Here is a 144179-nt window from a genome sequence, read left to right as displayed (position 1 = left end):
ATACATTGGTTACATGGCCCTTGTTGGGGAGTGTGTAGAGACTGAACCATCTTCCTTTGAGGAAGCAGTGCAATAGCCAGTCTGGGTTGATGCTATGGTGGAGGAGTATGACTCCATAGTTCAGAACAATGTTTGGGATGTTGTCCCAAGACCAGAGGACAAGTCAGTGGTGAGTTCCCTATGGCTTTACAAGGTAAAGCATGTAGCTAATGGTAGTGTTGATAAACATAAGGCAAGGTTTGTTGCCTGTGGTTTCTCAAAGGTCGAGGGGATAGACTTGATGAAACTTTTTCTCCTATAGCAAGGTACTCATCTATCAGATCGATGTTGGCACTATCAGCACAGATGGGTTGGAAGTTCCATCAAATGGATGTGAAGATTGCGTTCCTCAATGGCAAGATTGAGGAAGAGGTGTACATAGAGTAGCCGAAAGGTTTTGAGACCTTTGATCTTGAGTCGCATGTGTGCCAACTCAAGAGATATTTGTATGGGCTAAAGCAAGCACCTCGTGCTTGGTACACCAGGATCGACAGCTATTTCACCGGGTTAGGCTTCACAAAGCATGAAGCAGATGCAAACCTTTACCACATCATGGTAGAAGGTAAGCCATTGATCATTTTTATTTATGTTGATGATCTGATATTGACAGGTGATGATTAGTTGATCAAGTCTTGCAAGGAGGACCTTGCAAGAGAGTTTGATATGAAAGACATGGGTCTCATGCACTACTTTCTAGGCATGGAAGTGTGGAAGAAGGATGGGGAAGTGTTTGTGTCTCAAGGCAAGTATGCCAATGAGATACTATGGAGATTACACATGGAGAAGTGCAAGCTCATGCAGAATCCTCTAGCAGGTAACTGGAGGAAGGAGTATGCTACTTCAGGTGAGCTAGTAATTGCTACTATTTATCAGCAACTTGTGGGTTCATTGATGTATTTAGTGAACACACTACCAAATTTGTGCTTTGTGGTGAAACAGTTGATTCAAGCTATGGTTCAGCCTACCAAGCTATTTTCGAAGGCAATGAAGCATGCACTGAGATACCTCAGAGGCACATCTCAGTATGGATTATGGTATAGACAGATAGAGGGAGTGAAGCTTCAAGGCTTCACATATGTAGATTGGGCAGGGAGTCCATCAGATTGGAAGAGCACTTCAGGAGGAATTTTCAACCTTGGTTCAGTTGCAGTTTCTTGGTACAACAGGAAACAAAGGTCATTTTCACTTAGCTCAGCAAAGGCTGAATACATGGCTGCCAGTCAGGCAGCATGTGAGGCCATTTGGATGCGGAAAATTCTAGTTGGATTGTTTGGTCAGAGGATGGATCCAACTATGATCTATTGCGATAATCAGAGTTGTATCAAACTCTCTGAGAATCCAGTATTTCATGATAGGTCCAAGCACATCGATATCGGTATCATCATCTTCGAGACTGTGTGGTGAAGAGGATCATGTTGTTGCTGTATGTTTCGACCGAGGAGCAGGATGCAGATATTTTGACTAAGGCATTGTCAAAATGCAAATTCGAGTTCCACAAAGACAGGATTGGGGTGATAGATAATCCCTTTCTTGTTGATAGGGAGTGTTGAAAATAGCAACAAGAAATGCTAACTATAGAAGTGCTAAAAATATCATTGCTATAAATAGCATTTCGGGATACATTCCAATTTTAGTTAGTCCTTGAAATAAAATTGAGAATCAAAATTCAAATTTGATCTTAGCAGCTGTTTGAAAAATAATTAATTAATTCATCTTGAGTTAATTAGTTAGAGAAAATCAAACATGAAGTCTATGTGAAGACATGCAACAGTTATCCCTTTGATTGAGGAAGTTATTCCTTAATTAAGGAAATCAGGATGAGTTGCACTTTGAGTTGTAATTAGTTAGCTTAGTTAACTGAGTTAAGTCTAGTTAGATTAGTTCCAACAGTTTGTGGAACTGATTGTGAGTTTAGTTAGTTAATGCATGCATGCATGTAACTAGTGTACTTCAGATAACTGAATATTCTCTCATAAATAACTCATGCATGTCAGTTTAGTCAGAGACCCAATTGAGATCAGAGGATGGGACAATGTACTATCAGTTGTAAGAATATTCCATTGAGGATATCTCTTGCATGTAGAAGGAATTCATTCCTTGGAGATTGCATAGTTATTTATGAGTTTGGTAAGTTGTGTGAGAGGAGAATTCACACAAGTGGCAGCCAGAGGACCCAGGAGAAATTGTGCAAGGATATAGGAGGCTTGGAGGACTGAGGGAAGGCATATGTTGTGTCTATTCAGTCTATGAGCAGCATTGACAGATTGTACTGAGAGCTGGATAGCTTGTGAGATAAAGCTTTGTGTAATCTGGAGATATTTCCACTTGTATGATAATACAAATAGCGGGGTTTTTAGCTAAGGCTTTCCCCATAGTATTCTTCTGTGTTCATGTGTGATTGAGTTCTCATTCTGTATTATATGTGTTTTATTTATCTTGCTCAAAATCGATTAATCTTTCGCAAGTTTGTTTGTAGAAGTAGGTCAAGTATTTTTCTTTAGTATATTGCATTATCAGGTGATCTACAGTGGGAAATTATACACAAACTATGCTCGACAGGCTACCTTTATGCATGAAAAACACTGAATCTTGTGTACTTGATGAAGCAAGACAAAGTGCTATGTAAGGTTGGTAGGGAGGCTCCAAAACAGGCTAAGGAAAAATTTTGGAGGGTGGTTGTAGCCACTACAACAGGAACCTAATTCATTAGATATGACATTCAGGGTGGCAAGAAAATTTGAAAGAAAAATTATGGCAACAAGGAAGTCTACCACTCACAACTATAAATATGGAAGTGTTGCTGCTTCTAGCCTCCCACAACCTACAAGGTTGACACCACAACAACTGGAGGAATAAGGAGAAAAAGGGATTTCTTACAGTTGTGATAAAAATTACAATAAAGGTCATAAGTGTCATGAGAAGAAATTATTTTACATAGATTGTGAAGAGGAGGAAGAAAATGAACAAGAAACATAAAAAGAAGAGGATATACACCAATAACCAACCCCAGATAAAGAAGAAATAAATCTGACCATATCTTGTAATGCATTAATTGGAATTAACACTCCTAAACTCTCAAGATAGAAGGACATATCAAGAAGAAACAAGTAATATTGATGATTGATTCAGGTAGTACCCATAATTTTATTCATTGTAAGTTAGCCAAGGAATTGAATTTCTTTCTATATCCATTACCAGAGTGTCAAATGATGGTTTCAAATGAAGGAACTATAAATTGCTATAGAAAATTCCATAATATCAAGCTAACCATAGGGGAATATGTATTGAATAGTCCAATTCTTTCCATTCCAATGGGTGGTGCTAATGTTGTACTAGGAGTCCAATGGTTACAATCTTTGGGGACGATAAATTTTAATTATTAAGAACTTTTGTTGAAATTTTCATGGAAATGAAAGGAAATTGAATTAAGGGGTATCACAGGGAAACCATGGAAGATAATCAACTCTGATGGAATGAAAAAGCTTTTGAAGAAAGAACAATGAGGTGTAATTGCATAATTATGCTCACCAGAGGTTCAAACATCGAAATCATCCATTTCTCCAAATCTCCAAAAAGCCCTAGACAATAATTCCAAGGTATTTGAGACTCCTAAAGGCCTCCCACCTATTCGTGATTATGATCATTCTATTCACTTGATTCCAAGAATTGTTCCTCCAAACATCAAGCCTTACATATATCTCTATTCCCAAAAGAGTCAAATTTAACGTATGGTTGTAGAAATGCTAGAGGTCGGGATAATTCAACTTTGCCAAAGTTCTTTCTCTGCTCCAATTCTATTGGTGCACAAGAAGGATAGATCATGGTGTATGTAATCGGATTATAGGGAGCTCAAAAAGCTCAGTATTAAAAATAAATTGCCCATTCCCAAGATGGATCTTTGTTTATAATATCATCAAATTAGAATGAAGACTGAAGGCATTCCAAAAATAACATTTACAAGTCATGAAGGTCATTGTGAATTTTTGGTCATGCCTTTTGGCCTTACTAATGTGCTTTCCACATTTCATGGTTTGATGAATTCCATTTTCAAACCTTTCCTTAGAGAGTTTGTGTTAGTATTTTTTGATGATATACTAATCTAACACAATTCTTGGAAGGATCATGTTCAACATGTTGATAGGGTGTGCAAAATATTGGAGGATAAACAATTATATGAAAAACCTCTAAATGTTTCTTTGAAGTATAGGAGGTATCAATGGATTTGATCACATGTTTACCCAAGTTTGAAGGAAAGAGTGTCATCATGGTGGTAGTTGATAGACTTACTAAGTATACACACTTTTGTGCATTATCTCATCCTTTTAAAGTCAATATAGTTGCTACTGCATTTATGGAAACAATTCAAAACCTACATGGAAACCCAAAGATTATTGTAAGTGACAAAGGTCCCATTTTCATTGGAAATTTTTGGATGAAATTATTTTCTTGTCTTGGTACTCAATTGGCTCATAGCTCATCTTATCATTGTTAGGTCCCTATAATACTAGTGTAGGCCCCTTATTGTTATTATTAGAGTAGCCCCCTATTGTTATTGTTGTGCATATGTATCCCCCATATTTTTACTGTTGTGCCCTATAGAAGCCCACTATTATTATTGTTGTTCCCTTACATTATTATTGTTAAGTGGGCTCTGATTATACTGTGAGCTCTTAGACTCCTATATATACCAAGGAGGTATAATAATTTCTATAATCCAAGAATTGTTCATTTGTGTGATGTAAAGGAGGATTCCCCCTCAAAGAGACTATTTCTCAAGTCGTTGATATATCCTTTCTTCTATTTTGTGAGTTGGTTGCATAACATTTGGTATCAGAGCTTTGGATTCTAGGGTTCTGTTGCTTCAAATAGGTCATATTGGTATTTTTTCTATAATGTTTTTTCTACGTAGATTAAAAATATGAAATTTAGACCACATGGAGCTGAAATATTATTGAAATTGGTGTAAAAATTTCCGATCTTGGTGCACTATATTTTCTAAGATATGCTCCGAAGAAATTAGGGTTTTTGTAGGCTTCAGAATTCAATCCAAACTGGTGACCTAAGGAAATTCATCATAACTTTCTCTCTGAGCATCAGAATTGAATTTCATAAAAGGTGACTGAAAGTGCACAGACTGAAGTTTTTCTTGTATCATTTTTAGGGCTGAAGGTCGAAATAGTGACACGTGGCACTCCATACAAGTTCACTATACTAAACCAATCTATAATCAGGTCATCGTGGGATATTGGGCATAAAATTTTATAGAAGAATCCAATATTCGTCAAACTTATGGAGTTGGAAAGAAATTATAGATATACAACAATTTCAATATCAAGCTTCTAAAACGCAAGAAAAAAGTGTGTATTTTATTTCAAATTTGCATAACTTTTTTTTGAAAAATGAGTTTGAAGTGATTCAAAGGGCATAGGGAAACATATATATTGTTGTTTAACTCTGAAATGACTCAAAACAAAAAAATGGATACTCTCAGTAAGAAACCAGAAAGCTCTACTTTGAAACATGAAGAATAGGAAGAAACACAACATGATATATCAAAATTATGTGATCAAGTGCAACAAATTTTACTCTTGAAAAGAGTAACCAAAAATGAATTAGAAGTGATGATGAATGTTAATATGGATGGTTTAGAAGTAAAAATAAAAAGGGACATGGAAGGTTTGAAGGATGGTTTAAAAGAATATGTGGAAGAAATGATGAATGTCAAGATGGAAGGGTCGAAGGAAGGGTTGACAAAGTTGCTGCAAGAAAGGCTTCCTAGTGGTGACAAGGTAATCCATCAAAATCACGGTGAGGAAAAAAATAATATGAATTATGATCTTAGAGACTCAAATGTTGGGTTTAAGACCCACCACATTCCAAATATCAATATGAGGAAGTTTGATGGCAAGGATCTGGTAACATGGATACCACAGATGGAGCAATATTTTGATCTCCATGTTGTGCAACACACACAAAAGGTATGCATCGTATCTTTATATTTAGAACCCATTTGGTTTTTATGGTATTGATGGATTTTTTTCTTGTAAACCACTTGTCACTTGGTTAATTTTTATGGAGGAAATGTTAACACATTTTGAGGATACAAAGAGAAACACCTTATTTAGCCAATTGATAATTATCAAAGAAAAGGGTTCAATGGTGGAGCACATTGAGGTCTTCCAAAAATTGAATATTAGGATAACTCATATTCCAAAGAGGCATAGGATTGATATCTTCATAGGGAATTTAAAGGATAACATCCAACATGAGGCTTTCCTTTGGGAACTTGATGCATTGGAGAAGGCATTCAGGGTGACAATAAAATTTTAAAGCAAAATTATGGCAACAAGGAAGTCTACCACTCACAACTATAAATATGGAAGTGTTGTTGCTCCTAGCTTTCGCAACCTACAATGTTGACACCATAATAATTCAAGGAAACAAGAGAAAAAGGGCTTTGTTACAGTTGTGATAGAAAATACACTAAAGGTCATAAGTGCGCTGAGAAGAAATTGTTTTACATATATTGTGAAGAGGAGGAAGAAAAGGAACAAGAAACATCAAAAGAGGAGGACATACACCAGGAACCAACCCCAAAGAAAAAAAAATGAATCTTACCAATCTTGTAATGCATTGGAAGGAATTGCCACTCCTCAAACTCCTAATATAGAAGGATATATCAAGAAGAGAAAGGTAATAGTGTTGATTGATTCAGCTAGTACCCATAATTTTATTCATTGTAAGATAGCCAAGGAATTGAATTGCCAGAATGTCAAGTGATGATTGCAAATAGAGGAACTACAAATTTCTCTAGAAAGTGTCATAATATCGAGCTAACCATGGGGGAATATGTATTGAACAATCTAATGCTTTCCATTCCAATGGGTGGTTTTGATGCTATACTAAGAATCCAATGGTTACAATCTTTGAGGATGATAGCTTTTAATTTTCAAGAACTTTTCTTGAATTTTTTTTGGGAAGGAAACAAAGTTGAATTAAGGGCTATCACAGAGAAACAAGGGAAGATAATAAGCTATAATTGCATGACAAATATTTTGAATAAAGAACAACGGGGCGTAATTGCACAATTATACTCACTAGAGTTTCAAACAATGAAATTGTCTATTTCTCCATATCTCCAAAAAGTATTGGAAAATCATTCCAAGGTATTAGAGACTCTCAAAGGCCTCCCACCCATTCATGATTATGATCATGATCTTCACCTAATTCTAGGAAGTGTTCCTCCAAACATCAGGCCTTACAGGTATCACTATGCCCAAAAGAGTGAAATTGAACGTATGGTTGCAAAAATGATAGAGGTCAGTATAATTCAACCTAGTCAAATTTCTTTCCTTGCTCCAGTAGTATTGGTGCACAAGAAGGATGGATCATGGTGCATGTGTCTAGATTATAGGGAGCTCAACAAGCTCACTATTAAAGATAAATTTCCCATTTCTATCATTTATGAATTGTTGGATGAATTACTTGGAGAAATTTACTTGACCAAGCTAGATATTCATTCAAAATTTCATCAAATTAGAATGAAGACTGAAGACATTCCAAAAATAACATTCAGAACTCATGAAGGTCATTACTAATTTTTGGTCATGACTTTTGGCCTTACTAATGCACTTTCCACATTTCAAGGTTTGATGAATTCCATTTTCAAACCCACCCTTAGAAAATTTGTTAGTATTTTTTGATGTTATACTAATCTACAACAAGCCTTGGAAGGATCATGTTCAACATGTTGACAGGGTATTCAAACCATTAGAGGAGAAACAATTATATGCAAAGACCTCCAAATTTTTCTTTGGAGTACAAGAGGTGAAATATTTGGGTCATACTGTATCTCATAAGGGTGTTAAGGTAGACTCTAACAAAATTAAAGCCTTTAAGGAATGGAACATCCCCAAAACCCTAAATCATCTTCGAGGATTTATCGGGTTGACAGGGTATTATCGCGAGTTCGTTAAGAATTATGGGAGAATAGTAGTACCTCTAACAACATTACTAAAGAAAGATGCATTTTCTTGGACTCCAGAAGCAACTAAGGCCTTTGAACATCTTAAAGAGGCAATGTGCCAAGCACCGGTTTTAGCTACACCAAACTTTACAAAAACCTTTATTGTGGAATGTGGTGCCTTGGGAAATGGAACTGGTGCTATTTTAATTGAATAAGGAAGACCCATTGCTTTTGAAATTCATCCAATCAAGGGAAAGTATTTACACAAACCTATTTATGAGGAGGAAATGTTGGCGATACTACATGTGCTAAAGAAATGGTGACCTTACCTAATGGGAAGACACTTCAAGGCAAAAACAAAACATGATAGTCTAAAATGGGTCACAAAGATGTTGGGTTATGAATTTGAATTCATTTACAAAAAAGGGAAGAAAAATGTTGTTGCAGATGCACTCTCCAGAAAGGATGAGGATGTGGAAGCATTGCTTTGTGCCATTTATATTATCCAACCTGATTGGATAACTGAAGCAAGGGATGAATGGAAGAATGACAAAGAGGTGTGGACACACATTCAAAAGTTACAGCAAGATTCCATTACATCTGATACACTTATATAGAAAACAATTCATTATGGTACAAAGATCGCTTATGTCTTTGTAAGAATTCCCAACTTAAATAAAAAATTCCTTTGGAATTGCACACCTCCCCCTTTGGAGGGCACTCGGGATTTGTAAAAACTTACCACATGTTCAAGAAGGAATTTTTTTGGGATGGCCTTAAATATGATATTCAGAAGTTTGTGGCAAAATGTTTTGTTTTCCAAAAAAATACAGTTGAGACAATTAAGACCCCAAGTCTGTTACAACCTTTAGTCATTCCAAGTCAGCGTTTGGAGGAGGTCTCAATGGATTTTATCACAAGCTTACCTGATTCTGAAGGAAAGATTTTCATCATGGTGCTAATTGATATACTTACCAAGTATGCACACTTATGTGCATTATCTCATCCTTTTAAAGCCAATACAGTTGCTATTGCACTTATGGAAACAATCCAAAAGCTACATGGAAACCTAAATATTTGTAAGTGACAAAGATCCCATTTTCACTGGAAATTTTTGGACGAAATTATTTTCTTGTCTTGGTACTCAATTACCTCATAGCTCATCTTATCATACTCAATTTGATGGGAAAACTAAGATAGTGAAAAAAATGTTTGGAATGATATCTTCGTTACTTAGTATCTGATAAACAAACACAATGGGTCAAGTGGTTACCTCTAGCGGAATGGTGGTATAACACTTCCTTCCATATTGTAGCGAAAATGGCCCCATTTATGGTACTTTATGGATATTATCCACCATCCATCACATCATATTTAAGAGAAAATTATAAAGTTCATGCAGTGGAAGATCACATCAAGAATTAACAATAAGTTCTACAACTCTTAGAGGATAATCTCACTCTGGCACATAATCGAATTAAACAATAGGCATATCAACATTGCAGTAAAATAAGTTTTGATCTAGGCATCTAGGTATTTTTACAGTTACAACCATACAAACAAATTTCTTTCAAGAAAAATAAGAAGGATAATAAATTATCACCCAAGTATTATGGTCCTTACAAGGTGTTGCAAAAGATTGGTTCTATCAAATGTAAATTGGAGTTGTATGCATCTTCCAAGTACACCCAGTTTTCCATGTTTCATGCTTAAAGAAGGTTATTAGTGACAAGTTCCCAGTTCAAGTAGTATTTCCAGAACTTGAAGGTTCCCCCCCTCGAAGAGGCTATTTCTCAAGTCGTTGATCTATCTTTTCTTATATTTTGTGAGTTGGTTGCATAACAATCATCCTCAATCTAATGCGAAAACTGAGATAGTGAACAAATGTTTGGAAGGATATCTTCGTTGCTTTGTATATGATAAACAAACACAATGAGTCAAGTGGTTACCTCTGGCTGAATGGTGGTATGACACTTCCTCCCATACTACAGCAACAAGACCCCATTTATAGCACTTTATGGATATCATCCACCATCCATCACATCATCTTTAAGAGAAAATTCTAAGGTTCAAGAAGTGGAATATCAAATCGAGCATCAACAAGAAGTTATCCAACTCTTAAAGCATAACCTACTCTGGCACATAATTGAATGAAACAATAGGCATACCAACATCTTAGTGAAATAAGTTTTGACGTAGGAGATTGGGTATTTTTACAACTACAACCATACAAACACATGTCCCTAAAGTAAGCTAAGAAGGATAATAAATTATCACCCAAATAATATGGTCCCTACAAGTTTGGTACTATGGCATACAAATTGGAGTTGCCTGCATCTTCTCGAGTACACCCATTTTTCCATTTTCATGCTTAAAGAAGGTTATTGATGAGAAGCTCCCAGTTCAAAAAATATTTCCAGAACTTGACGAAGAAGGAAAAATCATATTAGAGCCTTAGGAAGTCAAAGAAATAAGAACTCGAAAGCTATAGAATCAATCAATTTTAGAGTATCGCATCAAGTGGAAGAACTTACCCACTAAATATTCCACATGGGAGGATGAGAATTTTATACAGAAGAATCTAGAACTACTTAACCATTGAGGAAAATGTTTTTTTTGAAGGAGAGGGGCATGTTACGTCCCTATAATACTAGTGTATCCTCCTAATTGTTATTGTTAATGTAGCCCCCTTATCGTTATTTTTGTTCCCCATAGAAGCCCATTATTGTTATTTTTGTGCCCTTACATTATTAATTTTTATGTAGGCTATGATTATATTGTGACCCCTAAGACTCCTATATATTCCAAGGAGGTCTTGTCATTTGTATCATCCAAGAATTGTTCATTTATGTGATGTAAAGGAGGTTTCCCCCTTGAAGAGGCTAATTTTCAAGTTGTTGATCTATCTTTTCTTCTATTTTGCGATCTAGTTGCATAACGCAATATATGGAAACTCATTTGGAAAAGGAAAGATGCCACACACATCCCTTTCACTCAACTCATTAGAACAACATTTATAAGGTTGGGTCTTCTATATAAAACCTGGCTAGAAAAGGATGCACATCATCCAACAACATTGTTTCTTGGAAATTAATGATGAAAAATCAGCCTTCTTCTGGGAAGACTCATGGAATAAGCCCCCAAGTTGTAGCACTACCCAGAGTTAGTAGATCTATAATAACACATGACTAGTCAAGTACATCTCAATTTTTTTAACTATTATGAGGGTGTGGACAACTCCCAATGATGGAGGAAATGGATTTTGCTAGAAGCATGGAGTCTAAAGAAAAATTATGAAGCCTGGGATGATTTCTAGCAAGAAGTCAACAACTACTATATCTTAGTCTCATACCAACCCGACAAGCTTCAATGGGGTTACAACACCTCAAGTTCATTTTCAGTCAAGGAAGCACATGGAATATAAGAAACTTCCAATATTTTCCTAAAGAATCTATTTGGAAAGAAATTTGGAAAATATACTTGAGGCCAAAGGTTTCCTTTTTCCTTTGGCTCTTAGCTTAAGGAAAAGTCCTTACATGGGATAACCTTCGAAAGTGCAATTGTTCGGGCCCCTCCATTTGCTACTTATGTATACAAGAATATGAGAATTTTGAGCATTTGTTTATTCACTGTCATTACTCCAATCATAGTTGGCTAACCCTTGAAAGACGTATGCACCAAATTGACTAGATCTCAACAAATGTCTCCCTCTTAATCGAGCACTAGCTATCCCATTTATTTAATAATCCTATCCTCAATCATATTTGGACTTTGATGCTAGGATTCCTCCTGTGGGCCCTATGGAAATAGCACAATAGATGTATCTCCTACAATCTTTCCTTACCTCTTGAAGCCTAGTGGACCCTCATTAGAAAGAATGATAGGGAATCCATTGCAACCCAAGCTTTAAACTCGTAGGACTAGATCACTCACAGACAAGAATCATCTATTCTTCATGAGTCACACCTCCATCTTGGTCCTTCTCCTTCCCCCATTGCCTCACCTATCGATCCTATCCTTAAGCCTTCCTCCTGACACCGCCCAACCTGATTTTATAAAGATGAATTTCGATGGAGCATCTAAGGGAAATGAAAGCCTTGGTGGATTAGGTGGATTTTTCAAAGATTGTCGTGGCTCTATTATATTCCTCTTCTCTGGCCCCTAAGGGAACACTAACAACAATGCTAAAATACTTAGAAGAAGGTCTACATACAACCCACTTGCTAGGCCTCTCCAAGTTGATTGTAGAAGGGTATTTTCAAATGATTATTAACATGCTATCCAAGATTCTCAACAACACCCACCCAAGTAAATTTTCACATAGTTGGTGTTTAGCCAACACCTTAGATAAGGTCATTGATCTCCTCTCTCTTACTCAGGTCATCATTCCCCTTCACGTGCATAAGACAAGGAACAAGTTGGTCAATCTATTGGCCAATGAAGATTGGAAAACTCAAGCCACATCAATATGCTCATAGTGGAGTTCATTCTAGGAATCACCCTTAAAGCAAAGCTACTTGGAACAAGCCCAATAATATTTCCATTCCATGAATGGGATGACATGTGCAAAACACATAGGGGGAGGCATTGCCACCATCCCACCCATTGATACAAAGGGTGGACATGGTAACACCTCCCCCGCAATCATAACACGACACATCTTGTCAAATTTGGAAGTGTCACTACTTAACTCAATGCACATATTGTCGAGGATGCACACGCGAAGCCATTCAATGCTCAAATGGTCTCAGTGCACTTGGGAACAGGGTGTTTTAACTTCTCTCGTCCTCACCAATTTCCTTTCATATTTGAGACGAAGCTCATGATGCATATTGGTCATTCATGGAGGTAGAGCATCATAGAAATGCATAAATCCACCTCCAAAAACCCTAGTTACATTGATTCTTGTTGATTTGTCAACTCAATTTGATGGGTTTGGCTAATTATGACACAATTGAGCTTCTTTTGGTAGCTTGAGTTTAAGGTATTTATTTGGTTCAATTGTTTACTACATGTCGTTTTTCATTCTGTTTCTTTACCTTTCTTTCATGTCTTGAAGTCTTTATAGGACTCCAAAGCTATTTCCTCTTGCAACTACTGGTTTTTACCTCCTCTTCAAGTTCATCCTCCTCTTTGGTTTCCAACTTTCCTAGCCCTTCCCCTGGGCCTCACGTCAAACTTGTATGGTTTCTCTTTCCTTTGGTTCCATTTTTGTCTTTTCCGATACTTATCTCTCCTCACCCCCCCCCCCCCCCCCCCCCCCCCCCCCTCGCCCTTGGCTCTTCCACTTCCCATGGTGCCATCCTATGTCCCTAGCTTCGACTTGTTTCCCCCCTCTAACTATACATTACAATGCCTCAACAATGATCCCATGTGAGGCAAGGTACTGCCTATTACTGAGAAAATGGGTGGTTTTCAAGCCTTATAGAGGGTGGAAAGCTTCTCTTCTTTCTTTTGTGCCCATACTCCACCTCATATCCAAGAATAATTACTAATGTATAGTGAGAAATTATTGATGAACACCAATGCCTAACAACCTTTGAAGTGCTAGAGGAGGTGGCGGATTGGGTTCATGATACATGACACTCACAAGGGTGCTTCAACTACTACATGCACATTGCTGATTGTTGCCGCCAATTTAACTCTAATTAATTCTTGGCTCGTTCTGTCAGTTTCACCTTGTGCCTTCTCTCATATTCTCATGATCAAAAATCACTTCATTGAATTTTCATATTTACCCTACATCAAATATATTGTTGTAACAATCATTGTAACTTGTAAGCAAACTAATATTATATTAATAAAATATTAAAGCATTAATTTTAAATTAATAATTACAATTATTATTATAATAAATTAAAATAAAAACTAATTAATAATTAAAATTAAATAATAAATTGAAAATTTTCAATATAATTACCAAAAAAAAATTAAAATCAAATAAAATAAATACGAATTAATTAAAATACATAATATAAACAAAATAATATATAATTAATTAAAAAATAATAAATAAAAATTAAACATAAATATAATAGAATTATACCAATTAAAGATGAAATGAAAAAATTGATAGATTTAGACCATGAGTGTAACAAAAGGGCCTTGAACCTTATAATCTTCGGTTTGAAAGAGGAGGTAGACGAGGATACTTTAGCCATAGCCCAAACAAAATTACATAACAGATTACAAATTGAAACAATGTGTCTCACAGAAGCAACAAGTTTGGGGAAACTAACTGAGAATAAAGGAAGGCTGATCCGAATAAAGGTGAGCTCTACTGACCATAATTATGACATACTTAGTAAAACCTCAAGTCTAAAAGGAATGGAAATATTTATAAATTAAGATCTCATTCCAGAAGATCAAGCAGAATTGAGAAAGGAGGTTCAAAAGGTAAAGGAAGCTAGGAAGGAAGGAAAATGGGCAATAATCAGAAATAGAAAATCCGTTATTCGAGATAGAAACCAAAAAGATAATAATAAATAGCAATTCAACATGCTCCAGATTCTTTCTTGGAACTGTCGGGGCTTTCCATGGAACAAAGGCCCCAAGCTAAGTTGGATCTCGAATGATGTTGATATTATTTTTCTTGTTGAAACTTGGGAGCACAAAGAATCTAAGGTCCCTAACATAGATGGATTTACATTATGGTCTACCTGGAATAAGCGATCCTCCCGTAGAGGCATTGGGGGTATAGCTTGTTACATTAAGAAGAACATCTCTCCCCATGATAGGATTTTAAAAAACGACCCTTACAACCAATATAGTTGGATATAAATTACCGACATTTATGATAAAAAGACCTATATAGCAATTTGTTATTCCCCCCATCAATTCTAACTTCTATAAGAAAAAGAATCTAGATAAAAATAGTCCTTACAGTGGTTTAGAGAATGACATTTCTAGCCTAAGGAATGAAGGCAATATCATTTTAATGGGTGAATTTAACGCTCGAACTTCAAGCAACCAAGCTATTCTTCTAAGCAATCATTCCAACCCTAATCCTCTTTGGTTAGACAAAGACCTTCCTCTGGCTAGCCGGTACAAAAGGAGCTTTGAAGACCTCGAGGAGAATTTGTTTGGGTCGGAGCTAGTCAAGCTCTGTAGTGCTCAGGATCTCATAATTTGCAACAGTCTAAAGAAGTGGCCCAATTCTAGCCAGATGACCTACATCCATGGGCTTGGTAGCAGCATGGTAGACTATGTTATCTCTGATCTCCCTCTATACAACAAAATAACAAATTTTGACATCTTAAACGACCACGAGCCTAACTCTGATCATAGGCCTTTACTTATAACTCTCAATTTTGTCATGCATAGAGATCCCATAGAAGATAATCCTTATAGCCAAAAGAAGTTAATCTTTGATAGAAATAAAAAAGATCTCTTTCTAAATGAATTAAAAAGTAATTTGCTTCATTTATCTAGTATAGACAACACAGAAGATCTCTATCATAATTTTACTACAACCATCTCATATTATATTAACAAGTTCTCAATTGAAGTTTCAAGTAATAAAATAAATAGCAAAACCAACCCATGGTATGACAAAGATTGTAAAAGTGCGAGGAGAGTAATTAAGGAAGTTGTTGATGAATCTCATAAAATTGACAAGATAAAAGTATACAAAGCCCTAACTAAAAGGAAAAAAAGGTAGTATAATTGTAAAAGACAAGAGAATCTCTTACACCTCTCTAAGGTAGTTCCTAAGAAATTATAGAGTCAGATTCTAACCAGGAAAACTAAAGATAATAATAAAATTGCTTTACACGATTGGAATTCCTATCTTAAAAAGCTTTATGAATCTCCAAATTCCATGGATAACTTTGAAAACCTGCTCACAACGAAAGAAGTTTTCTCATTAGAATACATTGATTTTGGGGTTAATCGCTTGGCTAATGGGAAAGCTAAGGACATTGAAGGTTACCAGGCGGAAATCTTAAAAATTGGAGGTCCTATACTCATCCCCCACATTCACAAGCTTTTCAATAAAGCAGTCAAGAAAGGGTTCCCTAAACCATGGACTCAAAGCCTCATTATCCCTATTTTTAAAAGTGGGGATACAAATAACCCCTCTAATTATCAGACAATTATGGTCAACCCTCTCCTAGCCAAGTTATATGGTATTATTTTGGAAAGAAAGTTGAGCATATGGCTTGAAAGTGAAGGTAAGCGGGTTAAAAGCCAAGCAGGTTTTAGAAAGCAGCACTCAACAACAGAGCACCTTGTTACGCTTAGGATCATTGTGGAGGAATGTCACAATGATAAATCCAATCTCTTTTGTTGCTTTGTGGACTTTAGAAAGGCTTTTGCTACGGTTCCCAGAAACAACCTTTGGAACAGATTAGAAGAGCTAAAGGTTCCTTTTGAGTTGAGAGCTACCACTATAAGGTTATACGAGATTGTAATTGCCAAGTTAAAGAGCAATGAGGGGTGGTCGAAAGATATTAAGTGTAATATCGGAGTTAAACAAGGTTGCCCCCTCTCTCCCACCCTATTTTGCATTTACATCGACAATCTAGGAGGTTGTTTAGAGGAAGCAGGATGTGCTGGAACGATCTTAGCTAGGATAGTCATCATCCTCCTTCTCTACGCTAACGATATTGTTATTCTCGCAAGGTGCCCATCTGATCTTGATAAGCAACTTATACTTCTTAAGGATTTCTGCTCTACCATGGGTATGACTGTTAACACTGAAAAAACAAAAGTTATGATTATCAAATCTAGAAGGACACTTACGCTAATTTTATGTATGACAATAGTAACTTGGAGGAAGTGTCTTCCTACAAGTACCTAGGAATTGATATTCATCACAAGCTCAACTGGAACTATAGCATTGAGAAAAGGATTAATGGGCGATGGAAAGCTTATTTTGGTCTTGAAAATAATTGTAAAACGACAAACCTCGTAATGTGGGATAGAAAGAAGTTCCTTTTTGAAACTTTAGTCACTCTGGTTATCTTATATGGATGTGAGGCTTGGGGTTGTAGCATCTCCACAGAATCCTAGAGAAAGATTGAGCAAATCCAGAAGCGTTTTATAACGTATAACCTCAAAATTAAAAGCAACACACCCTATCCTATTCTCCTTATAGAAGTGGGTCTTTCCCCTATCGAGAGCCTAACTATGACTAGGCTTCTGTTGTACAAGCACAAACTCAATAACATAGGAGACCATAGACTTCCTAAGCTAGCTTTAAATTCCAGTCAAAACCACCTAAGGCTCAAACAAGGTTGGTATAAAGACACCAGTGCCTGGTTAAACCATTGGGAGATCGACAAGAATGTTGCATTGTAAAAAATTAATAACATTAAAAATATTGTTACTTCTAAGTTCAAAGAAAAAATGTGGTGTGAGAAAGATTTAGAAGCCAAAAGAAAATTAACATATTATAAGGAGGTCATCAACCCCACCCTAGAAGATCAAAAGTATCTCTTTGTTTTAACTAGCTCAAAGAAGAAAATTAATATAGCCAAGATTAGAACGAACTCTCATGAGCTCCATAGTGAAACGGGTCGTTGGGCAGTTCCTAAAACGCCATGGATGGAAAGGTTCTGCCATCTCTGTGAGAATACGAACATCGATGATGAAAATCACTTCCTCTTAGAGTACCCCACGTACAACCACATTAGATCTCAGTTTCAAAATCTTTGTTGCAATACTGACCTTCCTAGCCTTTTACGTTGTCAAAATTACAGTGAGCTCGGGAGCCTTCTCTCCAACCTTTTTGAGCATAAGAATAGAATCTTAAATCAAACTAAATAATTCGTTTCTTTAGATCCGATAAACCAAAATTTGAGACATTAACCACCACCACCATCATCATTAAAATAATAAAATATTAATTAAATTAATTAATTAATTAACCTACATATCTTATCTTGCCTCTTATTCACTCCACTCAACCATTAATAAAAAAGGTCAATGGTATAAGTCCTTGCCACATGAAAATGTATCATTAAAAACACATTAACATTAACATGAATAAATATGGGTGGCAATGAATTTTAAAGCACCCTTAATATAATTAAAACATTTATTTAAAGGTTTCAACGAATTTTAATTAATTAAGTAATTAATTTACTTACGCCAAAACATGGAATGTTGAATTTTAATGAAAAACTATCGGGATGTCGAAAGAAGTTAAACTATTGTCATCTGGCCACCCGATAACCATTCATCAAAGCTTTTCAATGAACCACGTTGCGTCGGATCTAACATACTAACACGCTGACCTTTCCTATCCCTAACTCCGACAACGAAATTTAATATGTAATGGAGTTTGTATAATATATGTGCATTATTGTTTCAATTTTTAATATAATATGTGTACTATTATTAAAGTTTATATAATGTATATATTATTCGAAAATAAAGATTTATATATACATATCGTTATTATTTTGAAATCTATTTTTACATATTTAATTATTTTTAATTGAATTATGGGTTTGTATCAGAAAGAAGAAGTTTAAATTCAAAATGATTTGAAATTCACCTTTTTTTAAGTCAATATTTTATTAATGTTGGAAAAAGGAGTATATAGAGTCTGTCTAAAAATAGGGGTTTCACCCCGACCAGGTTTGTTGACCAAAAAGTTCATTAGATGACAAAAATACAAAAACGTAGCTAAGGACATCATCCATAAACGGTTGGGCCAAAGGCACCAAAACATGGTTAGTGTGGAAGCCGAATGGACAAAAGCAGTCCAAGAGACCTTGGGATCTGAAACCCAAGAGTCACATATTCAGTAGGGAATGGGCATCAACAGCCAAGAAGATATTCCAAACACATGTCAGAACTTGTTCCAGAGTATTGAACAGTCTTGCAGTTGAGTTTTCTCCATCTTCTCACCTTTTGGACACCTAATCCTAATGGATTAGTGTGGAAGCCGAATGGACAAAAGCAGTCCAAGAGACCTTGGGATCTGAAACCCAAGAGTCACATATTTGTACTATAAATGTATATCTATTGTTAATAAAAAATATACTCACATGATTTATCTTTCCTATTCTATGTTTCCCATGTGTGTTTAACATGGTATCAGAGCGGGCGATCTCCTGCCCTGCTCATATTTGAGCCACTTGTTTTGTGGCCTCTCTTTGCATGTCAGAACTGCAGACATTTTCCTGTCCACTAAATTTATGGCAAGTTATGCCCTCATTCTCTGTCTTTCAACCGTTCTGGCTTGTCAGCGTCTCAGACCTCCTTGCGCATAGCAAATCTATCGCTTCAACCTGTAGTGCCACCTATTATCTGCCATCCCTATTAACGATGCATGTGATTCTTTACCGATTTTTATGCTGCTGATACATATAATTCTTAAAAGAAATTTGGAAACGGCTCATATCATTTACCAGCGATGATGATATACGTTATTTTCTATGAGAATTCTCTGCATCAATGTTCTGTCCTCAGACTGTCAAATCTTTGCCAAGCGTTACACTAGCATTCTCTGCCTTTCTTTTGTTGCATGAAACATTCTCTGCCATCACTATTTATTGGCAGCAGTTAGAAAATTCTCTCTTCCAGGAGTTGTAGCCTATTTTTGTGAGGGTTTACAGGTCAAATAAGTGGTCACTACCATTGCAAAAGCGCAACTATGCCTCAATGGCTACCTAATATTCATCGTGAGTTACTCCTCTCTGTCTCCACTCAGAAACGCCCCTTTGTCTGTCAGATGTGATTTTTGGGTACTTGATTATTTTGGCAGGGGTTTTTTTATATTCTTTAGGCATTATAATACTGAGCGCTCCACAGCCCTGGGCTCTCTTCCTCATCTTGAAGCTTTGGTCTACAACCGCTAGCATAATGTTTCCTGCATTGCCTCAATGCTTCAGTTTTTTCCCTACACGTTGTAACTAATCTTGAGGCTCCAACACCTCCCCATCGACGTCACAGGTTTGAATCACCGCGCTTCGGTTTTCCTACCGTCGTCTCCGGGTCCCTACTGAATATTGTGTTGGTTGAAATTCTCAAGTGGTAAAACTCAAATTCAAGGTTCGAGCTTCTAAAGGCAAGTGAATGGGTGTTGGTTAACTTTATATCGGCATTTGGGAATGACTTTCACACTCTAAGGTTGTGTGACTATCAATTCATGGATTTGGGAATCTGTTGTAAGGAATTAAATAGTTGAGCATGTGCAGTGCTACTTTGGAACTTGCAGCATTGGAAGAAATCATCGATGCTTTTGAGGACCATGGCGTCAACATCGAGTTTCTAAACGTTATCCTGGAATTTGAACGTTCTCTATGTCCCTAGAATCTATTCGTTTCCTTTGTAAAAATACATCAAGTCTGCAAACATTGTTCGAGCCTTTGAAGTTTGGAATTCAAGATTATTGTGAAATGCATGAAATTTGAGGAGGAATGTTGAGAAATGTGTTGAAGCAGTAAGTTATTTACAAGTTGACTACATTGTATTGGTCGAGCATTTAATGTATTGAACACTGTGAAGGTTTGTCCCTTGTCCTGACGATGAACCACACTGGTTGGTTCGAAACGCGTCGACAATAGATTGGTTATGTGATTTTGCCGAAGATTATCTAAACAATGTTATGGATCACAGAAGTCTAAATTCCTTAGAATTTGGAATGTTAGCTGCGTTGAAATAATTGTGTTGGCTGCATTGTAATGACTGTGAGACCATGTGCTCGGAGGTCTACATCTAACTGGTAAACTGCTCAACAGTGTCGTTGTGGTAGTGTGAGCTAGAATACCAGTCTAGCGATAATTGTTCGTTGTATTTTTTGGCTTGACTGCCATGGAAGGTAGTGGCTATCTTTGTTGACTAGTATGTTTAAAATTGTGCCACATGATTCTTAAACTGTGCATTTGAACTGTATATGCGGTGTTTAATGGTGGAATGGAAATGGTTGTTCCATTGCGATGTCTGCTTGGACTGTGCTCCGCTCTATATGCTATTCGTTATTTAAATCATGTTCTGTGCACTGGAGTGTTGTTTATGCATCGAAACTTGACCTGAATCACATCAAAGCTCAGAAACGCCCCTTGGAAACAATGAGCGTGCCACTCTGGACTCATTGGTTGTGCAATATTTGAAGCATCAGCATCGACAGTGCCCTGCTCCTATTACCACTCTTCCTCCATTATCTTTGTTGCATCCACATTTATACACGTATTGCTACTGGAAGTCATGCGGGAGAATTGAAGATCTTTGATACAAACAGTGGAAATGTGCTAGAAAGTCATTCTTGCCATCAGTCACCGATAACTTTGGTTCAATGTACATCACGTGAAACTGGAAGCTAGTCCCCTTGCATGATAAACCTGTTTCTTGCGACGGATCATTCTACATTCACTGTAAGTCGATAGCTGATGAAACGAATGGCGTCCATGGTATTTCAGGAATATTAGAGCAAAATACCTGCCGTGGCTGCTTCCGGCTGAGAGATACCTCGGCCCACTTTGATAGGAAATCATTCGAGGAAAGCAAGTTGTTCCATTGCTGGCAAACCAGGCGATACGTATACACAAACTCCACAGGCAGTCGGGCAAATATCTCCGTTTGAAGGTCAGCAGGAGCTTCGTTGAACCATGAAACAATTTGAGATGTGTTTTCCATGTGCATATCTATAACATAACTGAGGTGAAGATTTGTGAATGCCTGCCTCAGAAATTGAATATACTTTCTGTCGTATCGTGCAAACCAGAATAAAAATGCAGTAAGGTTTGGGTTCGTGTTTTTTGCTTGCTCGGCCTTCTTCAAAGCTTCTATTATTGTGTATTTGAAAATTGGATTTGAAGGATATTTTCAGTTCAATAGAGTCAGGGGTTCAAATCTTTATTTGCTGCAAGGTGCTGGTGTAAAATTCAAATGTGAATTCTCTCATTGAAATAGTGTCCAGACTTTTATACTTGAGAGATGACATTGAGATTAATTTGTATAAGGTATTTTCTGTGGTTGTTTGGGAAAGGTTCCAGTTAAAAGAGGACGTGTTTCCACCTGTGTAAATTGTTGGTTGAGAATCTTTCTAGTTGAGTCTAATCAATAGTGCAGAAAGGGGCTAATTCCCTTTAGTCTCTTTGTTGTACGAATCACCCTTGTTGTGCGTCGAAAGTTCCAACTGTTGTGTTCACACCATATTCAATCCAAGTTCCAAGCAAGTTTGCAGTTGCTGTTGCCCCAGTTGTGGTATTAAAACCCATTATAGTGCATTTCGACTGCTGCATAAAGATTTTGGTGAGCTGATTGTTGCACACTGATCATTTGCTGACATTTATAAAGGATATTGCTGTGTACTGTGAGTAGATATTACCTTTCTGCATTGAGTAGTAGTTGTGATCAGTTTTTAAGGTGTAAATCAGACATTGAAGAAAAAATGGCCAGAACCAGTGATGTATTACAGTTCCTTAAAACTCTGATATTATCTACTGTTGATGACACATTACAAATCAGCAAAGGATCTCTCTCAGAAATTCAGACATGTCTACAAAATGCACAGGAAAAGATCGATTTTTTGCAGCTTGAATCACAGCTACAGCAAGAAGAGCTACATCAAAATAGACACCATTCTGAACCTGTTTTTGTTCAGAACATTGAGACAACCACCCATCAACAGCAAATCAATAATGTTACTGTTCATTCAAATAAAGCAGCAGTTGTATATGCAGATGCAGAAACTCAGTCTGCACTTCCCAAGCCCATCATCAGACCTTGGGAACAGCTTGTCCACAACAAGCACAGAACTGGTCTTGGATATGACAAGGACTTGTCCTTTCATATTCCAGACTATGCCAAGCCCATTCAGTTTCAGAGTGCTGGATTCATTTATGACAGTTCACCTGCTCCTCATGAGAGTTCAGCTTCAGCTGTTCCAGATTCTGCCCCTCTTCCACAGCAACAACAACAACAAAAACAACAGATCGTGAAATGCCAACACTGTGACCGAGTTGGCCATCTGAAAGATCACTGTTTTGATCTTCATCCATGTGAGCACTGTCATAAAACCAACCATTCTTCACACAGGTGCTTCAAAAACAAACGTCCTGCAAGAACAAAGATTCATCTTGGATGGATCGCTTCTTGGCAATGGGCATCAACAGCCAAGAAGATATTCCAAACACATGTCAGAACTTGTTCCAGAGTATTGAACAGTCTTGCAGTTGAGTTTTCTCCATCTTCTCACCTTGTATTTGACAGGGGGGAAATGATGATCATCTACAAGCTTCAAAGTCACATCAAGCGAGCCTGAGCCACAACCTGCCACACCAGTTTCAGAGTTGTAGCCAGAGACAAAGATGCCCCTGAGCATGCCTTCAGTTGGCAATCTGGGACACTTCCTCTAGCAGAAGACTTCAGCTTCTTGCCAGTTTTGGAAGAGTCCCAGGAACACAATTGAGAACACTTCCTCTAGCAGAAGACTTCGGCTTCTTGCCAGTTTTGGAAGAGTTCCAGGAATTGCATTAAGCATTCCAGAGTTGTTGGTTATCCTTAAACCATCACAGAGTTGTTGGTTATCCTTAAACCATCACAGGTTGAGACTTCCCTTTTCAGGTTGAAGTTTTACCTTTTATGTGGGGTGAGACCCGACCTCCCTTTTATGGTTGAAGGTTTCCCTCTTTGAAACAATAGGATCACTTCCTCTAGCAGAAAACTTCAGTTTCTTGCCAGTTTTGGAAGAGTTCCGGGAACTGCACTAAGCGTTCCAGTGTTGGTGGTCATCCTTAAACCACCGCCCTTTATACCAACATTTCATAGAGCACATTCAGCCTAGTGCTGCCATGCATTTTTTGCACATTTTGTATTACAGCTCTCTTCTTGGACTCATACATAACCCTTCGGATTAAGGGGGGGAATGTTGGACACCTAATCCTAATGGGTTAGTGTGGAAGCCGAATGGACAAAAGCAGTCCAAGAGACCTTGGGATCTGAAACCCAAGAGTCACATATTTGTACTATAAATGTATATCTATTGTTAATAAAAAATGTACTCACATGATTTATCTTTCCTATTCTATGTTTCCCATGTGTGTTTAACAAAAACGTAAAAAAACACCAGAAATCATACTAGTCGTCTAACGTAATGGATGCAGGGTTAGTCGGGGCTATTCCAGGAAGTGGAGGAGGGTGGAAGTCACACTAAATGTGTCATTGCCATCCATTTCTCTAGCTTTTCTACTTTCTCTGTGAGTTGGTTTTGCCCCCGCTAGACCACAGCTAGCCTTTACTGAAGTTGACTTTCAAAGTAATGCAGCCTCTCCAGAGAGGCCATTTGCACCGCATGCTCCTCACACTGAACTCGTTCTGCAACATCCACCATGTCCATCAAATTGGCAATGAGAGCGCGACAGTTCTCCAGGCAACAGTGCTGGAGACCCTGCCCCTCTTGAGCCTCGGGTGTTGCCAGCCCACGCTTCACTGTGTTTCCATGGGTGTCGCCGCCCTTGCAAGTTTGCCCACAGCTATGCGAACCTTAACCTCTGCTCACCCCTCGCTTGCCACCTCCGCGACCTTCTCTCACACCTACATTGCCTTTCTGCACATGCCCAATCATTTTTCCACCTCATCAAGGCGTCACTGTGACCAGAGCCTGGTCTGTCACGCCTTCAAAAGCAAGGGCAACAGGGGAGGAAGAGCAACCCCTTCGCACTGTCGGTTTCATAGCTTTTCACGAAGGAGGGACACCTTGAACATACACCAAACACCAGACTTTCCACCCAAAAGAACACTCCCCACAGACAGAAGACTCGAATAGCACCACCCAAAATAACACGAATTCACCAAGATGGTTCCTTCTACCCACGAAGGACCACCCCCACTAGATAATCCAGACACCTCCACCTTCCAGAATACCACCAATGATGGGAGCACCATCTAGGGATAGGGGAGTTATTTCCATCCCAAGACGATCACAAAATCGGCCACCACCAACCAAATTGGACAACTAGAAACCATAGGCGAACCCACCAGGCCCCATCGCACAAGAAATCACTATTAGAGCAGGGGCACTTGGGCTTCCTCCTTTGGCTGCGGGGTTTCCTTACCGAGGAGCTCCACCACCCTATAAGAATGAGGTAGAACAAGTAACCTCTAGACGATGAGGAGTTTGTCTTCTGCGCCCAGTCTTTCCTTTTGCCACTAATAACTAGGATTCCTAGCCGTAAGGACCAAAAGAGTCCACTACCCCTGTATATTTCCACAACGAGCGTCGACCTCCGACGCATCCTCCTCCTTCCCGACAGCCACCACAACTCCCAACATCAGATCTGAATGCAGAGACAAATGTCTGGTGCATTCATCGTGCATTGCCTTAAGAATTCGCCACCCCCACACATAGATGCTGAATAATTGCTCACACGAAGGGCGGACATTAAGACAATACCTCTCCCGATGCATGCGAAGATTTTAAGGGACTGGGAGGCTCATCCCTTCCATCATATCCACTTGTTATCACACATGGGAGGCGGCCTCCACATGCTGGCCTAATCTCAACCCCTTTAGGGATTTGAAATTCACATTAAAACATAATTAAAACTTGAAATTAGATTTATATTTTAAACTTAAGGCCAAGGGATATCTTTCAAAGTGTATTTTTTAGAAAATGGAAGTTTTGAAATTAATGGTGAAGAAATTGTGTAGGCATCAATTTAACATGGGAGGAGCATTGAGATTTTATAAATGCAAGTGTTCAACATTTAAAAGGGAAAATAACATTAACTTTAATTTACATTTAATGTTTTGGATTCTATCTTGCGTTTCGGGAAAATACGTTCACGTTAAATACATAATTTATGACTTAATGTTTTATATAGTGGAAATTTTTTACCGAATCTCACCTAAGGTAAAATTGAATTTCATTAATAATGTACGTGGGATAATGAGGAGAAAATTATGAAAGGTAATTTTATGGCTTAATTTCATCTATTATAATGTTTTATATTTAGGAATTAATTTATATATTTTATTTTAACGCAGGAAATATTATATGAAGGATTATTAATGTGGAACATTTGAGCAGAGATTTATTTAAATGACGGGATTTGTATTTCATTTAGTTGCAATAATAATTATTAATGTAATTTTACTTGGAAGTTACAAGAACTAAATGGGAAACGAATTCCCAGAAATATAAAAGAGCATGTAAGGGTTTATTTCAAGAGATTTTTGGGCAGAGAGCTTTTTGGCAGGTTGGAGGATAGTAGTTCTGAGGAAGAAGACTTTAACTATTATAACCATCTTGTACATGTTGCAAATGGTTTCCTTCATGGTGACATTGAGGTCTTATTAATAATATTATAATTCACTTCTTTTATTTTCTTCCATTTTGTTCTTTTTAATTTCAATTTTTATGCACTAGTTCATTGTTCTAGAATGATGACTTAACTTGATTATGCATTATTCTCAAATGCATTAAATGATTTCAAATACTTTGGAATACTTGAGATATGGGGTTTTAAAATCATATTTTGAATTTATTGGTTACAGGGTTAATCCCATGAATACATGATATTTAGGGTTATGTGCACTGCAAATTCAAAAGCCATAAAAACGAGTTGTTTAAATTTTATTTCCCTTTTTTTTTAATTCTTATTTTCACTATTTTCCCTCACTAGAAAATGTGAAATTCTTGGCCATTATTTTACTTGTTCAATTTTTCTAATGTTTCACACATTTCATTTAATTTAATGTTGCTCTAATATTTATTATTGGGAATTATTAAATTAAATTATTCTAATTGTTATGCAGGTTAAATAATAATAATAATACTTGATGTTATGTTATTTAAACCACATAGTTCAATTGGATGTATTTAACACCAATGTGCTTTAATTTCTTTTTTCTTTAATTTTAGTTTTTATTTCTCACTAACCTTTGTGAATTATGATATATATTAATTTACCTCATTTGTCATTAATGAAGTTTTGAATTAATAAGTTTTCATGAGTTATGCACTTACCAACTCTTTTTCCCAAAAAAATATTATTTTATTTAACACACTCTTTATTCAGTAATTTGGCCTATTTATTTGTTTAATTAGAAAAACTATTTAATTCACACTATTTTACAACGACTATTCAATTTTGATTATCATTAGGGAATACCCTTTGTGGTGAAAGGGAGGCCAACCCTTGTCACCTAAAGCGAGAGGATCTAGGATCCTCAGTGATGTGGTCTCTGGTTGTCCTCGGTTATTGGGACAATTTGAGCACAAACTTTGATCACTATTGGCATCTAAAAGCACTGTTTGGTAGGGTGTTGATTGATGAGAAAGAGGCTCAAGAAGAAATTTGCCTCCAATTAGATGGAATTCAAGTTTTCTTACACTCTATGGATTGTACACTCAATAAAATTGAGCCTCACCTAGGACTATCTCCTACATCGAGTTGTTCACCAGATGACACCAAGGACCTCATCCTAGTTGAAACTTTTGACTCCAACAAATCCTAAATTCTCTCTTGGTTAGCTAGTTTTTTTCTTTTCTAATGCTAGTTTTTCTAGTTTAATGATGAAGAATGACCTTAACGGCCTAGTCTCTATATATATTTTTCTTATAAATTAATGCAAACTTAGCAAACTCTTCATATGATTTCTATAGACATTGCAATTATGTGTTTGGTTTAGTTTCCCTAATAACAAGGAACACATAGCTTTATGATTTTAATGTGAAAATTAACTAATAAAAAAATCATTCTCTTAATTTTTTTTTTTACTTATAAAACTTATTTTCCCATTTTATTATCTTTAGTAAAATTAATGACAAAACTTTTTTTTTTTTGACTATGTAAATGTTTCATAAAAATTATAAAACTCCACTTCTTTTATTATTAATTTTATTATTATAAAAGCTATTTATTCAACTTCTTTTATTATTATTATTTTATAATTTCTTTTATTATTATTATGAAATCTATTTGAACATAAACGTTATTGATCTTTTCTTATTTTTTATTTTTACTTTGATAGCTATTCACAAAAAAATGAAGAAAGAGTCAATATAGTAAGCAATTTAATTATAAAACTTATTTTCTCATTGAAATATCTTTAATAAAATTAATCACTACACTTTTTCTTCTTTTAAATAAGTGAATGTTTTATAAAAAATATAAAATTCAAATTATTTAATTATTATTATTATTATTATAGATATTTTTTAAAATAAGTGAATGTTTTATAAAAAATATAAAATTCAATTTTTTTTTTTTATTATTATAAAATTTATTGATTAAATTTTTTATTTTTTTACTTTTCTGGTTATTCATAAGAATCAAGAAAAAGTTAATATAATCAAGATAATTAGTGCCAAGGCCACTGTTAATGAAACATCATGTCATAATGAGACTTGAACCTAGGTGAGGAGGTCATTATTAAACCCTCCCAAGCACCTGAGATACACTCAATTGACCAAATTAATCAAATTTTACCAACTAATAATTATTATTTTTTTAATTTTAAGACTAAAAAACCATTAAAACTTTATATTTGATATCAATGTTTGGGATTCAACTACGTTAATTAAGTCATCCAACTATGACCATTTTCATGAGAGTTAGTCGTAACTGATTAATTTCTCATGATTTTTTGAATAGCCCACTTAACACTCATTACTACATTAATTAAGTCATTCAACTATGACTATTTTAGCCCACTTAACACTCATTACTACATTAATTAAGTCATTCAACTATGACTATTTTCATGAGAGTTAGTCGTAACTAACTAATTTCTCATGATTTTTTGAATAGTCCACTTAAAACTCATTGCATCAAGTGATTCTCATAAGGGTGAAGAAGTGGGATTGAAACTAGTGAAATGAATCACATAGCGTCAATCATCACTTCCCGAGCTTGCACTCGGTAACCAGGACTTCCTGGGAGGTCACCCATCCTAGATCGCCTCTAGCTCAAGCGCACTTAATTGTGGAGTTTTCCCCACAATTAAGTCCACTTAGCTTGCTACCCCATTTGCAAAACCTTAGCAAGTATTGTGCCTCATGAACCATTCAAGTAGAGTTCCATTCACTCTTTTGAATTTAAGTATAGGTGTTTTCGCAATGCATTATATTAGATATCGGTTTTGGGATTCAACTGCGTTAATTAAGTCATCCATCTATGACCATTTTCATGAGAGTTAGTCGTAACTGACTAATTTCTCATGATTTTTTGAATAGTCCACTTAGCACTCATTGCATCAGGTGATCTAATCAACTAGTTCGAAATTCAACAATATCTCTATCTATACAACCCTCTATTCTATAACATACTATATTAAACTGATGAGTTCCATAGAGTCGCCAAAAACCCTGTTGGAAATAATACTGAGAGGGGGGGTGAATCAGTATTATCTGAGTTATAAAACTTTTTCAATGCTCAGAAACATATACGCTACTTTCGTTAAGTGAACCAGCGTGTACACGCAACTGTGAATAAAGAAAACAGCGTATAACTAGAAATCTTATAATTCAGTCAGTTTATCTTCAGTTAAGTGCATGAGGACATTATTCACCATATTAAGAGTAAACAGATGCAGTAGAACAGATCACACAGAAACCACACACATGAACACCAAGATATAAGGTGGAAACCCAATGTGGGTGAAAACCACCTGCTGCAAGTCGTCTCTATCTTTCTTTAATATGAAACTTCAGTTTACAATCTTTTTGTACTGGTGCAGCCTTATACCAGTACGCAGGCTACAACCTGCAGAAAGCTACAACCTTCTCTCGTTCTCCAAACTTCCTTGGAAGGGAGCTCCAACCCCCTTTGCTCTTGTACTAGCTAAGATACTAGTACGTAGGTGCTGACCTACAATCTTCTTTCTTTCAGGTACCACCTTTCATACATTTTCAGACTGGATATTCCTGAAGCACAACATTACAATCTGTAGACCACAATTCATTCAACTTTCACAATAGATCATTGAAGCATAAAACAACCAATACTAGCATCATCAAACTTTGAATCACTGAACCACTGAACCCTGTCAATCACCAGTTACCAGAACACAGAGCAGACTGCAGAACTCTGCAATAACAGTCAGACCCAACTGTAACTCAAAAATCAAGCTCCAAAATATATACGCTACTTCAATGAGAGAAAACCGCGTATACACGCGCTTTTACCGAGGCCAACCTGCGTATAGATCTAAAAATAAATTCTATCAACTTGCAGCTGTACCAGACATCAGTTAGACCCAGAACATAACATTGCGTCAGTATGCAGATCTAGAAATACGCATAATCAACCATATCAAATAGAGCATTTCAAATCATTAGATCCCGATCTATCCTTTAGATCTAGTCTTTCATCAACCGAAGAGATCTCTCCTTAGCTTAGATCAAGCAACCCAGAACCTGCACCAGATCTCTTTCTTCTTCAGATATTCAAGCCTTTACTGGATGATTTGCCTAATGATCTTCTCCTCCTTATATAGCCTTAGGCCTTGTTCAATACCAAGGGCCAAACCATAGAAATCCAATACCATCAACTTAGAAACTAGGGATCAACACGTCTGTCGAGATATTTTGGTCCAAATACATAGGCTCAAGTACCGAGGACTAACTACCATGGACCAAAGAGAAGCTTCCCGACCTATACGCGCTTTTCTGTTCATATATCTGCGTGCATACGCTCTTCCGTATATATATAACCTGCGTATACGCGACTTAGTATGCATATAGACGGCGTGTATACGCAACTTGGACTTGATTAACCGGCGTATATTAGATTTCTCTTTATTCTGTAGTCTGAACGGAGATCTGTCATCAAAGAGAGTTGCCATCAAGGACAATACCTGTATCAAAGCGTCACTCCTGTGCCAAAATGCCAACAATCTCCCCCTTTGGACTTGATGGCAACCTCAAGATCCTTAGAATCATCCTCCCCCTTTGTCATCAAGGGCAAAGGGCTATGCTCCCCCCAAGTACATGCTGATACCTCTGCTTGACTGTGCTGAATCATGCTCCCCCTGACTGTAGGCCAGATCTGCAAAAGATGTTCTTCAACAAGAACCAAGACTTCTACACTATAAGGAACCTTCCTATCACCAAAAGACTCAATACATACATCCATACTCCCTACCAAGAGGGAACACATCAGAAACAACCAATTATATTACATCAATCATCCCAGGCATAGTGGGGAAACCAACATAGGCCGTTACATGGCCTTGACATCATAAAAGATATATCACAAAAGAGATATATGACATAGAGACAACAGATCTAGACCAAGACTTATGAAAGTCACCAGCAGCATCTGATAAACATCTTTTAGATCAGCAACCAGGATTTCTTTCTGAGCTCCTTCTCCTGAAACCAATAACCAAAACATCTAAATGCGAACAATGCTTTATGAGACTTTTAAGCTGCTCCCCCTGAACCTGTGCCTGCTGCACCTCCTGAAACTGTGTCTGAAGGATTCTGACATACCCATCTCAGACCTTTTCAAACCAGAGTTTTCCCTTTCTGCTCAGAACTCCATATACGCGTTTTATCCTGCACAAAACAGCGTATGAACGCGGATATACTCTCTGCAACAAGCGTACACCATACACGCGACTTTCTCACCATAAATCCGCGTGTATACGCGGATATACCTTTCATAACTTGCGTATACCAACTTTTCTGTAGAACAGACAAGCTTCAACAGCAGGATGAAGCATCAACTACTCCCAGCTTTTGTCTGAGATATTCAAAAGTTTCCCTGGGCAGTGGTTTTGTGAGAATATCAGCAACTTGTTCCTTAGAAGGAACATACTCCAACTTGACCTTCTGCTCAAGCACTTGTTCCCGGAGAAAATGGTACTTGATTGGTATGTGCTTGGTCCTTGAGTGCATGACTGGATTCTTTGAAATGCTGATTGCACTAGTATTATCACATAAGATAGAAACTGGTGGAGTGCAAGTGATTTGAAAGTCCTGCAAGGTCTGCATCATCCAAAGAAGTTGTGTGCAACAAGATGCCGCAGCCACATATTCTGCTTCAGCTGTAGATAAGGCAATCGAACTCTGTTTCTTGCTGAACCAAGATACTAATCTGGAACCCATGAAGAAAGCACCACCACTTGTGCTTTTCCTATCATCCACACTTCCATCCCAATCTGCATCTGTGTAAGCATGAAGAGTGAGATCTGTATTTCTAGGATACCATAAGCCATAGTTTTGGGTCCCTTGAAGATACTTGAAGATTCTTTTGACTGCCTGAAGATGAGTTTCCTTTGGGTTGGCTTGAAATCTTCCAACAATTCCTACTGCATGTGTAATATCTGGTCGGGTACCTGTCAAATAGAGCAAACTCCCAATCATGGATCTATAAGTGGGTTGGTGAACTGCTGCTGATTCATCATTTGCATTGAGGCTGCATCCTGTAACCATGGGTGTACATACTGGCTTTGACTCTTCCATGCCATACTTCTTCAAGATCTGCTTGAGGTATTTGGTTTGAGACAAGAAGATACCTCCTCCATTTTGTTGAATTTGCAATCCAAGAAAATATGTCAATTCTCCAAGTAGTGACATTTCGAATTCTTTCTGCATAACCGAGGCAAAGTTTTGACTCATAGTCTCTTCATTGCTGCCAAAGATAATATCATCTACATAAACAACAAGAATTAGCAATTTGTTATTTTCAACTTTTATATAGAGATTGCTATCTGCTGATCCTTTTGAAAAGCCTTGTTGGTGAAGATATTTGTCCAACCGATAGTACCAAGCCCTTGGTGCTTGTTTGAGTCCATAGAGAGCCTTTTTCAATCTGCATACAAGGTTTGGATCATTCCCAAGAATGAAACCATCTGGCTGCTCAATATATACTTCTTCTTCTAAGTCTCCATTCAGAAAGGCTGATTTCACATCCATTTGAAATACCTTGAAGTTTTGAAAGCTTGAAAGAGCAAGGAACATTCGGATAGCCTCAAGTCTTGCCACAAGAGCAAAGGTCTCTTCAAAATCTATTCCTTCTTGATGTGCATACCCTTTACAAACAAGTCTGGCCTTGTTTCTAATTACTTCTCCATTTTCATTCAATTTATTCTTGAAGACCCATTTTGTTCCTATTACATTTTTATCTTTTGGTCTAGGAACTAATTCCCAAGTGTTGTTCTTTTCGATCTGCTCAAGTTCTTCATCCATTGCTTTGACCCAACATTCATCCTTGCATGCCTCTTTCACATTTTGTGGTTCAGTGGAGGAGAGCAATGCCAAATAGCTTGAAGCTTCTGCAAGTGTCCTTCTTGTTTGTACTCCTGCTTCTTTCTGCCCCACAATCTGAGATTCCGGATGATTCTTTTGAACATATCTGGATGGAGTCTTCTCTTCTATTCTTGTCTGCTCCTCTGGTTCTTCCTGAGGTTCTTCTTCTTCTTGAGGTTCTTCTTCTTCATCATTCCGTCTTTGAGGGTAGCCTTCATCTTCTTCAATGTCTTCATGGTGAACTTGCCTAGGAATATATCCCTTCTCATCAACCACTACATCAATGCTGTCAACAATTTTGCCAAGCCTTTTATTGTAGCACTTGTATGCTTTGCTATGTGGAGAATAACCAAGAAGAATGCCCTCATCTGCTCTTGGTTCAAGTTTGCCAAGTTGCTCATCAGTATTTTTAATATAACATTTGCTCCCAAAGATTTTGAAGTGCTTCACCGAAGGAGTCTCACCACTCCAGAGCTCATGAGGTGTTTGAGTGCTGTTTACTCGGACATTTGTTTTGTTAAGAATAATAACCGCAGCATGTGCAGCTTCACCCCAGAAGGTTGCGGGAGTACCTGATTCATCAAGCATAGCACGAGCCATTTGTTGGATTGTTCTGTTCATTCTTTCCACAACCCCGTTTTGCTGAGGAGTTCTAGCTGTAGAGAATTCTCTTCTTATCCCATGTTCTTCACAGAAATCGAAAAATTCGTTTGAGGTAAACTCCCCACCTCTGTCAGATCTGAGGCACTTAATTTTGTGTCCTGATTCATTTTCAACCAAGGCTTTGAAGGATTTGAATTTTTCGAATGCTTCATCTTTGTGCTTCATGAGCCCTAACCAAACAAATCTGGAGAAATCATCAATGAATAATATCAGATATTCTTCTCCTCGAGGTGTCCTCTTCCTAAATGGACCACATACATCTGTATGGACTAGCTCGAGAGGCATGCTAGCTGATCCTTCCTTCTCTGGAAAGTTAGTTCTGGTTTGCTTTCCAAATTGACAAGATTTGCATATGGTATTGTCTGGAATTTTGATATCTGGAAGACCACGAACTGCCTGATATTTGCATGCTTTCCTTATTTGTGAAAAGCTTAGATGTCCCAACCTTCGATGCCATAACCAGTGCTCTTCATCCTTGCTTAGATAGCATTGTTGTTGCCCTTCTTCAAATATGTACAGATTATTTGGAGTTCTTTTGCCTTTGAGTAATGTTTTACCTGTATCAAGATCACGAACAATACATCCATTTGATCTGAAACAAACCTCGGTTCTTTGATCACACATATGGCTGACACTTAGAAGATTATGCTTCAATCCATCAACATACAAAACATTTCTAGCTTTGACCTTTCCTTTTAACTGAGCAATGCCTTTTCCTTTTATAGTTGCAGGAGTATCGTTTCCAAAAGAGACTTTCTTTCCTTTTTCTAGAACAGAATAAGATTCAAGTTTTTCTTTATCACCTGTCATATGCTTCGAACATCCACTGTCAATGTACCATAGATTTTCCTGTCCCTCTGCATAAAATGCTATTCCACATCTTTCTGTTTGAGGTTCCTTTATTCTCCATGTTTTGGTGCTTGAGGCTTGCTCCTTTTTCTGCTGAAACCTGCTCCTGCATTCAGATTCTTTATGACCAAAGTTATTGCAAATAGAACATTCGACTTCATTTTCAAGAACCGAAAAGTTGTTATAGGTCCTTTTTGTCATCCCTGTCATACTTCTTTGTTTCTGAGCTTCCCTAGTCATGATTGTTTTATATGCAACACATTGAGCTGCTTTGTGACCAAAATTATGGCAAGAAAAGCATTGTCCATTGAAGAAGCTTCTGCGGTTATTGAATCTACCTGCCAACTGATTGTAATTTCTATTTTCATCTATTCTTGAACCAAACTGAGAAGATTTTACCTGTGGCTGGTTGTAGCTTTTGTTCACCCTTAAGATGGATTGCCCCTGATAGTTTCTGTTTGCATTTTGTCCTTGCTTTACCTTATTATCTTCATTGTTCTTCTGCTCATTTCTTCTTGCCGCATCAAGATAACTTTTTGAGGTGGATGCTTGAGAGGTTTCTCCATTGTAACCCAAACCTGTCTTGTTTAGAGGAGACCGCTGCACATTGATAATCTCATCCAAAGCTTCAGATCCTTTGACAAACTTAAGATTAATAGCTTTTGTTTTCTCAATTTCTTTTCTGAGACCAACAATTTCACCTTCTAGTTTTTCAAGATGTTTTTCTTTTTCATCAATTTGAAATTGTAGAGTATCAATGATCACATTCTTTTCTTCTATACATCTCTTGAGTCTAGTAATTTCATCATAGAGGTTATTCACATCTACAGCATCCTCATAATCATCATCTTCAAATGCCATTAACAACTTATATTTATTACCTTGTTCATCTTCATCACTGTTTGATAAACCATCACTATCTTCATGGGTGTAGTAGCTTTTCTTATTTGCACTTTGTTTCTTGTTCCATCTGGCAGGTTCCTTTCCTTTATCCTTATAGGGACATTTTGCAGCATAATGACCTACTCTTCCACAAGCAAAGCATTTGAAAGGTAGCTTACCTCTGAACCTTCCAGAACCCCTTTGAAGATTTCTGACAAAATTTGATTCTTCTTCCTCTTCTTCTGGAACATGGCTTGCTTCATAGTAATCTTCTTTGCCTGATGCCTTAAAAGCAGCTTCCCTTCTGTCTGATGGACCTCCCTTTCTCATTTCATAAGCAGTTAGAATTCCATGTAGCTGAGACATAGTGAGAACACAGAGATTTTCCTTTTCTTCTATTGCAGATACTTTAGATTCAAACTTGGGGGATAATGATCTCAGAATCTTTTGAACTACTATAGCCTCTTTTATTTCTTCACCCAAATTTTTCATACAATTAACAATCTCATCTACCCGAAGAAAATAATTAGCAACACTTTCATCATTATACATCTTGAGAGTCTCATATTGAATCCTGAGAGTTTGAAGTTTAGCTTGTTTTACCTGTTCATCTCCTTCATAGCTCGTGACCATTTTGTCCCATATCTCTTTTGCTGATTTGAAGTGCATTACCTTCATGAATTCTGTTTGGGATATACTTCCTAACAGAGTACTGACTGCTTTTGCATTTGTTTCATACTTCTTTTTCTCAGCTGGATCTGTAGGAGTAGCTGAAGGAAAAGCATAGCCTGTTTCTACAATGTCCCAAACTTCTGTACCAAGAGATTGAAGATATGCAGTAACTCTTACCTTGCAATAATTGAAGTTTGTCCCATCAAAAATTGGTGGCCTGATTGATGCTTCTCTCTCGTAGTTTCTCATGATGAACGATCTACCTTCAAGCGATCAAGCTTCTCTGAAGGACCTGCTCCGATACCAATTGTTGGAAATAATACTGAGAGGGGGGGTGAATCAGTATTATCTGAGTTATAAAACTTTTTCAATGCTCAGAAACATATACGCTACTTTCGTTAAGTGAACCAGCGTGTACACGCAACTGTGAATAAAGAAAACAGCGTATAACTAGAAATCTTATAATTCAGTCAGTTTATCTTCAGTTAAGTGCATGAGGACATTATTCACCATATTAAGAGTAAACAGATGCAGTAGAACAGATCACACAGAAACCACACACATGAACACCAAGATATAAGGTGGAAACCCAATGTGGGTGAAAACCACCTGCTGCAAGTCGTCTCTATCTTTCTTTAATATGAAACTTCAGTTTACAATCTTTTTGTACTGGTGCAGCCTTATACCAGTACGCAGGCTACAACCTGCAGAAAGCTACAACCTTCTCTCGTTCTCCAAACTTCCTTGGAAGGGAGCTCCAACCCCCTTTGCTCTTGTACTAGCTAAGATACTAGTACGTAGGTGCTGACCTACAATCTTCTTTCTTTCAGGTACCACCTTTCATACATTTTCAGACTGGATATTCCTGAAGCACAACATTACAATCTGTAGACCACAATTCATTCAACTTTCACAATAGATCATTGAAGCATAAAACAACCAATACTAGCATCATCAAACTTTGAATCACTGAACCACTGAACCCTGTCAATCACCAGTTACCAGAACACAGAGCAGACTGCAGAACTCTGCAATAACAGTCAGACCCAACTGTAACTCAAAAATCAAGCTCCAAAATATATACGCTACTTCAATGAGAGAAAAACCGCGTATACACGCGCTTTTACCGAGGCCAACCTGCGTACAGATCTAAAAATAAATTCTATCAACTTGCAGCTGTACCAGACATCAGTTAGACCCAGAACATAACATTGCGTCAGTATGCAGATCTAGAAATACGCATAATCAACCATATCAAATAGAGCATTTCAAATCATTAGATCCCGATCTATCCTTTAGATCTAGTCTTTCATCAACCGAAGAGATCTCTCCTTAGCTTAGATCAAGCAACCCAGAACCTGCACCAGATCTCTTTCTTCTTCAGATATTCAAGCCTTTACTAGATGATTTGCCTAATGATCTTCTCCTCCTTATATAGCCTTAGGCCTTGTTCAATACCAAGGGCCAAACCATAGAAATCCAATACCATCAACTTAGAAACTAGGGATCAACACGTCTGTCGAGATACTTTGGTCCAAATACATAGGCTCAAGTACCGAGGACTAACTACCATGGACCAAAGAGAAGCTTCCCGACCTATACGCGCTTTTCTGTTCATATATATGCGTGCATACGCTCTTCCGTATATATATAACCTGCGTATACGCGACTTAGTATGCATATAGACGGCGTGTATACGCAACTTGGACTTGATTAACCGGCGTATATTAGATTTCTCTTTATTCTGTAGTCTGAACGGAGATCTGTCATCAAAGAGAGTTGCCATCAAGGACAATACCTGTATCAAAGCGTCACTCCTGTGCCAAAATGCCAACAAACCCCTCCAAAAACTTGAAATCGACAAAACATTGAAAAAAACTAAAAGGAAACTACATAATTCTCGACACTTGGTTCCCCTTCACTTATTCTTTTGATTCTCCATCCTCAACTAATTGGTCTTCCTGCACTTCTGATGGGTCATTGATTGCTCCTTCATTGATGCCCAACAGGTCTTGATGAAGCATCCTAATTACCATCCTTTCCACGTTGATGTCATCCGAGGGAGCCTAATTCTCCACACCACGCTCATCTACCTTTTTCATGTTATCTAAACAAAATTCACCATGTCCATAGCTAGTTGTATCCGATGAAGTTTGAGTTCAATTAAATTCAACCGACATGCCATCACATTGTTTTGGACCCTTGCTCCTTTCGAGAATAATTCTACATATCGAGAGATTCATGATATAATGAACTCTAATAAATATGCCATTCTATCAAGAGACGAACCAAAGTCCTTCGCCCTACCACTCAAGAAATCCTCCATCATAGAGATACAACTCCAAATTCGGAGCCGAACTTGCAGAATACAAGTCTGAAAATCCCATTCAACATAATCAGAGGCTTCTGAACTTCCTATATATATCATCGCTCTATCCCATTGCATATCTGTCTCATTCCGTTCCGCATTAATTGATATATTCCTTTCCTGCATTCCATACTCAAGTTCTATTTTTGCAGGTGACATGTTGAACTATTTATGAGTATACTTTTTAAAAAGTTTCAACCTTCTACGTAATCCAATTTACTGTAGGTACCTTTCTCAAAATGAGATAAATTTCTCAATGGTTTTCCCTATGAAATGCATCACATAGAGAACATATTTTTATAAGCACGACATATATGATATGGTGTAACACATGGCATTTTCCTTTCACCTCAAATTGTAAATGCACCTTGTGTTTATTAATGCAATAAAGTGTAACTTAGCAATTGTCCCTAAATGTGCAAAAAGTATGTTGTTTGTTGGACCATAACTCAAGTAATGATTTTATCTATTTAAATTTATAAGAATCACACATAATATGGTGCAAAACACATAACATGATGAAACATATGTGATGTGTTCCTTTCACCTCTAATTGTAAAAGCACTCTTTGTTTTTCAATACAACAAAATGTAATAATAGCAAATGTCCCTAAAGGTGTACACAATATGTCATTATAAGGTGGAGAGATCAAAATCATTGTATATTAAAATTTCATGGGGAATTGAAGCAGTGTGAAATGTAGGATTTGACAACTTATAAATGCATTTGAAACATTGGTTGGTTATTCTTTAATTTAGCTAGTTTGTTAATTATTTTTAAATAAAAGTAATTGAGGACCAATGGAGACATTGAAATAAAATGGAAATGGTAGAGATGAGAAATCAATTTTAATGTAGAGATAATTGTTTGAAACTTACTTTGTTAAGGTTATGGTATTTTTTACTATTTACTTCAAAAGAAATATGAAGAGTCACAATTGAATATGAATAGTCATTAAGAGTCTAAGAGATCACTTAAAGGCCATTCATGTACTTATATATGTTTCATAATAATGAAATGCATGACATGCTTATCACAATTATCTTTATTCATGTGTGTCCTAATAGTGGTATCAGAGCCATGTTAACTCCATGATTAGTATTTGTTGTCCTTGAGCCATTTTTCTATCCTTTGATAAGATTCCCTGTGTGTTTGCTTGGTAAACCCTCCCCCCCCTATTTCTTCTCCTACAACCATTTCTTTGTTTGTGCGTCAATTATAGGGTATATGTCTATACATTTGTACTTTCACAGCGATTATCACCCTTCTCTATCTATTAAATGCACTATCAAAAGTGTTGAGTGTGCCAATAGAAGCTGTATGCCATATGTTTGAGAAAATTTCTATGTGAAAATTTATTTGTTTATCTCAAGTTCTTCCCTCGAATCGATTTTCAAGGTTGTCCTCTCCATCTCAAAAATCTTGGTACACATAACTTTTTTGGCACCTAATTTTGTCCAGACAATGAATATTGTGGCCACTATTGTCTCATAAGCACTAAGATAAAAAAGACAATGTGCTTGAAGGATTCAATGGCACCCCATTCTCCAGTGAAATTTTCAATCTATCTGCTACTACCATGGGAGCAATGATTATGTCTCTCCCACCACTATGAAGTTCTTTGGATTTGTCCTCGAGAGTTTTCATTGGTTTCTTGACAGATGCTTCCATTTACATTCACTTTGTGTTTAACATATTATGTTCCATATCTATGTTATTATTAACAATTTGGGCATTCTTATTGCCTATATGGTTATCATATGTAATGTGCGATCTATAACATCATCAAATGTCATGCATCATAGAAGTATACTTAAAGAATGGTTTTGATTTAATTGGTGGAATGGATGTGTTCTAATCCTAATTCTCACTACAAGCCTTAATTTGGCTCCATTATTGTTTGTCAAGAGAGTGGACTATTTGAAATTCACTTTTACATTATTCGTTTCACATGTTATTGTATGTGTTGTTATCACTATGGGTATCATAATTGTAAATTTGTTTAGTGGCACCATCCAAACACCAAGATTGTTACCATATGTTGTTGATTAAACTTTGTTCTTAAAGATTTTCACTGTGGTCCCAATTATTTTGATGCCTTACATCTATAATCATAATGTTCATTGCATATATAATGAACTTGAGGACCCTTTAGAAAATTAGCTCATTATCTACACATTATTGACATTGTGTTTAATGTATATATAAAACACGTTTTTTTGGTTTTCTTCTATTTGAAGAGAAAACTATGGATGATTTCCTAGCCAATTTTGATCCCAAATTAACTCTTCCTTACAATGTTGTTATGAATGACAATATTCATGTGACCCGTGTTGTACATCTAATGCTAGTCATTCCTCTTATTTTTTGGCCCCACACCTTGATCTTTATGGGTTTATCTTTCCAGTTAAAAAGCACTTGAAGCTGCTCATTAGGAAGTTTCCCATTGCAATATTGCAGTACCTAAATTAGAGTGGTGGACATAGACATAATCAAATCTATATTCCAAGAGCATGATTGATATGTAGTTGAATGTTAGTTTTTCTGTGCTAATTTCAATTACAAACTTATAAGCACAATATTGTTCATTGCGTCATGTGCATAGGTTTCCTTAGGTTGTTTGGTGTTTAAAATAGGGAAATTACATCAAGTTTAATGTGAAATTCATGAGAAAAATAGATTAAAAGAGCAATGTTGAACAACAGGAATAAAAAGTACAACAAACCATCAATTGAACACTTTAACATAGTGTTTTGATGAAGGAGTTCACCCCTCCTGGGCTACATCTCCTTGGTCTAGTTTCCATCGCTTGGGACTCTGAATTTTCTCAAAATTGAAAAAAAGTACAGTTTACAATTCTCTACAGCTCCTGAAACCTGCTTCAATGGACTCAGAGCATCCCAAAACCCCTAAGCTGACTCTTCAAACTCTACAAATGTACTACAACTGTTATGGGCTTGACCTCCTCCCTGGTGGCCCTAGGCATCCTAAAAATTCAATGTGGAAAAATCACATACAGAAGTGCCCCATTGCTCCTAAAATGCATTCCATTGTGTTCATAATGTAAAAATCATCTAAGAACACCTTTTTATGATCTCAATTTGGTCGAAAAATGCTCCAATTATGAGAGAAACTGACTTTCCCTTGAAAAGCTCCTGTAAATCTGGAAGAACTCTAGTTAGGGCCACTAAATCTGGGGCAGTTTGGAAAATACCGGAGTCCACCAAAAGTTCTGTCGAATTTAAACTGCAACTTAATTAATTTTAAGTTGGGTTAATTAGCATTAATCGTGCTTAACACAAAACCCGCACAATTTGTAAAAATGTTAACCTTAACTGTTGGCGGTCTTAGTGGAGTGGTCACATGGACGTGGCTAGCGCATAACCCGTGCGGTTTAATAACTGTTGACCTAGTGATTTTGCAATGGAGTGGTCACATGCAAGGGGTTTAATATTTTGCGATTATGGTTTTGTTGGCGCCAAAGGTTACATTAATCGTGACCGCGTGGGTTGGTGTGTTCACATGGAGGGTTGGCCCTCCTAACGGCCAATCCTTAACCCATTACACTTTAAATGTATATGGAGAACTATAGGGATAAGAAACAATGTATAGCGGAGATGGTAAGACTCGGTCACTATGGGGGGGAGGTTGTGGGGTTGAACCCTGGTGCCTCCATAAAATTTTGATAGATGCCATAATTGGTCCTTTGGGGAGGGACATGTGGCAACCTCTAGGCTTGCCACTTGTCCCCTCTTCATTGGTCCTCCATTAACCACTAAAAATGTGCCACATCACCAACCTGCTAGCCAATCAAATCATGACACTTGACGATCCCTCATTAGGTGTAGACTCGCCCATGTGACCTACCACATCAGCAATACGAACTGTTGACTGGGCAATACCCGCAAATTTTTTTGCTATTTGGTGAAATGGTCAGCGGTCTCTAACTTCCTCATACAAACTCCGTTTTGAACGAAATGAGTTGCGTTGGGATTGTTTTGACGAGATCGACCTGGTCATTCAGGTTTTGCATGATTCTGAGCACTTTTATTTTTGAGCTAATTTTTGCCCCTAATCCAGATTCCGATCACTCCTTCCCATTGATGGGCTTTTGGACCCAAAAAAATATGGTTATCTAATGAGAGCTGAAAAATATTCTCCTTCTCAAGTTCTATCAACTGATTATAATTGAAAAGTCTCCATGAAAACCACTTGGGTACATTGACATGCCTTGCATTGCAAATGGCTATGTCCCTCAACCATTTTTCTCCTTTTGTTTCTGATGCAATCCAACACTTGTTGGACACTTTTTCGCTGCAGCATACCTTTGTTGTACCACATTGATCCCTCTGTGCTTGGAAAATTTATACAATTTGATAGCCCTCCCACTGAGAATCCTGGCGTCAACACATACAATGGTATAAAATGGCTGCAAATTTTTGGCATCTCATCCACTTTCTCTTTTTGTCTCTATCATCCTCGGGTTCAACATGTTGTTCATGTTATGATTTCAAAATGAAGGCTAAGCATGATCATCTTGCTCAAGAAAGGACCTTCCAAAATCCCGTGACATCTTGTCACAAATACAACCATTAAATGGAAAAACACATTATGAAAGAAATTCGAATCGACGACCTCTTCTTTTGCTCCTTCAAAGCAACAATTGTTGGGGAAAATTAATTACCTACCTTTTGATTGTCAACCCGGGGGTTTCGTAAGACTTGCGAAGCATGCGTGCACTTTATATGCTAGAAATTAACTTCCAATTTAGATCAATCTAACTACAAAAACAAATAACGATAAACCAAATTCACCTACTCTAATTGAAAACTCAATTCAAAATAAATTACAGTACAATTATAGTACATCGCAAGGAATTGAAACCTTAATCGATCACACTTGCAGGAATTGAAATTGCATGAAATGAAATCTACTCTAAGGGATCATGTGTGCATTATCAAATCAGGATCCTATGAAATGAATAATCAAAACCACATGACATGAAATGAAAGTAAAAACAATCATTCTTAACCTTTCACACATGAAAAGATATGAAAGAAAATAAAAAAAATCACTCTTAACCTCTATATAGGAAAGCAAATAAAAACAATCGCTCTTAACCTCTAGATATGAAAGCAAATAAAAACAATCACTCTTAACCTCTCACACAGGAAAATATATAAGAGCAATAAATCTTAATCTATGAAAGCAACAAATCTTAATCTATAAAAAAACAATAAATCTCACACATTGTAGGTGGCCACTCCAAAAGTACGAGATATGGCAATTTGAGAGGCTCCCAGTGCAAGCATTACCAATCAAGGTGAACATCACTCATGAGCATGGTGCTAAATCAAAATTCTATTCAAAACATAATTAACCTTAACTTTCCACCTGAGTATCTCCAACTTTACACATGCCTTTGAAAGGAGAAGGCTCTCCTATTTATACAAAAACATAAGAAGCTACCTCATTAATGGGGGTCCATTATTCTCTCCTTAGATCCCTAGAAAATCTCATATAGTTACAACTCAAATAGGTAATGATGAGACACATATCCTCTTTGACCTTTATACAAATCTTCTTCCATATCTTGAAGGGAATTCGAATTTGAGCATTGGAGGCCACATAAGGGTGCCTTGGAAGCTTCCAATAACCTTCACATGTCATGAAACTCAAGCCACTTTTAAAAATCAGCAAGTATATGTCATTTTTCTAAGTTTTAACCATAAATTCACTTAAAATACTAGAAATCATTAGCTTTTGGAAAACACAAAGGTAACCCATATAATTATGAAAATGGAGGCTAACGAAATGTTATATGATCATGAAGTTGCAACATGTGAGTGAAATGGTGGTGATAAAGGTGAAAGTGGATGATATTTTGAATACATTTTGGAGACTCTATATACCCCCCAATTGATGTTATTGCATGTCCTCATGCAATCTACTGCATTGCTTAGTCATGATTTGCTTTTGAATGAACTTGGCTTATATCAATTGTCCTTAAACTTTGCATTTTACAATTTCATTTCATTTTGCAAAGTATTCATTGTCATACATTGAATTGCAACATGTTTGGTTGGTTCTTGTCTGACAACCAAATCTTAATTGGTATTGGTTCTTGTGTATCAATACCTTGTTTCTTTTTGTTGCAACAAGATTCATTGACCATATTTAAGAATGCATCTTTAAACCATCCATATAATATGCTCATCATTTAGAAATTTATTTGCAAATCACATAACTTTCTGAACCATAATGCAATCATAATTTATTAGGACAAGAATGTTAGTATGAAATGGAATGAAGTGATATGGATGTGATAATAAATGGATGTCCCTTCGCCCCCAACTAAAGGTGTTTATGGTTTTTTTCAAATGAGAAAGGAAATATGGTGAAATATTTTCCAAAAATTATAATTTTAGTATTCAAGGGATTCTATAATTAAAAGCTAGAAAATAACATACCTTTACTTACCTAGGAAGAGGACAAACTGTGCATATGTAGAGAAGTTTTAGTTGTTTCTGGATCGTGGAATAGAATGTAGAATTATCTTCAGCTTCTTGGTTGCATAAATGGTGGATGAGGTGGCGAAAGTGGATTCTTTATTTCTACTACTAAATCTATTGTATCTACTACAAAATGTTGAAATGATATAGTCTTCACCTGCTACAAAACACGATGGTACAATTCTAGTCATGCGAATAAATGTGTTGTTGTCGAGCATGAAGAGAAGTCATTGGATTACCAGCCATTGATGAATGTCGTTAACCAATGCAAGACAAACTTTCCATTAATGTCAACGAGTGCCAAAGTACCTAAGTACATCTTGCAAAGTGTGAATAAATGAGCTGATGTCGAGCCACTTGCAAGATCCAATGATCAAGGGACATTGATGTATTCCCATGATTTTTAGCGAGAGAACTTGTCATTGATGCATACAAGCCTCAAGGTACTAATAATGACTCTAGCCCTGAACCTAGATAATGTGATGATGTTGATAGGCCAAGACTTGTTAGAAGGGAGACATTAATGAATCTCCCATCATCTAACACGAGTATGAATAATGATTTTGGAAGGACTATGGATGGAAAATTTGCATCAAGTAGGATTTATTTAATGGAAAGGAAAATGAAAAGAGGGTAAACAAGCGAATGAAAAGCAAAATGACAAATCAGTATGTAAGCGAGCTAAATGTCTCTATGAATGGGTTAATCAATGGAAATTATGGAAAATGTGTAGTATACCTAGGGGATAATATGGGGTACAGAGGGAGGTACCCAAGGGAATAATGTAATAATGGGATGGGCCATAGTAATAAATAAAGTGGTTAACCTGTATCATGTAAGGGACCACAAGTAGTTAGCAATAATGTAATAAGCCCATGGTATTAGATAGATGGTACTGAGGGAACCATGGTAATGGCCCATGGTATTGTATGTATGAGGCCTATAGAGGCTAGAGACTCCCCATTGAGAGATGTCAAGGAATATTTTATGGACAAGCATATGGCTTTTGGAGTGTTCTCCTTCCTTAAGGAGTGATTGTATAGTGTTGCCCTACCTCAAGGGTTTCAGTAATAAAGAGAAGCATTTCTATATTCAGATCTTGTTATTTCTTGTGTTTATTTCTATTATCATATATTTTCATATCAAATATATAACAAGTGGTATCAGAGCACTTTCTTGGGCAAAGCAGAGAATTATCCCCCCTAGGTATACTACAAAATGTGAATGGAAAATGTAAGTGGAAAATATGCGACACTTGCAAGGAAAATGGTGATGACAATGCTTAGCGAAAATGCTTGGATAGCGTGTGAGTTTGGAGAGGAAAAAATGATGATATTTATGGATGATAGAAATGGATTTAATTGGTTCATGTTTTTGAAATTGGTCGTAGAAAACCAATCATGCATAATTGGCTTCCTTCAATTCTCTGATTGCCCTGGAACCTAAAAACAAACATGGCACTAACATTGCAACAAACTTAAGTGTGTTCGAAGAGAAGTGATCAATTTCTCTAGGTACATACAAATTTTTCTCATAATTGACAAGTTCATGACGTGTCTTCATTTCAAATGGTTAGTCCAATTTCACAATTGCGACAATAAATCCAATTTCTAAAAAAGAAAAAATTCCTCAATTTATGTTTGAATCATAGCATTTCATAAAGATAAAGAAATATTATTTGTGAATACTTAATGATTCTTGCAAAACAATCCTTAATAAAAAATTCATCAATCGATCATGCAGATAAAGCACCTTCATCTTTCTTCTTCTTTCATGCATCATGCTGGAAAACATAATCATTAGACAAATCCAATAAATTTTGATCATGATTTTCTTATTAGAATGCATTGTTGACAAATAGATCATTGAGTTAAATACAGAGCTGCATAATTGTTTTTCAGCTGCAAAATTGTTGTTTAGCTACAGATTACGCAGTTTTGTAGCTAAAATCCTGAACAGACAGTTAAGTACACACAACTATGCATTTTTGTTATGAACAAATAACCAGTCCAATCTTAAAATTGATCAATACCTCTTCCAGAAAAATTAGCAAATAGAACAATTTATATATTTATTTATTTATTTATTAAAAAAAGACAAGCTAATTCTGATTTGCTTATTTTACCTGTAAACCTTCTTTGGCTGAACAGTGGCAGAGAGATTTCTAGTTTGTTGATGTCGTAGCCTTGTTTGTTGTTCTTGTCTCGTGTTTTATGATTCTTTCTTTTGTTTCTTGCTTTGACAGGTGTGTTTGAATGGACCATCACAACAACTTTTTCTCAATTTGCTCGAGTCACTAAATGAATTTCGCATCAAAAATTTTGGACAATTTTTCTCATGGCAATTTTCTTGAAAAACAATAAAATATACAATCTAAAAAATTAATGAAATATTTACAAAACTAAAAAGTAAAATAAATGTACATAAAAGAAAAACATAAAAAAAGCATATGTACAAACTAAAATATATATACAAATAAATTTCACAAAAATCATAACAAAACCTATAACATAATTGTACAAATGTTAAAAAAAACACTTTCTTAAAAAAAAGCGTAACAAAACATTAAAACATAACATATGTACAAACTATAACATATCATAAACATACACTAAAAAAAACATAACATTATACATAAAACATTAAAACACATAAAAAAATTGTGACATATAACATAAATATATACATTAAAAATAAAACAAAACATATAACATTCTAAAAAAACACAACGTAATAAAAAAAAAATGCCATGTATAAAAAAACTAATAATCTGAGACTATCAAGCAATACGTTCCTTCCACTCAAAACATCCTTTGTAATGGCTACATTCAACTTTTTTATTTCTTTCACAACTCCAACACGGCCCTTATTGAAACATCTCTTGATTTTATCTTTAATCTCCACTTGCAAACTCCTAAATGTGAAGTAAGGCTATCAATATGGATCAACCTATCCAACGAACCAAGGCAAGTGCTCAATCAATCTATCTCGAAGCCTATCCAAATGTGGTATCTTGGAATCAACCAGGTGTGTTTCACCTCTTCAGTGTGCTCCTGCGGTAGGCTCCTAGTATGTCCCTCCCCCGGTCGGTTCCATCAAATCAAAGCAAAAGGAGTAATTGGCTTGTTCTTTGGATGGAAGGCCAGCACCAAGAAATAGACCAACTCAGGTAGATTGAGATATGGCTAACACTGGGAAACAACCTGAGTCTCAATTCGCATGGAAACTGGTGAAGATCTCATAAAACCAAACAATAAAATCTCTGTGGCGGATCTACCTCTTGTAGATCAGGGAGACCAGATTCTTGGTGGATTGTTTGTAGGATAAAACCAAATTTTTTCCTTCCATCATGGCCGCAACTGTCTCTGCATTTAATTAAAAGCCATTTTTTCTCACGCAACCTAGCAAAGAAGGCCCCATAGAAGCCTAGAAATATCTCAAACGGTTACGAATTTGAGAAAATCGCCCCTGGGTAATGTAATTAACTCTGTTATGAAGAAAACCCACATTTTAGTTTTTTGAAATTCATTTTCATTTAACCAGAAAACATGTTTTAAAATGACAGGTCAAAACTGCTACACATTTCTAGCAAATGCTCAGGTAACTGCTGGGTGAAGTTCGTTTTTTTTTATTATCTGTAGTCCAGAATTGAAAAAGGTTAAACAGGTCCCATGAAGTGAGTCCATTAAAAAGGAGATAATTGAAAAGCCTTCAAGACTCCAAGAAAACACTGTTTGTTATCGTGCATCTCTTGACAACAAGGTATGATCCTTGATTGGTCGAGCATTGCACAGTTGATCTACAGCACCGCCACGTTCAAATATTGTTGCTACCACCATCCCAGTGCCTATACACATCGATATAACTCCAAACCTGCAGTCTTTTCCATGACGTTTCATTTCATGCAGTAAGGTTGCTACACAATGAGCCCCTGTTGCTCTAAGGGGATGACCGAGGGAAATAGCTCCTCCATTCACATTTACTTTTTCGGGGTCTAGTTCCAATTTCTATCTACAATATGTAAATTGCGAGGCAAATGCCTCATTTATCTCAAATAGATCAATATCATCAATTTCTAGCCTAGCTGCCTTCACATATGCTTATTTGGGCAAGATCTGGATAATGGTAGTAGTTGTTATTAACTCAAGATGGATTGCTTGTGATATGAATCAAATTAGGCTCAGTTGTAGAAACGAACCATTTCTGCAGCTTCACAAGAACGAATCAGAATGAGAATCATGTGAATTGTTGATGCGTTAGATATGCAACAAATTAGATCAATTTCAAAGCAAGATTTTTTTTTCTTTTATGATGAATTTTGGATTTTGATTTTTAAGCTAATGCAATTTTTTTTCTTTACAGGTCGCAAGCCTAAATTGTCAATTTCTCAATTCTCTTAAAAAAAGAATTGATAACTTTTATTTTAAAAAAATTACATTTCCCTTATTCAAAAACATAATTTATTTTTATTTTTTTGAAAATCTAACTTGATTTTTTTTATTATATAAAAAGATGAATTTATTATTATTATTTAAAATCAAAACATGATTTTTTATTGAAAATATTTTTCTAAGTTTAATAAAAAAAATCTAAAGATTTTAAAGTCTAAAAACTTAAAAAAAATGCAATCAAGAACTTAAAAAAAAAAAATGCAAACAAGCTTGATTTTTTTTCCTAATTTACCTACTTGAAAGAATTTTATTTTTATTTTTTAAGTATATGAATGTTTCCAATGGAGTCATTTATGGATTAGACTTTCTAAAATGTTCATATCCAAATTTGCGAAATGTACTTGATTGTGTATGAGGACATGAGAAATCATTTTGACCTTTAGATTTTCTGCAAAGATCTCTTGAAGAACAGATGAATGTCGTGGTGCAATCGCGTTTCGACACCATTCCTCAATGTAGTCCTTGTGCTCCAAAGAATGTTTGATCTGCATTCCATATCTTTCATCCATAAATGGTTAGTATCGATTTTTTTAATGCTTTTTTTATAAAAATGATATGCAACTAAATGATTTATGTATCTACATGCTTTAATCATACATCTAGGAAAAAACTTAAAAATGAACTCTAGACTCAAATCTAGCTCCTATACACACTTCCCTAGCAACGATGCCAAAATGTTGAGGAAAATTAATTACCTATCATTTAATTGTTAACCCGGGGGTTTCGTAAAACTTGCGAAGCATGCATGCACTGTATATGTTAGAAATTAACTTCCAATTTAGATCAATATAACTACGAAACCAAATAACGACAAACCAAATTCACCTATTCTAATTCAACACTCAATTCAAAAGAAATTATAGTACATCGCGTGGAATTGAAACCTTAATCGATCACACTTGCAGGAATTGAAACTGCATGAAATGAAATCTACTCTAAGGGATCATGTGTGCATTATCAAATTAGAATCCTATGAAATGAATCAAAACCACATGACATGAAATGAAAACAAAAACAATCATTATTAACCTCTCACACAGGAAAGATATGAAAGCAAATAAGAACAATCACTCTTAACCTCTAGATAGGAAAGTAAATAAAAACAATCGCTCTTAACCTCTAGATATGAAAGCAAATAAAAACAATCACTCTTAACCTCTTACACAGGAAAAGATATGAGAGCAATAAATCTTAATCTATGAAAGTAATAAACCTTAATCTCTATAAAAAACAATAAATATCACACATTGTAGGTGGCCAATCCAAAAGTATGAGAGATGGCAAGTTGAGAGGCTCCCAGTGCAAGCATTAGCAATCAAGGTGAACATCACTCATGAGCATGGTGCTAAATCTAAATTCCATTCAAAACATAAGTAATCTTAACTTTCCACCTAAGTATCTCCAACTTTACACATGCCTTTGAAAGGAGGAGGCTCTCCTATTTATACAAAAACATAAGAAGCTACCTCATTAATGGAGGTCCATTATTCTCTCCCTAGATCCCTAGAAAATATCATAGAGTTACAACTCAAATAGGTAATGATGAGACACATATCCTCTTTGACCTTTATCCAAATCTTCTTCCATATCTTGAAGGGAATTCGAATTTGAGCATTGGAGGCCACATAAGGGTGCCTTGGAAGCTTCCAAATGACCTACACATGTCATGAAACTCAAGCCACTTTTAAGTATTAGCAAGTATATGTCATTTTTCTAAGTTTTAACCATAAATTCACTTAAAATACTAGAAATCATTAGCTTTTGGAAAACACAAAGGTAACCCATATAATTATGAAAATGGAGGCTAATGAAAGGTTATATGGTCATGGAGTTGCGACATGTGAGTGAAATGGTGGCGATAAAGGTGAAAGTGGATGATATCTCGAATACACTTTGGAGACTCTACACTCATTGACGTCACCTGCCACGTTAGTAGTGTAAACTGCTGACTGGTCATTACCTGCAATTGTTTTTGCTATTTGGTGAAATGGTCAATGGGCTCTAACTTCCTCATACGAACTCCGTTTTGAACGAAACAAGTTGCGTTGGGATCATTTTGACAAGACAAACGTGGTTGTTCAGGTTTTGCATGATTCTGTGCACTTTGATGTTTGAGCTAATTTTTGCCCCCAATCCAGATTCTGATCCCTCCTTCCCACTGATGAGCTTTTGGACCCACAAAAGATGGTTATCTGATGAGATCTGAACAATATTCTCCTTCCCAATTCAATCAACTGATTATACTTGAAAAGCCTCCATGACAACCACTTGGATACACTGACATGCCTTGCATTGCAAATGTTTATGTCCCTCAACCATTGTTCTCCTTTTGTTGATGATCCAATCCAACACTTGTTGGACACTTTATGGTTGCAATATAGCTTTGTTTTACAACATCGATCCCTCGGTGCTTGGAAAACTGATACAATCTGATAACCTTCCTACTGTGAATCTTGTCTTCAACACATACAACGGTCTAAAATGGCTGCAAATTTTTGGCATCTCATCCACTTTCGCTTCTTGTATCTATCATCCTATAGTTCAACATGTTGTTCATGTTATGATTTCAGAATGAAGGCTAAGCATAAGCATCTTTCTCAATAATGGACCTTCCAAAATCCTGCGACATCTTATCACAAATACAAACATTAAATGGAAAAACATATTATGCAAGAAATTTAAATCACTGACCTCTTCTTTTGCTCCTTCAAAGCAACAATTGTCATATCATGTAACATGGCAATGTACTCTTGCATCTTGGTGTACAAACTATTTTGGTGTGTTAGTCGATGGTTTACTAGACAAGTCGACAAAACATCATCTTCAAGCAAATGACTTGACTTGAAAGTCAAATATAAGCATGTACAACAACTTGACGATTCTTTGCATAAACAACAAGAATTTCACATCTCATGCAATAATTCGTCAACATCTCCCTTTCATCCTTGAAGATAAATCAACTCTTCCAAGTCGATATGTCATACATGTGAAAACAATCGACACAAGTTGACACTCATGTGTGTATCCAAACACAATGAAACTAGCAACAATTCCATTGTTCACACACACACAAACTCTCATGTCTGTGTACAATTCTTCAACTCTCCCACAAGTACAAACACAAGTACAATAAGCCCAAAAATATGTATGGGTACATAAAGAGATGAATTAACAAATTTGCTACAAATGAAGTGAGTAACATACCCCACTATCACACACCTTCCTGGCGAAAATATGTAACATCAAGAATGCATTCACATACAAACTTGTAACCACAAATTGCCTTCTTTACTACATTTAAGTGAGTCAAACAGAACTCCACTTTCAACACATTACATCATATAAGTTGTAGCATACTTTCAATAAAAAAAGTAATGCATTCATAAGGCAAATAAATGCATTTTTAAGGCAAATAATTGCATCTATCAACAAAAGAAATGCAAGCCTTATTTGGTTAAGAAATCAAACCACCTCTTACCAAACCATTTCCATGGTGCTTCTTCTAGTTGCACATCATCTTGTGAATCATCTTGACCCACATCACTTATGGAATATTCTTTTTCATTCTTGCCAAAGTCTCTCTCCACCTTCTTCAAATTTTGTGGATGAGTTGTTGGATACAAAGTCCAACATTTGTCTATGAGATGACCTTGCTTATGGCAATGAGTGCAAAACAATTGCATCTTCTTTGCAACATGGTTTCCATTATCCAATGGACCTCTTGTTTTTTGTCTCTTTTGCTTTGAAAGTTTCTTGTATGTGGCCATTTTCTTCCAACATCTTGAAACATTATGGTTATTCAAACCACAAAAAGAACATGTAAATTCTCTCCAATTCTTATGTGAAGATTTACCATGTTTATCATAATCAAAAGAAACTTGATTAAAGGCAAATTTATACCTTGCACATTCACCTTTGTCGCCTTCTTGAGGAGGTGAATTTGATGAGGTAGTGGCTCTCTTCGGGATACCAACAATGGTTTCAAGGATCTTAGAGCTTTCATCATCTTCTTGTTTTCCCTTTCCACTAGTTGCATGCTTATGAACATCTTCTTGCAAAGTGGGTATCAAAATTTTGCATTCCTCATGAACACAAACTTCACAAGATTGAGGGCATGAACATGTAATGAAATTCCCTATTGGAACACCTTCATGTGCCTCCTTGGCTTTGGACCATTCTGCATCATGTCATCCATAACCAAGACCTAAATACCTAGGTCTTTCCTCAACAACAATTGTCTCAACTATGCCTTGTGCATGTTTGCCTAACCCTCTACCTTCATAGCCCATATTCATTAGTAATTTGGACCCTTGTCCTCTAGCGCTTCTTTCAAAAGCACCAAAACATTCATTTTGAGAGGAAATTGAAGATAAACTTGAACTTCATACCACATGTTCATGCACATACTTGGCTAGGTTTTCCTTAGCATCATAGAGTAAAATCTCCATCTCATGCATCTTTTCAAGAAGCTCTTGCTTCTCCTCCTTCATGGCCATCAAATCCTCTTGAAGTATAGTGTTCTCTTTCCTATCTTCAGTCATATCTTGCACCATATGTCTCATGATGAAAAAATCCTGCAACATCTCTTGCATCTCTGATACCAACTTGATCCGTAGCTGAATGTTAGTTTTGATGTGCTAATTTCAATTACAGATTTATAAACACGTGCTTGTTCATTTCTTCCTATGCATAGGTTCCTTAGGTCATTTGTAATTGAAACAGGTAAATTACATCAAGTTTAATGTGACATTCATGATCAAAATATCTTAAAAGAATAATGCTAAACAACAGCAATAAAAAGTACAACAAACCATCAATTGAACACTTTAACACAGTGTTTTGATGAAGGAGTTCACCCCTCCTAGGCTACATATCCTTGGTCCAATTTCCATGGCTTGGGCCTCTCTATTTGCTCAAAATGGAAAAAAAAAGTACAGTTTACAATGCTCTACAGCTCCTAAAACCTACTTCAATGGAATCAGATCATCCGAAAACCACTAACATGACTATTCAAACTCTGGAAATAGACTACAACTATTCTAGGCTTGACCTCCTCCCTAGTGGCCCTGGGCATCCTAAAACTTCAATGTGGAAAAATCACATACATAAATTCCCCATTGCTCCTAAAACCTATTTCATTGTGTTTAGAATGTCGAAATCATCTGAGGACACCTTTTTATGATCTCAATTTGGTCGAAAAATGCTCTAGTTATGAGAGAAACTAACTTTCCCTAGAAAATCTCCTCTAAATATGGAAGAACTCTAGTTAGGGCCGCTAAATCTAGGGCAGTCCCGAAAATAGTGAAGTCTACAAAAAGTTCCACCGAATTTAAATTGCAATTTAATTGATGTTAAGTTGGGTTAATTAGCACTAATCGTGCTTAACACAAAACCCACATAGTTTGTAAAAATGTTAACATTAACTACTGGCGATCTTGGTGGAGTGGTCACATGGACGTGGCTAGCGCATAACCCGCGCGACTTAAGAGTTGTTGACCTGGAGGTTTCGCAATGGAGCGGTCACATGCAAGGGGTTTGAAGTTTTGTGGTTATGGTTTTGTTGGTGCCAGAGGTTACATTAACCGTGACTGCATGGGTTGGTGTGTTCACATGGAGGGTTGGCCCTCCTAACCACCAATCCTTAATCCATTACACTTTAAATGTATATGGAGAACCATAGGGGTAAGAAAAAACGTATAGCGAAGATGGTAAGACACGGGCACTGTGGAGGGGAGGTTGTGGGGTCAAACCCTAATGCCTCCATAAAATTTTTATATACACCATAATTGGTCCTTTGGGGAGGGACACGTGGCAACCTCTGGGATTTCCACTTGTCCCCAACTCAGTGGTCCTCCATTAACCACTAAAAATGTGTCATGTCACCAAACTGTTAGCTAATCAAATCATGACACTTGGCCAGCCCTCATTGGGCGTTGAATACGTTGACTTTCCCATGTCACCTACTCAATCACCTTCCACTTCAGCAGTACAGATTACTGACTGGGCAGTACCTGCAAATTTTTTTGTTGTTTGGTGAAATGGTCAACGGGCTCTAACTTCCTCATATGAACTCTGTTTTGAATGAAACAAGTTGCACTGGGATCTATTTTATGAGACGAACGTGGTCATTCAGGTTTTGCACCATTCTAAGCACGTATTTTTTAGATAATTTTTGTCCCTAATCTAGATTCAGATCAATGATTTGGTTTATGATCTTCCTTAAACCGCCATTTAGTAGAAGAATCAAAATTTATACTAGACATTTGTTTAGAATCATTAAACGATAATTTGAGAGCACTTCTAATTAGAAAAAACCGTCAAATTCCAACAAAATTAGGAAATGTTCTTGGAACAGTTGAGCCTTAGAGCCAAGTTCCATAGTTTATAGTAATCTTAAACTACTAGATTCAAATAACACATTAAACCTTTGGATGTTGTCCACTTGTACATACCAACTCTTTGCTTCAACTCGCATACACCCCTTTGGATTGCAGAGTGAGATGGGGGGATGTTGGAAGCCTAATCCATTAAGGTTATGGTATTTTGTACTATTCACTTAAGAAAGGATATGACGAATCACAAATGAATATGAACAAAGGGTCCAAAAAGCCTCTTATAAGATGAAAAAAAAAACCATCAATTATATACTTGTATAATATCATATTAATGAAATACACACATACTTATCTCTTATCTCTATTCAAATATATTCCAAGAATAACAATATATTAAAATATAAATATTAAAAAGACAACCAGTCTAGAAAAAGTAAATTAAAAATGGAAAACATCATAACCAACCACATATTATTACATTATTAAAAAATTTCTCATAAACTACAAATCCAAAACGATATTTTGTGAAAATATATCTATTTTTTTTAATCTGATATCACCTAATGATGCTTTTACCTCCCTATAAGGTAATATTACTAAAACCAATCAAATCTCATAGATGTGCACAAAAATTGAATGCCGCTTATAAGTGGAGATCTGCTTCACACATCATCATGAGGGTTTTCTCGTCTTTGATTCGAGTGTTAGTTTGAAAAACAGAATATGAAGGCAAATATTTGGATCGATGCCATATTGATCTCAAGAAGTTATAAAATATTATGTAATTTGTATAATCAAATATATTTACATTTTGCTTGAGCGGAGAAAACTAGACAAGGTGTTACTTTTTAGTTCAAATGTTTTGTTTGAAAGCAAGAGGATTGTATGCCTCAAGGGTATATAATGGAACAAACATCCATTATTCAATTCATTACTTTTTACTCTTGGTCTGTTTTAAGATATCGTTATCTTAAATTAAATTATTTTATTTTATTTTAAATATTATAATTATTGATATTGTAACTCTAATTAAATTATGTGTTAACGCGAATATTTAATGTGTTCAAATTTTTTTAATAATGAAAATTATTATGTTTGAAAGCGTATTTTATGTAACTTCATTACTAAGTTTGAAAGTGTATTCTATGTAACATTGTTTTGATGAAAATTATTAAGTTTGAAAGTGTATTTTATGTAACATTGTTTTGATGAAAATTATTAAGTTTGAAAGTGTATTTTATGTAACATTGTTTTGATGAATATAGAGAAAAATATGTGGATTTTGTGGAAAAAAAAATTATTCGAATTTTTAACTACTAAAAAAACTCATTCTTGTTTGGAAAATAAGCCTTCAACTCTCTTGTTATGTTAGCATTTTCTAACACTTCTGTTTTTAACAAATTCAATGTAATCAATTCAATTTTGAAAGTGAATTCTCTAGTCATCCCTTCTAAATATGTTCTCACCATCACAAATCACTCTCAATATAGACTTCGATACATGATATATTGAATTCCCCTAGAGATGAAAAAAACGAGATGGTCTCCTCATTAAACACTATTTTGTTGTATGCATGGAACATCCTTGCTCTAACATAGGAAAGGAGGGATTGACTTTTGGCCCCACACCCTCTGTAATAGCCCGAGGTTAAAGTTTTGTGTAATAAAGGATAATAAAGGCAAAATAAGACTAAGGTCATGGGACACATATTACAAGTTGGATGTTGGGCAAACACTTTAGTGGGCATAACTTGTGGTTCAATAATGGCTATGGAAATTGGCAAAGGAAAAAAGGCAATAAATGACATTTAATTATGAAAATAAAGGAAAATAGGAGAAAAGGAAGGTGAAGAGAGACAAATATGCATGGAAGGGAAATTAGAGAGAAAGTGAATGAAAATAAAAGGAAAAAAAGAAAGAAAGGAAGAGACTAGACATCAATGATAAAAAGGCACTTTAGAAACAACTGACAACTTTTTCCCATCTTTGTAGCTGGTGTAGCAGGAAAGAGAACAAGCACTTGGACAAGAAAGAAAAGGAAGGCAAAGGACAAGCAAAGTAAAGTAAGGGAGCACAAGAAGAAGGTTGGATTAACAACTTCAACAAGGATGATTATGTAGGTAACATGTTGCATGTGTGATTTCCTTGCTAGATTATGAATGCATGGTGCATGCATTTGATTATCTGGTTCATTTGTTGTCAATGGCATGAGTTTTTCCTGGTTTGACAATGGTTTCAGTATTTCCTAGATAGCCATGGTGTGATGGGATTCATTCTTGGTTGAGCTTTGGATTTCTGGAAGGTTTTGGAACTAGATGAGGTGTTCTCAAGAAAATCCGAAGAGTTGGGGTGGAGATAGTTTTCTCTGGAATCCCTCAATAGGTGGCTGGAGACAAAAAAGATCCTCAAGGTATGGTGAAGAAATTTTGAGGCATCCAATATCGGTTTGGTTTTGTGATCTCAAGACTGGTTTAGGTGAGATCATGCTAGTTTACGAGTGAAGATGGTTTAATCGCTGGAGTCCATGGTTGATTGTGTATTGGTTTATTCAATGAGATCCCACATTCATGCTTGGCATATGGCACGAGGGTGATTGGTTGAAAGAAAAATTTGGTTCAGCCCAACCTATGGTCGGGTGGTACATGAAAGTCTTTGACTTGGTTGGATTTTGCATAATTAATATGAGTTGGTTTTGTGAATGCATGGTGCATGCATTTGATTATCTGGTTCATTTGTTGTCATTGGCATGAGTTTTCCCTGGTTTGACAATGGTTTCAGTGTTTCCTAGATAGCCATGGTGTGATGGGATTCATTCTTGGTTAAGCTTTGGATTTCTGGAAGGTTTTGGAACTAGATGAGGTGTTCTCAAGAAAATCCGAAGGGTTGGGGTGGAGATAGTTTTCTACGGGAATCCCTCAATAGGTGGCTGGAGACAAAAAAAAATCCTCAAGGTATGGTGAAGAAATTTTAAGGCATCCAATATTGGTTTGTTTTTGTGATCTCAGGACTGGTTTAGGTGAGATCACGCTAGTTTACGGGTGAAGATGGTTTAATCGCTGGAGTCCATGGTTGATTGTGTATTGGTTTATTCAATGAGATCCCACATTCATGCTTGGCATATGGCACGAGGGTGATTGGTTGAAAGAAAAATTTGGTTCAGCCCAACCTATGGTCGGGTGGTACATGAAAGTCTTTGACTTGGTTGGATTTTGCATAATTAATATGAGTTATTCTTCTAATGTAATGAAAGAGAACATGTACTTGTTATTATGATGATTTTATGGCAGATTTGTCATGGTTGATATTATGGTTATATGTTGGTTATAAGCATGGTTCTATGATGTGCTCTAGCTATGGCTCTTGTCCATGATTTGATAAATATTTGAATGGTTGATGAATGCATGGGATAACAAGTGTTGTTGCAACTACTTGAGAGGAAATTAGACCTTCTTGGTGATTCTCAGATGAATTTCAGAGGTTTATGATCATATATGCATTCATTACCTGTAGTTTACAAGATTACCATCTGTTTGACAAAATATCTATTGTGTACAAGGCATGTATAGGTTAAGATCATGTTTCAAGTTTGAATGTTTGGCATTGATATCATCTTAATCATGATTCTAGAAATTTACAGGCAATTCTAGGTAGTGTTTTGGAGGCTAGCCTGAAAAGGTGGCATAGATCCTTGAACCACATGCACAAAATTGGAAGATTTGGGTCATATTTGCATGGAGACAGGCTTATGGGTGTGGTTGGAGCCTCATAACCACATGGATGTTGTGTTGTGGGTGCGGTTGGGGTGTTAGGCTTGTGGAAAATCAGTTCCATCTCAGGATCTGATCATCAGAGGTTGTGGGATGACTTTTGGGTGATCTAGTGCTCTTTGAGAGGTATCAATAAGCTTTTGGATTGTAGGCCCCACTTCCATCACTAGAAATTGGAGTTCAGGTCATGCCATAGTAGCATTCATCTCATGTTTACCTTGGGGATCTTGTAAAAGTGGGTAAATGTGGGTGGGGTGTTACAGGGTGGTATCAAAGTGAGGTTGCAGCACTGGACCTCGGGGTAAAAGCAGATCATCATACAAGTATTATATGTTGGCATGCATGTATGATGGTTGATGGTTGTTATATGCATAATTGTTAAATACATGGATGTCATGATATTGTTGTTGTGGTTACATGCATGGTAGATGCTAGTTGATTAGTGCAGTGATATGCACACGCATCGATAAGTCATGCATGATAGTAACTTGTTATTATATGCATTGTGGTCTTCTGCATGCGGATTGTTTTCATGGAAGTTGCTTGCATGATAGTTAAGTTCTTGATGTTATTATATATCATGCTAATCTGAAATGACTTGTGTAGATCTGATAGCCTCTCCTGAGATACACTAAGGTATGATTTTGATTATGTCTTCTATTTTTTTAATCTAACATGGTATGTTGCAGGAGAATAGAAGATGAGAGATGAAGAGCATAGTAGTGGACTATAATTCACATGACTCCCCTTACAAGCCCGATGTGAATTCAGTGGAATGGGAAAGGTCAATTGAGAAATAGGGGTAAGAGTATTCTCCTGGTCTGGCTGATACACTGAGGATCTTGAGGGAAAATATAAGAAGTTTCAAGGTAAACAATGACAAATTGATTGAGACATAGGAAACACTTGTAAGAGCTCAAGAAAAGCAAGAAGAAGTGAATGTTGTCATCCTTTAGAGCCTTTTAGATTTGCAGAAGCAGGGACAAATGGGGATCAATCATGGATAAGAAGAAAAGACTAGTGGTGCAAATGGAAGTAGGTCTCAGAGAAGACACAGGTTGGATAAAGAAGATACATTCAGAGGTGGCAGATATTTGTATACACTTGATAGGAGGGGTAGTGCTTATAGATTTCATTCTAGCTTTGGTTCCAAGGGACATCATCATCATTATCGTTAGCATCCTCATAGGAGGGGTGAGAAGTGGTACTAGCTATAATACTTCATGAAAACCAAGATAACTACCTTCAGTCTGAATGGAAAAGAAAACATCTAGCAGGAAGGTGTTAAGCGCATCAAAGGCATCAGAGATGAGGAGCTTATTTGGGATGAGTTTGATGTCAAAAGATGAAGAACCATTGTGATATTGAACTTGTGATGGAGATCACTACAGGAAGGATTTCCCTTTGTATTAGAGTGCACAGTTGATGCGTGGTAGTCGTCAAATCTACAATGCGCAAGAGGGACGTACATTTAGGGATGTAGGTCAAAGAACTCCACAGATCTATGCACTAATGGATAGCAGGTAGGTAGGTAGATCATTAGGAATTCATTATCGATATGGATGGTGGAACCAAAGGGAGAATTCCAAGCAGAACCTCGATGCATCCTGATGTAAAAGGATCTTATGCTCTGAGATCGAGTAGTAGAGAAAGTAAAGTGCATGAAAACACTTTGGGGCCGAGGAAGCTACATGGTAGATGGTTGATCAGATGATGACATAACAACATGTTTTCAATTATGACTAAATTTGTCAAGGGAATTGGAGTCCCTTGAGAGATGGTATGTACATGAGTCCACTGATAAGGCAACGTGTTGGGTACAACAAGGTAAGGTAACTAGTATATTGTTATATTTATTTATGCACTGACAATTGTATGTTTATGGAAGTATGATGCAGGGAATTGCATGGAAAAAGAGATTGTGACGAAATATTGAAGTTAGCTCGGGTTGAGCTTTCCCTTGGAAGAACTGGGAACCATGGGGGTTGAGTCATGGTGTTTGTTGAAAGTTTTGTTCTTTCGATGTTTTGTGATTTTTTTGTGCTTTATTTTTGGTTTTGATTGTGTCTAGTGCATGGTCATGCCACTTTGTTTGTGGTGTCGTATTATTATTGGATTTCATGGATTTCTTCTTATTTGCTTCTTGTTCTTGCCTTTTATGTTTTGAGGGCCTTGGGAATTGGTTGGGGGAAGAGGAAAGTTAATGGAGCTCGAGGGTAGCTGAATAAAATACAAGAGGTAATGTAAGACCCGAATGAAGCCTGTTGCATGTATAAGGGAATTGAAGGCAAGAATATGGAAACCAATTGGACTAGTTGGGTCCGTTGGGGTAAACAGACAATGGTAGGACAATCATAATAAAGGTAACTAGGAAAGGTAAGGCGAATGGATTTGAGGTGTCAAATGCCTTTCCTATGTTGGGGAACTGTTGTTCTCAATGTTGTGCATAGATAAAGGGAGTTCACTTATCCTTGATCTTATGAACACAGGTAATTGTGTTTTGATCATGATTATGTTAATGTTTATGTTTATATATATATATATCTATATATATGAATGTCATTGCCTGACAGGGTTGTCAGGGATCATTCTTGTGGAAGAATGCTTATTTATGTAGGTGAATGCCATGTGTTCCTGGTTTATGAGGAATCAAGTGGGAAGAGTAGCCCTAAAAATTCTATTAGGTTAGTATCATGTGGATATGATTTTGATATTATGTGTTTATAACTATGCCTATGTTTATGTTATGGATAGGCAATGCTGAAGGATACATAAGTGGAATGAAAGAAGTGTGATCTGCGACATGTTGGGATCAACATGGATATTGGAAAGAGCCACAAACTCATGACTTGGGTTATGGATGCATGCAGTAAGGGATGGGAAAGACACTAAAGGTAAGGTTTCCTGCTAGAGATAGTGTGGTCTCTGGAAGTGCAACACTATTGTTGCATATATGTTGTACATGTTGTTTTGTGTACATGTAGTATTGTGTCATGAGTATTGTGTATTCATTGTATCATGACATGTGTATTCGTTGTATTGCATATGTGTATGTATATTTGTTGTGATTGTACACCTGATGTAAGTATATGTGTTGTATTGCACAGTAGTTGCAGGTGTACGTGTTGTGTTGTGCACTAGGTGTAGGTGTATGTGTGGTGTGTACACCAGGTGTAGGTGCATGTGTTGTGTTGAAAACTATGTATGTGTATGTGTTATGAAGGGGATTAGTTCTTGGGTTCCCTATGGTTGTGGGTTGAAACAAATTATCTAGAGCCCTAGAAAAGTTTGGGTTCCGTGGAGGTTGTGGTGTAAGTTTTAACCCCATACAGAAATTACGTGCATACGAATTCTAAAACACAAAAAATAAACAATGCGAGAGCATAACACATAAAACGCATATACACATAGATTTTCCCCTAGGTCCCAAAACCGAGACTACCAACTTAATTTTTCATTATATTACATATTTATACATGTTGAAGCATCCAATACCATGGACAGAAAACCATCATGTCCAAAACCATGGATCAAAAACCATAGGTAGGTTCGCCCAACCTAATATAGTGTCCAATTTTTTTTTTCCCGGGGTGCTGCCCCGCACCCCGTAGAGGGGAACTACCTGCTCCCCTCAAACCCCTCAGAGAGGGGGGGTTGCCGCCACCCCTGTGACCCCCCTGCTACGCAATCAGCGCAACAAAGGGGGGGCTTCACCCCCCCCTCTAACCCCCCGTTCACTACGTAGGTTAGTCGTGGAAAGAATATAACACAGCCCAACATTCTCCCACTTGTTGTTTTCTTTCCACAGGGAGCCACAAGAGGGATTATTCATTTTTCCAGCCCTGAAACGCCCATTGTTCCTCTACACCAAGAGAAATTCTCAGAGGTCACAAATTTTGTCAACGCATCTATAGTGTTCTTCAAAGTGTCCACCTTTACCAGCAACACCTTTTTGTCTTCTATCATATCCCTCATAAAGTGATACTGAACATCAATATGCTTTGTCTTTGAATGATAAGCAGGGTTCTTTGCCAAGAAAATTGCACTTTGGCTGTCACAGTATATCCTTATAGTTCCCTGTACTAACCCCATACTTGAACGCAATCTCTACAACCAAACTGCTTCCTTGCTTGCATGAGTGGCTGCCATGTATTTTGCCTCTGTAGTTGATAGTGCCACTACATATTGTTTCTTACTCATCCAACTTACTGCACCTCCAAATAGGTTAAACACATACCCACTTGTAGATCTTCTTTGAGCCAAATCTCCAATCTAGTTTGCATCAACAAAGCCATGGATATCCAAAATTTTGTCCAATCCTGGTCTTCCTTGGTAGCACAAACCATAATCACTAGTGCCACGCAAATACCTGAAAACCCGATTCACTATTGTCTAGTGCTCCTTCCCTATTTTTGACATAAACCTGCTCAATACTCCCACCGCTTGTGCAATGTCTGGTCTAGTACAGACCATTGCATACATCAGGCTTCCGACTACACTTTCGTATGGAACATGGGACATTTCCTCTTCCTCTTCTTGTGTCTTGGTACACTGTTCAACAGATAACCTCACACCTACAGGAATAGGAACCTTCACCAGTTTACTATCCTGCATATTAAATCTCTGCAGTATTGTCTCGACATACTTCCTCTGGTTTAACCAGAGCTTCCTCTTTCCCCAATCTCTTTTAATTTCCATGCCAAAAATATAGTTTGCAGCACCAAGATATTTCATGTCAAATTTGGAGGACAATTGGGTCTTCAAATCCTGGATAATTTCTTTGTCATTTCCAACTAGCAACATATCATCCACATACACGCCCAGATAAATAACACGGTCACCAATTAATTTAAAATACACACAGTGATCTATTTGCTTCTAGTGAAGCCAAGTCCCCGTATAAATGTATCAAAATTTTTATACCACATCCTTGGTGTCTGTTTTAACCCATACAAAGACTTCTTTAACTTGCATACTAGTTCTTTCTTACCCTTCACTGGAAAGCCTTCAGGTTGCTTCATGTAGATCTCCTCTTCCCCGTGAAGAAATGTTGTTTTCACATCCATCTGTTTTACCTCAAAATAAAAGTAGCAGCAACAGATAGAAGTAATCTAATAGAAGTTACCTTGGAAACAGGAGAAAAAATATCACCAAAATCAATTCCCGACACCTGGGAATAACCTTTTGCTACCAACCGAGCTTTGTATTTCTCCACCTTTCCTTCTGCATTTGTCTTCTTCTTGAAAACCCATTTTTTGCCAATGGGTTTCATTCTAGCCGGAAACTCCACCAGATCCCAAGCCCCATTTTTGTGCAAAGATGCCATTTCGTCAACCATAGCCTCTTTCCAAAGTTTTCCATCCTCTGAATCTATTGCTTCCTTCACAGTTCTGGGATCATCATCAGTAATAGATAAAGAAAAATTTGAACAGAAAGCAGATGGACTATACCTTTCTGGTTGCCTCCTTTCTCAAATTGATCTTCTTACATCCAGAGTTTATGGCTCTTCATCTTCTGATTCCTCCTTTGCTGTAGAGTCTGATTCTTGCTCCTTTAGTTCAAACTCTATCTTCTCAGGTTCCTTTGGTTGGACATCATGTTTAATAACATCTTTCACCTCTCTGAACACCACATCTCGGTTGTACACAACCTTCCTTGTTGCTGGGTTCCAAATCTTATAACCCTTTAAACCATCCTTATACCCAATAAAGATGCACTTTTCAGATTTACTATCCAACTTGGTTCGTTTCTCCTTTGGAACATGTACATATGCATCACATCCAAATATCCTCAGATGTGAAAAAGAGGGTCTCTTACCAGTCCATACCTCTTGTGGAGTCTTATCCTCCAACACTGACGAAGGTGATTTGTTGACTAGGTAACTCCACCGCCTTTGCCCAGAATTCTTGTCCTGACCTGACACCACTGAGCATGCTTCTTGCCCTTTCCATCAATGTCTTGTTCATTATTTTTGCAACTCCATTTTGCTAAGGTGTATATGGAGTAGTCTTTTTCCGTGCTATACCACACCTCTTACAAAATTCTTCAAATTCCTTACTGCAAAACTCTCCACCGTTATCTATCCTCAGCACCTTTATCTTCTTCTCTGTCTGGTTTTCCACTAAAGCCTTAAATTCTTTAAACTTGTCAAAGACTTCAAATTTCTTCTTAAGGAAATATATCCATGTATTCCTTGAGAAGTCATCTATAAATGATACATAGTACACAGACTTACCCAGTGATGGAACCTTCACAAGTCCAAACACATCACTGTGCACAAGCTCTAATATCTGTTTCGCCCTCTTACCACCAGAGGGGAAACTCACCCGATTCTGCTTCCCATATACACAATTTTCACAGAAATCAAAATGTAGAGAGTTATTACTCATACCTTTACCATGAAGTATTCGAAGGCCCTTCTCTCCAATATGTCCAAGCCTTTGATGCCATAACATGGTCTTCTCTCCAGAGACCACTAGATTTTCTGCTCCACTTTCAAGAACCACATAAATGTCGCACCCATCAACAACAGTGCTACCTTGCAGCTTGTACAGAGTTCCAGTCCAAACTCCCTGCATCAATACCAGTGATTCTCAAACCATCTTGCAGGTATCCTTCTCGCACACTGTTTTTACACCTGCATCATCCAGCTTGCTTACAGAAATCAAATTTTTGGCTAATGCAAGAATATGCAGAACACCCGGAAGTGTTCTAACCCTTCCACCTTGCAACTTCAACTTTACTTTTCTGCAGCCAACGATTCTAGCCTTCCTATCATCCCCTAAGAAGACATCACCACAATCGTATTTATCATACTCGCAAAACCACTCTCTATGGGTAGTGAAGTGAAAGGATGCACCTGAGTCAATCAACCATGCCTCATGATCTACATGTGTACTTGAAGAAGCCAAGTACACATCCCCACCTTCATTTGAGGTGGTTTTCACCTTTGCAGAATAAGCATCATCAAATCCCTTTCCTTTGCCAAGAGCTTTAGATTTACAGTCCCTTTTGTAGTGCCCTTCCTTTTCGCATTTCCAGCACACCACCTTTACATGTTTTCCTGGAGATTTAGATCTCCCTCTAGATTTAGATCTCCCACTCGATGAATTATTTTTGTTTCTGTTCTGGGACCGTCCTTGTACAAACAAGGCATCACCATTCTGGCTCTCCATATTTTTCTGTCTCATCTCCTCCGTCAGCAAGGATGAGACTATTTAATCAGACTGCAAGGCAGTTGCATTGCTACCTATTGCAATAACCAGACTATCCCATGAATCTGGTAGAGAACACAACAAACTGATGCACTTATCTTCATCTGAAATTTTAATATCAACAGATAATAACTGACTTACCACTGTATTAAATGCTTTCAAATGCTCTGTCATCGAGTCTCCATATTTCATCCTCAGGTTATATTGCTTTTTCCGTAGGAACAGTTTATTCACCAGAGACTTAGATTGGTACAAATTCCCTAACTTGTCCCACAAAGCCTTCGTCATAGCTTCACTGATACATTCAGTAATACTAAATCTAAGACACACAATCATATTGTGCTCTTAACCTTCCGATCCAACTTCTTCCATTCTTCATCGGACACTCCTGTTGGTTTAGCCCCTGGATCTACTGTGATCCACTGATCTTTATCCACCAACAAATCCTCCATCTTGAGTTTCCACAACTCAAAACTCTGACCATTAAATTTCTCGATCTCTATCTTTGCACTGCTCGCCATCTTCTTTCACCACTAGAATCGATCCCGCAGATCTCCCACTAAACAAGGTCTAACACAGGCTCGAGCGTAACCCCTCAACAACAAATGCATCCCCTTGAAGCCAAAACAACTTCGATACCAAATGAAGGTTTTAACCCCGTACAAAATCACTTGCATACGAATTCTAAAACATAGAAAATAAACAATACGAGAGCATAACACATATACACACAGATTTTCCCCTAGATCCCAAAACTAGGACTACCGGCTTGATTTTTCATTATATTCCTTTCAATGTTACAATACATATTTATACATGTTGAAGCATCCAATACCATGGACCGAAAACCATCGCGTCTAAAACCATGGACCAAAAACCATAGATAGGTTCGACCAACCTAATATAGGGTCCAAAAAAAAATTTCCCGGGGTGCTGCCCCAGACCCCATAGAGGGGGGCTACCCACCCCTCTCAAACCCCCCTGTGACCCCCCCTGTTGCACAATCAGCGCAACAAAGGGGGGGCTCTACCCCTCCTCTAACCCCCGGTTCACTACGTAGGTTAGTCGTGGAAAGAATATAACACAACCCAACATGTGGGTTGAGTTACTAGTCCTTGGAGCCAATGGGTTGGGACAAATGCTCTAGAGCCTTCAAGCAACTTGGGTTCTTTGGAGCTTGTGGGTTGAGTTACTAGTTCCTGGAGCCCTAGAAGAGAAGAGAATAGAAGGCATTGGGTGCTTGGCAAGTTTGGAAACCCATGTAGTGTGTAGATGATCAAAGAGAAGAGAAGGGACTGGGTGCTTTCTGAGTTTGACAACCGATCAAGTGTGTGTATGTGATCAAAGAGAAGAGAAGGCACTGGGTGCTTGTCAAGTTTGGAAACCGATCTAGTGTGTGTACGTGATCAAAGAGAAGAGAAGGAATTAGGTGCTTGTTGAGTTTGGTAATTGATTCAGTGTATGTACAGAAAGGACAAAGAACAAAGAACAAAGGCAGAAGCAAAGAACCATTTGAAAGATAAGTATCAATATTTTATTTTAGTTTTTAATTATGTACATGATCTATGATTATGATTTATGATGGTTGAGTTTTGAGCTAACCGGATGTGATATGTTTATACATGATGATTTAATCAAAGAGCTAGTTTGACTTGTTGTGACAGGAAGTAAACATAATTGCAAGTGTACCTTATTGATGGGCCACCAATGAGGTATGATTTGAATTTATTTCAATTCCTTTTGAGTTTAATGGAAATTATGTTCTTGGTACAAGAAATCATGGAAAATTCTTGGTTTGGGGTGGTTGTAACTAGTTGCAAGAGAATTAGAAGCAACAACAAAAGGAATTGGAAAATGCAATTATATGATCGTAAAACATTCAGGAGTAGGGAAACTGTGGAACACTGGTACCCAATAGTATTTGTTGATTTCCATGAGAATGTTATGACTGATATGATGGTTTTGAGGTAGGGATATGCCTTGGTGTTTGGAATTTTTTATGCGAGGAAACCTTTCGAAGGGATGGATCGTCCAAGGGACTGTGTAGTAGAGAAGGGGATGTTGAGGAACTTGGAAGGTGAATGACTGCATGGAAGGGGGTGAATGGATTTCCCAAGGGAATGTGTAGCAAAGAAAGGAAGGCCAGGGAAAGAATTTGTTTTGATCATTAACATTTCCAGATGGAATCAAAAACACATTGGGAGTGTGCCCTGGGACAATGAGCCAATAAATGTTCACTGAGAGAACAAGTAGTGCAAGGATTATAACGTTGAACATTGCAGGTAGACTTTGATCTTAGTAGTGGATTTGGACTTCCTGGAAGGAGCCGAATCCTAGTACTACATTTGAGGGTGGATATGTAAGCCTCTGGATTCCTTTGTCATTGATGTGGACATCATATCCTTTTATTTGTTGGCTAGAGAAGATGTGCATAAGTATATGTGTTTCTATTGTAACTACCACATCGAGCTATCTTATAAAGCTCCAGTAAGTGCTATGTTTATTTGTTTTTCAAAAGGATGTCATTGCAAATACTGCATCAAGCTATGTTATAAAGATCCATAGGCAATATGTTTTGTTTTGAGCTGTTTGTTGGTCATAAGGGTCATTGAACACTGATGACGGTGTTCCCCTAGGGGGAGGGGTTTGTAACAACCTCAGGTTAAAGTTTTGTGTAATAAAGGATAATAAAAGAAAAATAAGATCAAGGTCACTGGACATGTATTCTAAGCAGAATGTTGGGAAAACACTTTAGTGGGCATCACTTGTGGTTCAATAATGACTATGGAAATTGACAAAGGCAAAGAGGCAATAATTGGCATTTAATTATGAAAATAAAGGAAAATAGGAGAAAAGGAAGGTGAAGAGACACAAGTATGCATGAAAGGGAAATTAGAGAGAAAGTGAAGGAAAATGAAAGAAGAAAGGAAAAAAGAGAGGAAGATATTAGACATCAATGATAAAAAGGCACCTAAGAAACAATTGATATATTTTGCCCATCTTTGGAGTAGGTGTAGCAAAGGAATGAGAACGGTCACTTGGATAGGAAAGAAAAGGAAGTAAAAGGAAGTAAAAGGACAAGAAAAGGAAAGCAAGGGAGCATAAGAAGAAGGTTGGATTAGTATCTTCAATAGGAGGATTTTGTAAATAACAAGTTGGATGTGTGATTTCTTTGCATGGGTTTTCCTAGTTTGAAAGTGGATTCAAACTTGCCTTTCCATTTCCTAGATAGTCATGGTGTGATGGGATTCATTCTTGGTTGAGCTATGGATTTCCTGAAGGTTTTGGAACCCAGTGAGGTGGTCTCAGGAAAATCCCAAAGGGTTGGGGGTGAAGGTTTTTTTCTCCAAGAAGCCCTTGGCATGTGGGTGGATACAAGAAAATTACACAAGGTATGGTGAAGAAATTCTGAGGCATTCAAGCTTGGTTTGGTTTTGTGATCTCGAGACCTGTTTAAGTGAGATCATAATAGTTTGAGGGTGGAGGTGGTTTAACCTCTAGAGTCCCTAGTTGATTATGTCTTGGTTTATTCCATGAGATCCCATATTCATGCTTGGAATATGGCATGGGGGTGATTGCTAAAAGAAATCTTTGGTTCAGCTGAATCTATGGTGGGGTGGTACGTGGAAGTCCCTCACTTGGTCGGATTTTTCATAAGTAATGTGACCTATTCTTCTAATGTAATGAATGAGCACATGTACTTGTTATTATGATGATTTTATGATTTTATGATGTGCTCTAGATATGGCTCTTGTCCATGATTTGATAAGTATTTGAATGCTCGATGAATGCATGGGCTAACAAGTGTTGTTGCAGCTAATTGAGAGGGAATTAGACCTTCTTGGTGATTCTCAAAAGAAGTTTGGAGGTTTATGATCAGATATGCATTCATGACCGGTAGCTTACAAGTTTACCATATGTTTGACGAAATTCCTATTGTGTACTAGGCATGTCTAAGTCATGATCTTGTTTCAAGTTTGAATGTTTGGAATTTTTATCATTTTAATCATGACTATGGAAAGTTACAGGAAGTTCTAGGTAGTGGTCTGGAAGCTAGCCTGAAAGGTGACACATATCCTGGAACTGCATGCACAAAACTGGAAGATTTGGGTCATAACCACATGGAGACAGTCTTATGGGTGTGGTTTTATTGGGGTGTTAGGCTTGTGGAAAAACAATTAAATCTCAAGATCTAATCATCAAAGGTTGTGGACTGACTTCTAGGTGATCTAGAACTCCTGAGAGGTATCAATAAGTTTTCGAATTGTAGGCCCCACTTTCATCATTGGAACTTAGAGGTCGAGTCATGTCATAGTAGCACTCATCTCATGTTTACCCTGGGGGGCTTGTAAAAGCGGGTAAATGTGGGTGGGGCCTTACACCCTCCACATCTTCCTTGGGTGCTACATAAGCCAATTCTCTACATGTGCATAATGTGACCAACACTTGGTAGTCCTACAATCACTTATTTATAGTGGAGTGTGATCCAAAATGACACTCCTCCAAGGATTCTAGTTCTTGGTGTGCTTCATTACCACAATTGGAAAGCTACAACATAGACTCTAGGTGTGCCATCAATGCAATTATTACCAAAATTTTACAGTTGGAGAGTTGACAAGCAACAATGGGGACAATCATGTGTAAAGAAACTGCAAAGCTTGAGGCATGATATATAGAGTGGGGATGTGGAGGTAGATGAAACTGCAACAATTGATTTGATATATAATTGTTTAAATAGAGATGCCCACATTCATTTGATGGGTTTTTTAGATCATGCCCACATATACGTGATGGGTTTTCAAGAGAAGAGTGGTATCATTTTGTCATAAACAAACTCTCATATATTCGATGACAAAGTAATGCTTAACATAGTGTTCATGAAAGATTACAAAACCATATGCATAATAAGGTAATGTATTAATATAAGGTCATTGACTAGATAAGGTCATGAAAAGTGCATTCACTAAAAGGTGTCACCATCAAAAGTGAAAAAACCTCTAATAATTATGCACAACACTTCCGCTATAAAACAATGTTTAACAATGAAAAAGTTTTAATAATCTATCAACAATTAAACAACTTACAATGTTTTAAACATCACAAAAAAGTCCTCTAGAGGATAATTATTCAACTAACTAAATTCAATAAAAAATAATCATAATAATTTTATTTCATACCCATGTGTTACAACCCCTTTGACCATCCACGTAATCCACGAGGGGAAACTTTTCTGAAATCTCAGTCTAAATAAACCAAAGGTGTTCTTCTTACATTCCCCCTTCCTCATGAGCGCGATTATATTGTAATGTGAAGAATATAATATTTCCCTCATTAACTAAAAAGGCAAGGGAGGCCTTTGAATCCGAGGACGTGGTAGAAAAGGAGGAATAACCACGATGTCAAATCGGATTTTTTTCTGACAAAGTACATTTGCATGTGGTGACTTAGTTTCCATTTTTATTATAAGATGAAAAAATTCTAGTGTCGTTTTCAAGATGAAATTATCAATTATTTGGAGGTGTTGTTTATAATATTATGACTTAGTTCCCATTTTTATTGTAAGGTGAAAAAATTCTAATGTCGTTTTAAAAAAACCAACAAAATGAAATTATCAATTATTTGGAGGTGTTGTTTCAAATATTATTTACAATGTTGTTTAGTATATATGGTTATAAAAATGGAAAATGAAATTATCAATTATTTGGACGTGTTATTTTTGATATTATTTATAAGGTTGATTAATATATAATGTTATAAAAATTGAAAATTATGTTGTGTGGGTGGTTTTATAATAAGGTAGATTTTCACTTTTATCATTTAATAATTTTGGTCATGTTGTTTTATGAGATTATTCTATAATTTTGGTCATGTTGTTTTATGAGATTATTCTAGGTTAATTAATTATGTTAGAGCATCTAAAATTTTGTTGTTTTAAGGTTTTTGGATGATCAATGTTATGAACAGTTAAAGACGTGTTTAAACCTTAATAATGCTAAAGTTAATGAAAGGGTTGTTTGTTTGTCTCTAAATAGTTAATTGATTTTTAATTGAATGAATAACAAAGTTGAAAAAGTTATAACTTACTATATATTCAAACTGAGTATTTAGTTAATTATAAGACAGAGTGCAGATGAACAATGTTTACCTGCTCAACAAAATGTATTTAATTCTATGAAGATGGGTGTGACAATTTATAGATATAGAGGAGTTTATAATAACAGACAATTTTATAAACTAATATCTAATTATTGATTATAACTTCACAAGGGATTTAAGATAGAATGATATTTAGTTTAATCTTACCCAAGATTCTCCATTAAAACTTAAATACATGAAGAATAACATATGAAATGAAAACATGAGAGAAACTCACAAAGAGACAAATTATTTGAGGCAAAACCAGAATCCTTTCATTAATTTGAAGCAAATCTCCAGTTTGATTACAATTCTTTTGTGAAAAGTTCACCTAAGGGTCCAACCCATAATAACTCGAAGGAAGAGTTATTTATACAAAATATTGATTTTCTATAAAGATCCTTTAACAAGATATAAAAATAGTACAAAAATATAGGAATCCAAAAACTGCTAAGTTGCTAGCAACTATCTTCAAGGAAGTTGTTGATGATATGGCCCTCCAAATGTGTTGCCTCACTGTCTGTCAGTTGGTGATGGAAGTTGCTCAATGATTTCACACAAGTGATCCCATCTATATTCACTTAGTATAGAAAGATTAATTAATTTCCTGTAGACTTCATCCACCTCAGTATACTTTTCAAAAGTAGGATTATTGATAAAGATATGTTTAATTTCATGCTTTCTCACTAAATCAAAGTTCAAAGCCTCTAAGAAATCCTTCTTTGTAAGATGAAATTTGATACCTGCAAATTTAGTTTTATCAGTTGCAATTGTATAAAGCTTTTGGCAATATTCCTCCAAACTGATTAATTTGTCATTTGGTGCTACCAGTCCTCGCAATCCTCTTTGGTTAAGAAAGTTGAACTTAAAGTGAAATCTCTGGACAACAATTTTCAAAGTCTGGCACTTTGTCTCCAATTGAGTCATAATATTCTTCTTCTGTAAAACTTTCTTAATATCTAAAATAGTTTTTGTCCAGTCTGCAATCTGAATTTCTTCTAATTCAGCTCTGGTTTTTGAATTCAACACCTTAATCATATATGTGGCCTCATTTGGTTTTTCTTTAAGGGCTGCTCTAACTTCTTCAATAGTTGTTTAACATCTAGTAATAAGCTCTTCCTGTTCAAAAATAATTTGTATAGAGGGCCAAACTTCAGTTATATCTTGACTTATATTTGCCCAAATGTTTTCCTTGGCTTGGGCCAAGGTCTGAGCCATTAATGACTCATTTTCCAACTCTTCAATCTTCTGTCAATTTGTGGGTCTTCTGCATCTCTTCTACATAAAGAGTATCATTCTTTATTTTTGTGTCTCCAATTTTTTGAATTTCTTTTGAAGTTTTTCATTTTCCTATCTCTGGAGAGACAGCTCCTGTATGACTTTGTTTAGATCACCTATTGTTGATGTAGACTCTGTTGTTGCTGATATTGATTCCCTTGTTTTCCCCACCATTGTGATGGGTATAGTTGTGATTGGAGCTATGGCCACTTGTGTAGACTCTTCCTTTTCCTTGAGCAAAGTTTCTATCTGTTCCTCCATCTTCTTTATTTGTATATTCTGCTCAATGATTAGTTTGAGAATTTCTTCTTTATGTTGCTCACTTTATTCTATCTCCTTGGTTTGAGGATCCTCTGTAGAAGGTAATTTGAGCTTCTTCCTTAGTGTTGTGATGTCTGCATTCTTCTTCTTGATGATGTCCTCTGCAAATTTAACATCAGTAGGATCATACCCAATCTTGATCACTAAATCTTCTAATGATTTGACCCTGTTATCCTTTTCCAAGGAGGATATCTTCTCTATCTTCAACTGTGACTGCACATTTGAAAGAGTTGTTCTCAATTTTGACAGTGCCATGGCAGTGTTAGTCATGGTGGAAAAAATCATCTCTCCAGACTATCGATGCATGTCCATTTGGTTGATAGGATGTATTTGATTAGCATCAAAATAAAACATGGTTTTCTTATAGTTTGAAGAAGATTTTGGAAAAGGTACTTGGGCCTGTAAGAATGACATTTTCATCCTTCCCTTTTCACTGTCAAATGTTGTCAACAATCTATGCTGTGAAGTAGATGTATGCTTCCAGAATTAAGCATAGACATTGGCCTTCAGAGATTCATTCTTTTGCTTAATTTCCAGAAAATTAGTGAAAATGTTTAGTTCCTCTTGTTCACTTACTCCTGCTGACTGTGTAATTTCCAATAGATTCTGTGAAACTGAAGAGGAAGATGGAGTGTTAAGGATAGTTTCCTCTGATCCTGTAGAAACCTGTGAATCATCCAGATTGATAATTATGGGCTCTTTCTAACCCTGAACAGTGGTAACTTTAGAGTCAGTCTTCTGTTTCTTTTGATAAATGAAAAACTCCTTTGCACCCTTTGCAGACTCTTTTCTTGCTTGATTTGAGAAGTGGGAGTCTGGAGGGTAGAAGCAGGTAGAATTTTCTCTTCTGCTTCCTGAAGTGTGTTCTCCTCCCACTGTTCTTGATTCTTGTATTTCTCAATCTCTGGTTTTGGAGTGTGATTATAAGGTGTGGTTTTAAGTTCCACCCTTAAATTAGAGATTATGTTGAATGGGTCATAAGACCATGTAAAACTTGGTTGAAATCCCATCTACTTGAGAATTGAATTAGATTCAATTCATGTTGTTCTGGTATTACAAATAAAAGGCCCCACTTGGGACTTGATCTTAAACCGAGACTTCCTGTTTCCTGAAACAAAATGAAGCTCGTCCATGTTAATTATGTGCCTTATATATTCCAGAGAGGAAAATATCATTGGAACATATTTATGCAAACTTGTATGGAGCTAACTCATAGCCATATATCCTAATCTCTGTGTAATTCTAGTAAAGATACTAGTCTCCATTCTTAGCTTGGTCACTCAGGTGCAAGATCCTTTTTATCTCCGAACTGATTCTTGGTTCACTCTGGCTATTAAGAAGTTATGCAACTGGATGAATAAAATAGTCAACAAAATAAAAAAAATTAAACTCAGTTGAGTTTCTTCTAACCAATGAGGTTCATTGTATAACTGATTGATTGATTTGTTGATCATCCTACTTGTGTAGAGTTATTGGTATCATGTCTCCTTGTTGAAAAAGGAACATATGGACCAATATAGAAGAGTATTTGAACACACTTTCAGTTGTGATCTTCATAATCTATTCATGCATATTTTTAGCCAAAAATTGGCTGCAGTTATACATGAATGCTGGCTTGTGTTCTTTGGAGAATATGGATAGATAACCTAGAATAGGTTCATCTACCCGTTGGTGTCTAGTAACCTAACAGGAAAGAAACTAGGGAGATGCTTTGTTTATCTCTCTCTGGGAACATTGACGTTGGATATGGAGGATTCTTTTTGGGAAGTTCAACATCTTCTGGAAGAAAGATATCGAATATTTGAGCTCTTTGGGGAAATGTAAGTTTATGGTATAAATCCATGAGGACAACAGTTCTTTGAAGGGGATTATACCTAGTCTGACACCACATAACTAAATCAGGGAATGAGGGGGTTTGAGGGAACATGAACAAGGGAAACATGGATTCCCATAGATTGATTTCATCCTCTAAATCCTAGTAAGTTTGTTTTAGCCAATGGTGTAATTCGAACATATCGAATTCACACTTTGTGTCAGTGATCTTAAAAAATTGGTCTGCTAAAGGGATATGGTCAAGGTCTAGGGTATCAAAGGTTTTTGGATTTTCCTGAGTAGGGGTCTTTCTAGCAGAGGGATGGTCCTTTCTTTTGGGTGCCATATTCTAAATAAATGGAGAAAAATAGTAATAGAATGCTGACAGTATGGATACCTGAATAGAGAGCAGTCTCTGTGAATAGTGGTGTCTGGTATCTGCTTGAAAAAGAAAGTGCAGTCTATAACATAAATTAACTGGAGTTGAGCTTGAAAACCTGTAATTCAAACAATTGTGATGAAATCAGGGAAATCACGCGAAAGGGATGTAGGCTTTATTTATAACAGCGAAGTGGATTACTGTTAAGATCAAACCATTACCAACGGGACTTGTGTGCATTGATGAACAACAAGAAGCTGGTAACAAGTAGTAGGAACGAGTGTGAACACGTGGGAGAGATTGATTAGCGGAAGGAGGTGTGGGAAGTGGTGATGACCATTGGCGGATGACGTATTGATGTGATGGGATGAGAAGATTTGGGGGGGGGGGGGGGGGGGTAGTGGTAAGTGGTATTAAGCGGGGGCGGGGGGGGGGGGGGGGGGGTGCAAAGTTATGAGGGTATGACATGTTGCAAGGGGCCCGCCGAAAATAATACCACTTTTCAGACCCCTCCCCCTTGCTGTTAACACGAAACTGTAGAAGGGGGTGTGAAATGACTTCCCCGTCGTTGATCTGAGCGGGGAGGAGGATCACCATCGAAAACAATCCACTTGATAACGCTTAACGACAAAATAGATTTTGTCATTTTATAACTTTGACTTAAAACGTTACATAACTTTATTACACATAATTAATCACCCTTAAAAGGTAATTAACCCTAATTAAAACAAAATTAATCTATGAATTGGCGCATTTGATCTAGCGGCCATTTTATTTTCCCTAATCCTATTTTAACCCTATTCTAGTACACATTTTGCATTTGGGCAAGTTTTGAGTGTATTTGGTCAATTTTTCTTCCTATTATATCCTATCTAATCATGTTCCACTAAGATTAAATAATTTGGTGAACTTATTCACTAATCTAGAGACAAAAATTTAAATGATTTGATCATGGTTAAACTGTATGATTCAAACAAGAATATCAGGTTGTGGAATTTTAAACAAGCTGCACACAAAACCCTAGTTTATTTCTAATGCAAATTTATTCTTTCTAGTGGCATTTAGATTTTCTCACTTATGCCATTGTTTTTCTTTTCATGGGGTTTCCTTTCATCATTTTTTTAATTGCATTTTCATTTTTTATTCTATTTTTTTTTATACCCTCTTTTATAAAAAAAAACTAACTTATCAAAACCAAATATGTTACAATAGGTCTTTAATATGTTCTCTTATATTTAAGAGAGATGAGCTCTTAGCTAAACAAAAACAATTTGAGAGCATACTCCAAACCTAAGATAAATGCTTTTATTACAAATTTAATTTAAATTATTAAATTTGTGTAATTAAAGTGTTAGATCTAAGGCTTTTGTGATCCATATTGAAAATGAGAATGTCTTTCAGATTAATCACATCATAAGGATTTGGTTGACGTTTTGAACCAACTAATGTGATTCATCCTCAGGACAAAGATGAAAAAATCAATCAATCTTAAAGAATAAATAGCAAGGATGCATTAGGGTCCAGAGTTAGCCATTAGGAATTAGTTATTAAAATAATTAAAATAATATTTAGTTATAAACTAGTTGTTAGGAATTAGCTGTATTTATTTATATAAATATATCTATTAGCCATTATATATATATCTATTAAAATCTATTTATAATAATATTATAAGGATTAATTAAATAAAGTCAATAATATTATAAGGGTGGTGTAAAGTGTTATGAGGATGAATCATATTAGTTGGTTCAAAACGTCGACCAAATCCTGATGATGCGATTAATTTGAAAAACATTCTCATTTGCAATATGGATCACAAAAGTCTTAGATCTAACATTATAACCCTACACAAAAGGGAATTGGTTGATAAAGCTTGTTAGTTTGAACGAGTTAGACTATAAGTTGCTAAGAAAAAATATGAACTTACGTTTCTGAAATGTTGTAGGGATGCATCAATGCTTCTAGTTTTTGCTCATATTAATCATCATCTAAACAATTCTAAAACATGTATAGTTTTCTTAAAACTAGTTTAGCTTTAATTTGATCAGAGATCTGTAAGGTAAGGAGAGATCTTGATTTTTTTATCTCACAAGTTATTTTCTCTTCATTTGGATATGAAAAATGGAATTTCTGGTGTTCTTTGGAGTGTGATTGATGGTGGTTCAACTATGAAGGCTCTACATTTGGAAGGGATTTAAAAAAAGAAGCAATTTGAAAATTTCAATAGGCTACAAAGCGACTTCTCTCATTTCGCTAGTTGCAGAAACTCATCTATTCAAGATTTGAATAGGATCAATGAGGATAAAAATTATACCCTTACCTCGTGGGTTTGTAACTAGGTTTTAGAGTCAACCTCCTTTCAACACCTTCAACTCTCGTGCCTTTTGAATTTGGGTCCAAAAATGAATTAGCCCCCTCAGGTTCTAGCAATGAAATCTGCTCTTTCCTCTCTAGCAATGGCGTTAATTATGATTGCTCCAGCCTGCAATTTTGTTTCAACATTGAAGTGACCTCTTCGAGATCAAGCATTGGAAATGGTTCCTATGAGTTGGTTTAAGATCATCTAGTCAATGAAGATGATTGTTTCAACGCCAATGTCAAGTGATTGAGCCTTTGGCTCAGTGAGTGAGCCTTCGGCCAACCTTCGGCCCCACCTTCAGCCCACCTTCGGCCAACCTTCGGCCCCCCACCTTCGGCCCACCTTCGGCCTACCTTCGGCCCTCCTTCGGCCCACCTTCGGCCCTCCTTCAGCCCACCTTATTGCTACTGTTGAGTTTTTTTCAGATTCTATAAATATTTTGGCATTATATAGGCATTATATCGGAATTAATTTGTGGCTTAGAGGGGGTACTACTTATATAATTTTGGTGTGTATAAACTTCAAGTTTTGTTCGACTCTTTTGAATTATTTTGATGGTCTTATTAGGTTTATTCTAATTTAATGTGATTTTTAGTAGTTAATTTTTTTTTTGGGGGGGTAGATCAAGCATTGGAAATGGTTCCTATGAGTTAGTTTAAGATCATCTAGTCAATGAAGATGATTGTTTCAATGCCAACGTTGATCATGATTCATCTCGCCCTTGTAAAGAATCTCTCTCTCTCTCTCTGAATTCAGTGCTAACCTTGATCTATGTTCCTCTCCCTCATGTGTTGATAACTCTGAGCCAGATTCTATCATCGGTGTTAGTAACATTATCACCAATCCTTTTTATGTTGGTTGTAATGTTGAATCCTCTTCCCCGTGCCCTGAATTTCTCTCATCAACCTCGACTCCTGTATCCTCACCTTTGATTAGACCTTTGTCCCTTTTCGATCCATGTCATCATCCCCTATCCTCTTCTTCGCAGTCCTCCCACGTGTTAATTTCTTCCCCCTCCAGCGTGGTCTCGTCTGCTGCCTCAATTGACTCCATTGTCGTGTTGCAGTCCTCTTCTCCTCGTGGTCCCCTTTAAAAGACCCCCTCTTCCCTTTTTTCACTTATTAATATTAACAAAGACTCCAATAGTTTAACTAATACTAATTTAATGCTCAATAATATTTTAACAAATATGTGGTGGCAGGAGGGGAACAGATTCTCATTAATCCCAAGGAAACATCGAAGATAGATATGCTTGGGGAATTGGTAGGAAGACAAACAACCAAGCTGAAGCTTATGGTTTGTTTCTCAGTCTAACATTGGCTCAAAAAAATGGCATTAGAAAGATCCAGGTCTTAGTGGACTCAATGTTGTTCATAAGGCATATGAACTATATTTCATCAGCCAAAAACATGAACCTAAATCAAATTATAAAGAGATCCCAAAGGTTGATCCTCTCCTTCAATTTCATGTCCTTTTTCCATATCCTAAGAGGGAATAATTGAGAAGCCGATAAGCAAGCAAACTAGGCTTGCTAGTTGAGTGAAGAAAAAAGTGTCATGAACGAGGTCGAGGGAATGATTTGCATCCCCTAATCTTATTGATGCACTTAAATTATTGGGTTGAGGAAGTTATTCTTGGTCTCGTCAAGAATTTAGCAAGTACTATAAACTTGGATTATGTAAGGCTAGTCGCATATAAGTTCTCATTCTACCCCCTCACTTTCCTTCTCTTTCTGCCCCTGCCCTCCCCTCCCCCTCCCCTTTTCTCTCTTAATCCCTCTCTTCCCTATCCTCTGCCACCCTTCTTCCTCTCTTCTTGTTTTACCTTTCTCTTGCCCTGCCCCACCTCTTCTCCTCTCTATTATGGCCCCCTCCCCCGATTCTTTCAACCTCCTGCACCTTGGCCCCTATCACATCGTTCCATGTTTGGTTGGACCTATCCTTGTGATTCGTGGCAAGGGATTCCTCTATCTACAGTCACGATGTGTCTGCATCTGTCATATTAATACTACATTTGTGCCCGCTAGATGACAAAGCATGAGTATCGATTCCCCTCGGCTTGGATCCTATTGCAAACGCTGGTGCACCACCTCAAGTGATGGAAAGTTAATGGGAAATTCAAAGAAGAAATTATTTCCCCTGCTCAGAATTGCTTTGGTTGCTTATGGGAGAAAGGCTTGGGTAAGGATGACAGACGAAGAGAAGAGCAGGGAAATAATGGTTGATAATTGGGAAATTAAGGATGATAATTGGGATTATAGCTCCATTAGTACCATTCCAAAGTACTGCATCATCACCTAATCCTGCACATTCTATTTAAGGAATAATGATATGATATGCTTCTATGGTTTAAGGTTTATATCTACATAGGTGGCCTCTGCAAAGGCCTGGCAGTTGAAGCTACGGTCTTTGAGTATCAGTTGCTAGGTCTGGGTCATAACGCCAAACTTCAAGAGGGTTTCTGGAGGAGTTAACTGCAACATAGAAATTTTGAATGTCGAACTACAGTGGGCTGCTTGTCTGAGTACAATTGCTAGTCTTCAGGTCACTAGTTTTCTAGTTTGGGAGGGGGTTATGGAGTAGAACCTCGCAAACACGTTGGAGATGGAGGTTGGTAGTCTCTAGGAGTTGTGGGTATTATGGAGTTGGGATTATGCGATAGAGAAGTTTGTGGCATCCTAGAGAGGTTCGTTAGTGGCAGTGCAATCATGACTGTGAATGGCAATTATGCTGATGTTAGCTCCCTGTCTAGCTCCTGGGGCCGTCGCAGGCCTAGGACAAGGGGGCCTCAAGAGGGTTGTTATTTGGTCTACAGAAGCAACGTGAATACCTGTAACAAATGTGTGCAGGATCACTTGGAGATTTGGGAAGGGTTGGTTGTTCTACAGCATTGCATCCACCAACAACAACTTGAGAATCTGGCCATGCAGGAGCGGAAATTAGAGAAGAAGGAGAGAATCCGCCAATTGGAAGACGAGGTGGATGCGTTGCGTCAACAAATTGAATAGTTGAAGCTCAATATGGAGGAGAGCAACAAGAGAAATGAAGAAGAATCCATCGGGCTAGATCTGAACAGGAGCAATGAAGAAGAATCCACTGGACTGGATCTGAACAGTCCAACGCCAATGGAAGTTTAGTTTGTTCTCTCTCTAGTTTTGTAAATGTTTTTGAATGGAACACTTTAAATGTATATATTTACTTTTTCAGTTTTGTCGAATATATAGCCATAGGATCTCAGAAATGAGAAATTTTTGTAAGAATCAAGTGGAAAACTCTTATAGAAGGAAAGTAGAACAATTGATGTATCAACAACCCTCTCAGGCTAGAAAATACTATGTAAATTCTCGATTTTGTACGTGGATGGGTGCATTTTATATATATAAAAAATTACTCATTCTAGTTAAAAAAATATATATATTAACGAATATAAATTCTAATATCACTAATTATGATAACAATGAAATTTTGTCTAATAAAAATTTGATATTAATGATTCTTGTTCCAATAATAATAGTATTGACTTGAATAATAACAAATTTGTTAACAACAATAATAATAATAATAATTTTCCCCTCACCTTTTTAAAAATGTTATTAATCTTTCTAGTAAAAATTTTAATCACTCTGTTTTTAGCTTCCTTGATAAAGGGCTTAATTTTTCCCTTGCCCCTAAAAAGATTCTCATCGATGACATTATTTGTAACATCGAATTTGGTATTAGAGACCTTCTTGATAATGTTAAGGAGGTTATTAGGCAAGATTGTGCTATCATTCTTAGGAAGGCTAAGCCTCCCAAAAGAAACATTAACAAAAATGAATTTCTTGCCCTTAAAGCCCTAAAGGATGACCCCAACATTGTCATCCTTAAAACTGACAATGGTGGAGCCATCATCATTCTAGATAAATCTGACTATGTTAATAAAATGGTATACCATCTTCATAATAATGGTAGTTACATCAAACTTAATAAGAATCCCATTAAAATAGTTACTAAAGAAGTAACGATCGCCATTAAATCGATTAATTCCCTTAAACCTCTCTGTAAAAAGCTTATTGAAAGCAATCCCCTCACCCCCAGAATTTATGGCCTTCCAAATATTCATAAGACTGGGGTCCCCTGAGACCTATTGTTAACACAATAGGTGGGCCTACTTATCTTCTTGCTAAATTCTTGGCTCAAAAGCTCAAACCTCTTGTTGGTCGCACTAATTCCTTTGTTAAGGACTCTACTTCCTTTGTTAAAGAATGGAAATATATTAGGCTAGACCCATGGGATTTGTTAGTAAGCTTTGGAGTTGTTTCCCTTTATACCAAAATCCCTATTCAAGAGGTCATTGATGTCATAAATCGCATCACTGACAATGACACTATTAAATTGGTTGACCTCTACCTCACCTCTACTTTCTTCAGTTTCCAAGGCGAGTTCCATGAATAAACTTGTGGGGTAGCAATGGGTTCTTCTCTTCCCTCTATAGTTGCTAACTTATTCATGGAAGATTTTGAGACTAAGGTCTTAGCCTATGCTCAATTTTTCGCTAAAAGATGGAAGATGTTTGTTGATGATACTTGCATCATTTGGCTAATAAATATATCTATATAAATAAATAACGACTAATTCCTAACAACGAGTTTATAACTAAATATTATTTTAATTAATTTAATAACTAATTCTTAACAACTAACTCTAGACCCTCATGCATTCTTGCTATTTATTCTTTAGGATTGATTGTTTTTTTCACCTTTGTATTGATGATAAACCACATTAGTTGGTTTGAAACGTCGCCCAAATCCAGATGATGTGATTAATCCGAAAAGCATTTTCATCTATAATTAAAGTGTTTCAAAATGATTTTAATTTAAAATTTAATTATAAATTAATTAAAGTGTAAATTTTAAATTTGTATAATTAAAGTGTTGCAAAATTATTTTAAGTATTTAATTTATTCATATATTTAAAATTATTGCTAGTTGAGGTACTCTTGTCAAGTATGCAATCTTGTAATGTAAATATTTTGATTTGTTCAAATTACATTAAAAAAATAAAATAAAATAAATAATTATAATTATTAATTATTAAAATAAAATAAAAAATAGAATTTACTATAAATAATTTTTAAATTCAATTTTAGGTTTAGATCTCCTATAATTTTGTCAATAATATTTATATTTAATATAGCTTATTTAAAAATACGAAGAATATATATATATATATAATTTTGTCAATAATTACAAGCACAAGCTCAATAACGTAGGAGATCATAGACCTCCTACCCTGGCTTTAAATTCCAGCCAAAACCACCTAAGGCTCAAACGGGGGTGGTATAAAGACACGAAGGCTTGGTTAAACCATTGGGAGATCAACGAGAATAATGCATTGCAAAACATTAGTAACATTAAAAATATTGTTACTTCTAAGTTCAAAGAAAAAATGTGGTGTGAGAAAGATTTAGCAGCTAAAAGAAAATTAAATTATTATAAGAAGGTCATCAACCCACCCTAGAAGATCAAAAGTAAACCATTGGGAGATCAACGAGAATAATGCATTGCAAAACATTAGTAACATTAAAAATATTGTTACTTCTAAGTTCAAAGAAAAAATGTGGTGTGAGAAAGATTTAGCAGCTAAAAGAAAATTAAGTTATTATAAGAAGGTCATCAACCCACCCTAGAAGATCAAAAGTATCTCTCTGTTTTAGCTAGCTCAAAGAAGAAAATTAATATAGCGAAGATTAGAACGAACTCTCATGAGCTCCATAGTGAAACAGGTCATTGGGCAGTTCCTAAAACACCATGGATGGAAAGGATCTGCCATCTCTGTGAGAATAAGAACATTGAGGATGAAAATCACTTCCTCTTAAAGTGCCCATCGTACAACCATATTAGATCTCAGTTTCATAATCTTTGTGGCAATACTGACCTTCCTAGCCTTTTACGATGTCAAAATTATAGTGAGCTTGGGAGGCTTCTCTCCAAGCTTTTTGAGTATAAAAATAAAACCTTAAATCAAACTAAATAATTTGTTTCTTTAGGTCTAATAGACTAAAGTTTGGTCTCAGTGGACGTTAACTATCATTGTCATCAAATATATATATATAATATAATTTTGTCAATAATATTTATATTTAATATAGCTTATTTAAAAATATGAAATAAATAAATAAATATATAAAATTTATTAAGCGTCGAAAATAATCAAAATTTTGAAAGATTAAAACTTCCTTTTTAATATAAAATTGAAAGAAAAATTTGCGCCTCCTAACCTAACATAACAAAAACCAAAGTGAGTTGAAAGCGGGACGATCTTCGCATCTTAGCGCTTTTTCATCTCACGTTCCTATTACCTTCATAATTTTTCTAAAATGTAAGAGAATGGTGGTCGTTGGTTTCTTCCTTCACATCATCCCTCGGTGTATGCGCCAGCTGACTCATTCAAACCTTTCTATGAGGCAATGAACACTCAACAAGGACTAAATGCATACGGACTTACCCGCGTTCTTTGAATTCAAACTATGCATGCGTCCGAGAGTTTCGAACCGGCAATCTTTAGTTCAAACTGGTCATGATCCCACGGATGCAAGTCAACAGTCCCTTAAAGACCAGGGATGTCGCTCCTTCCACATTGCCTCCGATATGCATGGAAATGTGGCGTTTAATACCTTCCTTGAATACATTCTGGCAGATCTTAGGATCGATTCCGTAGAGGCTGAAGGCATAGAATCTTCGGTATACTTGAATCTTTATGGCATGTGTAATTCTTTAGATCCTTAAATCCATTCGCTGGCAAATCTTTGGATCTTCCCGTAGAGAGGCTACGGGCACAGACTCTTCAGTATAGTTGAATTTTATGGTATGTGTATTTCTTTAGATCCTTCATACCATTCCCTGGCAGATCTTAGGATCGATTCCGTAGAGGCTAGAGGCACAGAATCTTTGGTATACTTGAATCTTTATGGCATGTGTAATTCTTTAGATCCTTAAATTCATCGCTGGCAAATCTTTGGATCTTCCCGTGGAGAGGCTACGGGCGCAGAATCTTCAGTATAGTTGAATTTTATGGTATGTGTAAGCTTTGGATCTTCCCGTGGAGAGGCTACGGGCGCAGAATCTTCAGTATAGTTGAATTTTATGGTATGTGTAGTACTTTAGACCTTCCCGTAGAGGCTAAAGGGACAGAATCTTTAGTATAATTGAATTTTATGGTAGGTGTAAGAGGCGGTTTATTTGTTACAGGTTTTTCTTCAATTTTGGCACAGAATCTTTGGTATACTTTAATCTTTATGGCATGTGTGCAGAATCTTCAGTATAGTTGAATTTTATGGTATGTGTAATAATTTAGACCTTCCCGTAGAGGCTAAAGGGACAGAGTCTTTAGTATAATTGAATTTTATGGTAGGTGTAAGGGATGTTTTATTAGTCCCTGCCATCTGGCATTCGGCAGGGACTATTGTAATCGATCGGCAGGGACTTAGCATTAGTTTCAAGTTCTATTAGTGTGCTATAGTGTGCTTATTACAAAGTTTTCTCAACCGCTCTCAAACGCGCTGTGCCGGATAACCAAACTTTACCAAACTTTTATTTCGAACTTAACTTTTCCCATCTTATTTGGCCTCTTCCCGAGGCGGAAGAGGCCCGACCATAGCTTAAATTGGTTTTAAGCCTGCTGCATTCTCGCTAACCGTCAACGGGTTTGAACTAATGCTGGACTAATGCCAGCATTAAATCTGAGGCATTTTATGTTCTTATTACATTTGAGCTATCTGAGGAGGCTGAACCGGTTGATATCGTTGTTGCAATGTGTCACTCTGCATGCAGAACAGATGTTGTCTTTCTTGCCTCTTTGCTGTGATACATTCCCCGCCCACTTTCTCTCGCTGCATAGCTGAGCTTGTATTCTTTTGTGCGTCTGGAGCTTTCGTCTTTTGTGCGTCTCGAGCTTTCGTCTGGAGCTTTCGTTTTGTGCGTCTGGAGCTTTCGTTCTGTAAACAAGGTATGCCCTTTTCCAAATCAGAAACTCATAGGTAAGGAAGTTAAACAGAAACTTATTAATGTTTACATTTGACTCTGTTACAGAATCCCCTGTGACTATGGAAGGCAAAACATGAGCGTGAAAGTAGACAAAAGCAGTAAATATCCGGACTATCTTGCTCTCCAGTTTTTGTATCAAGGAGGCCAAACAGACATTACAGCAGTCGACATTGGCCGGGTGAGTGTCGGTTCTAATAATATTCTTTGTTTCAGACGCTGATTTATATCATAATACGATTTACAGAATTCAGAGACTCAACAGCCTAATAACGTTGCTTATTAAAAAATTAGGCAAGTGTATGTAAAAGTAAAGTAGGTGCATAGTCCAGGCTCATTTAATCCCAGTTTTGATGTGTCACCCTGCATGCAGAACAGATGCTGTCTTTCTTGCCTCTTTGCTGTGATACATTCCCCGCCCACTTTCCCTTGCTGCATCACTGAGCTTGTATTTTTTTGTGCGTCTGGAGCTTTCGTCTTTTGTGCGTCTCGAGCTTTCGTCTGGAGCTTTCGTTTTGTGCGTCTGGAGCTTTCGTTCTGTAAACAAGGTATGCCCTTTTCCAAATCAGAAACTCATAGGTAAGGAAGTTAAACAGAAACTTATTAATGTTTACATTTGACTCTGTTACAGAATCCCCTGTGACTATGGAAGGCAAAACATGAGCGTGAAAGTAGACAAAAGCAGTAAATATCCGGACTATCTTGCTGTCCAGTTTTTGTATCAAGGAGGCCAAACAGACATTACAGCAGTCGACATTGGCCGGGTGAGTGTCGGTTCTAATAATATTCTTTGTTTCAGAAGCTGATTTATATCATAATACGATTTACAGAATTCAGAGACTCAGCAGCCTAATAACGTTGCTTATTAAAAAATCAGGCAAGTGTATGTAAAAGTAAAGTAGGTGCATAGTCCAGGCTCATTTAATCCCAGTTTTGTGCTAGTCCCACATAATTATACATTCACAAAAAGAAGTAAGAATTCGATTATTACCAGGGATGCCTCAGATCTTGTCCGCACGGATACGATTCTTTTGGGCATCGTGGCCGTTTCCTCCCCGGAGCCATTGCTGACAGCCTTATCAGGTTTCTCTTTCTGTGACTCCTTCATCGACGAATTAATCATCCCATTCTGAAACTGATCCGACCGCATGCGATTTATCTCCTCTTATTTGAAGGCAGCTGCTGATCACCCATAAATCTAATGTTCTTCCCATCCTTTTCCCGAGCTCGTTCATGAGAATAAGAAGGCTGCTGGGAAACTGCACGGCTGGAGTCGGTATTAATAGATCTTGGAGATAATATTCTGAAATTGAAATTGTCTTCAGTTCTATTTTCTGGGCTGAATATCTACGAGACCAGAAGGAAAAAGCATTTAGAACTTGGGGAAGCCTAGTTGAATCCCAATGCCAAATTATAAGCTTCCCAAAACCTACCTTAAATACCTCCCTTCCACCAACGCGCCTCAAGTGTTGTTTTTCCTGATACTTCATTTGCTTCTGCAAATCGTCATAGTTACCAGAACCGCCTGCAACCTCCTGCCAAGCCTGTTGGTGTCTCGGCTCACAAAGGAGGACTCGGAGTCTCCTCCTTCATTACCATCTGCTGCTGGATATTTCGGGTGCAGACGGTATACGTAGGCCTGTTGAGAGAGGCACATATAAACAGAGAAAAGTACAAATCCAAGGAACAATTTTGTGAATAAACCCATATTGATCTCAATGCCTTAAGGTCGAGCCGTCTTCCAAATCTCTTGTTCTTCTGCATTCCAATCAGTCTTCCCTGAGTTGTCGGTACCAATCTGCACCACTACCCATTAGTCCTCACTGCAAATAATAAAGTGTCATGAAATGCATCTGAGGCTAAACAGGAAAATAGGAAGGAAGAAGTTAGCTAGAGTTAGAAACAAATAGGCTCATCAAGGAGCATTAGCAGCGGGTCGATCATGAATAAGGTCATTATTTTGAAGTTTCTGGACAGCAACGTGCCCCGCCGTACATCCCTGCGAACTTTCTCGGCACAAACGTGCCCCCGTTCGTCCTTCCACCTGTCCCTTCCTGCACATCCACCGTCCACCTGTCCTCCCTCTCATCCGACGGTCTCCACTCCCCTGTGTCGGTTGACCTCCCCACACCTTCCGCCATTTGCGAACAAAGCAACTCGTTATAACAATGGAATTCACATAAATAACCAATATTTACTTACCCTTTTGTTTTTTTAATATATTAACTATGAATACCTCTCACAAATTTCAATAATAATAAAATATTATTTGATTTGATTTTTAACGTGTATAACAATGGAATTCTTAGTTTGTGTGTATGAATATTTTTCTAAATTCATGCATAATACTATGATTGTGGAATCTTATTGTGGACAAGGATCATTCATACTCTATGTTACGTCAATCACCTTGGTTTTTGTTGCAGGTGATTCGCAACAAAGGAATGTGATGTAGGAAAATCGACTTCTGCTACAAATTTCCACTTCTCATTTTTAAAACGACGATACTCTACTGACTCGGGTGCCGAGACACCTGACACGGCCTGTCAATTGCAAGCCCTTGATACACCCAGGGATGGAACGACAGACATATAACAAAGCATATATATAAACCAATACAACGCAGAGGCATAAACTACTGACTACTCAATTTACTTGACACATTGCTTTAACTGCATACTATTCAACATAAGTGCACGAACCTTATAATTTAGTGAGCATGAACTAACATATGCCATATAATTCAACTTCAACATTTTGCATTCCCTTCAATACAACGCACAAACCAGAAGATTGCTTCAACGCTTTGTATTCCATTCAATACAATGTACGAATTGTGCATATGCTTCAGTTACAGCGTGCAGTATCACCAACGAGGTTCCGGTCAAGGATTCTGACTCTTAAATGCTTTCTCATAACTAAGTCTTTATTCTCATAAAGTGGATTCTCACATATAAATCAATAATTTGATAATCGAGTTATGTTGTTGCCCAGATTTCAGGTTTCTACTTATTTAACAACTCTGCCATTTATAGCACCAACTCCGGGACATTCAAGTCCCCAAGCCATGTGAAATGGCATAGCCAGATTTCAAATACAACAAGAGGAGTTGCTGTCTCGGAGACCTGCTATATCTTTACTAAGTATACTGACCGCTATTACTATATTCTGCTACTGCTACTTCCTATCGGCCCGATACTACTGCTACTCGCATCACGAAAGGAACGATTACGATGTTGAAATCTAATTTCAACTCCGTGCGTAACTCACCCAAAACCGCCAAAGCGAAACCGGAAACCCGCTTAACTTTCTCGGACCGCCTTCCAGCGAAAAGTAGTTTCCGTATACTTGGCTCCGATGGGATTTGGTGCAGACGCGTGTCACACACCTGACATCAGCCAACGTCATTTTCTCGGGCGTTAAAGTTGGGCAGCAAACTGGCTTCCGATATTGTTGTCAGCCGTCCGATGGGGCTCTTCGTTCTCCGCCGTCGATCTCCGAAGATGCAGTCAGCCCGCATCAAATCAATGTTTGCGTGGAGTGAAAACTTAAATCTGTTGACCGCCACTCCTACCTGCATACGAGCCTGCAACGATTTAAATGCTTGCGTGGAGTAAAAACAAGTTGGGCTGACCACAGGTTTTATTAACGCATTTAATAAATTGTCATAGTGGTGGATAGAACTCTTAAGTTTCTTTTACGGCATGTAAATTTAATGTTTGTTCTTTGGGAGTCGTAGTTTTTTATGCCTTGTGTTTTAGCGTTAAATATATATATATAACAAGGCAAGATAAAGTGTGCTCTGGGGTTGTTATATGTGGACAATTGTAAAAGGAATAGAGGGGGCAGCGTAGGATATATATATGGTAAATTGTAAAATGCACAAAGTGTATGGTGAAAAGAAGAACGCATATGAGAGTGCGTAAAAAAATAGTTTTTGCTGCAGCGAAAAAAAACATGTTGACTTGCAAGAAAACTATGGTGATGCACAGAAGTGCATAAGTGAATGTGAATGTTTTTATGCGTAGACCTCTGTTGATTTTGTAAAAAAAAAAAACGCATAGTAGTGCGAAGAAATTACATGGAACAGGTTGTAATGTTTTTGTGAGACATAGTAAAACAGAGGCGCAGCAAAAACCATGTGTGGTTTTGCACAGCAGTGCATAAAGAAAATGGTGGAGCGTTTTTTTTGTAAGCATATGTAAATTTATTTTTACAGCAGTAATGTAAAAGGGGTTTTACAGCAGTAAACCCAGCACAGTGAATTCTCAGGTGGAGAGAAAAGACAGAGTTTTGTTTTTTTGATGGGTGAAAGTAATTTTGGTAAATCCCTCTGAGTGAAAGAGGATGAAGTTTGTATCAGGCTTTATATTTTAATTAATAGAAATGTTTTATGGCTGTGTAATACTCTGTTATGAGTACATTCGTTTTTAATAGCTTCCCTGTGCAAAAGATCCTGGTACAGAGGAAACAGAGCATTGGCTCTGTGGTGTTTGTTTGTCTGGTTTTGGTATTTTCCCACTGAAAAATACCCAACAGTGGTATCAGAGCTAGTCCAGGCTCTTTGAAGACTCAAAGAAGCTGAAGGAAGGTGTTGTTGCAGCAGTCAAACTTCTCCAGCAGTGTGAAGACTCAGCTAAAGGGATTCAGGTATTTCTCAAGTTTTTGTGTTACTGTTGAAGCAACAGTCAGTTGTTTTAAAAAAAACACAGTGAAGTAATTTGGAGTATAGTTAAGAATGGCAAGGTCAAAGAAGAAAGCCTCCAAGCCTGCTAAAAATGTGTCTCCCCCCTCTACTAAACTAGAAGGCAATCCATTAGAATACATTTTATTTGAAACCCCAAAGTTTGATGGAAACTTTGATGTATGGGAAATAATGATGAGGGCTTTCCTAATGTCTGAGGGGATTGAAGTCTGGGAGTCAGTGATTGATGACAGCAAGATGGATAAGGAATCCATGGAGTATGATGCACAAGCAGCAAAACTAATCTTGGATGGACTCCCTGATTCTGTGAAGAGGAATCTAGGAAAATATTCATCAGCAAAGGATATATGGGACAGACTGCATGACCTTCATGCAAAGGGAGCACTGACCATGACAATGAGTCAAGAAGAATCTTATGAACCCATCATAGAAGCTGAGAATGAAAAGCTTGACCTCATCAAGTTTCAAGTAAGAGAAAGGGATGAAGAGCTTGCCAAGCTCAAGAAGGAGCTTGACCAATGCAAGAGGAAGCATCATGAAGAAGTCATATCAATGACAAATCAGCTAAATAAAGCAAAGAAGCAGGAAGATGACTTGTTAAGTCAACTTGAACAAAGACACAAGAGAGTGAATACGCTTGTGGAAGAGATTGGACAGTACAAGGTAGAGGTATCCTCTCTTAAGTCTGAACTACAAGAAGCCAGGAAACAGGCACAAGGAGCTGAGAAGAAAATGAAGAGCAGTCAAGCAAAAGATGAAGAAATCTCCAAAATGAAGACAGATATTATCTCCTTCAAAATAGTAGCAGCTGAAGCTACTCGTAGCAAGGAAGAAACTGAGGGACAACTAGCAAAGAAAAATAATGAATGTGAAAAGTTAGAAGAAGAGATTGTCCTCCTCAGGAAGAAGGTTGAAGGGATGAACAAGATCATGAAGAGCTCTCAAGCTTTGGATGATATGCTTAGCTATCATAGATCTCCATCTGATAAATCAGGACTTGGGTATGTAGGTGAACCCTTAAACAAGGATGAGGATGCTTTAAGCAAAGGAGATGTGAAGAAGCCAGAAAGAGATGGTGATGCTCCTAGTTCCAGCAAAGGCAAGGAGAAAAATGAAGGCAGCAATAGAAGAAATCCTCCTCCAAGCAGAAAACCAACTCCAAGAAGAGATGTAGCTGATGGCAAAAAGGCAAGAGGCAATGGTGTTCATCAAAGGATCTCAAGACAGCAAGGCTTCAGAAGTGCATCAAGGAAACCTCCATCTCCCAGGTACCAAAGTTCATTTTATGGTTATTGTTATGCTTGCTCAAACTTTGGTCATATGGCAAAAGACTGTAGAGCATTTCATAAAGATAGATGTTGTGGTCATCGACAACCTCCAAGAAACAATTTTAGAAGAAATCATGAAATGTTATTCATGAACAATGTTGAATGTTTCAAGTGTCATAACATTGGGCATATGGCACGAGACTATAACTTAACATGGTATCCTATGCAAGCTAGACCCATGCAAAAGAAGAAAGTTACACAAGTATGGAGAAGGAAGGTAATACAATCTGAAAACCCCTTGAACTCCCCAGTGGATCTAAATTTATTTTGAGAAGAGTCTACCAAAAGAAGACAAGCACACATTAAAGGGGAGCTTGTAATTTTTATTTGCTGAACTGTATTAACAGTCATTTGTTGATGGAGGACGTATTGCAGCGCAACAGTTGCAAATGAAATCTTTGTTAATCCCTCTGAAAGGTAATATGCAACAGTGATGAAATCAACAATGTTTTTTGCTTTGTTTTTATGCAATATGCACAGAAATGCATAAAGAAGAAAAGATGGCAGCGCTGAAATGTAAAGAGCAGCAGCAAGATAAGAGAAAAATGCAAAGCATGGAAACCCTCACAGCAGTGGGAAGATAGAACATAAAACAACAGTTTGGAAATTTTTTTTGGAGCACATGGATTAGAATGAACAACAGTTTTGAATTTTTGCATGGCAATGGAAGGTAGTTTCCTTCTATGTAATGTGAGAGAATATACTCACAGCAGAATAAGTGTAATGCACAGCAGATGAAATGTTTTGTATTGGGAATGAAAATGCAAAGCAGTGAGAAGAAAATGAGAAGAAGGCAAAACGCAGCAGAACGTAAATGCCCAGTGGCTGAGAATGCAATGAAATTCTTTCACACAGCAGTAAAAAAAAATGTAATGTTTTTTTTTATTCAATGCAGCATGCAAAGAAATGCATAAAGAAAAACAAGGACAACAGATTTTTAATGCACACTGGATGTATAAGAATGTGTGTGGCAGCAGAAAGCCAAAGGAATTGCACAGTAGTGCATTGTGTAATTAAAAAAAAATGAAACTGAAGATTGTGTGAAGCAAGGGTGTAAAAAGTAACAGCCCGTGTTATTTTTTGTGTGGAGAATGAAGTGCCAAGAGTATGGGCACAGCAGTATGATGAAACAAAAGGCAGCGACAATGCAAATTGCAGAGGCAACGCAGCAGCAAATAAAAACCCAGGGATGACAGTGTATGGTTATGGGTATGGACAGCAGTGAATATGAAAAATGCAGCAGCAAGAAGTTATGGACCGCAGCATGATGGCAAGAAGGAGAAGCGCACAGCAATGCAAATAAGAAAATGCAACAGCATGAAGTTTTTGTTGAAGAAATGAAAGGTAATGGGCAGCAGCTTGGAGATATTTTGTTTTTGTTGAAATGTTATGAAAAAAAAGGGGGCAGCAGCATATGTAAGGAATTACATTTACAACAGTAAATCAGTGAATGTAAGAAATGTTTACACACAACAGTGTAAATTTGTAAGGTGGGACAGAGTAATTGTTCCAGAAAAGACAGAGTATTTTGTCTTTGAAAAGTGCACAAGCAGTGCAAGTGTAGACACAGCAGTGTGGGATAGACACAGTAAAGAAGATGGCACAACAGTGCAGTAAAGAATATGCATCAGCATAAAAGAACATTGTAATGAGTTTGCACACACAGCAGTGCAATGATTGTTTGTTTTGGAACTGCATTTGAAGCAGTCATTTGGTGAATCCCTCTGTTAAGAGGAAGATGTTTTTATAACAGGTGAATCCCTCTATCATGAGGAAGGTGCTCTTCAGCACATTGTTATGGTGAATCCCTCTGTCATGAGGAAGGTGCTCTTAAGCACAGTTTCAGGTTAATCCCTCTATTAAGAGGAAGACAACATTGTTTGTTTATGAACTGCATCAGAAGCAGTTGGTGAATCCCTCCATGTGAGGAAGTGCTTGGGTAGATTGAATGCCCAGCAGTTGAAATTAAAGGGGAGTGTTGAAATCTAATTTCAACTCCGTGCGTAACTCACCCAAAACCGCCAAAGCGAAACCGGAAACCCGCTTAACTTTCTCGGACCCCCTTCCAGCGAAAAGTAGTTTCCGTATACTTGGCACCGATGGGATTTGGTGCAGACGCGTGTCACACCCCTGACATCAGCGAACGTCATTTTCTCGGGCGTTAAAGTTGGGCAGCAAACTGGCTTCCGATATTGTTGTCAGCCGTCCGATGGGGCTCTTCGTTCTCCGCCGTCGATCTCCGAAGATGCAGTCAGCCCGCATCAAATCAATGTTTGCGTGGAGTGAAAACTTAAATCTGTTGACCGCCACTCCTACCTGCATACGAGCCTGCAACGATTTAAATGCTTGCGTGGAGTAAAAACAAGTTGGGCTGACCGCAGGTTTTATTAACGCATTTAATAAATTGTCATAGTGGTGGATAGAACTCTTAAGTTTCTTTTACGGCATGTAAATTTAATGTTTGTTCTTTGGGAGTCGTAGTTTTTTATGCCTTGTGTTTTAGCGTTAAATATATATATAACAAGGCAAAATAAAGTGTGCTTTGGGGTTGTTATATGTGGACAATTGTAAAAGGAATAGAGGGGGCAGCGTAGGATATATATATGGTAAATTGTAAAATGCACAAAGTGTATGGTGAAAAGAAGAACGCATATGAGAGTGCGTAAAAAAATAGTTTTTGCTGCAGCGAAAAAAAACATGTTGACTTGCAAGAAAACTATGGTGATGCACAGAAGTGCATAAGTGAATGTGAATGTTTTTATGCGTAGACCTCTGTTGATTTTGTAAAAAAAAAAAAACGCACAGTAGTGCGAAGAAATTACATGGAACAGGTTGTAATGTTTTTGTGAGACATAGTAAAACAGAGGAGCAGCAAAAACCATGTGTGGTTTTGCACAACAGTGCACAAAGAAAATGGTGGAGCGTTTTTTTTGTAAGCATATGTAAATTTATTTTTACAGCAGTAATGTAAAAGGGGTTTTACAGCAGTAAACCCAGCATAGTGAATTTTCAGGTGGAGAGAAAAGACAGAGTTTTGTTTTTTTGATGGGTGAAAGTAATTTTGGTAAATCCCTCTGAGTGAAAGAGGATGAAGTTTGTATCAGGCTTTATATTTTAATTAATAGAAATGTTTTATGGCTGTGTAATACTCTGTTATGAGTACATTCGTTTTTAATAGCTTCCCTGTGCAAAAGATCCTGGTACAGAGGAAACAGAGCATTGGCTCTGTGGTGTTTGTTTGTCTGGTTTTGGTATTTTCCCACTGAAAAATACCCAACATACGAAAGGAATGAGCACCGGCTTGGTGCAGGGACTCGCTGCATCGCAGCCTCCCTTGTTTGTTACAGGTTTTTCTTCAATTTTGGCACAGAATCTTTGGTATACATTAATCTTTATGGCATGTCTGATTTCTAAAGAGGTTATATTTTCTGAAGAAAAAAAAAACAAACTTTTTATGACTTTGATAAAATATAATATAATTTTTTTTATGATTTGTGATAAAATTTAATATAATTTTTAAGAAATTTGTATTGAGAGTGTCTAACAATTTAATAAATTTTTGCTAACACTGAATCAATTTCCACTTTTAAAAAATTCAATTTAAACACTCTCCCCATCATTTTTTGAAAAGAAAAAAAACCAGACTACAATACCGCTGAAATTGTAACTCGGTAGACAACGCCTTCTCTAAATCCCCTTGAATTCATTCGCTGGCAGATCTTTGGATCTTCCCATAGAGAGGCTAAAGGCACAGAATCTTTAGTGTAGTTAAATTTTATGGCAGATGGAATTCTTTAGATCCTTGAATCCATTCGGAGGCAGATCAGAGGCTAAAGGCAGAGAATCTTTACTATAATTGAAGTATGGTAGGTGTAAGGGAGTAGTTTTTTTGTTTGTGTTTTGTTTTTAATTTCCAATAAAAAAATTAGTTAATATGTTGAATTTATTTATATATTTAAAATTTTATTTTAATAAAACATAAAAATTCTGAAAAATAAAAATACTATATCTAATACACTTGATCTCTCATATTTGATACACTCCCTTATCTCATAATCAATATTATCCCTCATATTTAATACACTCTCTTATCTCATAATCAAGTATTGCTGGACTTTAAGGTTTGTATTAATGATTTCCATTGTGGATAATTATGGTTTCCTTACAGTTCTATGGTTTTCCTACCAGTGTGTGATACATTTTTACTAAATATCATTTCATTTTTAAATATTTCTAAGGAAACTAAACTTTAATTCATGTTGCGGTAAACCACAACCTAATAGTTAAAAACCTTGAGGATTTCCAAAAAATTCTTATGTACTCCACTATATTGTGGAAGCATGAATCAACTCTATTTCAGTTCATTCATGGATCATAATAACGCCGGTGATTTGTTAGAGGGAAAACGAAAATGTAATGCTAAAAACGCGTTTGGCCGACTAACAACAAAAGTTGAGTAGAATCCATGATAGAAGAGGAAGAACAAAACGATAATCCCAATAATCTTTATTTAATTGTGATAGAATTGATAATAATTATAATCATGGTGACATAACTTAGAATATTAGAGAAACATTAAGATATAAGATTTTATGTAATATAAGAGTGCATTTTAAGATTTTTAAGAATTTTTTTTTTCATATTTTTTTATGATTTTTATTTAAATTTGGTTTAAAATTATTAGAATGTTATATTTGATTTTTTTTTTTCCTTTAAATTAAATGTTTTAAATTTTTGAGTTTTGAAACTATTATGCATTCAAAAATATATTTTAAACAACAATTTTGTAAAAAATTGTATTGCTTCCTCAATGGGATAATTTTAATGAGGTCTATAATGGCAGATAATACTCTCGATTAACATGCAGCAGGTACGAGTGGAGTATGGGTTGGTGGCCTTTGAAAAGAGTGCCACACCCTACACATGTCACTTCTTTGCTGTCACGTGGCGTAAACCTCGTTCCTAGGAGGGGGATCACCTAACCTAGTCTGATCATGTTAAATGCCCAGAGGAAGTAGTATTAAGGGAGAGGTACGACATTCTGTTTGGCTTCCTCGATTTTCATTCAATGGTTGTTGTCAGGCCAGGTAGTAACTCCACAAAATTCAAGTCGTTGATTTCATTTAGGTTGGTGTTTATTATATACATGAGGGAGAGACTGTTCATTTCATCTCCCGGTGACTATTCATATTCTCTATTATTTATTTACATCATTTTCAGTTATTCACCCAATCCTGATGATTAGGTGTCAACATTTCCCCCCTTAATCTGAAGGGATGTTCGTGAGTCCAAGCATCATTCTAAACCTTTCAAGCTTTTCTCTTCCAAGCGCTTTGGTGAAGATATCTGCAATTTGCTCATTCGTGGAACAATGGCGGAGACGGATTGTTTTGGCCTCAACATGATGTCGAATAAGATGATATTTAGTATTGATGTGCTTTGTTCGATCATGGAACTTTGGGTTCTTGGCCAACTTTATTGCAGAGGTATTGTCAATCATGAGTGGAGTTGATTGTACTTGTTTTACTTGCAAATCTTCAAGAATTTTCCTGAGCCATACAATTTCTTTTGTTGCCTCAGCTGCTACCACGTATTCTGCTTTTGTTGTGGAATTTGCTGGAACTGATTGTTTGCGTGATCTCCAGGAGACAACTCCTGATCCAAGACTCATAGCATATCCTAAATTAGATACCCCAGTTTCTTTGTCTCCATCAAAGTCTGAATCAGAGTATCCAATCAAACTGAAGTCGTCCACCTGTGTATACTTGATTCCAAAGTCTTGAGTTCCCTTCAAGTACCTTAGAACTTTTTTTCATCCGCCCAATGTTCCTCACAAGGCTTTTGCATAAACCTGGAGAGGATTCCAACAACAAACGAAATGTCTGGTCTGGTAGTAGTTAGGTAGTTGAGACTTCCTACAAGTTGTCTATACTTTGTTGCATCCTCAAATTCTTTTTCTTCAATAGATGTGAGCTTTAAGTTTTGTTCCATTGGAGTAGTAAGAGGATTGCATTCTATCATGCCAAACCTGTTCAACAGATCTCCAATGTATTTCTTTTGAGAAAGAAATATGGACTTCGGATGTTGAGTTACTTCAATACCAAGATAGTAATGAACATAGCCCAAATCAGTCATTTCAAAACTTTTCCTCAATTCCTTCTTTATGGATGCAATGTAGCTTTCATTGTTCCCTGTCATCAAAAGATCATCTACATATACCACAAGATATACAACTGTTTTGCCAACTTTCTTGATAAATAAAGTTGCATCATCAAGATCATAATGTTTGAAATTGAGTTTCAGAAGATGCTCAGTTAGTTTTTCATACTAGGCTCGCAGTGCTTGTTTGAGGCCATACAAGGATTTCACAAGTTTGCATACTTTATGTTCATGTCCTTTCACAGCAAATCCTTCAGGCTGGGACATAAAAACATTCTCTTTTAGATCTCCATTCAAGAAAGCAGTTTTTACATCCATTTGATGGACTTTCCAACTGTTCTGAGCTGCTAGGGCAAAGAGTGTCCGGATGGTAGCCCATTTTGCTGTGGGGGCAAAAGTCTCCTCATAATCGACCCCTTCCTTCTGTGCAAAACCTTTTGCCACAAGCTTGGCTTTGTGCTTGTCAAGTGAGCCATCAACTTTATACTTGTTCTCGTAGACCCACTTGCAACCAATTGGTTTGATTCCTAATGGAGGATCAACCAGCTCCCAAGTGCCATTCTTTATGAGGGCATCATACTCCTTTTGCATCGCTTCTTTTCATTCATCATGAGAAGCAGCTTCTTTGAAAGATGTTGGTTCGAAATCTGTAGACAAATTCAATTCACAATCATAAGAAACATCCATATCAACAGGTGAATTAGAGTCATCTACATCACCTCCATTTTGCCGTTTTTAATTTCTAATTCCTGTTTTTCCAACCTCATCAGGATGAACACTTTTAAGTGTCTTTGTCAGCCACTTTGGGGGACCTTTCTCAGATGGTCCAGGCTGCTCCGTTGATTGAGTTGGGACTGAATCAAGATTGAGTCTCCCAATTCTATCAATCACATCACTTAAAGCATCATCCATTGTTGGAGTTTCATGCGGGGGAGAGAGTTCTTCAGAAGAAGATTCCACATGTTGATCTAGTATAGGAATCCCCCCTTCAAGATGTGGAATCTGATTATCAAATTCTTGAAATGATTTTTCATTTGCGAATCTATCCAAGCGATCAAGTTGCCGCTCAACAACATTGTCAGTTTTGGATGATTCAAGAAAAATTACATCTCTAGATACAACAAACTTTTTATTGACTTCATCATAGAGACGGTATGCTTTGGAGGTGTTTGAATACCCCAGGAAGATACACTTATGACTTCTTGCACCAAGTTTGTTTCTATGTACCTTTGGTATCAAGGCATAACAGGTGGAACCAAATACCCTGAGATGCTTTACCGAAGGAACGTGCCCATACCACATTTCATATGGACTCTTGTTTCTAATAGCATTAGATGAACATCTATTCTTTATATATGTAGCACATAGAACAACATCAGCCCAAAACATTATTTTTACATTTTTGAAGAAGAGCATGGAGCGTACCATATTTAAGATTGTCCTATTCATTCTTTCAGCTACACCATTCTATTGGGGATTATAAGGCACAATTGTTTGATGTTTGATCCCATGTTGGCGGAGATAGTTTTCAAAATCATTTGATGTGTATTCTTTTCCATTATCAGTGCAAATAGACCCAATATGAGATTGTGCATCATTTTCAATCCATTTATGAAAGTTCTTGAATGTTTGAAAAGCATCAAATTTATTCTTCAATAAATAAAATGTGTAGTCATCAATAAATGTCATCATATATTTATTTCCATTTGCAAAAGGAACAGGCATTGGACCACATAAATCTGAATGAATGAGTTCAAGTTTTCTATGTGCTCTTGAATGTGAATCATGAAAAGATTGTTTTCTATGCTTTCCTAGAATGCAAGCATCACATTGCTTAAATTTCCTAGGAATTGTAGGCAAACTAGCAACACCATTTTTCTTCAACAAGCGGAGGTTGTCATAGTTCAAATGTCCAAATCTAGCATTCCATAATAAACTTGATGGAAGTGTACCTTCTTCATAATGAGAATTATATGATAAATGTTGTGCACGAATAGAGGTACCTTGCAGCTTGAGAAGCCTTTCTTCTCCTATTCCCTTCATGACAAGTGAGTTGTCAGATGCTTTTCTCACCTCAAGCTTGCCATCAAACATATGAATGGAGTGACCTTGCTGGCGGATGTGGACCAAGGACAACAAGTTTCTCTTCAGTTGTGGGAGATATAGAACATGATGTAGAAGGAAGTCTGGAAGACCAGACAATTTAAGCCTGATTGTGCCAAGCCCTGATGGCTTGATTTTTGATTGGTCTGCAAAGTATACTGCTCCATCAACATTGTCAGTAAATTATTCAAAAAAATATTTTCTATGAGTCATGTGGCAAGTTGCTCCTGAATCAAGCAACCAATCATTTTTCCAAGAAGCAAGTGAAGCATTAAATAAATCTTCATTTACTCCAATATTACATTGTGCCACCACATAATGAGCGGATTCAGGTGCTTTACCTTTGTCTGTATCATTAGTTTTACCTTTTTGTTGGTTTCTTTGTTGCTCAATTTTGTCCCATGGTAACTTGCATGTAGAGGCATCATGTGATCCATTTCTTTTGCAGCGTATGCAGTGCAAATCTTCCTTTTCTCCTTGAGAGAGTCTGCCCCCCTGCCTCTGAAGTATCTTCCTCTTCCTCTTCAACCACCTCTTCCTCTGGAAGAATCTTGAGCAGGATTCTTTTCTTTATGAGCAAGGCACACAGCCTCTTCAGAAGATTCAGGGGCTGTCTTCTTTCCAAAAGCTTTCTCTCTTTCAGTAATTTTTTTCACAAGAGAGTCAAAGGTAATATCTTTGAGATTTCCATTTGCTTGCAATGACTCAAGATAATTGGAGTAAGTAGGATAAAGTGCCTTGAGAAAAGTGATAAGAGGAATATCCAATTCAACCTTAGTGGCTTTGATATCATGCATTATAGATTTTACTTCGGATGCAAGAGCAAGAGGATCATTATTTTGCAATTCAAGAGTGAAGAGTTTAATCATGAGTTGAACAACTTCAAGTGCAGAATGTGAGTCATAGAGTTCTTTCAGCTTTTGTAAGGCTTTGAAAGCAGTTGAAAATGGTGAAATATGGCAACTTACCTCTTCACTTATAGATGCTGCAATTAATGCATAAGCTTTGCTGTTCTTATTTTCCCAAATGGCGAACTATTTGTCTGAGGTAGGCTATACTGGCTCTTTGTCTCTGTCTCCAATGCACACTCCTTTCCACAACTCATTGAAAATGAGGGTGTGTTTTATCATCCAGGACCACTTAGAATAGTTCTCCTTGCTAGTGAGAACTATTTCCACAATGGATATGATTGAATGCATACTGTAACAAAAAACTTCTGCTGCAATTTTTTTTTTTTTACTCCTAATGGGAAAATTTATAATTCTGATATGACTGGACAACAAATTCAAATGTCAATATGCTTTCAACTGGACAACGTTAAAGTATAGAATATATATGGCAGGCAACGTAAGTATATATACACAGTTACTCATCATGCAATAGAATATATATGGCAGCCTAAATATATTCTTGGAGCAGCTTAAATATATGTCAGCGTAAATACACAAAAACTGTACAGTGCTTTCAACAGAGGTATATGTTAGAGGTATATAGCGTGAGACCATAGCGTTCACAACACTAGACCTCTGAGACCATATAGTGTGAGACCATAGCATTCACAACACTAGACCTCTGAGACCATAGCGTTCCTCCATACAGAACAGATCTCGTGATTCACTCCATACAGATCCGAGGAAGGCACAGAAGGCTCCGAGGAAGGCACTGAAGGCTCCGAGGAAAACAAAGGGTGCGAGGGAAAGTGCAGCAACGATGAAGTCTACTGTTGTCACCCTGCGTGAGAGGTTAAAGCATCATAAGGGTACCCAACTCCTGAAAGAAATCGCCCGTGACTTCAAGAAGAGAAACGTTCGATTCCGACTCTCTGCACTGGCGGCGCTACGAGAAGTGGCAGAGGCATTCCTGGTTGGCCTCTTCACACCAGGATGGACAAAGGACTTCACCTTTGATGAGTGTATAATTAAAATGACTCACACTATGGCATGAGTTCGATCAACCGCGACCAACATCTTGAAAATCAAAGGCGGTAGACTGTAAAGAGATGAGTGCAGGATTTCAGCCGAGGACGTTCAATCATGCGGAGAACACTTTTGGAAAAATGCCCTCTGATAACTCGTTGTTACCAGGTCAGGGGTGTCAGTTCTGAAATATGGGCAGAACATGAAAATAGGGAGAAAATGGAGTTACAAGGGCAGGAATACTAAAAATAGGACTAGCTCCGATACCATGTTAGACTAGGTAGTAACTCCACAAAATTCAATTTGTTGATTTCATTTAGGTTGGTGTTTATTATATACATGAGGGAGAGACTATTCATTTCATCTCCCAGTGACTATTCATATTCTCTATTATTTATTTACATCATTTTCAGTTATTCACCCAATCCTGATGATTAGGTGTCAACAGTTGTGATGGATTGGTTTTCACTGGGTTAATTGGTTATTGTATTAGAATACTCTGACATACAATTTTGTGAGCTCATTGATGAGCGCATGAATTATGGGAGGAATGTGGGTTTTAAACTGCGTGCTAGACATTACACTTGTCCATGCATGGAACTCACACATAGTGGTAGATTCCTTCTAACATCAGGTCTTAAGACGTCATCCTTACATTATAAGTGCATGGGCGTCTTACCAGGGTGGTAACTTTGCAATATTTCCTAGGGTGATGAAGAGGATTTATTCTTGCCCACCTGCTCTTGGTTACAATATCAGGTATACTTAGGTTCTAGGGGTGGCTACTTTCATTACCTTCATCAATTTTTGTTTAGCTTCGTTTTTGTTCCCATGACACCGGTCATTTGGTTCAGTCTTTGCACTTTCAAGAATATAAGAGAGAGTCAATGTTTTTTGTATTGTTCCTTCATAACATAGGAACTGGTCTAGCCTTTGAACTGGTGGCAGTTTTGCCTACCTCATCGCTTTAGGGTTTTGATTTGGTAGGGATTTCCTTCGATCACCCCTTTTGGTTTGTGGGACCTCGTATCCAAGTAATTTTTTCCATTTGGTTGTAAATGCGTTAATTTTTCTGTCACTTTCCTACATTGTTATAAATCTTTGACAATGCTTCTTTTTAGCATCTTCCAAGTTGGGGTTCATTGGGTGTTTCAGATTGTGGGTGTGTTAAAGTACAAGAGACATCTCTCATCATCCACTCTTTGAAAACCTTCTGAATCTGAGATTCTGGTATCCTTAGCCTTTCATCAGGAGTTCTATAATTATATTCCATAGGTACCATTTCATATTAGAGGGTCCTTGGTCGTAAGGGGCCAGGTCAGTCCTTGTTGTTTTACGAAGCCTTTCTTACTATAAAATTTTGGTGACAACATTCTCTGGGTTGAGTCGAATTCTCCTATTGTGCAAGTTCACTTTCCTTTCGGTTTGCACAAGTTTATTTTTTATTTATGGTGTCAGTTATACTCGCTTCCCTTTGTCATTATGGCACCTTGGTAGAGAATGTCAAGTTGTAGACGTGGCGTGAGTGGTTCATATTCTCATTGACTTTGGCTGTTTGGATGGGAGTCCGTGGAAAATTACTTTGGTTCGTTCCCTCCTGAAGTTAGGAGGGGAATTTTCCTCCATGATTCAAAGGAGTTTGGTGATAAGGCATATTTCTCAGATTCAAAGATAGGAGGCATGTGGCTCAAATGGATACCTGTCTCGAAGAGATTCAAGAAGTGCAAGCTCCATTTCTTCACTCCCTTGTAGTTCATCAACAAATGGAAGCTCTATTATGCATGGTCCTTAGAGATAAGCCAGTATATAACTAGAAATTGTTTGCAGGTGATTTGAACTTTAGTTTTGGTGCTTCATCTCCTAGGGTTAGGTTTTTGGATGTTTAGAGTTTTCCATTATTTATCAATAATAAATACACCTTCGAGCCTCATTGTAACACAGTTCAGAGGCATGTAGCCTTCACATCTCTTCTCAGAGATAAGCTACCATTTCCTGAGCTAGTCTTATTTCCATTCTATTTGTAAACATATTTTAGTATTTGATATTAATGAAATGAAGTGTTATTTCTGCTACATCTTTGTATTTATGGTTATATCTAAAATTTGTTGTGTTCCTTTTAAGTTCAGATAAGTTTGGATTTATTATTGAGAAACAATGGAAAACCCTAAACATCCATAAACCTAACCCTAGGAGATGAAGCGCCAAAACTATGGGCCCTATTTGGGTAAATTAGCTCATCAACTTCCAGGGGTCATAACTTTGGCATATGATCTCCATTTGACATGCACCATACCTCATTAGAAAGATCTATCCGAGGAATACAACTTTCAAGTGGAAAAAAATCAAACTATATTTCATGTTTTCCCTGATTTTTCAAAAAAACATCGTTTAGGGCCTCAAAATGGCTCTGAAAGTTCAGGACCCGAAAAACTACCAAAAATAGTAAATTGTGTTGCAATTAAGGGAATTGAAATAATGAAAGAGATAGTGGTGGGGATCCAAGTGGAATAAGCTGGTGGCCACCAACATCCACTTGGATCAGTCCTCCCCCCTTAGGAAGAAATGGTCCCCATTGCATTGAGTGCCTCCATTAGATGGGGAAACTTCTGCTGGACTTGGTCCCTAGTGAGCCACCTGCCTTGGTGTAGGAATTGGCTAGCTTTGACAACCCAATATATTTGGATCTTCTGCTAGTGAGTGTTCTTGATCTGTGTGTCCATAATTCGATCCGTTGTGGCCTGTTCCATGTAGTTCGGGATTAACTATGTTGGTGTGAGTTGTTTTGTAATGTTTGATGTGTCCAGTAATGGTGGGAAGTATGGTTGAAGGCAATCCACATTGAAAACTGGGTGTAAGCCAAGGAATAAGGGAACGGTGAGCTCACAAACATTGTCTCCCACAACCTTGGTAATGGTGTAAGGACCATATCAGAGTGGTTTGGGCTTTCGATGGGCTCCAAGAAGGCATTCTTTTTGGAAATGAAACCAAACTTTGTTGCCCACCTGAAACTTGTGTGGCACCCAATGTTGATCATGTCGCTACTTGTACTTGGCATTTGAATTCTCCAAGATGTCGTGAACCTATTGGCGGATGTGTTGGATGCGTTCAATAAATCTGGTCACTTTATCAACCTTAGACAATACATGTGTGGATTTTGTCTGTGTAGTCACATGAGGCATGGCAACATCAATCAGACACAATGGTTGAAATCCTAGACCCACTTGAAAGGGACTGCGACCAGTCGAGCTATGGAGAGCTCTGTTATAACTGTGTTGCACATAGGGAAGACTCTCATCCCAGGTTCGTGGATTCTTGGAGTTGTACATGTAGAGTATGTGCATTATCATCCTATTGATGACCTCTGTTTGGCCATCGGTTTGGGGATGGAAGGCAGTCAACTTGGTGAGCTTCATGTCCAATAGTGTCCAAAGGCTTGACTAGAATGTGCTCAGGAACCTGCTAATGTAGTCTGATATAATGGTTTGCGGGATCCCAAAATGTACCCACACTCGTTCAAAGAAGAGTTTGGCAGTGTCCTCTGCTGTGATACTCTTCTTGCAGGCCGCCAATATAGCCATCTTAGAAAATCTGTCCATGACCACAAATACACAGTCATTACCATGCTTGGTAGAAGGGAAGCTAGACATATAGTCCATGGATATGGATTCTCATGGCTGGCTAGGAGGAGGCAAAGGAGTGTACAAGCCTTGCTTCTTGATGGTTGGCTTGACAATCACATAGGCAGTGCGAGATCTGATATATTTCCCAACATCTAGTCAGAGTTTTGGCCAATAAAAATACTTTTGTAGTATAACCACAATTTTCTCCATGCCAAAGTGTCTTGCGACTTGACTGTAGTGTGCTTCCAAAATCAGCTTGGCTCTCTCGCTTGAAAGAACACAAAGGTGGCCCAGGTAACATAATAATGTGTCTTGGAGGTGAAAATTAGGAACTTGAATTCCATCTAGTAGCATATGGTATGTGGAGGTGAACTTTGGATCATTTTTATATAGTTGTTGACATCCAGAGGTCTCGTGGCCACAAGAGTTAAGAACAATAGTCAATGCTGCAACTGGGGGTCGTTTGAGGCAGTCTGCAACATCATTGGTGTTACCCTTTTTGTGTTTAATGTTCAAGTGGAATTCTTGCACATATGTAGACCACTTCTAATGGCGATCATTCTCCAACTTCCCTTGTGTCTGTATAAATTGAAGAGGTCAGTGGTCGGTGTGGATGGCCATTTCCTTTCCCAGAATGTAATGCTTCCATTGTCAGGAAGCCTGCATGATGGAATGCATCTCTTTATCATAGGTGGGGTACTTCTAAATTGTATCGGAAAGTGTCTCACTGTGATAGGACATTGGATGCCCATGCTAGGTTAGGACTGAACTAATAGCATAGTTCGAGATGTCTATATTGATTTCAAATGGTTGCTGCAGGTTTGGCAGTGTGAGTACAGGTGCAGAGCAAAGGCGGTGATTCAACTCAACGAACGCCTTCTGTTGGGACTTGGACCAAGAAAAATTTTCTTTCACCCCACCCTTAGTAATCTAACTCAAATTCCAAGTGATATGGGAGAATCCCAACACGAACCTCGGATAAAAATTTTCAAGGCCCAAAAAGTTGGGAAGCTCTCTTAGAGTGGTTGAGGTTGGCTAATGCCGAATGAATTGGATCTTAGTGGGCTCCACATGCACGCCACACTCATCTATGATGTAACCTATATTATTGACCTGGCTCATGCCAAAGGCGCATTTCTCCAAGTTGGCATATATTTTGTGTTGCCGAAGTGTTTGATGGACTTGCCGAATGTGTTGCAAGTGTTCTTCCTAACTCTTGTTGAAGATGAGGATGTCATCCAGATAAACAACCACAAATGAGTTGGTGAAGGGCCACAAGATGTCATCTATTAGCCTCATAAAAGTAGTAGGAGAAATTTTCAACCCGAAAGGCATAACCAACCATTCAAAAAGGCCTTCCTTAGATTTGAAGACGTTCTTCCATACATCTGTGGGCTCTAATGAAGCCTGGTGGTAGCTGGACTTCAGATCGATCTTGCTGAAATACTTGGCCCCCTTGAGTTGTTCCAGAAGGTCATCAATACATGGAATTGGGTACATATTCTTGACAATGATTTTGTTTAGTGCCCGATAATCAATGCAGAGCCCCCAGGTCCCATCTTTCTTCTGCACAAGTATAATTGGGCTCCCAAAAGGTGAGGAACTCAATTGGATGTGCCATTTTTGCAACAAATTTTGGATTTTCCACTTGAGCTCTTCATTTTCTAGAATGGAGCAATGATATATTGGCTAGGTAGAGGTGTGACGAGAATCAGACTGATCGAATGCTTAACCTGACAGTGCAAGGGTACCCCTATGGGAGAGGAGAAGATGTCCTTGTATTCTTCCACAATCATATCCACCCGCTTTTGCTACATGGAGGAACCCTTCCCGAGGCCCATGGATGTGGCTACAATCTTTCCCTTATTAATCGAAATCTAGATTAGGGGCAAAAATTAGCTCAAAATAAAAGTGATCAAACTTGATAAAAACTTGAACGAACACATCCATCTCAGTGAAACGATGCCAATGAAACTCGTTTCGTTCAAAACAGAGTTAGTGTGAGGAAGATAGAGCCCGTTGACCACTTTGCCAAATAGCTAAATTTTGGTACAGGGCTGGCTGGGATGCTAACTAGGCATCCGTATAGGCCAGTCAGCCAAAAAGGATATTCCAAGGAATATTACGACAGGTGGATGAATTATGGGTTCCCAAGTGTCAGAGCAGTATTGGGCAGGCACTGTTGAGGTGGACCAATGAGAGGGTGACATGTGGAAAGCCTAGAGGCTGCCACGTGCCCTCTCAAAGGTCAATTAAATTTTTATGGAGGCGTTGGGGTTCGACCCTGCGACCTCCTCTGCACAGACCAAGCACTTAGCCATCTTAGATACTGTTTGTGTCTTAACATACTATGGACTTCTCATATATTTGCTATGTAATTGTGGCGGAGTTGGGGTAAACCATTAGCAGCTACCGCCAACATGTGTTCACACCATATGACCGTTAACACATAACCGACGACCAGCACAAAACCGTCAGGTAACCACAAGGTAATTTCAACATGTGATCATATCGTCCAACGGCTAGCCTAAATCGTAACTGTTTACATTAACTGCGGCGGCTAATGCCACCATGTGTCCACATCCACAGAGATCGCTCGGTTAACGACTACGGTTCACAGTCAATAGAAACCGCCAGCATAAACCGCGACATTTATCACCCATGTAACCTCTTCTAAAGAGACCACTAAGGTTAATGGTTAGCCATTAAAATGTGGATTTGCGCTAATCACGTTTAGTGATTAATTAATCACGCTTATATTTAATTAAACTGGAATTTATTTCAGCGACATATTTAGTGGACCCTCCAAATTCGGTGGAAACTCCAATTTTAGTGGAATTAACTGGAGTTGCTGCTATTTTAGAGGATTTTTACTAGGAGAAACTATTTTGACCATAACTTGGGCAAAATTCGACCAAATTGGGATCAAGAAAAGGTGTTCCTAGCTGATTTTGATGCTTTGAGCACATTGAAGTAGGTTTTAGGAGCAGTATAACATTATAAACAACACTTTTTTTTTTTTTTTTTTCCATTTTGAGCAAATTCAGAGGCCCAAGCCATGGAAGCTGGACCAAGGAGATTTATCTCAGGAGAGGTGAACTCCTTTATCAAAACACTGTGTTAAGTGTTCAATTTGATGGTTTTCTGTACATTTGATTGCTGTTGTTCAACACTTATTTTTCATGCTATGTTGCTCATGGATTTAACATAAAACTTGATAAATTTACCTGTTTTCATTTACAAAGACCATAAGGGAACCTATGCACATGAAGCAATTGACAAGCATTTGTTTTTAAATCTGAAGTTGAAATTAGCACATCAAAACTAACATTCAATAACATATCAAGTTGGTATCAGAGCAAAGGTTATTTGCTTGATTGCTTGAGTTTTGTGAAATTAGGGTTTTAATGGTTGCAAATTTGTGAAGCTTTTTGATGCATTAAAAGTGTGATGGCAACTTCAATAAGCAATGTTTCTAATCCCTCTTCCTTAGAAAGATTCTTTGATGAAGAGATGTTGCAAGAACTTATCATCATGAGAGGTATGGTGCAAGAACTGTATGAAGATAGGAAGGAGAATACTATACTTCAAGAGCAGTTGATGGTCATGAAGGAGGAGAAGCAAGAGCTTCTTTAAAATATGCATGAGATGGAGATTCAACTCCATGATGCCAAGGAAACCCTAGCCAAGTATGTGCATGAAAATGAGGTATGCAGTTCAAGTTTATCTTCAATTACCACTCAAAATGAATGTTTTGGTGCTTTTGAAAGATACACTAGAGCAATAGGGTCCAAATTATTGATGAATATGGGTTATGAAGTTAAAGGGTTAGGCAAACATGCACAAGGCATAGTTGAGACAATTGTTGTTGAGGAAAGGCCTAGGTATTTGGGTCTTGGTTATGGAAAACATGATGGATAATGCTCCAAAGCCAGGGAGGCACATGAAGGTGTTCCAAGAAGGACTTTCATTACATGTTCATTACCTCAAGCTTGTGAAGTTTGTGTTCATGAGGAATGCAAAAGTTTTATACCTACTTTACAAGAAGATGCTCATAAGCATGAAACTAGTGGAAATGGCAAACAAGAGGATGTTCAAGGCTCTAATGTCATTGAAACCATTGTTGGTATTCCAAAGAGAGCCACCACCTCATCAAATTCACCTCCTCAAGAAGGTGATAAAGGTGAATGTGCAAGGTATAAATTTGCCTTTAATCAAGTTTATTTTGATTATGATAAATATGGTAAATATTCACATAAGATTTGGAGAAAATTTACATGTTCTTTTTGTGGTTTGAATAACCATACTGTTTCGAGATGTTGGAAGAGGATATCCATACACAGGAAACTTTCAAAACAAAAGAGATAGAAATCCAAAAGTCCATTGGATAATGAAACCATGTTGAAAAGAAGATGCAATTATTTTGCACTCATTTCCATAATCAGGATCATCTTGTAAACAAGTGTTGGACTTTACATCCAACAAGTCATCCATGACTTTTGAAGAAGGTGGAGAGAGATTTTGGAAAGAATGGAAAAGATTATTCCATCATTGATGTGGGTTAGGATGATACACATGATGAAGTGCAACTGAAAGAAGTGCCATTAAAATGGTTTGGAAGGAGATGCTTAGATTTATTAACCAATTAAGGCCTTGCATTTATTTTGGTAATTGATGCAAATAAGGCAAGATTTTCATTTCCTTGTTGATTCATTTCTTTGTTATTTGGATGCATTTCTTTTATCCTGAAAGTATGCTGCATGAGTGTTTTTCAAACACCATTAATTTTGAAAAACAAGATGAGTGTGTTTCTTGTGACAAGATGTCGCAGGATTTTGGAAGGTCCATGCTTGAGAAAGATGCTCATGATTAGCCTTCATTCTCAAATCATGACATGAGAAACATGTTAATACTGGAGGATGATGGAATCAAGAAGCGAAAGTGGACAAAAATGCAAAATGCAAAAGAAAAAAAATTCAGGCCTTTTAAAATATCAAATGGTCTACAATGCAATTTGATGTGTTAACGTTAAGAAGTGAAAGAGATGGAAAATGGATTCTTCTAGATGTAGAATTTGGAACCGTGGAGGTAAAATAATAGTCATTTATTTTCTTATTATTATTGATATTGGAACTCATTGTTGTAGTTCACTCAGATGGGCTTAGCTTGGGAAAGAGTTTTCCAAGGAGAAGCTTGCATCGAATGCATATGTTGCAAAGGAGGAACATGATTCGCAGTGGGAAGGCCATGAGTCAGCTTTCCAAGCACCGAGGGATCACTTTGGTACAGTAGGGTATTTAATCAGTAAGCAGCCAACAAGTGTTGGATTGGGTCAGTAGCAAAAGGAGAACATTGGTTGAAGTGCCAAGCCATTTGCAAGGCAAGGCATGTTAGTGAATCTGAGAGATTGTCATGAATATTTTTCTTAGTAGAATCGATTGATAGAACTTGGGAAGGAGAAGAGTATTCAAATCTCATTAGATAACCAACTTTTGTGGGTCCAAAATCCTGTGAGTGGGAAGGAGTGATCAGAATCTGGATTAGGGGCAAAAATTAGCTCAAAAATTAAAGTTCTTGGAATTGATCAAAACCTAAACGAATGCATTCGTCTCGGTGAAAATATCCCAATACAACTCGTTTCATTAAAAACAAAGTTCGTATGAGGAAGATAGAGCATGCTGACTGCTTTGCAAAGTAGGTAAATTTCAGTATAGGGCTGACAGGGATGTTGACTAGGCATTCGTACATCCCAGTCAGTGAAAAAGGATATTCCAAGGAATATTCCAATAGGTGGATGAATTATGGGTTTCGAAGTGTCAAAGCAGTATTGGGCAGGCACTGTTGAGGTGGAACAATGAGAGGGTGACACCTGGCAAGCCTAGAGGCTGCCACGTGCCCTCTCAAAGGTCAATTAAAATTTTATGGAGGCATTGGGGTTCGATCCCGCAACCTCTTCTACACAGACCAAGCGCTTAACCATCTCTGCTACTGTTTGTGTCTTAACATAGTATGGAATTCGCATATATCTTTTTATGTAGCTGTGGCAGAGTTGGGGTAAACCATTGGCGATTACTGCCAACATGTGACCACACCATATGACTGTTAACACATAACCGATGGCCAACACAAAACCATCAGCTAACCACGGGGTTATTTTGGCATGTGACCATACCATCTGACGACCATCGTAAACCGTAACTATTTACATTAACTACGGCGAGTAATGCCACCATGTGTCCATGTCCACGGAGACTGACTAGTTAATGATTACGGTTCACGGTTAACAGAAACTGCCTGCATAAACTGTAGAATTTACCACCCATGTAACCTCTTCTAAAGAGACCGCCAGGGTTAACGGTTAGCCATTAAAATGTGGATTTGCACTAATCACGTTTAGTGATTAATTAATCACGCTTATATTTAGTTAAACTCGAGTTTAATTCAGTGACATGTTTAGCAGACCTTCCAAATTCAGCGGAAACTCTAATTTTAGTGGAATTAAATGGAGTTCCTCTAGTTTTAGAGGAGTTTTACTAGGAGAAACTGTTTTGACCATAACATGGGAAAAATTCAACCAAATTGGGATCATAAAAAGGTGTTCCTAGCTGATTTTGATTCTATGAGAATATTGAAGCAAGTTTCAAGAGAATTAGAGCATTGTAAAAAACACTTTTTTCCATTTTGAGCAAATACAGAGGCCCAAGCCATGGAAGATGGACCAAGGAGATGTAGCCTAGGAGGGTTGAACTCCTTTATCAAAAAACTATGTTAAGTGTTCAATTTGATGGTTTGTTGTACATTTGATTGCTGTTGTTCAGCACTTATGCTTCATGCTATTTTTCTTTTGGATTTAACATAAAAATTGATAAATTTACCTATTTTCATTTACAAACACCATAAGTGAACTTATGCACATGAAGCAATTGACAAACATTTGTTTTTAAATATGAAGTTGAAATTAGCACAGAAAAAATAACATTCAATAATAGATCACTTACTTTGAGAATGAATCAGAAAGAAAACAAATTTCCTAGTCTAGGAGATGATCTTACTGCATTTCTTAGCAGAGATCAAAGAGATGGCAGTAGGCGGGGCTACCTCTGGTATCCTGTATAAATTATTATCCAGAGAGATAATAATAGAGCGAGGTCTAAACTCATATATAGAATGTCGCTTCCACAAGTATGGTTGTCCTAATAATACATCACAAACTTCAAGAGGGGCAACATCACACAGTACCTCATCTGTGAAGGGATTGATGTTGTAGGGAAGGTGACATTGCTGGATGACATAGAGATCTCATCCTTGGTGGAGCCACCCGATGGTATACGGATGTGGATATGCTATAGTCAGTAGGCCTAACCGCTTCATGACCTCTACGTAAATGACGTTCTTTTGGCTCCCACTATTGACATGAATTGTGGTGGAGAGCCCTTCACCCTCATCTGTGAGTGGAAGAGGCGCTCCCCCTCCTCTAAGTCTTCAAGCTCAATCTTCTGGATCTTGGTGGTGGCCACGATGGAACTGGGCTTTGTTTCAATGATCTTCTTCCCTTTGTCATTTTCCTTGTTGGGTTTTGACTCAGAGTCGAAACATGTGCCTGATTTGGAAGCCTTCAGCTCAGCCACTAGTGACTACTCAGGCGGACACTCACTTGTGTTGTGAGCGGAGCTATTATGGAATTCACACCACTTTTCCATGTCCTTCTTTGTCTTTGTGGTGTTTTTCTTGTCTTTCGGCTTCGACTGGTTGTCCTGGGTCGCCTTGCCTTGAATTTTTCCTTTTCTCTGTGGTTTGGGGGCACCTTTCCCTTGCTTCGAATTCGCAGGTCCAAAGTATCGCTTCTTCTATTTAAACTTCTGCTCAATCTTGACAGTGTATCGGTACACCGTGCCAATCAAGGAGATGTCCAGGAAATCTATCTTGTCCTGGATTTATTTGTGTAGGCAGACGTGGTACTTGAGTACCAAATGTCGCTCAGAATCGTTGATACTCAGCTTCATGCAAAGGGTATGAAAAACATTGGTAAACTTCGGCATGTCTTGGTCACTTCCTTGCTACAACGTGGTCCACTTTATGTATTTATCCTCATATTTCTCAACAGGGTAGTACTTCTCCTTGATGGCATCTCAGAACGCGTTCCAAGTGGGTGCTACTGAAAATAATGAGGGTGTACTTTCGTCCTTCTTCTCACAGTAGGTTTCCCACCAGTCCCTGATGTGGGGGGCAGCTTTGAGAAGTGAAAAAGTAATATTTTCTTGGCTGGAAAAATCATGAATAGAAAAATATCATTCTAGCAGATTTAATCATTTATCTACAACATCCACATCTATCTAACCTTCAAATATGGGGATGTCAAAGTTAAGTTGTACCTTAAAGGGTGTGGCGCTTCTAGAGTAGCAGCTGGAAGGAGATGCATATCCTTTGGTTAGCCGCTGAAGGATCTGGGCAAAGTTGTCCATCATTACGTTCCTTTGTCACTCAAGGGCTTCTTCAAGCAAGATTTGGAAAGGATCTCCTGCCCCCTCGTATTTCTTCTCTTCCACCATGGGAGGTCATCAGGATTTGCGAGGTTGGTCTTGCAAAGGTTTGACCAGTTCGAGCAAACCGCTCTAATGCCACTGGTTCAAACTTAAAAGAAAACACAAAAAATTATAGATATAACCATAAATACAAAGATGCAGGAGAAATAACACTTCATTTCATTAATATCAATTATTGAAATATGCTTACAAACATAATGGAAATAAGACTAGCTAGGGAAATGGTAGCTTATCTCTGAGAAGAGATGTGGTAGCTACATGCCTCTAAACTATGTTACAATGAGGCTCAAAGGCCTATTTATTATTGAGAAATAACAGAAAACCCTAAACATCCAAACACCTAACCCTAGGAGATGAAGCGCCAAAACTGTGGGCCATCTTTAGGTAAATTGGTTCATTAAATTCCCAGGGTCGTAACTTTCACATATGATATCCGTTTGATGCACACCATACCTTGTTAGAAAGATCTATCCGAGGAATACAAATTTTGAGTGGAAAATATTAGATAATAATGCATGTTTTCCCAATTTTCCCCCAAAAATGTCGTTTAGGGCCTCAAAAGAGCTCCGAATGTTCAGGACCTAAAAAACTGCCAAAAATAGTAAAGTGTGCCACAATTAAGGAAACTGAAATACTGAAAGAGACAGTGGTGGGGGTCCAAGTGGAATAGGAGGGTGGCCACCAACATCCACCTGGATCATTCTTCCCCCCTTAGGAATAAATGGTCCCCATTGCGTTGAGTCCCTTCATGAGATGGGGAAACTTCTGCTGAACTTGGTCCCTAGTGAGCCACTTGCCTTGGTACAGGAGTTGGCCAGCTTTGAAAACCCGATATAGTTGGTTCTTTTGCTGACGAGTATTCTTAATTTGTGTGTTCATAATTCGATCCATTGTGGAATGTTCCATGTAGTCTAGGTTTAATGCTTTTGGTGTGAGTTGTTTTGCAATGTCTGATGTGTCCAGTAACGGTGGGAAGTATGGTCGAAGGCAGTCCACATTGAACACTGGGTGCAAGCCAAGGAATGGGGGAGCGCTGAGATCAAAATAATTGTCTCCCACAACCTTGGTAATGGTGTAAGGACCATATCGGAGTGGTCTGAGCTTCTGATGGGCTCCGGTAAGGCGTTTTTTCTGCAAATGCAACCAAAATTTGTCGCCCACTTGAAATTTGTGTGGCACCGAATGTTGATCATGTTTTTACTTGTACTTCAAATTTGACTTGTCCAAGATGTCATGAAATTGCTTGTGGATGTGTTGTATACGTTCAATAAATCTGGTTTCTTTATCAACCTTAGACTTTACATGTGTGGATTTTGTCTGTGTAGTCGCATGAGGCATGGCCACATTAATCAGACACAATGGTTGAAATCCTAGACCCTCTTGAAAGGGACTGCGACTAGTTAAGCCATGGAGAACTCTGTTATAATTGTGATGCACATAGGGAAGAATCTCATCCCAGGTTTGTGTATGCTTGGATTTGTGCATGTGGAGTATGTGCATTGTCATCCTATTGAAAACCTCTGTCTAGCCATCGGTCTGGGGATGGAAGGCAGTCAACTTGGTGAGCTTCGTGTCCAATAGTGTCTAGAGGCTTGAAAAAAATGTGCTCCGGAACTTGCTATCCTGATATGATATAATGGTATGCGGGATCCAAAAATGTGCCCACACGCATTCAAAGAAGAGTTTGGCAGTGTCCTCTGCTATGATGCTCTTCTTACAGGTTTCCAATATAGCCATCTTATAAATCTATCCATGACCACAAATACACAGTCATTACCATGCTTGGTAGAAGGGAGGCCAGACATACAGTCCATGGAGATGGATTCCCACGATTGGATGGGAGTAGGGAGAGGAGTGTACAGGCCTTTCTTCTTGATGGTTGGCTTGGCGATGACACAGGTAGTGCAAGATTAAATATATTTCCCATCATCCAGTCAGAGTGTTGGCCAATAAAAGTACTTTTGTATTGTACAACCACAATTTTCTTCATGCCAGATTGTCCTGCGACTCAACTGTATCGCGCTTCCCAGATCAACTTGGCACACTCACTTGAAGGAACAAAAAGGTAGCCTAGGTAACATAATAATGTGTCCTTGAGGTGGAAATTAGGAAATTCCTTTCCATCTACTAGAATCTGGTATGTGTATGTGAACTCTGGATCATTTTTGTATACTTGCAGCCATCCATAGGTTTTGTGGCCACAACAGTTGAGAACAATAGTCAATGCTGCAACTGGGGGTCGGCTGAGGCATTATACAACATGATTGATGATGCTCTTTTTGTATTTAATGTTCAAGTGGAATTGTTGCATATATGTAGACCCCTTCTTATAGCGATCGTTTTGCAACTTCCCTTATGCCTGTATACACTGAAGAGGTCGATGATTGGTGTGGATGACTGTCTCCTTCCCTAGAATGTAATGCTTCCATTGCCGACAAGCCTGCACGATGGAGTACATCTCTTTATCATAGGTGGGGTACTTCCTAATTGCATCAGAAAGTGTCTCACTATGTTAGGCCATTGGATGCCCATGCTAGGCGAGAACTACACCAATAACATAGTTTGAGGCGTCTATCTCGATTTCAAATGGCTGCTGCAGCTCTGACAGTGTGAGTATAGGTGCAGAGAAGAGGCAGTGCTTCAACTCAACAAACGCTTTCTGTTGGGACTCAGACCAGGAAAACTTTGCTTTCACCCTACCCTTAGTAATTTGAATCAAAGGATAAGTGATATGGGGGAATCCCAACATGAACCTCCAATAAAAATTTGCAAGGCCCAAAAAGCTACGAAGCTCTGTTAGAGTGGTCGGGGCTAGCCAATCCCGAATGACTTGGATCTTAGTAAAATCCACATGCACACCATGAACATATATAATGTAACCCAGATTATTGACCCGACTCATTCCGAATGTGTATTTTGTCCAAGTTGGCACACAGTTTATGTTGTCGAAGGGTTTTAATGAACCTGTCAAATGTGTTGTAAGTTTTCTTCCCAACTCTTGCTGAAGATGAGGATTTCATCTAGGTAAAAAACCATAAATGAGTTGGTGAAGGGCCACAAGATGTTATCCATTAGCCTCATAAAAGTAGTAGGAGAATTTTTCAACTCGAAGGGCATAACCAACCATTCAAAAAGGCCTTCCTTAGATTTGAAGGTTGTCATCCATACATTTGTGGGATCTATCGCAGCCTGGTGGTAGCCAGACTTCATATCAATCTTGCTTAAATACTTGGCCCCCTTGAGTTTGTCCAAAAGGTCATAGATCCGTGGGATTGGATAACTATTCCTGACAATGATTTTGTTTAGTGCCTAATAATCAATGCAGAGCCTCCAGGTCTTGTTAGCCTTGTTGGCATGTGGCTCAAAATGGATCCAAATATGCTCTTCAAGTCTTAGAAAGCTAGTAAAATCATGCAAAAGATCAAAACCACCACAGGCGAAGAACCTTTAGAATGGCAGAAAAGCACTATCGGGAGGAAAAAATGCATAAAAACAGTGAAAAACGAAGTATCGAAGGCATAAACAGTGAAATGCACAACAGTCGTCAGATCAGGCCAATCAATAGTCCAGATCTAGTCGGCGGGCCACAATCGGCAGAGGTAAGCAGCGGATTGGGGACGGACCGTATGGAACTTGCGATGGAGATCGATGATGTAACGTGGACCATTAATCAAGCATGCAAATTGATGGCCCACGTCGCATTGCATGATCACTATCGGAGAACACAACAGAGAGCTCACCATTGGCCTAGGGCATGAGTGATATGCGATTGCGACTAGTTGCATCACGATATCGCATCAGAGTTTCATAAAGGTGTGACTAACTAGACCCAACGGTTATATACATAATATTGCACAAGATTTGAGATCCGCTGAAAGGAATTTTCCTATGTATTTGGCATATTTTCATTATTTAATGAAATACAAAGGGGTAGCGCCGATGTGATAAAACCTAGACCCAAAGGGGTTCGGGAATGAAAATATATAATATTTCAGGTCCGCCAAAGCTAATTTTCATGATTTTTAGTGTTTTTAGCATATTTAAAAATACAAAGAGAAGCTTGGAAACAAGGCTGAAGCGACTTGCGATAGCGATTAAGGGCGGGCCCGATAGAAGAATAGATAGTGTTTAAGGACTTTTAAAGTCCAAAATAAACAGAGCTTGGCGGGATTTCACAGTGTTGTAGCGTTTTTCTGTGTAAAATAGAAAGCAGTCATTGATAGCATTTGAAAGGATTTCAAAAGGCTCGGAGACCCATTCCATCACATAACAGAGGCCAGGAGACAAAGACTGGGAGACAGAAGGCCGGAAGGGGAAAGGCAACATCACAACATAGCAAAAACCAATAGAAGTGATCATGGAGCATCCCTGGCACGAGCAAGCTCCCCGACAGTGTAGCAAACTACCATAATGCAGTTACTTTGTTGTTAGAAGAAGAAACCTTCGAGCCCATGCGTGCCTAGTCAGGGCATCAAGTCGTTATGGATAGAGGGGATAGATTAAGACCTCTCAAGACTTAGAAGGCTCGAGAGCATTGTAAAAGGCCTATAAATAATTGAAAGTTCAAAGTAACAAGGGTTCAACTTTTGGAGACTATGGATACTCTACTCCTCTAGCTTCTCATCTTCATTCGAACAATATAAGCTTATTTTGTTGTTACATGCTCAATTTTCATTTTCTCTTCTATTCTAAGCTTGCAGTTGAATAGGTTATTCATGTTTTCTTCTGTGTCTAATGCGAGATAACTGTCATCTTATCTCTGCGTTGACAAATTATATTTGCAAACTTCATTTACTTCTTGTAGCTAGCCATTCATATGTGTTTATGTATGCATCTGCTGGTACAATCAATATTCTCCATCTAGCCATTAAATCTATAAACTATTGAGCATTAGTGGTCTAAAGCCTTGTAAATTTGAGGGTGTTCATGCATGTCTTGAGTGAAAACGAACTTGAAATAGTCATTTGACTTGATCCAAACCATCATCCATTCCAATAGTTTAGAGAACAATATTGAAGATTTATATGTTACCAGGCATCTCTGAGCTACAACTTAGGAGAGCTTCTTGGAGTGATAATAGGTCCCATCCTTCTTCTGTATAAGTATAATCAGGCTCCCACAAGGTGAGGAACTAAACTGGATATGCCCTTTTTGCAGCAACCCCTTGATTTTTCGCTTTATCTCTTCATTTTCAAGAATGGAAGGATGATATATTGGCCCTTTGGGTAGAGGTGCACTGGGAGTTAGATCGATCGAATGCTTGACCTGATAGTGCAAGGGTACCCCTATGGGAGAGGAGAAGATGTCCCTATATTCTTCCACAGGTGTATCCACCCGCTTCTGCGACATGGAGGAACCCTTCCCGGGGCCGATGAATGTGGCTACGATATTTCTCTTACTTTGACAGTGAATGATAAATGAAACAAATTTCCTAGTCTAGGAGATGATTTGACTACATTTCTTAGTAGAGATCAAAGAGATGGCGGTAGGTGGGGCTACCTCTAGTATCCTATATAAATTATTACCCAAATAGATAATAATAGAGCGAGGTCTAGAATCATATACATCATGTCACTTCCACAAGTATGGTTGTCCTAATAATACATCACAAACTTCAAGAGGGGAAACATCACACTTTACCTCATCCATGAAGGGCTTGATGTTGTAGGGAAGGTGAAACTATTGGCTAACATAGATATCTCATCCTTGGTGGAGACACCTGATGTTGTACGGATGCGGATGTGCTGTAGTCGATAGGCCCAATTGCTTCATGAATTCTATTGAAATGAGGTTCTTTTGGCTCCCATTGTCAACAATGAGCTACAGTGGAGAGCCCTTCACCCACATCTGTGAGTGGAAGAGGCGCTCCCCCTTCTCTAGGTCTTTAGGCTCAATCTTTTGGATCTTGGTGGTGGCCATGATGACACTAGGATCCTTGTCAATGATCAGCTTCCCTTTGTCATTTCCCTGTCGGGTTCAGACTCAAAGTCAAAACATGCATCTGATTCAGAAGCCTTCAACTCAGCCACCAGTGACTACTTGGCCTAACACTCACTTGTGTTGTGAGTGGAGCTCTTCTGGAACTCACACCAATTTTCCACGTCCTTATTTGTCTTCATGGTGTTTTTCTTTTCTTGTAGCTTCGGCAAATTGTGCTAGGTTTCCCCACCTTGGCTTTGTCCTTTGCTCCACGGTTTAGGGGCACCTTTCCCTTGTTTCGGATTTGTAGATCTAAAGTATCGCTTCTTCTATTTAAATTTTTTCTCAATCTTGACAGCGTATCGATACATCATGCTGAGCGAGGAGATCTCTAGAAACTCCATCTCGTTCTGGATGTACTTGTGTAGGTAGTTGCAGTACTTGAGTTCCAATTGTCACTCATAATTCTTGATACTCAACTTCATGCGAAGGGTATGAAAAACATTTATAAGTTCGGGACATGTTGGTCCCTTCCCTGCTGCAATGTGGTCCACTTTATGTATTTATCCTCATAGCTCCCAACAAGGTAGTACTTCTCCTTGATTGCATCCCAAAATGCATTCCAAGTGGGTGCGACCGAAAATAGTGAGGGTGTACTTTCGTCATTATTCTCATAGTAGGTTTCCCACGAGTCTTTGACATGGGGGGTAGCTTTGAGAAGTGAAAAAGTAATATTTTACTTGTTAGAAAAATTGTGAACAAAAAAATATCCTTCTAGCAGATTTAATCATTTATCTACGACATCCACATCTATATGAATTTCAAATATGGGGATGTCAAAGTTAACTTGTACCTTAAAGGGTGTGGCACTTCTAGAGTAGCTTCCAGAAGGAGATGCGTCGCCTTTAGGTAGCCGTTGAAGGATCTGGGCAAAGTTGTCCATCATCACGTTCCTCTGTGGCTTTAGGGCTTCTTCGAGGAAGATTTTGAAAGGATTTCCTGCCCCCTCGTGTTTCTTCTCTTCGTGATTTGCGAGGCTAGTCTTGCAAAGGTTTGACCAGTTTGAGCCCTGACTACTTATATCCTGACCTCGTTGGGGACATTATTGGGTGCGTGGGGCCTGACCCAGGTTCAACGTTAATTAGCCAAACAAATCCCTACACTACCTGCCCTTTCAGCATCAGCACGTGGAGCGGGGACCAAAGTCTCACCCGAAGCAGTATGGGGGGATTCTGGAACCAAGTTTCCACACCCTGAGATGGTCATGATGTCAGTTTATACCTTTTGTTCCTACTTCCGCGCAGGTATTTAAGTTCTAGGGCTATTTTAGTCTAGCCCTTTATTTCGCCTTTCAGTACCTTCGTGAAGGAGGGCGATTGACCTTTGCGCAGCCCTAACCTGCGGTCCAGGTACTTTCGTGCTGCTATGACATCATATTGTACAAGTTCCCATGTTATCTTAAGTGTTTTACTTATCTTATTAAACAATCACAGTTAGCACCGTGTAATCTGATATTCTTACTTGCGTTCGACTAACTAATATGGTCACATACATTTCCGCATCACATAGAGATTGTAAATTAAACCCAAAACATAGTATAACTAGACGAATTAACAAGAAATAAAGACATAGAAATTGTAGAATACTTCTCTTTATTGATATCTCTAGATCATTACAAACTCTACCCGCTCTATGCGCATAGCTGTAGGGGTCCACACACTCAGCTGCGGACTTCTACCCTAGGCCTCTACGCACTCAGATACAGAACCTCTACCTACGTTAAGACCCGAAACTTAGACTTAAGACTCCAAGCCTTGTCTTCCACTCCCCAAAAACTTATCACTACTTAGAGCTTACTTACTTAGCTCTTTCTATACAATCGCATGGTCCGCGGACCATGGGTAGATCTTTACAACTGACTTTACACTTTACAAAATAATCACTGACAACCCTTTATGACTCATGACACCTTCATGCTCTGTGACCACAAAATGCGAAGACTTTGCAACTTTATTACAAAATTTGACCCAAAACATGAGCTTTTAGCCCCAAAACTATCCTTGGGGGATCCTGTTCCCAATAGACATGCAAAAAAAAACAGAGAAAGAGTAGATCGCATTGATACCAGTGATTCGAACTTAAATAGGAACACAACGAATTATTGATATAACCATAAATATAGAGATGTATTAGAAATAACACTTCATTTCATTAATATCAAATACAAAAATATGCTTACAAATAGAACGTATATAAGACTACCTTGGGTGATGGTAGGTTATCTCTGAGAAGAGATGTGGCGGTTACATGCCTCTGAATTGTGTTACAATGAGGTTCGAAGTCCTATTTATTATTGGGAAATAATGGAACACACTAAACATCCAAAAACCTAACCCTAGGAAATGAAGTGGAAAAACTATTGGCCCTATTTGGGTAAATTGGTTCATCAACTTCACAGGGTCATAACTTTGGCATACGATCTCCATTTGACGTGCACCATACCTCGTTAGAAAGATTTATCGGAGGAATACAACTTTCAAGTGGAAAACATGGGTCTAAGATCCATGTTTTTCTCTATTTTCCCAAAATATGTCGTTTAGGGCCTCAAAATGGCTCTGGAAGTTCAGGACCCGAAAAAATGCCAAAAATAGTAAATTGTGCTACAATTAAGGAAAATGAAATATTGAAAGAGACATTGGTGGGGGTCCAAGTGGAGTAGGTGGGTTTCCACCAACATCCACCTAAATCAACAAGGTAGGAGAATATCAAGTAGATTCTTTGAAATATCTGCTTTAGCTTGGATAACATTGTATCTAGACTAACAAGGGTGGAGAAATATGTGGTTTCTTACTCTAACACTGAGTCATAGGAGCTGAATGAATATCCTGTATTCATAAAGGCTCCCTTAGTCACTAAATCTCCTCGTGCCCTTAGTTCTCCCCAGGCGAATTCCTCTCCACTTTCTCCTGCCATCCTCTCAGACTGATGTGGCATTCACTATTTCAATAATCTCCTTTTCAAGTGGTAGCGGATGTGGAATTCATGACAAAAATTGTTATTTCCTCAAGCATCTCAGTGATCATTACTTTCTTGTTTGTTATTTGAAGTATGAATCTTGTTTTTCTTATATTGAATATGGTTCTATTCTTGTCATCCTCTTCAGTATTTTGTAAATTGCACTAGTGGTGGCGATGGATAAATTTGGCTCACACAGGTTGGCTCTTTTTTGTTTGGTGTCTTAGTTAAGTTTTGTTTCCAAGTTTTAACTGGTAGCACTGATGGGTCTTTGGGTACACCTGGTTGAAGCTATGGTCTCCCAAGGTTGTCTTTTTTAACTGCCGAATGTAGGCTTTAGCCCCGTACAAAAATTACTTGCATACGAATTCTAAAACACAGAAAATAAAAAATGCGAGAGCATAACACATAAAACACATATACACAGAGATTTTCCCCTGGATCCCAAAACCAGGACTGCCAGATTGATTTTTCATTATGTTCCTTTCAATGTTACAATACATATTTATACATGCCGAAGCATCCAATACCATGGACTGAAAACCATCGCGTTTAAAACCATGGACCAAAAACCATCGCATCCAAAACCATGTGCAAAAAACATGCACAAAACCATAGGTAGGTACGCCCAACCTAATATAGGGTCCAAAACCAAAATTTTCTAGGGCGCTGCCCCGGAATCCATAGAGTGGAGTTACCTGCACCCCTCAAACCCCCTGTGACTCCCCCTGCTATGCTATCGGTGCAACGAAGGGGGGGGGGTTCTGCCCCCCTTCTAACCCCCCAGTTAACTATGTGGGCTAGTCGTGGAAAGAATATAACACAACCCAAAATTCTCCCACTTGTTATTTTCTTTCCACAAGGGGCCACAAGAGAGCTTAGTCCCTGCAATGCCCATTGTTTCTCTACACCAAGAGAACTTCTCAGAGCTCACAAATGTTGTCAATGCATCTGCAGTATTCTTCAAAGTGTCCACCTTTCCCAGCAACACCTTTTTGTCTTCTATCATATCCCTCACAAAGTGATACTGAACATCAATATACCTTATCTTTGAATGATATGCAGGGTTCTTTGCCAAGAAAATTGCACTTTGACTGTCATAGTCTATCCTTATAGCTCCTTGTACTAACCCCATACTTGTACACATTCTTTGCAACCAAACTGCTTCCTTACATGCATGAGTGGCTGCCATGTATTCTGCCTCTGTAGTTGATTGTGCCACTATAAATTGTTTCTTACCCATCCAACTAACTACACCTCCAAATAGGTTAAACACATACCCACTTGTAGATCTTCTCTGATCCAGATCTCCAGCCCAGTCTGCATCAACAAAGCCATGAATATCCAACACTCCGTCCAATCCTGGTCTTCCTTGGTAGCAAAAACCATAATCACTAGTGCCACACAAATACTTGAAAACCTGCTTCACTGCTATCTAGTGCTCCTTCCCTGGTTTTGACATAAACCTGCTCAATACTCCCACTGCATGTGCAATGTCTGGTCTAGTACAGACCATCGCATACATCAGGCTACCGACTGCACTTGCATATGGAACACGGGACATGTCCTCTTCCTCTTCTTGTGTCTTGGGACACTGTTCAAAAGATAACTTTACACCTACAGGAATAGGAAACTTCACCAGTTTACTATCACGCATATTAAACCTATACAATATTGTCTCGACATACTTCCTCTGGTTTAACCAGATCTTCCTCTTTGTGCAATCTCTTTTGATTTCCAAGCCCAAAATATAGTTTGCAACACCAAGATGTTTCATGTCGAATTTGGAGGACAAATGGGTCTTCAATGTTGGAAATACTACTAAGAGGGGGGTGAATCAGTATTATTAGATCAATTATTTTATTTCCCAAACAGATTTGTATACGCTACTTCAGTGAAGTGAACTAGTGTGTACACACGCTTGTGCTTAAAGAAACCAGTGTATATGCAGAGAACTTGTGATTTAGACAGTTTATCATGTGTTGAGCTTAAACTAGTATATCAGAGATTTATTAGATAGTGCAGTAAAAGAAAAATAAAGGATCATACATAAGCATCACACATGAACACCAAGATTTAAGGTGGAAACCTAATGTAGGTGAAAACCACCCGCTGCTGTCGTCTCTGTCTTCTTTTAATAATAAGAAAATCCGTTTACAACATTGTACTGGTGCATACTCATATCAATACGTAGGCTTCTACTTGCAGAAGGTTACAACCTTCTCTCATTCTCCAGATTTAAGGTGGAAACCTAATGTAGGTGAAAACCACCCGCTGCTGTCGTCTCTGTCTTCTTTTAATAATAAGAAAATCCGTTTACAACATTGTACTGGTGCATACTCATATCAATACGTAGGCTTCTACTTGCAGAAGGTTACAACCTTCTCTCATTCTCCAGCTTCTACTGGAAGGGAGCTACAACCCCCTAGCTCTTGTACTAGCCGATATGTTTACTAGTACGTAGGTGCCGACCTACAGAAGGCTACAACCTTCTTTCTTCTTCTAGGGACCACGTTTCACAAATTTTCAGATTGGATGCTCCTGTTACACAACAATACACATGAAGGCCTCGTTTCATCCAATTTTCATACTGGGCCCATCAACAACATTGAAGCTTAGAATCAATCATCATTGCAATACAACCATCAACTATATCTGCATCAACCAATCACTGAAACTCAATCATCACTCTCTGAATCAACCAAACTCAATTAATCACTGACAACCTCTGAACCTCTGACACAATTGAATCAACCATTCATTCATACTTAATCAACTTCAACAAATCCACTGGAACAGATAGATCACTATAACTAGTACATAGATCTGAACCCAGAATACTGCATCATCATTCAGAACCAGCTGTAACCTCAAAAACATGCATCAGAGTGTATATGCAACTTGGAACAACCAAACCAGCGTGTATATGCAACTTCATCAAAGTGAACCAACGTATAGATCTGCAAATACTTATAACTTCACTGCACTTCCCAACTTCAGACATACCTAGATCATCAAATATAAAGGATAAAACATGTGTTAGCAATAAGATCTAGCCCATCAGATCACATAATTATTAGTCATTATGATCCTGATCCATCATTAGATCTCATCCATCATCACTGAAGCAGATCACAACCAATCAATCTGAACACTATCACCAGAATGCAGTGATGAGAATATAAAGCAAAAACCAGAACTCTGCATCAACAACCAGAACCAACTGTAACTTCAAACATCATAGTTCATAAGGTATACGCTACTTCAATGTGTCAAACCAACATGTATACACGCTTTTACCAAAGCGAAACAACGTACATATCTGCAAATGCTAACTTAAAACTTCACAAACATTCCAGACTTCAGTCATACCTAGATCATATCATTTACAGAATAAAACATGCGTTAGTATTCAGATCTAGACTGTCCATGATCAAACCACATAATGATAATACATTTAAGGCTTTATGATCCCGATCCATCAACCATCATCAACCACATGGGTGCATCCTTAGATCAGATCAAGCAACGCATCAGAAGCTCATAACCTGCATATATGATCTAACACTTCAGAAGATATTCAATACTTGCACCCCCTTGGCCTAATGATCTTCTCCTCCTTATATACTCTTAGGCCTTTCTCAATACCTTGGACCAAAACCACTTAGGACCAATACCTTGGACCCAATACCTAGGGTCAATACCTTGGACCAAATGCCTCAGACCAATTACCTTGGACCAAAATACCTTGGATCAAATACCTTGGACCAAAAACTTGGTTTTCCAACATGTACGTGCTTTTCCTCCTATGAAAGTGCGTGTATATGTTATACGCTATTTTTGTTCTGTTAAACTGCATGTATATGTGCCTTGGACAAGATGAACCAGTGTATACCTCTCTTTCTTCATTCTTTGGAGTTTGATCTATAATCCTTTGTTGTTGACCTACTGCATTGTGAACTTTCATCTGAGTGAGTTGCCATCAAGGACAACACCTGTATCATAATGCCAACAATCTCCCCCTTTGGACTTGATGGCAACAACAACACCAAGACACTCTCCCCCTTTGACATCAAGGGCAAGGGCAGACCAAGATATTCTCTGCCCATGTTGTTCATGCTTCCCCTGAACATGCTGAATTGTCTGATTGAGCTCCCCTTTGTACATGCTGAGATGCACTGAAAACGTCCATGCTCCCCCTGATCACAAGCAGAGTCTACAAAAGTATTCTCCAAAAGAGTAACATGACTTTATAACTCAACTATGTGAGTATGAACTTCCTATCACCAATGACTCATACATACATTCATCTCCCAACCAAGTGGGGATATACCAAATTTGACTCATCCATCCAACCAAGTAGGGATATACCAATTATTTATACATGACAGAAATATAATTACATCATTCATCTTATGCAAAGTGGGGCTACAAATTATATCATTTGTCCAATAGGACTCATTCAAATGTATGAGAAGACATATCACATCCTAGACTTTTACATGACTTAAGAAACAAAAGGTATAAATATCTGAAGCCATAGCTGGACTCAACAACCATAATGCCAACAATGCAGAATGCGAGTGAAGGTTAATGCTCCCCCTGAACCTGTGCTACCTATGCATTGTTAACAAGTCAATGATCAAGGCATCTTTGTCAGTTAGATAAAAATTAATGAACAGAGCATATCAATAGACTGTGATCATCAACATCAGATAGAGCACCCATATCAGAGCCTGCCCCACTGTTTTTCTTGTCTGAAAAACATATACACTCCTTGTCCCACAGAAACCCACGTGTGTACGCAACTCAACTTCATGAAACACGCGTATAATAACCTTTCTCTGAAAAAATTAGATTTAACAATAGGATGATGTAGCAACTACTCCCAACTTTTGTCTGAGATATTCAAATGTTTCTCTAGGCAGTGGTTTAGTGAATATATCAGCAACCTGTTCTTTGGAGGGAACATACTCCAATTTGACTTTTTGTTCAAGCACTTGTTCACGTAGAAAATGGTATTTGATGGGTATGTGCTTGGTCTTGGAGTGCATGACTGGATTCTTTGAAATACTGATGGCACTTGTATTATCACATAGAATGGAGATGGGTGGAGTATATGTGATCTGAATGTCTTGCAAGGTTTACATCATCCAAAGTAGTTGTGTGCAATAAGATGCAACAACCACATATTCTGCTTCAGCTATAGATAAATCAATTGAACTTTGTTTCTTGTTGAACCAAGACACTAACTTGGAACCCATATAGAATGCACCACCACTAGTGCTTTTTCTGTCATCAACACTTCCTGCCCAATCTGCATCTGTATATGCATGAAGAGTAAGATCTGCATCTCTAGGATACCATAAACCAAAGTCCTGAGTTCCTTGAAGATATTTGAAAATTCTTTTGACTGCCTGAAGGTGTGATTCCTTTGGATTTGCTTGGAATCTTCCAACTATTCCTACTGCATGCATGATGTCAAGTCGGGTACCTGTTAGATAAAGCAGACTGCCAATCATGGATTTGTAAGTTGGTTGATGTAAAGATGCTGATTCATCATTTGAGATGAGACTGAATCCTGTTACCATTGGGGTACATACAAGTTTAGAATCTTCCATTCCATACCTTTTCAAGATCTGTTTGAGATATTTGGTTTGTGAAAGAAAAATACCATCTTTATTTTGTTGAACTTGTAGACCAAGAAAGTAGGTAAGTTCACCAAGCAGGGAAATTTCAAATTCTTGTTGCATTATTGAAGCAAAATTCTGACTCATGGATTCTTTATTGCTACCAAAAATGATATCATCAACATAAAAAATAATAATTAGCAATTTACTAGTTTCAATCTTTGTATATAGGTTTCTATCTGTTGAACCTTTTGTAAAACCTTATTGGTGTAGATATTTGTCAAGACGGTAATACCAGGCCTTTGGAGCCTGTTTCAGACCATAGAGGACCTTTTTGAGTCTGCATACAAGTTTTGCATCATTTCCAAGAATGAATCCTTTTGGCTGTTCAATGTAAACTTCTTCTTCTAAATCTCCATTTAGAAAGACTAATTTTACATCCATTTGGTATAATTTGAATTTCTAAAAGCTAGAAAGAGCAAGAAACATCCTTATGGCTTCAAGTCTGGCAATAGGTGCAAAAGTTTCTTCAAAATCTATACCTTCTTGTTGAGCATACCCTTTACAAACAAGTCTGGCCTTATTTCTAATGACTTCTCCATTTTCATTTAGCTTGTTTTTGAATATCCATTTAGTTCCTATAATATTTTTATCATGAGGTCTAGGAACTAATTCCCAAGTATTATTTTTTTCAATTTGCTCAAGTTCTTCATCCATGGCCTTGACCCAACATTCATCTTTGCATGCTTCTTTTACATTTTGAGGTTTGGTGGAGGATAGTAATGCTAGATAGCTTGAGGTCTCTGTAATAGTTCTTCTTGTCTGTACACCTGCCTCTTTTTCCCCTAAAATTTGAGTTTCTAGATGATTTTTCTGAACATACCTGGATGAAGTCTTTTCTTCTACCATTATCTCTTCTTCTGGTGCTTCATTGGTTTCTTCTTCAATATGATTTTGATTTGATGTGGGAAAATAATCCCCATCTTCTTCATTGTCATAATCTTCTGTTGATTTTATCTGTTTTGGATTTTTGCATGCTTCATCAACTACACCATTAATTTCAACAATTTTTCCAAGTCTTTTATTATAACATTTATATCCTTTACTTCTGGAAGAATAACCAAGAAGAATACCTTCATCTACTCTGGGTTCAAACTTACCAAGTTTTTCATCATTCCTTTTGATATAACATTTGCTTCCAAAAAATTTAAAGTATTTTACAATAAGAGTCTTACCATACCAAATTTGATATGGAGTTTGAGTGTTGTTTATCCGAAAATTTTCTTGGTTGAGAATAGTTACTGCAGCAAATGCAGCTTCATCCCAGAAGGTTGCAGGAGTTCCAGATTCATCTAGCATAGCTCGAGCCATTTTTTGAACTGTTCTATTCATTCTTTCAACCACACCATTTTGCTGAGGAGTCCTTGTGGTGGAGAATTGCCTTTTTATTCCATGTTGTTCACAAAAGTCAAAGAATTCATCCGAGGTAAATTCCCCTCCTCGATCAGATCTGAGGCATTTGATTTTTCGATCTGATTCATTTTCAACCAAAGCTTTGAAGGCTTGGAACTTTTCAAAAGCTTCATCTTTATGCTTGAGAAGACCTATCCAACACATTCTAGAAAAATCATCAATGAAAAAAATAAAGTATTCTTCTCCATGAGGTGACTTTTTCCTTGATGGTCCACATAAATCAGTATGGACAAGTTCAAGAGGCTTACTAGCTGATCCTTCCTTTTCCATGAAGTGAACTCTGGTTTGCTTGCCGATTTGACATGGTTTGCATATTGTATTTTCTGGGATGCTGATATCTGGAAGATCACAAACAACCTTGAATCTGCATGCTTTTCTTATTTGAGAAAAGCTTAGATGTCCCAATCTTCTATGCCACAGCCAGTTTTCATCATTTTTTCTTAGATAGCATTGTTGTTGTCCTCCCTTGAGTATGTATAAGTTGTTTGGAGTTCTTGTACCTTTGATCACAGTTTCTCCTGTATCAAGCTCATGAACAACACATCCGTTTGATCGAAACACCACTTCATTTCCTTGATCACACATTTGACTAACACTCAACATGTTATGCTTTAAACCGTCTACATACATAACATTTCCATCTTTAACCTTTTCTTTCAAGAAAACAGAGCCTGTACCTTTTATGACAATAGGAGTGTCGTTTCCAAATGAGACATTCTTTTCCTTTTCTAAGGCATTATATGAGTGAAGTTTTTCTTTGTCACCTGTCACGTGTTTTGAGCATCCACTGTTGATGTATCACTGATTTTCTTGTCCTTCTTCATACAAGGCTATACCACATCTTTCTGTTTGAGATTCTTTCCTTCTCCATATCTTGGGATTCAATGGAGTTTGCTCCTTTTGAGATGTTTTCCGAAACTTGCTCCTACATTCAGATTCTTCATGACCAGTGTTGTTAAAGATTGAGCATTCTATTTCATTTTCAAGAAGAGAAAAGTTATTATAGGAAATTTTCTTGATCCCTGTTACATTCCTTTGATTTCGTGCTTCTCTAGTCATGATGGTTTTGTAAGCAACACATTGAGCAACTTTGTTTCCAAAATTATGACATGAAAAACATTGCCCATTAAAGAAGTTCTTACGACTATCGAATCTATTGACCTGGTGATTGTAGTTTCTATTGATATTCATCTTTGGAGTATGATTTACCTGAGGTTGGTTGTGGATTCTATTCATCCTTAGAGTAAATTGAGTCTGATTTACCTGGTGATTTGCTTTACACCTTTGCTGACGATTGTCATACTGTTCACTGGTCTTTGCTGCATCAAGATAGCTTTTGGTGGAGGTTGGCGACTTCTGTGATTGAGATGCTTCTTCAGTATATCCAAGACCTGTCTTTATCAAAGGAGAATTCTGAACTTTGATAATTTCATTTAAATTTTCTGATCCTTTAGCAAATCTAAGATTGAGAGATTTCGTTTTCTCAAGATCCTTTCTTAGACCCACAATTTCACATTCTAGTTTTTCATTGTGTTTTTCTTTTTCAGCAAGTTGGTATGTTAAGGTATCTATAATCATATTCTTTTCTTCTAAACAAATTTTGAGTTTATATATTTCTTCATGAAGGTCTTCCTCTTCTAAATCATCCCAAAAATTATCATCGTCATAAGCCACGAGAAGTCTGTAATCTTGTCCAGTTTCATCTTCATCACTATTAGATAAACCATCACTATCTTCATGAGTATAGTAACTTCTTTTATTCTCAACTTGTTTTCTATTCCCTTTTGCATATTCCTTTCCTTTTTCAAATTTATCTTTATGAGGACATTTGGCAGCATAATGACCGAATCTGCCACAAGAAAATCATTTGAAGGGTAACTTACCTCTAAACCTTCCAGAACCCCGTTGAAGCTTTTTGACAAAGTTTACCTCATCTTCTTCTTCTGAAATATGTCCTAATTCATTTTTTTATTCCTTTCCTTTTGCTGAAGCTTTGAATGTGACTTCTCTCATATCTTATGATCCTCATTTTCTCATCTCAAAGGCAATTAAGATTCCGTGAAGCTGCGTCATAGTGATATTCTATAGATCTTGTTTTTCTTCTATGGCAGACACTTTGGATTCAAATTTAGCAGGCAAGGATCTCAAAACTTTCTCAACTAAGGTAACTTCCTTAATTTCTTCACCCAAATTCTTCATACAATTGACAACCTGAGCTATACATAGGAAGTAACTAGCTATGCTTTCATCACTATGCATCTTAAGAGTTTCATACTGAATTCTGAGAGTTTGAAGCTTAGCACGTTTTACCTGAGAGTCTCCTTCATAGCTCAGAACGATTTTGTCCCATATTTCTTTGGCTGATTTGAGCTGCATGACTTTGACAAACTCTGATTGTGATAGACTTCCCAATAAAGTATTGACAGCTTTGGCATTGGTTTCATATTGCTTTTTACCTGCCATATCTATAGGAATTGCTGTTGGAAATGTATATCCTCCTTCCACAATTTCCCAGACATCCATTCCAAGTGATTGTAGATAGGCTGTGGTTCTTATTTTCTAATAAACAAAGTTTCTCCCATTGAAGATTGGCAGTCTAATGGATCCCATGCTTTCTTGATTATTCATGTTGATGGATCTCCCTTCAAGCGATCAAGCTTCTTCTGAAGGACCTGCTCTGATACCAATTGTTGGAAATAATATTGAGAGGGGGGTGAATCAGTATTATCAGATCAATTATTTTATTTCCCAAGCAGATTTATATACGCTACTTTAGTGAAGTGAACTAGTGTGTACACGCGATTGTGCTTAAAGAAACCAACGCATATGCAGAGAACTTGTGATTTAGACACTTTATCATGTGTTGAGCTTAAACCAATATATCATAGATTTATTTGACAGTGCAGTAAAATCAAAATAAAGCATCACACATAAGTAACACACATGAACACCAAGATTTAAGGTGGAAACCCAATGTGGGTGAAAACCACCTGCTGTTGTCATCTCTGTCTTCTTTTAATAATAAGAAAACATGTTTACAACATTGTACTAGTGTAGACTCATACCAGTACACAGGCTTCTACCTGTAGAAGGTTACAACCTTCTCTCGTTCTCTATCTTCTACTGGAAGGGAGCTACAACCCCCTAGCTCTTGTACTAGCCGATATGTTTACTAGTACGTAGGTGCCGACCTACAGAAGGCTACGACCTTCTTTCTTCCTCTAGGGACCACGTTTCATAAATTTTCAGATTGGATGCTCCTAGTACACAACAATACACATGAAGGCCTCGTTTCATCAAATTTTCATACTGGGCCCATCAACAACATTGAATCTTAGAATCAATCATCATTGCAATACAACCATAAACTATATCTGCATCAACCAATCACTGAAACTCAATCATCACTCTCTGAATCAACCAAACTCAATCAATCACTAACAACCTCTGAACCTCTGACACAATTGAATCAACCATTCATTCATACTTAATCAACTTCAACAAATCCACTGGAACAGATAGATCACTGTAACCAGTACACAGATCTGAACCCAGAATACTGCATCATCATTCAAAACCAACTGTAACCTCAAAAACATGCATCAGAGTGTATACGCAACTTGGAACAACTGAACCAACGTGTATACGCAACTTCATCAAAGCGAACCAATGTATAGATCTGCAAATACTTACTTATAACTTCGCTGCACTTCCCGACTTCAGACATACCCAAATCATCAAATATAAAGGATAAAACATGTGTTAGCAATCAGATCTAGCCCATCATATCACATAATGGTTAGTCATTATGATCCCCATCCATCATTAGATCTCGTTCATCATCACTGAAGCAGATCACAATCAATCAATCTGAACATTGTCACCAGAATGCAATCACCAGAACATAAAGCAAAAACTAGAACTCTGCATCAACAACCAGAACCAACTGTAACTTCAAACATCATAGTTCATAAGGTATACGCTACTTCAATGTGTCGAACCAGCATGTATACACACTTGTACCAAAGTGAAACAGCGTACATATCTGCAAATGCTAACTTAAAACTTCACAAACATTCCAGACTTCAGTCATACCCATATCATATCATTTACAGAATAAAACATGTGTTAGTATTCAGATCTAGACTGTCCATGATCAAACCACATAATGATAATACATTTAAGGCTTTATGATCTCGATCCATCAACCATCATCAACCATATGGGTGCATCCTTAGATTAGATCAAGCACTGCATCAGAAGCTCATAACCTACATATATGATCTAACACTTCAGAAGATATTCAATACTTGCACCCCTTTGGCCTAATGATCTTCTCCTCCTTATATACTCTTAGGTCTTTCTCAAAATCTTGGACCAAAACCACTTAGGACCAATACCTTGGACCCAATACCTAGGGTCAGTACCTTGGACCAAATGCCTTGGATGAATTACCTTGGACCAAAATACCTTAGACCAAAAAATTGGTTTTCCAACATGTACGCGCTTTTCCTCCTCTGAAAGTGTGTGTCTACATTATACGCTATTTTTGTTCTGTTAAATCATGTGTATATGCGCCTTGGACAAGGTGAACCAGCGTATACCTCTCTTTCTTCATTCTTTGGAGTCTGATCTGTAATCCTTTGCTATTGACCTGCAGCACTGTGAACTTTCATCTGAGTGAGTTACCATCAAGGACAACACCTGTATCATAATGCCAACATTCAAATCCTGGATAATTTCTTTGCCATTTCCAACCAACAAGATATCATCCACATACAAGAACAGATAAATAACATGGTCACCAATTAATTTAAAATACACACAGTGATCTGCTTTGCTTCTGGTGAAGCCAAGTCCCTGTATAAATGTATCAAATTTTTGATGCCACATCCTTGGTGACTGTTTTGACCCATACAAAGACTTCTTTAACTTGCAAACCAGTTCTTTCTTACCCTTCACCGCAAAGCCTTTAGGTTGCTTCATGTAGATCTCCTCTTCCAGATCCCCATGAAGAAATGTTGTCTTCACATCCATTTGTTCTACCTCAAATTCAAAAGCAACAACAACAGATAAAAGTAATCTAATGGAAGTTACCTTGGCAACAGGAGAAAAAATATCACCAAAATAAATTCCCAGCACCTGGGAATAACCTTTTGCTACCAACCAAACTTTGTATTTCTCCACCTTTCCTTCTGCATTTGTCTTCTTCTTGAACACCCATTTGCTGCTTATGGGTTTCCTTCCAGCTGACAACTCCACCAGATCCCAAGCCTCATTTTTGTGCAAAGATGCCATTTCATCAACCATGGCCTCTTTCCAGAGTTTTCCATCCTCTGAATCTACTGCTTCCTTCACATATCTGGGATCATCATCAATAATAGATAAAGAAAAATTTGACCAGAAAGCATATGGATGATACCTTCCTAGCTGCATTCTTTCTCAAACTGTTCTTCTCACACCCAGAGTTTGCGGCTCTTCATCTTTTGATTCCTCCTCTGCTATAGAGTTTGATTCTTCCTCCTTTAGCTCAAACTCTATCTTCTCTGGTTCCTTTGGTTGGACTTCATGTTTAATAACATCTTTCACCTCTCTAAACACCACATCTTAGTTGTACACAACCTTCCTTGTTATTGGGTTCTAAAGCTTATAACCCTTTAAACCATCCTTATACCCAATAAAGATGCACTTTTCAGATTTACTATCCAACTTGGTTTGTTTCTCCTTTGGAACATGTACATATGCGTCACATCCAAATACCCTCAGATGTGAAAGATGCACTTTTCAAATTTACTATCCAACTTGGTTCGTTTCTCCTTTGGAACATGTACATATGCATCACATCCAAATACCCTCAGATGTGAAAGAGAGGGTTTCTTACCAGTCCATACCTCTTGTGGAGTCTTATCCTCCAATGCTGATGAAGGTGATCTATTGACCAGGTAACATACAGTCTCCACCGCCTCTGCCCAGAATTCCTGTCCTAACCCGGCACCACTGAGCATGCTTCTTGCCCTTTCCATCAACGTCTTGTTCATTCTTTTTGCAACTCCATTTTGCTGAGGTGTATATGGAGTAGTCTTCTGCCGTGTTATACCACACTTCTTAGAAAATTCTTCAAATTCCTTACTGCAAAACTCTGCACCATTATCTGTTCTCAGCACCTTTATCTTCTTCTCTATCTGGTTTTCCAGTAGAGCCTTAAATTCTTTAAACCTGTCAAAGACATAAGATTTCTTCTTAAGGAAATATAACCATGTATTCTTTGAGAAGTCATCTATAAATGATACATAGTACACAGACTTACCCAGTGATGGAACCTTCATAGGTCCAAACACATCACTGTGCACAAGCTCTAATATATGTTTCACCCTCTTACCACTAGAGGGGAAACTCACCCGATTCTGCTTCCCATATACACAGTTTTCACAGAAATCAAAATCCAGAGAGCTATTACTCACACCTTCTACCATACCTTTACCATGAAGTATTCGAAGTCCCTTCTCTCCAATATGTCCAAGCCTTTGATGCCACAACATGGTCTTCTCTCCAGAGACCACTAGATTTTCTGCTCCACTTTCAGGAACCACAAAACTGTTGCACCCATCAACAACAATGCTATCTTGTAGCTTGTACAGAGGTCCAATCCGAACTCCCCACATCAATACTAGTGCTCCCCATACCAGCTTGCAGGTATCCTTCTCGAACACTGTTTTTACACCTGCATCATCCAGCTTGCTTACAGAAATCAGATTTCTAGCCAATGCAAGAATATGTAGAACACCTAGAAGTGTTCTAACCCTTCCACCTTGAAACTTCAACTTTACTTTTCCGCTACCAACCATTCTAGGCTTCCTATCATCCCCTAAGAACACATCACCACCATCGTATTTATCATACTTGCAAAACCACTCTCTATGGGGAGCGAAGTGAAAGGATGCACCTGAGTCAATCAATCATGCCTCATGATCTACATGTGTACTTGAAGAAGCCAAGTACACATCCCCACCTTCATCTGAGGTGGTTTTCGCCTCTGCAGAAGGAGCATCATCAGATCCTTTTCCTTTTCCAGGAGATTTAGATTTATAGTCCCTTTTGTAATGCCCTTCCTTTGCGCATTTCTAGCCCACCACCTTTACAGGTTTTCCTGGAGATTTAGATCTCCCTCTAGATTTAGATCTTCCACTCGATGACTTTTTTTTGTTTCTGTTCTGGGACCGTCCTTGTACAGACAAGGCATCACCATTCTGGCTCTCCATATTTTTTCGTCTCATCTCCTCCGTCAGTAAGGATGAGACTATTTCATCAAACTGCAAGGCAGTAGCATTGCTACCTATTGCAATAACCAGACTATCCCACGAATCTGGTAGAGAACACAACAAACTAATCCACTTATCATCATTTGAAAATTTGAAATTAGTAGACAAGTCTCCATATTTCATCCTCAGGTTATACAACTTTTTCCGTAGGAACAATTTATTCACTAGAGACTTAGATTGGTACAAAGTCCCTAACTTGTCCCACAAAACCTTCATCGTAGCTTCCCCTGATACATTCAGCAATACTGAATCTTAGACACACAATCGTATTGTGCTCTTTGCCTTCCGATCCAACTTCTTCCATTCTTCATCAGACACTCCCATTGGTTTAGTATTCAGATCTACCGCGATCCACTGATCTTTATCCACCAACAGATCCTCCATCTTGAGTTTCCACAACTCAAAACTCTGACCATTAAATTTCTCGATCTCTATCTTTCCACTGCTCACCATCTTCTTTCACTACCAGAATCGATCCCGCAGATCTCCCACTGAATAGGGTCTACCACAGGTCCGAGCGAAAACCCTCAGCACCAAAAGCGTCCCCTTGAAGCCAAAACAGCTCTGATACCAAATGTAGGTTTTAACCCCGTACAGAAATTACCTGCATACGAATTCTAAAACACAGAAAATAAACAATGCGAGAGCATAACACATAAAACACATATACACAGAGATTTTCCCCTGGATCCCAAAACCGGGACTACCAACTTGATTTTTCATTATGTTCCTTTCAATGTTACAATACATATTTATACATGCCGAAGCGTCCAAAACCATGGACCGAAAACCATCGTGTCCAAAACCATGTGTGAAAAGCATGCACAAAACCATAGGTAGGTACGCCTAACCTAATATAGGGTCCAAAACCAAAATTTTCTGGGGCGCTACCCCGGACCCCATAGAGTGGGGTTACTTGCACCCCTCAAACCCCCTGTGACTGCCCCTGCTACGCTATTGGCGTAACGAGGGGGGGGGGGGGTTCCACCCCACTTCTAACCCCCCGGTTAACTATGTGGGCTAGTCATGAAAAGAATATAACACAACCCAACACCGAATACTTTTTGTCCTTAACATAATACTTTCTTATATAATAGAAATCATTGCAGAAGCTTACAAAAAAAATCAAAATTTGTATTGTCTAATTTTTACAAAAAAGACAAAAGATTATAATATTTAAACTTCTCCCTTGTACAATTATTGTGTTTACATACATACATAAATTTACATTTATACATGATATCTTTGGAAAGTAAGATGTGGTGAATATTTAGTATAAATATATATCAATTAATTATAATAGGTTTTGGAATTTGTGAAAATCACTATGATGGTGGTTAATGTTGATTGGAATTGGGTTATTAGATCTTAAGAACGGTAAGAAATTGTTTGGATTTATTTAAAATATTATTTATGTGCTTAAAAAACATTTAGAAAAGTGTTCTAAGATCAGCATAGTTTTAATGACTTAGAATGTTTGACATGTCAGTGTGATGACAAACATTTGAAATTGTGATTTAATTTGGATATATATACAAGTCATAAAAGAAAATTCTTGACATCTTCATCCCTCTTAGTGTCATAAATATGATAGATTCTTTCATTCCATGATGTTTTGGGAATTGTCCAATACCTAATTTAATTATATGGATTGTGAGAGTAATATTTTTTCTTTATTCTGTAGAAAGTTTGAATAATATGACACATATTCACAGAGATTATCCCAATTATACACTATTGCGGAATACATGCATAATACATAACCTCCTCTAAGTTGATCATCAATTGAGTAGCATCAAAAACAATGAAACATCAATCGCATGCACACATTAACACAGTGTGTAACTCGGGGAAAGCTTACAGCTGAAAACCCCACACTATCTGTATATTAATGATTGAGAACATGTAACAATACATAGTACAATACTCCTCACAAGTACTCAGTACTATCTCCACCTGTTACACACAAAAATAGCTTAGATCCGAACAAGTGACAGGTTCAAATCTCCTCCGCTGCTTTGCCTGCCTCCACTGCATAATGCCTCAAGAGAATCACCCACATTGAAAATCACGTGAGAATAGGCTATATTTCCTTGGTATTGGCCCACACTGCGCAGTCCTTATTGGCATAACTCAATCCCTTTGATTGTGCAAGATCTCATGCACAACTATAGTCACAACTGATAGCAATCTCAACCTCTAACACCTGTCTCCACTGAATTGTACATGCACTGACATGCAACTGAGTTAACTGATGTATTCTTTAGTTGCTTTATGAGTTAATAATTAGTGAATTAGTTTAACAATTAATTCACACAACTCATCACTAGTCTATTTGCAATTAGACTAAGTACAACTAGTTCAACCAAGTCAAACTGAACACAACTCCATCAACTCCACATCCAACTCCACCAAACTCAACTGCTTGAGTTTTAACTGAAGTCCTGCATGCAATAGCTCAACTGACCCACAAAGAAAGCGTATTTCCTTCTGACAGCTGCATGTGCCACATCTGTAGCTCAAACTGAAGTGCTTCAAGAGGATAAGATAATGTTTATAGTCCAAATATTATTATGAGACAATAATATTCGACTGTTCTATTTTTAGCCTGACAGTCTAAAAATAGAAACCTGCCTATATGTCTAAAAATAGAAGTCCATCTATTTTTACCAACATGACCAATCATCCACAAATAACATATTGCAACTCATAGACCATGATCCATATGTCTAAAAATAGACATAGTCTAAAAATAGACTTTGCACCAAAAATAGCTTGCGGGCCCACTTAGTGAAGGCGACTTCTTTCCACTAAGCTGCATCATCTTGTTGCATTCTCAACACTCCCTCTCAACAAGATATGGATTATCAGCAACCCCTATCCTACCTCGGTGGTATTCGAATTTGTTCCTGGTGAGCGCCTTCATCAAGATATCAGCATCCTGATTCTCCATTGGAATGTATGAAAGTAACATGATTCTCCGCTGCACACAATCTCTGATATGATGGTACCTGATGTCAATGTGCTTAGATCTATCATGAAATACAGGATTAGTCGAGAGTTTAATGCAACTCTGGTTATCACAGTAAATCATAGTAGGCTCCAAGTAAGAACCAAACAAACCGACCAGGATCTTCCTCATCCATATAGCCTCGCATGCAGCCAAACTTGCTGCCATATACTAGGCCTCTGCTGAACTGAGTACCACGGATCTCTGCTTCCTGCTGTACCAAGAAACTGCTTTTGACCCGATACTGAAGACCCCTCCTGATGTGCTCTTTCTGTTCATTGGGCTCCCTGCCCAATCTGCATCCATGAAGCCACATAGCTTCACCTCATCCTCCTGTCTATACCACAATCCATATCCCGATGTGCCTCTCAAATAACGCAATACATGCTTTCCTGCCTTCCAGAAGAGCTTGGTTGGCTTAACCATATTTTGTGAAAGCTGGTTAACAGCATAGCATATATTGGGTCGTGTATTGACTAGATACATAAGAGACCCCACCAACTGTCAATAAACAGTGGCATCCACTTCTTCTGCTGAAGCGGCATCCTCCTTCCTCCAACCTCCAAGAAGAGGAGTATCAACAGGCTTGCAGCCATGCATGTTGAACTTCTCTAGTATCTCCCAACATACTTACCCTGAGAAACAAATAGTCCATCACTGTGCTGCCAAATTTCCAATCCCAGGAAATAATGAAGGAGGCCCAAGTCCTTCATTTCAAACTCCTTAGCAAGATCATCCTTGCATGAAAGTATCAACAGCTCATCACCCGTTAGAATCAAATCATCTACATAAAGTACAATGATAAGCAACTTACCCTCCATCACAATTTGGTATAGGTTAGGATCCGCCTCGCTCTTGGAGAATCCAAGCCAGGTGAAATAATTGTCTATCCGTGTGTACCAAGCACGTGGTGCTTGTTTCAACCCATATAGCACGCTCTTGAGCCTGCACACATGCGACTCGCTGCTGAAGATCTTGAAACCTTCGGGCTGTTCTATGTACACCTCCTCCTCAATGACTCCATTGAGGAACGCAGTTTTCACATCCATCTGATGAATGTGCCACCCCATCTGCACTGAGAGAGCAAGAATCGTCCGTATGGAAGAATACCTTGCGACAGGTGCAAAGGTCTCCTCATACTCGATCCCCTCTATCTGTGAAAAGTCTCGGGCAACAAATCTTGCCTTGTACTTCTCCACACTCCCGTTAGCCGCCTGCTTAAATTTGTAGATCCATCTCGAACCCACCACTGATTTCCCTTCTGGTCTAGGAACAATCTCCCATGCACTATTTCTGACAATCGAATCATACTCTTCCACCATGGCGTCTACCCATGTGGGATCCTCCACAGCTTCCTCGAAAGAGGATGGCTCAGTCACAACGCATTTTCTCACAAGAGCCATGTATCCAGTGTACTGATCAGGTGACTGTCTCTGCCTGCGTTGGGCTGTAGGTGGTCCTACAACTTTCTCTGCATCTTGAGCTAGTCGCTCAGCTTCTGTCAAGCGCTTTTGCCCTTTGATGGTTGGCGCTGCATGAGTGGTATCTTCCACTCAATGAACCTCGTCTTGTGGCTGATCCACATCCTGAAGCTCATCCTTAGGAACTAATAGCTCCTCATCTGCATGCAAGTGTGGCTCCCTCTCAAGCGAACACTTCATGGCATTCTCCTCCTGAAATTTTATATCCCGTTGCACAACAGTATTACCACTGTCTGGAAAATACACATGATAGTTGTGGGGCGTATCAGTGTACCCCACAAATATCCCAACCTCTGCGGTCGTCTCCAACTTCTTCCTAGCATCCTTTGTCACATGTATGCAAACATTAGCACCAAAAATCCTCAAATGAGAAAGATCAGGGTTCTTACCAGAAAAAGCCTCCTTGGGTGTACTCATGCCAAGTATCCTGTGAGGGCAATGGTTCTGCACATATACTGCTGTATTTCATGCTTCTGCCCACAAGTGAAGGGGTAGGCCCTAATCATGCAACATCGCTCATGCAGCACCCACGATCGTTCTGTTCTTCCGCTCAGCAACCTCGTTCTGCTGTGGGTCATGGGGAGGTATGAGCTCTCTTCGAATCCCTTCTGCACTACAGAAATACTTGAACTCGCCAGAGATGTATTCACCACCATTATCGCTCCTAAGAGCCCTCACCTTCTTCCTCGACTCCTTCTCGACCAGTGCCTTGAACTCACAGAACTTTGAGTATGTCTCGCTCTTCTTCTACATGAAGAAGATCCAGCACTTACGAGAGAAATCA

The sequence above is a fragment of the Pinus tabuliformis genome, chromosome 1_1, assembly GCF_031772625.1.
Source record: "Pinus tabuliformis cultivar Carrire ecotype Pingquan chromosome 1_1, CPIR1, whole genome shotgun sequence".
Taxonomy (NCBI): domain Eukaryota; kingdom Viridiplantae; phylum Streptophyta; class Pinopsida; order Pinales; family Pinaceae; genus Pinus; species Pinus tabuliformis.
Note: the sequence above shows the minus strand (reverse complement) of the source record.